The 138648-nt window shown below is 43.7% G+C and overlaps 2 protein-coding genes and 1 pseudogene across 5 annotated transcripts; 1 reads left to right on the forward strand and 2 right to left on the reverse strand.

Annotated features, from left to right (window-relative positions):
• The first annotated feature begins 3348 nt into the window (after positions 1-3348).
• On the forward strand, positions 3349-4768 carry TEX38 (testis expressed 38). Its single transcript, XM_040977830.1, has 2 exons — positions 3349-3492; positions 4062-4768. Exons 1-2 carry the CDS (start codon positions 3402-3404, stop codon positions 4664-4666), a joined length of 696 nt encoding a protein of 231 aa, XP_040833764.1. The 5' UTR covers positions 3349-3401; the 3' UTR covers positions 4667-4768.
• A 1230-nt stretch (positions 4769-5998) lies between these two features.
• EFCAB14 (EF-hand calcium binding domain 14) lies at positions 5999-59290 on the reverse strand. Of its 4 annotated transcripts, none has more exons than XM_040977807.1 (11): positions 58168-59290; positions 56691-56839; positions 45175-45320; positions 30332-30430; positions 26535-26645; positions 21266-21352; positions 20074-20262; positions 18561-18647; positions 15698-15809; positions 13936-14061; positions 5999-9410 (listed from the first exon to the last, which is right to left on the reverse strand). In XM_040977807.1, the coding sequence occupies exons 1-11, from the start codon at positions 58350-58352 to the stop codon at positions 9235-9237; spliced, it is 1467 nt and encodes a 488-aa protein (XP_040833741.1). In that variant the 5' UTR covers positions 58353-59290; the 3' UTR covers positions 5999-9234. The 4 variants fall into 4 exon arrangements, with proteins under 4 accessions (XP_040833741.1, XP_040833740.1, XP_040833742.1 ...); XM_040977806.1 differs by having other exon boundaries at positions 21266-21370; XM_040977808.1 differs by lacking the exon at positions 20074-20262 and having other exon boundaries at positions 21266-21370; positions 58168-59288.
• On the reverse strand, positions 34760-34854 carry LOC121154803 (annotated as a pseudogene).
• Positions 59291-138648: the final 79358 nt, after the last annotated feature.

Raw genomic sequence — 138648 nt, forward strand, 5'->3', positions numbered from 1 at the left:
TGTTTAGCCCAGCGGTTGCAGGGTTCTAGTTGTGGTCACAGAAAGCCCTGTATATGTTATCATATGTATGGCCTGTATATGTTATCATATGTATGGCCTGTGCTGTTGCTTCCCGTGTTGAAGCCCCCTTTCCTCCTCAGTTTTATCTCTGTTAATGCTATAGTTAGTGTCTGTTTTATGGGAATTTAAGAATTGAGAGTGCGTTGCATCCAACAAGTTTTATATAATCTGGAGGCATAGGGGGTGTCTGGGGCATAGTTTAGTAGAATTTTCATAGGGATTGAAGTTTGGGGTGGGGTTTGAGTACCATTTATTTTCTTATCCTTTTTGGAAATGTTAGAAGTATCATACATTAGGTACTTGATGTGAGTAGAAGTGTCAGTCATAGTAATTCAATTATATTTATTTAATTAGCTAAAAGATCCTTGTGAGGACACAGCTGGAAGCCATGCTGGTTATTTCTGACAGCCTAAAAAGTGGTTAACGACTGTGATCTACTTAGGACTCATTCTGGCCGTTGGTAAAATTTAGGTATGTGGGATAAAGATTGAAGGTCTCTTACATTGTTGGGAGACATCTCAGTGGCAGCATGGATGGACTTGTGAAAATTCACAAAACACCCATTGTAAGACTGGAGGGGAGAAGGGTGGGGAGGAAAGGGAACTTGGAGAGGGATAAGGAGACCCCAGAGCCTATTAAATGGTGTCATAAAAAAAAAAAGCTTGAAGGTCTTGGGCCTGGTGCAGTAGCCTGGCCGCTAAAGTCCTTGTCATGCATGTTCCAGGATCCCATATGAGTGCTGGTTCCTGTCCCAACGACCCTGTTTCCTATCCAGCTCCCTTCTTGTGGCCTGGGAAAGCAGTCAAGGATGACCCAAAGCCTTGGGACCCTGCACTCGTGTGGGATAGCCGGAAGAAGTTCTTGGCTTCTGGCTTTGGATTGGCTCAGCTCCAGCCATTGAGGCCACTTGGGGAGTGAATCATCAGAAGATCTTCCTCTCTCTCTCTCTCCTCCTTTCTGTATATCTGACTTTCCAATAATATATATTTTTAAAAAGATTGAAGGTCTTCCAAGAGTGACTAGTTTGTTCTAGGAATTTCTTGGTTTTATCACAGAAAGCCCTATGTATTGAGAACTTCCATATCCCCCACTGCTTGGGAAAGGGGGATGATTGTTCACCCTATGGGAAGGCCAGAAACCCAAATGAAAGATGATGGTTCCTGAACTAAAGTGACAAAGAAAGGGGCCAGTGTCATGACGCAGCAAGTTAAGCTTCAGCTGGCAGTAACAGCTGCGATTTGACACCCTATTTTGGAGTGCCAGTTTGAGGTCAGGCTACTTTGCTTCTGATCCAGCTTCCTGCTAATGCACTGAGTAGGCAACAGAAGATGGTTCTAATGCTTGGATCTCTGCCACTTAAGTGGGAAACCCTGATGGAGTTCCTGGATCCTGGCTTTGGGTCTGAAGAAGCAGAACAGTATTTACAGCGAGGAAGAAGGTAGAAAGTGGAGTGGGTTTTGGAGGATGGATGGTCAGGAGTTTAGTTTTAGACATGATACGGAGACAAGTTTATAGACTGGCAAGGAGGGATGTCAACCCAGCTGTTGGGTATCTGAATCTAAAATGCTGAGATTGTATTCTAGGAGGGAGATACAAAGTTGTGAATTGTTGGTTCATGTATTTAAAGCCATGAGTCTGAATGAGATCATGGGAGAGTGCATGCAGATAGTGTCAAGTAACAACCGAGCCCTAGTGCATGCTAACATTTAGAGGTCAGAGAAAAGAGAAACCAGCAAAGGAGACCAAAATGTAGTAGGGAGTGCCAAAAGGTGACAGACCAGGGAGGAAACTGTGTCAAATAGCTCCCTAAATATGCAGTGGGGGGCTACAAAGAGAGAAGTAATTAACTGGTCCCAAGGAATTGAGCTAGGGCCAATGCTGACCTACTGGGAAGGTCACTTGAGTTTTGGCTGAATTATGTAAGTGCTTTCTAACTGAGTTGCTCTTAAGTAGATCAAGGTGCCTCAGGAGGAAGTGAGCAAGTCCCTGACTTGGGTGAGTCCTGGGTTGTAGGGGGGTAGTGTCAGTTACTGGGTAGGGAAGATTCACTCCCAGGACTCAGCATCTAATGGGAGTAGGACTAGACAAATCTCAAGATCCTTCGAACTGGAGGTGATGTGATTATGAGACAGAGACTGAAGCGTTGTTTGTCATACAGTGGGAGGGCCTTGGAGGATAAGCAGGTCAGGTGTTCAATGGCAGCAAAATGGGGAGTGATGCTTCTGGATGAAGGGGCCATGTGGACAAAACTCTGGAGAGATTGGCAGGCAGTGTTTTAGGGAGACTGACATGGCTGTAAGGGAAAGTAGTATGAGGGATGGGAGGGGTGTGATAGTGAGGAGCACCCCCCCCCCCATCTCTCAGGACATTGGCTAGGGGACGTGTTCCGTTACTGAAGGGAATCAGTGGAACAGAAGCAACGTTATAGCAGGTGTTGACTGGCTGATTCCATGGGGCATGTCTTCTCTTGATAGCTGGTCAGAAATGTCTTTTATTAAAGTCTTATTTTGAAATAGGGAAAGGAAGAGAAAGGGGCGAGGGGGGAGAAAGAGGAAGGGAAGGAGGGAGGGAGGAATGAAGGGAGAATGGAAAGGAGAGAGAGAAAGAAAGGGGGGAGAGAGAGAAGAGACAGGAGAGAGAGGAGAGGGAGGAGAAGGAGGAGAGGGAGGGAGAGAGAGATGGGAGAGGGAGGGAGGGAAAGAGAGAGAGAACATCTTTCGTGTGGTAGTCCATTCTTCATAAGGCCATGGCTGGCCAAAGCCAAGAGCCTGAAACGCCATCCCTGTCTCCCATGTAGATGGTAGGGACCCAAATATTTAATCCATCATTTGTGGTCTCCCAGGGTATGCATTAATAGGAAGCTAGATCAGAAGCAGAGTGAACTTGAACCAGGCACTCTGATGTGGGATGTGGGTATCCCAAGTGCTATCTTAACTGCTGTACCTCAATACTTGCTCTGTCCAGAGATTTCTTGAGAAAAAGGCTCCTTCGTGTTTTGTGAACTTCCTGCCCCAACTCTCCCTCCACTGGGGGCAGATATCCATTAACTATCCCATAAAGACCCACTACACAGACAAGTGCCTGAGAGAGAGAGGGTGTTTCCCGTGAGCTGCTTTGAGGGCTCACTACAAGGAGTGGAGGTGACGATTTACCCAGTGGATCAATATTTGATAGAATTAATAGGCACATTAATGGTGCCTATGATGCATCATTCCCACCAACTGGGGATCACTTCATAAGCATTACCCATGGAATGTCCAGTACTCAGAACCCAGTGACCTCTCCTTTAGGGAACAATGGGGCCTGGCTATTCTGGGGACTCCAATTGGATGGACAGATGAATGAATGAGTTCTCTCTCCTCAGAGCCATCTACAGGGTACTGAGGTTCAACCTTATGGATTTCCAAGAGGATGGCCCGAGCCTCTCTGGTGGTACATACTCTTCCTATCCGTGCCTACCCCTTGGACTTGAGTGACGGGGGTTGCGGGTAGACAGGCAGTGAACAATCTGCTTGGATAGGGATGGTGGCCTGTGTGGAAGTGTGCTCATCACTTAGGAGATAGACCTAAGTCTATCTAGAAAACTAAGGAATTCTTGAAGGCAGAGGTCACAATTCTACTTAACCAGAGGAGCTGCTGTGGATGGGACACTAATATTTCTGGCAGCTGCTGACCTTTTACTGCTTCGATGACCTTGCCCTTAGGGAGGCTGGTGGATTGGATAGGTCTTGGTCTGGAAACCATCAGTATGAATGAGCTGGGTGGGTCATGCCCTCTGTAACCCCTTTTTCTGCAGAAGACTAAAGACAGCCTCTTAAGCTCCCTGGGAATCTACCTTTAGCTAAATGGGAGAATGGTGAGGCAAGTTGGTAAGGAGGAAGGCAGGGAATAGAGCTTAAATAGTTATGTGAATAAAGTGAATGGATTAAAGCAAGGAGAAGAATGAGAAACAACTCATGCCCTAGGTTAAGGCCATCTGCCTTTCTTTTTTCTTGCCTTAGTGTGGATCTCACTGTACTTTGGATTCCTGGGACTGTGTTCTGTGGCAGTCGGCAGCTGCATTCTCTTTCTGCATTGGAAGAAGAATTTGAGGCGGGAAGAGCGTGCCCAGCAGTGGTTGGAGGTGATGCGAGCCGCCACATTCACCTACAGCCCTTTGTTGTACTGGATTAACAAACGCCGACACTATGGCATGAACGCAGCCATCAACACTGGACCTCCTCCTGTTGTTGGCAACACTGAGGCTGGTGTTCAGAATCCAGATCCTCTGTGGGAGGTGAATGTCTCTGAAGGAAGGGGCAATGCTGCCCAAAGCAGTAGCTCCAAGGTGGAGGCACCTGGTCCCCTGCAGCCAACACTAGTGGTTCCACAGCAGTCCATACCTTCACCAGTACCGCGACCCCAGGCAAGCTCATCTGTTCCAATTCCCATCTTTCAGGAGATTCCCTTTGCCTTATCACTCTGCAATCTTCCTCCCATGGTGAACCACTCTGTCTCCTACCCCTTGGCCAGCTGCCCAGAGATAAATGAACGCTTCCATTCCCTCCCCACACTAGCCCATGGAGACCACCGCTTTAATGCCAAGTCTTTTGCTTCAGAATTGTAGCCTCCTCTTATGGAAGGTGGGAGCTGCAGTTATAATAGGCAATGGAGACAATGGATACAAAAGGCCAGGGTTCACCTGTGAAAGACTGAAATAAATGTTCAAGGCTCCCTTATGTCTTTTTGTGATTGAAGAGCAATGTTTTCCCCCCGTTTGATTAGAGCACACTGCAAAACAACTTAGTAAACGAGCTTCATGAGTATGAGTTGAAACTGCAGGTTGCCTGTGAGGAGACACAGAACCAGCACTTATAGGTGTATTCAGTATTGTTCCACACAGTATTTATTGATGACCAAAGCGTGTGACCAGTTCTGGCTTGATGTCCAAAGGCACTGCCACCTTATGGGCTATGGAGGGGACACAAAGTGTGGCAATGCACAATGACTACGTTACAGGTAGACAAGACTCCATGAGACTTATGAGCCACACTGCACTATGGGTTGAGTTGTATTGTTCCATGATGTGTGGAATTCTCACAAGGTTGTCTCTATACATGATTTCTAACCCCAGAAATCCACCAAATGGCTATCACAAGCTTCTTCTTACCAATGAAGAGACAGATTCCAAGAGAGCATAACAAATATCTATTTTATGTTAGTTCTCTTACCCACAGCTGCCTCCCCCAACATCTTGCTAGAATATCCGGGGGAATGCTTTACCATGTTTAGGGCGCTATTCATTGGTCCATGGATTGGAGAAAGGGCGGTCTTTGAACCCTCTATGAATATACACAAAAATAGAATTATCCATTAATTATATGAAGGTGCTGCAAAAATCCATGGAAAAGCATCTTTTGGTATTTATTTTGGGGCAAAAAAATTAAAACCTATGTAGTTTTTTCATATTATGCATTTTCCATGAACTTACTGGAAACCCATTATCCATCTTAAGGAATCTATGCATGGGCCCTCAAAAGTTGACTCACTGCATAGGAATACTAGTTATTTTTGTAAAGTCTTAAGAGAATAAGAAAATACTGGTTATCTGATCCCAGTTTAAGGGAGCGCAGGTATCCCAGGATGTACATTCTTCCCTTTCATGTTGGAAATGGGTAAATCCTCTCACAGTGTTTGAAGATGACCTGAGTTTTAAGCTTCATGTATAGCCCTATTGGGGTGGAGGAGAGAAGGGGAAGATCCTAAGGGGGAAGTAAACAGCCAGCAGCTGGTGCAAGTTCTCTCTGTGGAGCACTACTGTTGTCAGGACTGCAGACTAGTCCTTGCTTTGAAAAGGACAGAATCCATAAAAACAAGACTAAAGTATAGATTTTTTTTTCTTCTTTTTTTAGTAATGGAGGTGGTTTGGGGGAAGTCTTAAGTCAGACACACAGAGAGAAAAAAAGAAATGCTTTATTTAGATAAATTAAAATGGATGAACTACTGGTTCAAAATAAGTAAAGCTCAAATCAAATCATGGAAACCTTGAATTTACTTCCTAAACAACCAAAATTACAGACACATTACCAAAACAGCCCCCATTGAAAACAAAGTAGACTTACATTTCTTAATATGAGAAAATAACAAGGTAGGTTAGGTTCATATAAGAAACAATCCACGCTCTACAAAGTCTCCGGGATACCCAAATGTGTTCTGCCTTGGATATGAAAGAAGAGACCATATCTAGATGATGATGGTAAGCAAGCCAATGAGGTGTGTAGCAAACAAACTGTCACTGAAAACAACAGGCCATTATGTGTAGGAGCCCTCAACTGTGATCAGTGGGTGCAGCATGGTAAGGAGCTAGACGTTCTGTCCAGCAACTGTAAAGGAAGGAACTCAGATGGAAGGGCAAACGGCCAGCAGCAGATGAAGCCAACCTCTTCCACTTGGCTGCATTAAACACATCCCTGCTTGCCTGGCACCTCTGTGCCCTTTGGATGACACCGGAGTCATTTCCAAAGCAGGCTTTTGGTGGTTCTCTCTACGTGACCTTTTTTTGCCTCTGGGATTGATGGGGAGGCTCTTTGCATACACAGTATAGCAAATAGTACAAGGCACAAAGGAAACAGGACCAGCAAGCAGTGATGTGGGTAACTTAGGACAAAAGGAAGGGGATTGACAGTTGGAAGAGGTGGATGGATTAAAAAGCAAAATCAAAACTGAAACCCAACTTGCCATTCCCCAAGCTTCCCATCACAGCTGAACTGTGGCATAGCTGGTTTGTCTATACCTCAAAGTACATCACAGGCCAAGGGAAGACAGCATATGAACAGAACCCCCAAATTAACATGCAATAGGCTTATGGGTTCTCTGGCTCGGGCTGGTGAGCTTCAACTTAGAGTAACAGAGTCAGAACCCAGCCTTCTGCCTGGGAGATGAGGCAGCTCCTTAGGCAGCAGTAGAGCACAGGGGACTGATGAGGTTGAGACAGCAGCACCAGTCCCTTGCTCTGCCAGGCGTGGGACAGGGATGGTCCCACACACTGGCTCAGGGATGAGGCTGGTCACCATGCTGGCAGTGTGAAGGACAGAAGATAAACTAAAAAACAAAATGGACTTCTCCACTTACACTGTGTTGTGATACAAAAGAAATGCACATACAAGAAAGAGTTAAGGGGTCCCGAATGTATCTGCCAGTGAATAAGAATTTGAAACTAAAAAAAGACAAGCTACATTACCCTCAGTATATTTCATATAAATCAGTTCTCAAAAAAAAAAAAAAACCTTTCCAGGTACAGACATACTATTTATGGTACAGTATATACAAATACAGAAGTATAATTTATTGCTAGAATTTTATTTGGTTGTTACAAAATAGGTAAAGGTGTATATATTAAAAATGGGAGGGACTAAGAGAAGGCAGCCAGAAGAATACGAATTATCTTCAAGTTACCTAAAGTGCCAGGATAATTTTATATTATATTTCAACCCTTCTGAGAAAGTGAAATAGCGCAAATAGGCAAGGGAAATGTTAAGGAAAAAAGAAATTGGGAAACAAAGAAAAAGGAGATGTCTATGCCATGAGAAAAGCGAGACATGTCTGCAGGAAAGACTTCACTTTGTTGTAGCTAGATTTGATTTTAACACCTTTAGAAAAAAAAAAATGTATGGTTGGCCAACACCAAGCTGAACACTAAAAAACCAAAACCAAAACCCAGCCCTTAAAGCTCAAGGGGACTAGTTTTGCCTACAAGGCTGATACAGCAACTTGGACAGTGACAGTAGAATCCATCTCTACTGAAAAATTTGGTGCCATGAAAGCTTCCCTATTTTTCTCCATCAGTTGGCTGATAGCAATATGGACAGTTTCAGTTTGTTTTCCCCTTTTTTGTGTTGCCTCTAAATTGCTTTTAGAACCCAAAAAATCCAGATGCAACATGCAGATGACATGGGAGTAGTATTCCTGTGGGTCCAGAGACCTCTGTGCCAGGTCCACAGAAGTATTTAAAGGGCGAAGCATCATGCTTGCTGGGATTAGATTTGAAAAGGACTTGCTACCATCATGTGAAGGTTCCTGCTGTGGGCATCCTCCAGACAGAAAGCCTCTAGCTACTTCTGAGCTGATAATTTTAAGGAAATGGAATATAATTTCACACGTTTCATTTCACAACCGTTTTGGCTTTAGCCATCCTACAGAGAAATACATCAGTTTCTTGCTTAGCTCTCAGTAAAACTCTGGAGGGGTATGTAGTTTCCTTGTCCAAACGAAAGGCATATCTATCTTCTCAAGCTCTGGGTGGCCATTCTCTGTCAGTGGCCAGGGGACTTCAGTGTTGCCATTCCGAATGGAACGGGGAACTCTCAACACACTGCAGTGGGTAGCTGGAGGAATACAATCCAGTTCATCCTGGGGGAATCAGCCAATTCCCACTGAGTAACTTCTTAGGTTTATAAATCTAAGATAGGATTAAACATAAGAACTCTTCTCAGTTCCAAGAGTTTTCTGGTTTCCAAGTTGGGATTAGCTGAGGGAACAAAGAAATCAGAATCCTTCTTTCCTGAGCCTGGAGCCAGCACTGTTCCCACTGTCCACTCCCTGATTCCACTCCCTGGCTGTCAGCTCCATGCAGCACCACGGGGTGCTTTAAGGAGACTTGGATACAGCCTCAGCTGCTACCCAGAGGAGATAAGCAATCTTTAATCACCAAATCATTTGCTCAAAGTCATTCTTTCTACTTTGCACAAAATATGCACAATTCTTCCTTCCGCTTTAAATATTTAACAAACACAAAAGGCCTAACTTTTAAAAGAAAGACCTTTTCTGAGTTCCTATAAAGTGCAGCTAATTTAAGGCAAATTTATGTGAAATATAAAAAAGGTGGCTTACTCTCTCTATATACATTTCCCAGTTTCAAAAAGTAAAGAGAAAAAATTAGGGTTTTATTTCTTTTTTCTGGAAATCTAAAAATGTAAGATCTCACTGGCTTCAGGAAATCATAGAGTTCTTAACATCATTGTATAAGTAAAATGGTCTCTTTTTTAAAAAAATAACTTTTATATAGCTTCTTCAAACAAGTTAAAAGGAGGCAAAGTGTCTGCTACAGTAGTCTGGAGGAGTGATGGATAAGTCAAAGGGTTATTTCTGTTAGGTAAACAGACTTTCGGTAGTCCAGGGTGTATCTCCATTTTGAGGCTAGACATCTACAGCCGCTGTTAGCTCCAGAAATGAGTATCTCCCATCTCCATCAGAGTCCAGCGTTCTCAAGGACTCTGGTTCTGGTGTGGCAGAACCCAGGGCCTGGGCTATTTCCTGGTAGGTCAGCTTCCCATCCTCATCCTGGCCAATCTTGTGGAATAAATCTTGAAGATCTGTCAAAAAGGAATTATAAAAAAATACAGTTAACTTTAGTTAAAAGTAGCCTCCATCAAAAACACTAAAAGAAAAGCTACCTTGCAGACTTTTTCCCCCCAAAAGGTACAGCTGACATTGTTACTAAGTCATGATCTTTTAAGAATGGGAAGATTCTGGGCTGATTTAGGCTAGTGACTAAATCCTTGCCTTGCATGTGCTGGATCCAATATGGGTGCCGGTTTATGTCCTGATCACTCCACTTCCCATCTCTGCTTGTGGGCTGGGAAAGCAGTCAAGGATAGCTCAAAGCCTTGGTACTCCGCACCTGTGTGGGGAACCTGGAAGAAGCCCCTGGCTTCAGATAAGCTCAGCTCTTGCTGTTGTGGCCCCTTGGAGAATGAACCAGCAGATGGAAGATCTCTCTCTCTGTCTCTCCCTCTCTCTGTAAATATGCCTTTCCAATAAGAATAAATAAATCTTAAAAAAAAAAAAAAAAAGAACAAGAGGATTCTATGGGAATGAACTAGCTGGCTCTCTAGTCAGGGACTTCTCTTCAAATTTTCCAGACTTAAGCTGAAAGAGTAAATGGCAATGCAGAGGCCTAAAGATCTACTTGATAAAAGCTAGCTGGGCTGCCTCTGAGACTTCTTGTTGGATGGCTGAGTGGGGATTGGGAGAATGCTTTCAAAGTCTTTAACGAGCAAAAATCCCAGGGCTGGCAGCTATTTAGGTACCTGAATCAGTGGGTGGAAAATTGAACTCTGTCCCTCTCACTTTCTGTAACTCTAACTTTCAAATAACTAAATAAATCTTTTCAAAAAGCAACAATCCCAAATACTCAAAGCTTTCTCAGCTCTGATGGGAAAAACCAAACCTCAGAAAGGCAATTCACTTGTTTAGAGTTATTTAGTGTTAAATGACCACAGCACAAACTATCGCCTAACCTGGTGCTCTTTCTACTACATGACATTGGCTCTCCAGATCCAGAAATTAGCAAACTTGAGAACCAGGGGCTGAAAACCACAATGAGATACCACTTCATAATCAGCAGGATGGCTGGAAAGTGGTAGTGAGAATGTGGGGAAAGTGGACTGAGCCCTCATACACTGCTGATGGGAGAGGAACATTTGTTTGAGTCACTTTGGAAAACAGTTGTGCAGTTCCTCAAAAAGAAGTTATCGAATGAACGAGCATTCTAGGTGTATAGTGAAGAAAATGAAAATGTGTGTACATAAAAACCTGCACACATTCACAGCAGCACTACCCTAACAGCCAAAACCTAGAAACACCCTATAGTTCCATCAAGTGAGAACCAGATAAACAAAATGCAGTGTGTGCACACAATGGAATATTATTTAGCCATAAAAAGGAATGAAGTACTGATAAATGTCATAACAAACAGACCATGAAAACATGCTAAACGGAAGAAGCAAACTGAAAGAAAGAAGAATTAATCAAGGCTACATGCTGGATGATTTCACTAATATGAAATACTCTGAACAAGCAAATCCTTATGGATAGTGGCTAAAGATTAATGGTTGCTAGAGGCTGGAAATGACTGTTTAATGTATACCATGTTTTCTTTTCGGGAGATGAAAATTTTCTAGGATTAGACAGTGGTAATGGTTACTGCCTTGTGAATATAATAAACCAGTGAATTACAGATTTTAAAAGGGTTTATGTTACGGTATGTGAATTATATCTCATTTTAAAAAATACCCAAAGGCCTAGGCATCTCTTTAAAATGCTTTTTCTTTTTTTTCCCCTATGTATATATATATATATATATATATATGTATGTTTATACACATATATATTTATTTTTCTGTAAAGAAGAGAGAGAGAAATATCATGAGTTGACCTGTATCTTTTAAATTTTGAAGGTACTATTACAACCAATAAGACTGGAGAATTTCTACCAAGAGTCCTTCATATTTTCTTTATTCTTTTTTAAAAGATTTATTCATTTTTATGCGAAAGTCAGAGATATACAGAGAGGAGAAGAGACAGAGAGGAAGATCTTCCATCCGATGACTCACTCCCCAAGTGACTGCAAAGGCCAGTGCTGCGCCGATCTGAAGCCAGGAGCCAGGAACTTCCTCCAGGTCTCCCATGTGGGTGCAGGGTCCCAAGGCTTTGCAGGTGCAGGGTCCCAAGGCTTTGGGCCATCTTCGACTGCTTTCCCAGGCCACAAGCAGGGAGCTGGATGGAAAGTGGAGCTGCTGGGATTAGAACCAGCGCCTGTATGGGATCCTGGCGCATTCAAGGCGAGGACTTTAGCCACTAGGCCACTGCACCAGGCCCAGGAGTCTTTTATATTTCTTAAAGGTCCCAAATGAACACTTAGGCAGGCTCATTAACATGTAATATTTTAAAAAGTCCTGTATGTTTTCCCATAATCAACAAAAGATATAAGATTTAATTTCTAATACCAAAGGCAGTCATGAGACTGAAGTCTTTCTAAATATCTTCCTAGATTTCTTTCCTATCTTCAATGTCACACCTGAATTCAACAAGCCTCTTGTTTGGTAGTCAGAAAAAATAAGGATGAAAGAAAAGGAGGAGGGAGACAACAGTTGTGGTACCAAGGCCAGTCGATCGAGTTGTTCTAGTGGACAAGCTTCAAACAGGGTCCACTCTCATCACGATGACAGGCCTAGTGATGCCACTAATAAACCTCAAGAAATCTCTGGAAGCCAGAAAGGCAGGAGGATATTTTTTCTAGGCAACACCAAGTAGGTAGCTGAAAACATTTTATGGGCGGAGACATGAATTTATACAACATGCTATGCAGTTGGCAGTTATATTCAAATAAAAACGACTGTATTTTCAGATCATTTCAAAAGTAGGTACATTCAGAAGTGGCCTAACAGTCTTTCCCCATTCATCCTCATCAATTCTTAATATACTAATGCAGAGGGGGTGGGGCTGGTGCAAATGTTCAATGGCCAATCCTCTGCCTGCCAGCACCAGCATCCCAGAGGTGCCAGTTTCTTTCTAGGATGCTGCACTTGAACCTGTATGGGAGACCTAGAATAAGCTCCTGGCTTAGCAGCAGCTGTTGTGACCATTTGGGGAGTTAATCAACTAATGGAACACCTTTCTTTCTCTGTCTTTCCTTCTCTCTGTAAATCTGCCTGTCTTGTAAAAACAACTAAATCTTAAAAAAAAAAAAAATAATGCAGAGGGGGCAACCTGTGTAGCCATTAAATGCAATCTAACACAGGGAGAGTGGAAAAAAAGTAACTGCATTTATTTTTATTCCTTTTTCCTTTTTGTTTTTTAAAGACTTACCTATTATTATTATTTTACCAGAAAGGCAGATTTACAGAGAAAAGGAGATACAGTGAGAGAGAGAGAGAGATCATCCACCTCTGGTTCTCTCTCCAGGTGGCTGCAACAGCCAGAACTGAGCCGGGAGGCAGGAGCTTCTTCCGGGCTCCCACCCAGGTGCAGGGGGTCAGCACTTTGAGCCATTCTCTACTGCTTTTCCAGACCATAAGCAGGGAGCTGGAAGGGAAGTGGAACAGCCGGACATGAACTGCTCATATGGGATCCCAGCAAATGCAAGATGAGGATTTAGCCACTGAGTTATTGCACCAGGCCTAAAGTAATTGTATTTCAATTGTGATATAAATGTTTAAGTCTCTCTTTTTTTAAAGATTTATTTATTGTTATTGGAAACGTGGATATACAGAGAGGAGGAGAGATAGAGAGGAAGATCTTCTGGTTGATGGTTCACTCCCCAAGTGACTGCAATGGCTGGAACTGAGCCAATCTGAAGCTAGGAGCTCTTCTGGGTCTCTCGTGCAAGTGTAGGGCCCCAAAGCTTTGGGCCATCCTCGACTGCTTTCCCAGGCCACAGGCAGGGAGCTGGATGGGAAGCAGGGCTGCCAGGATTAGAACTGATGCCCATATTGGATCCCGGTTCATTCAAGGTGAGGACTTTAGCCGCTAGGCTATCACGCTGGGCCCAAGTCTTTTAGTCCCTTATGCTTTAAGCAACAATTGCAGCATGCGGAACACTTAATCACATATTTAACAGTCACATATTATCAAGGCACTATGCTATGCATGCAAGAGTTAAATTTTTTATATACGCAGGAAATTAGAAGAAACTGACACGTACTAAACACAGGCAAACACAAAATGTTAAAGAGCACGAGAAGGAACCCAGTGCAGTCCTGGGAGATAAGTAAATGTTTCCTGGTGCAACGGTATTTAAATTAACGTGATCAGCCAAACAGATCAAGGTGGGGGGACAGGAACAAATATTCCAGGAATGCAGCTGAGGACAGCCCAAGGCCTTTGGACCCTGCACCTGCGCGGGAGGCCGAGTAGAGGTTCCTGGCTTCTGGCTTCAGATCGGCACAGTGCTGGCTGTTCCAGTCACTTGGGGGAGTGAATCATCGACGGAAGATATTTCTGTCTCTCCTCCTCTATGCATATATCTGACTTTGCAATAAAAATAAATAAATCTTTTAAAAAAAAGTTATTACTTTAATAATTCTGACATTACATTCTGATAACACAAAAGTTTACCTTCAACGCTAGAAACTCCTGGCAGGAAGACAGATCTTGGTTGGGCAGCTTTCTCAATTCGGTCTCCTGAAGACTGTGAAGATTTTGGCAATGCTGATGACTTTGATGTGGAATTCTGAATTTGCTCTGTAATAAACACATAAGGTTTTAGTATTATCAGATGCCAAATTAAACTAGCTTTAGAGATTATTTTTTAGGGTATTTACCTATATATTTAAAATAAATAGTTGAGAATTAAGTATCACAGTGACTGAATATAAAGGCTTGGGCTCAATTATATTAATGGACAAGTGAAAATTAGGCAGTATTCTATGAAATTAAGATTTGAGTCAACAGTTGAATTAGCAGATACTATAGCACAAATTATATATATTTAAATTCATTAAAATAAGAAATATTTTGATACACAGATAGATACATATACACACACCTTTCATTCACTGGTTCACTCCTAGATGCCAAAACAGGCTGGGCTGAACTCAACCCAGTTATGCCACCCTCCCAGTTATCCCACGAGGGTGGCAGGAACCAAGCTACTTGAATCACTGGTGACCTGCTGCCTAGCAGGGTACACATTTACAGAAAGCTAGAATTAAGGGTGGAGCTAACTCAAACTTAGGAACTCTAACAGAATGCAGGTCTCCCCACCAGTCTTAACCAGTAGGTAGAATGCCTGCCCCCATAATGCATGTTTAGATGTTAGGCTGCCAGGAGACAACAAATAGTTGTTGTATATTAAAGCTTTTCGACATCCTGAAGACCTGCTGTAGGCCTGCTCTAGGGGAACATGCTATTATCCAAGCTGGTGCCACGTGGGCTACTTTAAGATTATATAGGATAACATTGGAACAAGGCCTCTTACCACAGTTCTGTCTCCTACTAAAAAGAAATTTCAAGAAAGTAGGCATTTAGCCTAGAGCTTCAGGTACTTGTGTCCCTATCAGAGTACCTGGCTGTGCTCCTTGGCTCCCGCTTCCTCCTGTAGACCCTGGGAGGTGGTGATAATGGTCCAGGTAATTGGGTTCCCACCACCCAAATAGGACACTTGGGTTTAGTTCCAGGCTCCCAGCTTTGGCTGGCCCAGTACAAGTCATTGCAGATATTTGGAGTGTGAACCAGTAGATAGGAGCACTTGAGTTTATCTCTCTTTGTCTCTCAAATAAATAAAGACAAAACAAAAAAATCAAGGGAAATATCAGTGCTTTTCTGAAATGGAAAACTTGTTGTTGTGGAGGAGTCAAAGCTCACACAGTCCAGGGTTTTGGCTATGTCCTTGTAGAGCTTAAGTCTGTGGAAACTGATGCATGTGTTAATATTGATCAGGTATGCCCCCACCTAAAGCCAAGGGCTCTCCTAACCCAATAATCCCATCAGTATTTGTTAGCGATTTTCAGGAGGACTAAAATTTATTTTTAAGTAAATTTAATGCAATTACAGAAATGAAGGCTCCCATAAACAACATTAAGGTTTAGTGTAATGTATGCTACAGCAGTAACGTTTTGTCTATAATTGGATGCAGGCAGCATGGAGAAGTCTATTTCCAGCTAAATATTACCCATTCTTCCTTTAATAGACTACAGTACAAATCATGTACAAAATGGGCTTTTTCCAAATGAAAGCAAAGTGTGTCAGCTTCATCTGGGTGCACTCAGGCATCTCTCACTCGTTCGATCAACACTGCTGCAACACCTTCTCACTCCCTGTGAGGGAGGCAGGCTGCCCAGGCCTGCGTGAAATATTCAGAAGCTGGCCCTGCTCTTACCTTCCTCAGTGTTCTCTGGAGGCCTGTTGCTCTCAGGTTTGTTTGCGAGGGCACTAATCAGCTGCAGTTTCTCCTTTAGCTTGGATACCTGAGAATTTGAGTTATCTTCTTTCTGCCCAAAACAAAGAGCACAGAAGATTAAGATGGAAATGAGACCTCACTTGAGTCTTCACAGACTACATGCCTATTAGCATCTGGTACTTAACCTCAGTACTTTCCCTATACAGGCAATGGAGGAATCAACAAATACTACATTTAAATCTTTGGTTCTCAGTGTTGATGAGTGTCTAGTTGGATTTGAGGGCAGACCATTAAGGGAACATTAGGCTACTGACGATCTGATTCACTGTGAACATTTGCCTGATGGGGCAAGGCATGCGTATGTCAGCAGTAACGGAAATGTAACCCTGCTCAGGTGCCTATGCGACACCCATTTCCTAAAATGAACAGGATACAGTTTTCTAGGAGCTATTTCACATAAACTAAATCACTTTTCTGACTATCCATATCACCTTGTGATTAGACCACGTTAGGCAGTTTTATGTGCTTTTAACCTCAAAGCAAAATGAAACAAAACAGAAAAACCATATATGCATATACAAGACAGCTGAACAAAAACCAACAACAACTATCCCCACAGTTCTCTCTGGGCTCCATGGTAGTCAGAACTGTTAGGAACATGCAACATGAACTATAGTATTTATAATTTGAAGTCATATCTTTTAAAAAGCTTTTTTTCTCCATATCCTGCTTCATTTTCAAATGGTTAGAACGATACATGAAAATAGATTTAATTACAACAAGAGAGAAATCTGTTTTCTGTGAGACTGGTTTCTCATTGCTTAGGTTAAAGTGGGAAGTTCTGATACTATGCTTATTAGAACAACTCATCATCACAGATCTCTTACTGTTTCTATTTATTTACCTCTCATCTTTTGATTTATTTAGAAAGTTAGTTATTATAGACAGGGAGAGAAGGAGGGAAGTGGAAGGGGCACAGAGAGAGCACAAGACAGAAAGAGTAAGCTCTTGTATTGCTAGTCCCCTTCCCAGACAGTGACATAGGCTAGTGCTGGGCTAGCGTGCAGCCAGCTTTACTCAGGTCTCACACATGGGTAGGCGTGGGCATGTGGGCCATATTTTGCTGCTTTTCCCAGGCGATTAGCAGGGAACTGGATTGGAAGTGGAGCAGCCGGGCCATGAACCAGTGCCCATACAATATACTAGTGTCACAGACAGTGGCTTTACTCACTATGCCACAATGCCACCCCTGCTCATATTTATTTTACCCTAAGAGCTGCTGTACAGTAGGTCAGCCTTGGTTTACTTAGAGAGCTAAGATATAGACATAGGTAACAAAACTAGGTGCTAAACAGTTGTAGAATGAATGGTGAAGAGAAATTGGATGCTTAGATGAGGTAGGACAGAGGGATTGGTATACTGGTATGATAATTAAAATAAAAGCAAAGTCGAGTCAAAACATTCAGGAAAAGTATGCATGGGTATTGTGTTCTGAAATTTACTAGTAAAGTCTGAACTGTTGAGGTCACTGCTTTCTCATAGTAACCGCCAGTTACTTTTTTGCATTTAACACTTATAGCTGGCTCTTGCATTTCTCTTATTATTCTCCAGGTTTAGGTTTAAAAAAAAATATGCAGGAGCAGTTAGAAAACCTAAACAAAAGCCTAGTTTTTGCTACATTAAAATCCTAATATATATGACTTTATTTAGACAACACAAAATTGATAAGGATGACAAAATAAAGATGGAAGTACTAAATCAAACACTGCCTCTACTATGGCTCCAATCTAAGCTTATTTACTCTGACGTTCAGCTCTTCTGAACTTCTCAAATGTCACATCTCAGATATTTTAATTACTCAGCCACAGTCTTCCCAATTTTTCCTTAATCTAAGCCCAGGACTTAAAATATAAAACTCTGTGCTGCTACTAAACTTTCTTTCCTGTAGAATGATAGCATATCAGATTTCTCCTCTTGCTTGATAATATGTTTGAGAAGAAGGAAAAGGCGAAAGACACAAGGTGAAGAGGACCAGCAAAAGCTTAAATAAACTGTAAATGTGTTAAGATTGCAATAAAAATATCAAATAATTTCTAAGCTGGAACCCTTTTTTCCCCACATTATCTGTGCCTCTGTTCTCCATCATTAACATAGGTAAGTTACAGTCTAAGCTTAAAAATTTCCTTACGATGGGCCCGGCGCGGTGGCGCAGTGGTTAAGGTCCTCGCCTTCAACACGCCCGGGATCCCATATGGGCGCCGGTTCTAATCCCGGCAGCCCCGCTTCCCTTCCAGCTCCCTGCCTGTGGCCTGGGAAAGCAGTTGAGGACGGCCCAAAGCTTTGGGACCCTGCACCCGACCGTTGCACTCACTTGGGGAGTGAATCATCGGATGGAAGATCTTCCTTTCTGTCTCTCCTCTCTGTATATCCGCCTTTCCAATGAAAAAAAAAAAAATCTCCTTAGGAAAGCCATCCTAATTGGTTAACAGTCTCATTACGTCCTATACTGTTCCTTTGTAGTATTTATACTTGCTATTAATTATCTGTTTCACTATGCATTAATGATTTTCTTACCAATGGATGTGAGTTCTATCAAAATAAGGGTACCATGTGTGTCCAGTCCACTGTGGTCACCCCAGATGTTATCAAAGTGCTTAGTATAGTATATTGCCTGATAAAGCATTCACTTGTTCAAAAACGTATTAAATGCATTGTCATGAAGCTTCTACATCCAAGGTTGAAGTGCTCCTGAGGTGCTCCAAGTGTTGAAAGCAGCAGCAGATTAAAAGCACAGATACTGATGCTTTTATTTTTATTTCAGGGTAAACCTCTAATTATTTACCTTTTTGTTTTGGGTTTCTAATGGTTCTGTTCTGTTGGTCACTTGATCAAAAGATTCTCTTTTCAGAGTGGCAGCTCTATCATCCATCTTAAAGGACAGAAAGAATACCGAGAAAATTAGAGGCAAACATGAACATTTAGCAACTGTCAAAGTGGTCAAAATATTTAAATGATTTCAGAAAACTTTTAGTAAAAATGGCAGAAAAGTGGGAGAAGTTGAAGGTGAGAGTGAGAGATGGGGGGGAAACTAGTGATTCTAATTGTCTGTCAAACTTTAAAATCTTTTATGGATAAAAAGCAACAGAGCTTTCACCCAGATCCATGACTGGTATGAAGGTGTTGAAAGAATGGTAGCGCAGATGGATACTAATTCCATTTTTTTTCCTGTTGCAGAGAAGTAAAATGGGGAGAGCAGGGACAGTAGTGGAAGTTTGGGGGTAATAACTTCTCACAATAAGCCTTGAAAAACTTCAATGCATGATGTTCATAAAATCAACCAAAATTTCTAGCTCATACTCATCTGAGTTCAAAAGAGCCTTTTAAAAGAAAGCTCCTTTAATCTTCACAGCTTTGTAGTAAATTACACACTCCTGAAAGGCAAGAGGGGGAACAGGTCTTTCTACTCACTGTTCACAGCCAAGCCCAGGCAACCTGTTAAGGCTCTACTATGGCAGAGCCAGTTCAAATGCTGCTTTCCATGTTCCAGTGTTCAATTTTACTTGTGGATTTGCTTTCAGTTTTGGCAATTACTTGAATTTATAGCACAATTTCCTATATTTGGTTTCCACCTTTTTTTTAAAAAAAAAAACATATGCCCATACTTTCTTGCATGAAAATATAAAGGTAGAACCTGTAGTTTTATTAAAACATAAGCCATGTGGGCTCCAGCACAATATAAACATGACAAAAGACCGCATTTCCTTTATGGAAACATGAGAACAAGGGCATGCATGGTCTGCCAGCATCAGTGACTTGGGAGGTCACTGAATTTCCTTACACGAAAGCAGCCTCTTAAGGTGAGGAGCTGATCTGACCTGATCTGGTTTAAGTGGCTTTCCTGACTTTATCTGCAAAAGTTTCCCCCTAATATGCAGAGAAAAGCAGGATAAATGTGAAAGCCAAGTTCAGTTTTAAAGGAGGAACAATTTTTGTTTCAGTCATCACTCCTATCCCAGTAAAAAACTCCTCCTCTGGAAATACACACCAGAGCCTTCGGACCAGATGGATCACTGGTAACCTAACAAGAGGCATATTATATCTTTGCCAAGTACTTCTGGTGAGGCCCTGGTAAATAGCTTGACTTCTCTATATCTCCACTTCCAAACTGGGACTAACACTGCGTGTGCCATTCACATCACAGAGCTAGCATGAGGACTAAGGGAGGAGCCCAACCAGCAAAACACACAAAGGTACAGCTTCTCCAATAAGCGGGGAGACAGTAGTGGAGTGCCATCTGTGTACAGACAAGACACACTGCAACACAGAAACATCACAAGAGATCTGAAAAGGCTTACCGTGCTGAAGGACAGGTTCGTTCTCCTTTCTACCTTGCTCATAGCAACATCGCTTTCTATCAGGTTCACTCTCTGGGTAAGATTACTGACTGTCTCTTTCATCCCTTCGAGTTTAAGATCATTCTGTCTCTGGTACCCCACCAGGACACTGTTTACCTCCTCTAAAGAGTTGTGAAGGTACAGGATATCCTAGAGTGGAAATAAATCAAGTTGTAGAATACAGCTAAAGAGATACATCAGACAAGCAGCCAGCAGCACTGAACAAACAAGCAGTATGTCAAGTTACTGAAGTAAACTTCTTTTCATGGTTTTGATCATCAATCGCCTGTCTCTGCTTTGTCCCTCCCATTGTAAATTGTTCCTAGTTTATTCCCTCTGGAACTGTTAAACAGAGAGGACGTGTATGTGATTCACTCTCTGGTCCCAGCCAGTTGAGAGCTTGAGAATTGATTTCCCAATGTTTACTCCACCTGCTGGCGGGAAAGATTGCTGGGTTATTAACTGAAAGCCCATTAACCTAATTTGTCAGACCAAAACTACCTTAGGAACAATACCAATTACTCAATTGGCTCATGTAACAAAACCAAAACAAGTAGTGCATTATTTAGTACAAGATTCAATTATTTTTATTGACAGCCACTACTACTGATTGCTCTTAAAAAGGAATGATGACTATGGGTTTTAAATGGCATGAAACTCAGGACAGAAATTCTTCAGGAAGATCTCCTTTATTCTCTTAAGGAGATTCTGAACTCAATATCCCTTCCCCAGCTCTTGCTTTTTGTCTTCATACTTAGGGAAATCCAGATTTTCAAGGATATGCCTTCCAACAGTCTTAGAATTTACTGTGGCTCAAAACAGCTATCACTCTTGATTAATCTGCCATCCATCCATCTTTAACTTGCTCTGACTGCTATTTTTCACAGTTTCAGGATAATGTGGTTATTCCTTGTCTCTCAATATGTGAACAGGAATTTACTCCATTGACTGACACATAGGAGAAAAAAGGAGAGTGAAGGAGGCAGGACAGTATTTTGGATCCCCAAGACACAAACATGCAGTGCTTTCTACATAGACCTTAGGCAGGCAAACAGGTAATGGAGACACCTGCTATCACAGCATCACAAAACTGAGTCCAAACTCCTCATGGCCCATTGTGGTTGTAGAGAGTGAAGCCAGAGATAGTAAGTACCTGTTTCAGATTCTCACTCTGGGTCTTATTGTCCAGTTCTGATGTAACTGAAGGTGATGACATAATCTGGTTGCCCCCACTGGTCTCCTTTGAGAAGTGTTGGTTCTGTTAACAATAATGGAAGTAAGTATAGGCAGCAAGTAATTTCCAGAAGTACCTAGCCATCTTGGATTATCCTGGAATAACTGCAGTTGTCCCTACTGCATTCACAGATAACCAAATAGTCCCTAAGAACCTGTAGCATGACCAGTCCTGTGCTAGATCATGAAAGCACCACAGACTTTTCAAAGTGAACAGCCTGAGGCACAAGCTGCACCCAGATCCCTTCAGGGACTGAGGCTTGATCTTGAAATAGAGTAAACTCTCTAAAAACGATTTCTTTTCTCCACCATAACTGAACACTCAGAGAATTATGGAATCAACCAAGTTTCCATGAGCTAACTTAATTTGGAAGTTGGGATAGTGTCATCATTTCCACTTTTGGATATTGTAGGAGCACCTGGTCATGCAACTACTGGCTTCAGGTCTTGAGCACAACCACCAATCATGTACATTATTAGTTCTTCCCTTACAGCACACACCAAGATTTATGTTTGAGGGTTATCCCATTCCACAGCTCAAGGCTCTGTGCAGAAGCTGCAGTATAATATGTTTGTATATATTTTTCCCTTTAGCGGGCAAAATCCTTTGTACCCCACAACTATGACTTAGTATAAAGGATGTCAGTAGAAGGACCATTATTGGCAATAAAGGGCAGGTTTAATTATATGCCTATAAAATTTTCCAAAAAATCTGAAATTCTAGGCATTTCTCAACCCTACATTCACAAGAAATAAAGGGCAGAATTAAAGAAGAAAGGAGGAGAGGGAGGGGAGGACATGACTCTAGAAAGCAGGGAGTTTCCTCTAATGAAAATTTATTTTAGAAAAAGAATTACTTGAGAACATACTCAGACTATTAAAAAATATAAAAGTATTGCTGAAATAGAGGGTTTTTATTATCACAATCACACAGTTTCTCAGTGGCGAGTGCAACTAAAATCCAGGTGGCAGGACATCTAGCAATGCTTTTCCTTCTGGGTTAAGCCTCAAAACAAACAAACAAAAACAATGAGAACTGGTTCTAAGGAAATGAAAAATTCTCCTCTCCAGAGATGTTTCATAAAGCTCAAGTCTCTGACACAAACTTCCTAGTTTAAACTGGGAACTCCGAAGCTTACAGAGTATGTGGGTCAGATGGAGAAATTAGCAGAAAACTTTGTAACTTTTGCATACTCCGAATAGTCCTGACTCCATATACATACCTTTAAGTTAGCTCCTAGGCAAGATAGCAGGGCTGTGTCATCTCTCTTTTTTTTTTCTTTCTTCCTCCTTTCCTTTCTCTCTCTCTCTCTCTCTCTTTCTTTTTTAATTACAAAGGTCGATTAGATTTACAAAGAGAAGGGGATCAGAAAGATCTTTCATCTGCTAGTTCACTCCCTAAATGGTCATAATGTCTGGAACTGAACTGATATGAAACCAGGATTCAGGAGCTTCTTCCAGGTCTCCCACATGCGTGCAGGGTCCCAAGGCTTTGGGTCATCCTCTACTCTTTCCTAGACCACAAGCAGGGACCTGGATGGAAAACAGGGCAGCTGGGACACGAACGGTTGCCCACATGGGATCCTGGAGCTTGCAAGGTGAGGACTTAGCCACTGAGGTATCGCGTTGAGCCCCATCTCTTATTTTCCCTCATTAATCCTTACAGAGCTGTTAACCATTAAGTGAAGAATCAAGGTCTCAAAATGACTGTGGGAAGCTTACACTTGCAGCACCACTGAGATGTGGAGGTATATGAACATAACTCATGGGCACTGCGGGGGTTTACTTCTGTCTTCGCTATCTGTTGCTGCCTAACACATCATCTCTAAACTCTGTCTAAAGCAAAAACTGGCCATTTCTCTTGATGCTGTGGGTTGACTGTGCTCAGCTATGAAGGGAGGGCAGGCTGGGGAGGGAGGAGGTGCTCTTACTACACATGCTCTAGGCACATACACACATGGCTGCATCCAATGGGTAGCCTGGCTGAGCTGCAATATCTGAGAGGGCCTTTCACTCCTTGGAGTGCTTCTTCCCTTGACCTTTCTGCTTTGCCCATCTCCTGATGCACTGTGCAGTGAGATATAATAACTTGCTTTAAGGTACAAATTTTGGAGATGGTTTGTTAAGTAGCAATAAATAGGTGGAATACTTCTCCATCTCTTTTTTTCTTCAATTTTCTCTCCTACTGTTTCATTCTCAGAACCTGCCTCATCCCTCTATCTCTTCCAGTGCCACATTAAAAAATATATATATATGCCCAGCACCATGGCCTAGCAGCTAAAATCCTCGCCTTCAACATGCCAGGATCCCATATAGGTGCCAGTTCTAATGCCGGCAACCCCGCTTCCCATTCAGCTCCCTGCTTGTGGCTTGGGAAAGCAGTTGAGGACGGCCCAAAGCCTTGGGACCCTGTACTCACGTGGGAGGCCTGGAAGAAGTTCCTGGCTTCTGGGTTAGGATCGGCTCAGCACCGTCCATTGCGGTCACTTGGGGAGTGAATCATTGGATGGAAGAAGATCTTCCTCTCCATCTCTCCTCTCTCTATATAATTGGGACCCTGCACCCACATGGAAACTCCTGGCTCAGCTCTGGTCCTTGTGGTTATTTGGGGAGTGAACCAGCAGCTGGAAAATCTTTGAATCTCCTTCTGTCTGTAAATTTGCCTTTCCAATAAAAATAACTCTTTTAAAAAATAAAACTCAATAATAAAATCATTACCCTGAGGTTGAGGCAGTTTTGATATTTTGATATATTTTTTAATACCTTGAAAATTTTATTATATACTACATACCATATACTATATGACCTGCCCAAAGCACTCAGGACCAATGTAGAGGGAGCAGTGCAGGGTGTACAGGCAGTCAAACTATATTAGTACCCAGGGATAGAGGACACTCATTTGATGACCCCTTCGAGGCGCTGATGGGGAAGAATGTTCCGAGGGTGTTACTTGAGTGGTTCTGATAGTGCTGAGATTCCTTCAGCTTCACTGTACCAGAGTTAAGAGGCTAACCAAGTCCACCTCAGTGTGTATCCACAGACTCAGACTGCTGCAAAGCTTAGGCAGCAAAGTTGTCCAATATGTCCTGCTTTCCATCCTCTGACGAGGCACTTGACATCCTGTGCTGGCCTAGATGAGATGGCTGTCATGACCCCTGTGTACATCTGGGCATCATGCTGTCCATTGCACAGGCATCAGCAACTGTGGAGGCCCAGTCTTGATATATACTCTCCAAGGTCACACCACATACACTGTAATTTTCTATGTAGCTGGGACGTGAGTCCAGAGATCTAGTTGGGCAGTCTCCTAAGAAACCTTGCCAGGGATGACCTAACTTGATTCCTGTGAGATCCACCTAATGCAGGGTCAGGTTCAGTCCATTACCTGCACTAGCCAATGCAACTACCTGTAGAAGAAGCTGCCTGGTCAGTTCTGCTGCAGTTCTACCCCTCATGTGAAATAATGAACTGATGGGTGTTACAGCCTAGCCCAGCCTGGCCCACCGCCGGCCTGATCTTCACACCAGCAGGTGTCATGGCCTAGTTGGGGTAACTCCCAACAACCCCTACCAGGCCTACTACCAGCCACAGTTTTTTTGTGTGCCAGCTTCTACTAGCCCAATCCATCCCACATTCCATCTGGCTCTCATGCATACCCATGAGTGCCGCAGCTTAGCTCAGCTCAACAGATCAGTCCACATGTATGCTGATGGGTGTTTCTGCCTTGACCAGCTTGGCCTACCCCCCAAGCCATGGCTCTTACCAGCGGGAGCTGCAGCCCAGTGGGGGAGTGCCCACAGTTCCCCTACTAGGCCTGTTCCCAGCCTTGGATTTTGCACTTGCCTGGAGGTATTGTGGTCCATCTCGATATGACTTGATCCATTTTCAGTAACTGTCAGCTGGTACTGTAGCCTAGTCCAGTTAGCCCACACCCGTTCTGGTTTTCCCTTGTGCCAGCAGGTGTGGAAGCCTAGACTGTCCCCAGACCCAGCCTAAATAGCAGCTGATGGGTGCTGCAAACATGCCCAGACTGGCATACCTTCAGTCCCAGCTTACATGCTCACCAGTGGAAGCAGAGGCCCAGCAAGGGAGTCCCAGAGGTTTTCCCACCAGACCCATTCCCAGCCCGAAGTTTTGTGTGTGCCAGTGGTTCTGCAGCCCAGTGAAATGGCCTGCCCCCAGTCTTGGCATTCACCAGCAGGCATTCAACAGCTTAGCCCAGCATGGCCCATTCTGTCTCAGTCCCAGCCCTCATGTGAACTGGCAGATGTTGCAATCCAACCTGGTCTGGCCTATACTCCATCCTGGCTCTTACTTGTGCCAGTGTTTGCTGTAGACTGCCCCAGCCCAGCCTGCCCCAGACCTGGACCACACATATATCGAAGGGTGCTACAGCCTGGCCTCGCCTGGTTTGCCCTCAGCTCCCTTTTTATGCTTACTAGCAGGAGCTGTAGCCTATCAGAGGAATTCCCCAAACTCCCCTACCAGGCTCACCTCTTCTTGTGAGTGCCAATGGGTATTACTGCCCAGCCTGACATGGCCACACTCCCAGTCCTGGCACTAATGATGGTGTACTTAGGCCTAGCCCGACTGGTCTGCATCCATTCCGGCTCTTGCAAGTGGGTGATACAGCCTAGCTCAACCTGGCACACCCCTAGACCCAGCCCTCATGTTATCTGGCTGATGCCAAAGCTTAGCCCGGCCTGTTCCACACCCACTCTGGCTCTCTTAAGCACCAGTGGATGCTGGCGCCTAGCTGAGTCTGGCCTGGCACCAGACTCAGACTACATGAATGCCCATGGGCACTATAGACTTGCCCAGCCTGGTCCCACAACCCTGGCTCTCACACTTACCAGTGGGAGGTGCTGCCTACCAGGGAAGTCCCCAGTGTTCCCCTACCAGGCTGGTTCCCAGTCCTGGATCTTATGCTCACTGGCAGGTACTCTGATCCAGCCTGCCATGACCTATCCGCAGTCTTAGCAAAAAAGACTCACCTTTTAATTCTATCTTTCTCAACTACTTAATTTACAAATTGTAAAACAATCATGTGTGCTGCTTATTAGGTCTAGTAATAGATAGGTGATCAATAGGGTCTGTTCAGATCAGTGCAAAGCACCGATGAACCTTATACACAAAAAAGGGTGAGTAGCAACGTGCTGCCTTTGTGGAGCTTTGGCAGACTTCCTTACCATGTTATTCTGCAGTAACTCCATGGTTTCCTTTTGCTCATCCACAGTCTTCTGCATTGCTTCCACAGCAAGACGGACGCTATTTAATGTATTGCCAATGGAAGCTACACTCTAAACATTAGAAAGTAGAAAGGTCAGTGTTTCCCCCTGTTTCTGATGCTCTTTAAAGCACAGAACTGATATGTGACAAACTGCATACATTCAAATGTATATCTAAGTATTTTGACAAATACATATCTGTAAAACCATCACTATGACCAACAGTAAACATTAATCACCACCAAAGGTTTCTTCCCAATTCCTCCCTTCAAAATTCCTGTTGCCAGGCAACCAATGATCTATTTTCCCTGACCACCATCTGTTTTAATTTTCTAGAATTTTATGTAAATAGAACTACTGGATTTGCAGGCTTTTTAGAAAGGCTTCTTTCACTCACATAACTGAGACTCATTCACATTGCAGTTATTTTTTGCAGAGTACAGTGTTCCAGTTACAGTTGTGTAATTGTACAGTTTATTCATGCATCGACACACATTTAGATGGTTTTCAGTATTTGGCTACTAAAAGTAAAGTTGCTATAAACATTTATGGTCATGTCTTCACAAGAACTTGTGCTTCATTTCTTTTCATTAAAACGCTTTTGTGTCATCACAAAACCCACGAGGTGAAAGGCTAATCATATGGCAGATTTAATTTAACTTAGAAACAAAATAAAACTGCCAAAAAGGTAGGCATTGTGGCAGTGTGTGAAGTTGCTGTGTGACATGCCCATATTCCACATCAGAGTGCCAGTTTGAGTTCCTGGTCCTTCACTTTTGAACTTCTGATCCAGCTTCCTGCTAATGTATCCTGGGAGGTATCAGGTGCTGGTTTAAATGTGTGGGTCCCTGCAATCCATGTGGGAGACCTGGATGGACTTATGGGTTCCTGGCTTTGGCCTGAGGAAACCCTAGCCACTGCAGGTATTTAGGGAGTGAACCAGTAAGCAGAAGAGCTCTCTCTGCCTTTCAAGTAGATGAAAATAACAAAAACTCAAGCAAACAAACCAACCCTGTGAAACAATGTTCTAAAATGGTTATATAATTTCACACTCTTAGCAGAAGTGGTGTCACTCCCTATCTTCACAACACTGCCAATCTTTACCCTGACCAAATAGATCTGTGCTTTAATTATTTCAAATAATTTTCTAACTATGAATTGCATGTAGCTTATACTGGGACAATTAACAGGAAATATATACATTCTAGTTTTCCATATATCTATAGAAATACATATGAAACACAAGCAATTGTCTTGATTTAAAGGGCTTTTGATAGAGGATAACCAAATATTTCCTAAAGAAAATATAGTATTTATAAATCTGGGACCCAGAGGTAAATTTTTGCCACAAATGGCCTTTGTTGAACCTTTTTGTGGGCAGGCGGATGGCCAGAGGCAACCCCACAAACTGTCACTGTGCCAGGTGCAAATATGGTCCTTTGAGCAAAAAGGGGTGAAACCATTTTTGACTTTGGGAAGCCCAGTATTGAAGAACTGACGGGATGCATTTGGCAGGTTCTTCCTTTACCATAGAATCCTGTCAGCAGCTGGTGAGTAGAACCAGATAGAGGCCACAGCCTCCTTGTTCTCTTTAGGCCTCAGGAGCCTAAGAAGATTGAGGACATTCTCATTTGCCATCTTTTATAAAAGGGAGCATCCCTAATATCAGTCAGAGAGTTTTGACCTTTTATTAAGACGTGTTGATAATTTCATAGTGTCATGTTATTTTTAACTAAGATCAAGGATCTAGGAAGACAAGACTTAAAATTTTCAACAGTAAAAATTACATGGAATACATTGAAGATAGGTTCCTGACATGACCTACCACTTCAAAACTGAGCCAGCTGTTTAACAAAAAAAAAGAAAAACAAACTTAAAACACCAGTGCCTAGTATTTGAAATGCGCAGATCTGTAGTGATAACACACTGGGTAAAAGTCTGTAAGCTGGGATGCTATTTATGTAAGCTCTGTAGTGACAAAAACTACAGGCATTCAAAGACACCTACTGTTTGAGAATCCTCACTGGCTGGGTGTATAAAGCCCATCAGGATGCAAGAAGATAGTAAGCTCTTGTTTTAGGGATTCTTTTTTAGTTTTTCAAGAAAGCAGCTGATAGACATATAAACTTGGGAACAAAACTCTGAAACCAGTATTCCTACCAGCTGCAAAGTGCCTGGTACATCCTGGAGGAAGCTCTGCCAATGGGTATTAAGTGAAAGAATCAAGATAGAATCAATTTCTTCTTCTAATGTAAGACTGCAAGAATGTTTGCACTCAAGGCTGGGGAGGCTTGCCTTTCCTCTACTTGGTCCTGGAGGACAGTGTCCAAGAAATCTGGCTTCATTAAAGTAAAAGCTACATGACCATATTAGACCAGTGGTAAACTATGGAAACTGAGCATACACAGGTGTTGTGGCTATTAAATAGCAAGTTTTGTTTTTGCCGGTGGTTTATGAATATCCCATGTCTTTGTGGAAACATGTATGTTTACAGTCTGGAATATAATCATATAAAATGCATAATACATTAACTTTATTATCATTATTTTAAAATTTATTTTACTTTTATTTATTTAAAAGGCAGAGTGAGAGCAAGAACAAAAGAAATCTCTCCCATCTGCTGGTTCACTCCCCGCATTCCCATAATAGCTGCAACTAGGCCAGGCAGAGCTAGGAGACAGGAATTCCATTCGGGTCTTCCACATGGGTGGCAGGGATCCATATACTTGAGTCATCACCTTTTAGGATACACATCAACAGGAAGTTGGATGGCAAGCAGAGGCAGGACTGGCTTCATGGCACCCAGATCTGAGATGAGAAACTCCCAAGTGACATCTTAACCTGCTGCAACAGAGCATCTGTAACCCAGAGATGAACTTTTAAAAGTCAAAGGACCTAGATTTCATACCCATGGTGTAGGGTTCTCCCATTCCTGAATCCCTTTTCTCATTTCCTGCTGCAACTGATGATGTTCCTTTTGTTCCAGTCCAGTTTCTCCTTCTCTCTTCCTGCCCCATTCACTCTTTCCATTTAGCTTCAAGGGCCTCTGAATCCCCCTCATCTGGCTGTCTTTGGCTCCTGCCTTAGCACTGAATTCTAGCATGAAGGAAACAGAAATGCTGAACTACTCTTTGCCTAGGCCCTGGAGTCTAGGGTAGATTTCAGGGAATGAAGTCATCAGAAGAAGTACATGTTTACTTTTACAAAACACTATCAAATTGCTTTCCAAAGTGACTTTTTATCAATATACTCCCAGCAGGTGTATTTCAAAATTTCTTTTGCTTCACATTCTTATCAACACTGAACTTTAAAAATTTCCATTTCCCAGGCTATTCATTAAAAACAAAACAAAATTTCTCAATCACAGAAAACAAAATTTATAGCAAGTTTCATGTACAACTGGTCTTTCAGAAAGACTGTGAATGATGAATTAAAAAGGCCATCTTTGAAAAGTAGGCTAACCTGAGAGTCCAACATATATGCTAACCTGAGAGTCCAACAGAATGATTTTGGGACATAGAGAATTCAGTAACAAGGTGGGAACTCATATAAACCCTGGGTAAAACAACCTATTGTAAATTATAGGTCCAATTAACCAGGTCCAAATAAGGCTGTTTTGAATTTTTTAGGACACAATGATATACTCTATCACTGATATCTTGGAGCAACTAATTACGAATGACAACCTTTCATACTGTAGATGGTAAGAAGTTTGAATTACAGCAGGTTAGTTCATTAGCAGCATACATAGCACTTACCTTCTGAAGTCCCTCCACAGTGGCAGGCAGGCTAATCAAGTCTGCAGCTGACTTAACATTGGCTTTAAGGTGGTTTACTGCAGAAGTCAACAGAGAAATCTGGAAGGAAGAGAGTAATCAGGAAAACCATTTATAGAATACATACTTCTTTCATAAACTCTAGGGTGATGTCAGGGCACCTTTGGATTTCTCATGGTTTTGTGATCCTGTCTGCTCTTAGGAGTATAGGCACACAGTACCTTGAATAACCTTGAGATCGGGGAGGCAGCAATGATATTCCTCTTCTTGCCCAACTTTAATGTTAGTATCAAAGAAGGAAAGGCAAATATCATTCTTAATGCTAATTCTGACAGCTGTAAGACCCACAGATCTTATATTACCCAAAAGATACAGTGATTATTACACAACCTTTTAACTATTGGACAGGAAAAAAAACCTAATGATCAAAGACCACTTCAAGACTTCATTTTGGTCTTGAAATACAACACCTTATTATTTAACTTTTTTGTTCCTGTCCAAGTGGGAACATACATTATAAAACAAAAGCCTATCATCACAAAATACAATCTATCGGAACTGTATCCCAACAACTTGAACAGCATTTTCAACTACTTGGGGATTTGGTTTTGGTTTAATAATGTGATTAATATTTCAAACTCAATAGTTCAACCAAAGCATCTCTGTATCCTGAACGGGCTCAATAAATACCCACTGACTCACTAACTGATGTAATAAATGTATTAAAATAGGAATTGAATCAAAAATAAGATGTGGCTTTCCTTCTGTTATTTAGGAACAGAATTCGAAATAACTGGAATTTTCTCTTGAATGGGAACTAGGGGAACTTGCATAAAACTCTATTTCAAGCTGCAGAGATTTTATTCTAATAGGCCCTATGATGTGGCTCAGAACACTTCAAAGATTCTAAGTTCCAAACTGCTTTACTATTCCAAATTCCAGGATGAAAACACAGATTTATCCCAAGCAATTATATTCAAAGTGGCTCTACAGAGAAACCACCAAAGTTTCTGGTCACTTCTACAGGACAAACACAGTGGGAGGACCCAGGAGACAGAAGGCAATGTAGGACTTAGTTCCCTGCTGATTCCTTCAACAATGTCTGCCATCTTCTCTGGGTATGCACTGCTGCAGGCACTGAGAAGAGATGGCAGATGAGCCCAAGAGGTTCTGCCCTAAGGGAGCTAACACCCTAGCAGGAGGGAGAGTGGAATAAAGAAGAAATCAGGTAAGTACTATGAAAAGCATTTAAGAGAGCCATAGTTTGTCTAAAAGAGAGGGAGGGTGTCCAGTGAGGAAGTGGGAACTAGGGTTCTCTACTCCTTCTTCCCTCTTTGGAGGGTAAGTTCAGAGGCTTACCATCATTTTTCATTAATGCAACCTATATTTGGAAAGCCCTACTACACACCAGTAGCAAACCTCAGATATCAGGGGTTACAGTGTTTACATTTGAGCACAAGAACACTGTTATCCTTTGAACATGATGTAGCTTCCAAACTCAAGTAGGTCTTTAAACCACAGGGCAATGGGTTGGTGGTGCAGGAAGGAACTGGGAAAGACCTGATCCAATTTCCTTGTTAGAAGGTGTGTGGTCCAGTGGGAGGTCCTAAGGTCACTGGGGAAGGCAGTTCTCATGAGAAAGCTGGTGACATAAGCCTAACCCACATATACCTTGTTGTGTTCTTTCCTGCCTTGTTGTTGGATCCCTCTGCTGTACACATTCTGGTGTTGCCATCCACAGCCCCCTGACTACATGCAGAGTAAACAGGGCTGCTTGACCTTGGAGTGTTGTTATAAACCATGAGCCACAAAACCTTCTTCCATTGTAAGAAGCCTGTTTCAGGTATTTCAGTCATGGTAATACAAGGCTGACTAATATAGTCAATCTTATGTAAGAAAAACTTCTGCTAGCAGGAAGTATTAGAAGAAAATAATAAGGTGACTTGATAAGAGTTATTAGGAAGCTAGTTTAGATTGGATGGTCAGAGAAGGCCTACTTAAGGAGATGGCCTTTAAACTGAGATATAAATAAGAAGGCATGCACCACACAAAGGATGAAACATACTTCAGAGCAGAGGGAACTATTAGGGCAAAGGCCACATTACAGAAAACAGCCTGGCATGTTTAAAGAATAGAAAGGTATGTGGCAGAACTGTGCATGTGTGTTTGTGTAAGAGAACAGAATATGAATTGGTCAGTATTTCTGTTACTACAACAAAATGCCAAGACATTAAATTTATAGAGGTTTTTTTTTTTTTTTAAGATTTTTTTTTCCTTACTTGAAAGGCAGAATTACAAAGAAAGTAGAGACATAAGGAGAGTATCTTGTGTCTTCAGGTTCACTCCTATAATGGTGGCAACAGCCAGAGCTAGGGCAGGCCAAAGCCAGGATCCAGGATCCAGGAGCTTCTCCCAGCTCTCCCACATGGGTGACTTGGGCCATTTTATGCTGCTTTCTCAGGCACATTATCAGGGAGCAGGATTAAAAGTGGAGTATTCAAAATCTGAACCAGTATCCATATAGGATGCCAGCACCACAAGTGGAGGTTTAACTTGCTGCACCACAGTACTGGCTCTGAAAAAAGCTTATTTATTATTTAACTCAATTTGGGAGGTTCAAAGTTCAAATGACAGGCTTTGGTGAAGGTCCCATGTAGATGGTCATAGCAGGCCAGCGAGCAGAGAGAGGTTGGGCCCAAATTCAGGCTTCTCTAACAACCCTCTTAGAAAAACTACCTTCCAGGGGAATTGATCTACTAGGCCCCACTTCTTAGGCACTATAATTGGATTAAGTTTTCATCTTAGTATCATTATCCTATGAGTTTAGGGTTTAAACATCGGCACGAGAGGGACTGGCACTGTGGTTCAGTGAGTAAAGGCACTGCTTGTGACACTAAAATCCCCTACTGAAGTACTGGTTTGAACGCCTCTGTTTTTAATCCAGTTTCCTGCTAATGCTCCTGGGATGATAACTCAAGTGAATTAATCCTGCCACCAATGTGGGAGACTTGAGTGGAGTTTCTGGCTCCTATAAAGGACTGTATAATTTGGGGTCAAATCATTCAGAGTAGAAAAGAGAAAGAAGTAGGAGGTGAGTCCAAAGATGCAGGGAAGCATCACAACAAGTGGAATGTGTAAGCTACAGAAAGGATATGGATTATGCCTGAGGTGTGATGAGAATGGGTGGAAGCAGGCTACTCTCCTGGCTGATGAAACTCAAACAGGAAGACTGCTGTGGCTGTCCCATGAAAAAGGAGAGTTCAGTAAAAAGGCTGTATGGCTTGTCTAGGCAAGATATCAGGGTGGGTGGGCCTGACAGCATGGCCTAGCGGCTTAAGTCCTCGCCTGGAATACTCCAGGATCCCATATGGGCGCCGGTTCTAATCCCAGCAGCTCCACTTCCCATCCAGTTCCCTGCTTGTGGCCTGGGAAAGCAATCAAGGATGGGCCAAAGCTTTGGGACCCTGTACCCATGTGGGATGCCCGGAAGAAGTTCCTGGCTCCTGGCTTCGGATCGGCATAGCATTGGCCGTTGCACTCACTTGGGGAGTGAATCATCGATTGGAAGATCTTCCTCTCTGTCTCTCCTCCTCTCTGTATATCTGACTTTCCAATAAATAAATAAATCTTTAAAAAAAAGAAAAAGATATCAGGGTGGTTTGGACCCGAGAGGTGGCAGAAGCAGTAGCAGAAGTAGAGATGGCATTGCATATGAAAGATGATGAACAGAGAGGAATTATGGGAAAATCTGATTTCTCACCTCAAGGATATTTCAGGATAGTGGAGTAAAAGATGAGGGCACATTAAATATGATTCTGAAAACCGAATACTAGCAGGCTGAAAGGACAGGCTTTACGCTAAAAGGGCTCAGATATAGAAGGCATTCTTTCTAGGTTGAAAAGGTGACGGCGGCTCTGGGGAAATAAGTGGATAATACAACTATGATTAGGTCCAGGGATACATTTTTTTCATAGCACTTCTCAAAATGACAATGATTTATTACTTATCTTAGTCTATGATTAAGATCTCTCTTCTTCACAAGACTGTAGAGGCTATGCTATCAAGGATAATATCTGTTCTACACTCCATAATAGCCGTGCTGGGCTCAAAGAGAGGGAATGAATAAGCATTTACTGAATAAATTAGAAAAACCAAGTCTGGGATGGACACTGGGAAGGCAAACAGAGAGGTCAGAAGAAGGAAACAAGGCTATATAAGCTGTAACCTTATTTTTCTCATCAGTAAGATGGGTGTAACAACAAATGCTTGACAGCTATCTCAAGCAGCATATAGTTTTAAAATATGTCTATGCATTCTTTGACAGAAGAGCTGCAATCTAAATCCTTTCCTCCTGAATTAGATTTGGGCCTGGACTAAAATTTGTTTCTTCTTCCTCTTCTTTTTTTTTTTTAAAATATGGAATGCTTCACAAATTTGCATGTCATCTGTGCGCAGGGGCCATGTTAATCTCTGTAGCATTCCATATGTGCTACCGAAGTAAGCACAAATGATTTGTTTCTAATGAGCAGAAAACTGGCAACTTCAGAAAGAGGCCATAAAAGGCACTTGGATATTTTTTTGCTCTGTCTTGGATAACACACCCTGTGGAAGCTGTTTGCCAGGTGGTGAGAATACTCAAGCAGACTCAGAATGAAGCCCACACTGGGAGACACTGAGATCTACCTACGAATGAGGCCCCTTCAGCTCCAGCCCAGCCTAGGCTGACTGTTACAACCTGGAGATCCCTGTTCGAACCACTCTGCCCAGCTGCTCTCAAATTATTGGTGCACAGCAACTGCAAGATAATAAATGTTTGTAGTTCCTAGCCACTAGAGTTTATGTAACCCAGCAACAGGTAATTGTAATAGGTTATGAAAATAAAATTATAAAAATTAAATTAAAAGTTATAAAAAATTGAAAATTAAAGCTCAAAGTACGAAACATGGCAATAAAATATTGAATCAGCAATAGTTCTTTAGTAGTGAAATTTAGTTAAGACTTAACCAGGTAATTCTCTAAGTGCCCCCCAAATTTCAATCTAATCATCATCATTCTAGTTCTATCCATTTAGTAACAAAATGTGTGACAAATCTCAGTCTACAGGGAGACCCAGCAAAATGTAAACCTGTAAAGCAGGGCTGGAGAATGTGTGGCCCATGGGCCATTGAAGGGCCATACAAAAGCAACCATATGTAGGACTTGAAATCTGTATGAGGCTAATTTTTAAAGGCCTGTGAATGATATTAAAGAAATCCACCTCAGAGGTAATTTGCTCATGTGCACAAAGATGTATGCATAAGGATATGCACTTCTTCCTTATTTGGAATGGCAAAACATCAGAAACAATGTAAACATTACCAAGACTAAGGATGTGGATGCATTCAATGAACAAAGCAAGCTGTAAAACAATACACACCGAATGACCCCATTTATTTATACACACACAGCCAAAAGCTAATTCATATTAAAAACCATTACAGCTTTGTAAATATGAAGAGGACTGGAAGGATGTGGCTCAAATTACTCACAGTGGACATCAAAGACCAGGAGCACTAACCATATGTGTCTGTGATGAGGGAGCAGAATTGAGGACTGAAGGGGAATTTTCATAGGAACTTTGTATGTATTGTCTTATATAAGAATACATTCACAAAATACCAAACCTTAAAAAGATAAAAGCTGGAAAAGAAACAGACACTTAAGGTGCTCACTTTGGCAGCACATATACTAAAATTGGAAGAAACAGACACTTCATTAACTAGAGGGAGTCTATATGGTTTCCTTGGCTTCCCTTTCCCCCAGCCCTGCCCTAGAGCCTGCAATACCATCTTTACATGTTCTACCATAAGGTACCTGGAAGAAGAGTCCCTCCTCCAGGTATGCCTGCTCATTGCCCCAGAGCATGTACACAGTCAACTCAAAACAAGTTTGATGGGCAAGAATGCAGTTATTCCAGATGCTTTATCAATTACATGGTTAACTTTTGCCCATGTGAAGGAATGATCTCCTACTAGTAACTGATACCTGGCCATATTCTAAAAGGACAACAAAATGTGCTCTGTGTGAGGTGATCTGGGTAGAAACTGTTCTGCCAGGCACTGCAACATCCTCCTGTGCTTAAAGCAGAGATCACTGCTAGTAAGTTCCTCAAGAAACTTACTGCTAATAAGTTCTACTATGCTCCAAGAAAGGCTAGCAGCCCTCAAACCAGAGAAGCAACTGTAATTCAGTGCAAGCAGAGCGAGTTGAGCTACTGTTTGGTCTCCTCAGGCTGCAAACACTAGAGGCCTGGGGCAGGGACTGGGAAGTCTAGCCTAGTCTGAGGGCCATTATGTCTGCGGAAACAATGGCATCTGGCTCTGCTGAGGCAACCATAAGCAGTTTATAGCAAGCTAATTTTGAAGTCTGTAATTCTGTATGGCCTGAGAATGATGTTATCAATACCCAAACAGAAAAGGCTCCCCCACCCCACCCTACCCCACCCTAGGGTGTCACAACTGCCTCCCTAGGAGAATATATTCTAGAGAGTAGGCTACTAACTTGGTTATAAAACCACACTTCTTTTTAAATTTTGATGATCTTTACATAGTTGATTAGGGCTCAAACGGCCAAGGGCTATAGGAAAGTGGGCAAGAATATTGTTTCCATATTTTCTTTTCCTTCCTGTATCTTGGGGAAGAGGAAAGGCAGAGAAGCCACACCCACCCTCCCAACCATCCCAGGGTCCCCGCTATGGGGCATGCTCCAAGGGCACTGCTCAAGTGCTTTTGATAGTTCAACTGTTCTGATTTGCTGCCAATTTTGCCATTCCAAGCACCATGAAACCTTTCCAGAATCCACTGGCTGACATAGTCCACCTTAGCATCTCCACTTGTCCAGATTTTCACTGACAACACTTGGCTGGAGTAGTTGATCAATTTGCTCTGTCCTCTGTTGTGGTATCAGGTATCCTATGCAGACTCCAATGTTCTACCATATCCTCCATGTGCACCTGGATATGCTCTCCACTGCTCTGTCTGAGCCTCTGAGAAGGTTCAGCTTCGACACATGCACTCCATGGTCAGACCATGGAACCTGCACTTCTCTTCACAAGTGGGGTACTGAGTCTGGCAGTTCAATTGAGGGGATCCCCAAAGAAACTTCATCTGAAGTGATCCCATACCCGATTCTTGGGTGTGCTTGCCAGTACAAGATCCAGTACAGACTGTCACCCCAATCAGCCTACGCACATGCTCATGGTTGCAATTGCTGGGTCAGTTCTGCTTCCAGCCCTGTCTTCTACACAAACCAATGGGTGTTGAAGCCCATCCTAATCTTGCCCACCACACACTTGGCCCTCACGTAAACCAGTGGGAGCTGAGCTGCAGCATACTTGGGGCAACTCTCAATAACCCTCACCAGGCCTGCCCCCTGCCCTGGTTCCCTTGCCTGCCAGTATGCACAGCAGGCTGGTCCAGTCTGTCCCACATCCCATTCAGCTTTCATACATGTCAATGGGCACTGAAGCCTAGTTCTCCCCTGTGGGGAGCGGGGAGGGGGGCACCTGGCCCAGGGCGAGGAGGCGGAGTTGGTCTTGCCAGCAGGTAAACAGGAAGTCATAGGGATAGGCTAATGCCCTCGCTGCAATTATGTCATTGCTAATGGCCTATCACATAGCGCCAAGTGGACCCACGGGGAGAAATGATTGGTGGAGAACGATATAAAAGTAGCTGGTAAAAGCTAGGATGACTACAACGGACAGACGGATGGACAACGGCGGATGAGGATAGATGACAACCAGAAAGATGGAGAGACGATGATGGAGAAATACCGGAAGGAGAACGAGGGCCGGAATGAGAAGAACAGAGCAGGGGAAGACGACGGGGAAAGGAACAAGGTCTGGAGCAAGAGGAGAGGGATGACGGAGAAAGACGGGATGAGGAGAAGAAGGACGGGCGGGAAGAAGGGCGGCAGAGAGAGGGCTGGAAAAGCCAGACCTAAGTAAGGGGACAAGAACAGAGAAATGCAGAATAAAGTACGGGAAGAAGAACAGGAAGAATGGTGGCGGAGAAAGGGCTGGAGAAGCTGGGAGGAAAGCTAAGGCCAATGGAGAAAGTGGCAGTGGAGAGAAGGTTTTAAACTTGGCTGCTTTTGGCATTGAGGGGTCTGGTTGTGGTTCCAGCTTTTCCCAGACCCTCAAGAGTGTGCCTCATCATTTTAGTGTTGCTGCTGGGCGGTGGCATACCCCAACTAGCCACACTATCCAGGCCACACACGCCGACACTGCTGCTCTGTCTAGCCACTGCTGCCCCAGTCCTGGTTTTCATGCTCACCAGATACAGTGGCAACCAAACAGGGAGGTGCCCACTAAGAATCATACTTCTTACTCAGTAAGATCACACTGATCACCAGCATTCTGTGACTGGACTCCATCTTTTAGCGTTCCTCTCCTTATAGTGCTAACATGTGTATAACTGGAAAAGAGAGCAATCTTTTGAGATGCTCTGCTCTTTCAGAGGTACATTCTAGAAAATAAGATGGGATTCAAGCATTATGCCATTTATCATTAAAACTCACATTTTAGGAAACGGACTTTGTGGTACAGAGGTTAAGCCACTTCATGGAATGACCACATCCCATTTCAGTGTGCTACCATATTGGAGTGCCTGTTTTATGTGCTGTTTATACCTTTCTTCTGTTCCAATTCTCAATAATTTGCCTGGGAGGCACTGGAAGATGGTCCAGGTATCTGGTTTTCTGCTACCCATGTGGCAGATCCAGATGGAGCTGGTTCTTGGCTTCAGCCTGGCCTAATCCTGATTGCTGTGGACATCTGGGGAATGAACCAGCAGATGGGAGCTCTCTCTGCCTTTTAAATAAATAAATACATTTTTAAAAAATCACTTTTGAATTCAAAGAAATCTATGAAGTTGAATTGAAACTATTAAGAAAAAAAAGTTGGCATGGTAGTGAAAAGATGAGTCATTTCTTTTCATTAGCAAAATTAAAAATAACTTGTAGATCATTTGTTTAACAGCTCATCTTACACTATGAGTCTAGAAATGTTGCTTTTTGTTTTTTCCTTTCTGGCTTTGGGGTTGAAAGTCAAGAATTCCTTAAATAGCTAATAAAAGTTATTATAACAAACAATCATCAATGATAAATGATGATCCCTAGTAGTGACCTGATGACATATCTTTCCAATTTGACCTACTGAATTCCATAGAGAATATGTACATTTAGGAGACAGAAAAGTACATAAAAACAGGGTGTAAGGGCTTGAGCATTTTAATGCTAACATTGCTACATAACTTCTTTTAGCATGGGTTTTCTTCTCTATGAAAAGGAGATAACACCTGCTACTTCATAGGTCTACAGAAGCAAAGAAAGGAAATCACAAATGTAGAGTAACAGTGGCCTGTACAAAGGCAGCATTAACGAATGACAGCTTATTCCTTCATCACTATCATCACTGATGCCATCATCATCTTCATCATCATAATTAAGGCTCACAATACATACACAAACAACTGTCACATAAAGTATTTGGATTGCTGCTTACAAAGAGACTTGGAGAGGATTCTAGGAGAAAGGCACTTCTACTGACCTGGGTCTTTATCTTTGTGGCCTTTTCCCAGCGAGCCAGAGATAATATAAATAGCTAAATTTCCCCAAGCACACTGTATTTTCATTCATGTAGGCGTTTGAACATACAGTAAATTCTTGTTACTGGTGGTACTTAAGCTTTAGAAAAGTTGCAGCAAACCATGGGTTAGTGGCTACTGACACACTGCTCCAAGGGGAAATACAAGGTTAGGTTGGTCCAACCCCTGCAGTCACATTTTTGTCAACAACTTAATACAACACATAACCTCACATTTTATGTGTGTTTCTGTCTAGCTGTGTTAATGCATTTTGTTAACTCGCCAACACTGAACTTACAGCCAGCAGCACTGTCACTCATGTCTGAAGGAAACCTAAGACATATATCTTCTCCACAGGGCACAACATGGTTTCCTTGCACATAACAGTAGGTGGCACTTTAGCACTAAGCCTAAGGGGACATTTTAAACAGTGAAACCAACAAAAAACACAAAATGTGGCATTAAGTATGCTGCAAAAAAGATACTTGTTTACAGCTTAAGAGCTGGAACATGACTATAGTATGCTACCTCATCCAGCCTCAGCTATAAAAATGTGTTGTTGGTAGCTGAAACATTTCAACACTGTGCACATGCTGGTGAATGACAACAAAAGCACACATACACACTGGGTTCACAAACACATTTTGGTGAGTAGGCAAGCTGACAATTTATGAAAATCAACGGCAGTGATTTTACCTAGAATGCCTTTCTCTCTCTCTTCAGAATCTACCTGGCTGATTCCTATTTGCCCTTCAGGACTCAGGTTAAGATTTCCAGTAAACCTTATGTGATCTCAGGCTTAGATGTGTATTTAAAAACTCTAACACAAGTCATTTATTTCTTACTGTTATCAAACTTATACTACTGTTTCTGTTTCTTCCATTTGACTCTAAGATCTTTAAGGGAGGGATTCTACATGGTCTGAATGTGTTCTCCCTAATTTGAGAGGCAGGAAGATGGGGGAGACTGAGACAGAAAAACAGAGGACACACACATACACATAGCACTCCCATCCACTGGCTCACTTCCCAAATGTCCACAATAGCCAAGGCTAGGATGGTACCAAAGCTGGGAGCCAGGAACACAATCCAGGTCTCCCAAGCAGGTGATAGGAACTGTCACTTGAGCCATCATTACTCAGGGCTTGCATTAGCAGGAAATCAGAGTTACAAGCTCAGAAGCCGACCAAGAAGGTACTGATATGGGCTATGGGCTTCTTAACTACAAACATACATGCCTGTTCCTCCCTAAATTGGTAATGTTGAAACCTAAGCCCAAGGTAGTGATATTAAAAGGTGGAACCTTTGGGAGGTGATTTAGGAGGGATCCATCTTCATGAATGTGAATGCCCTTATAAAAGAGGCTCAAGAAACAGCTTGTTTGTCCTTTTTTGCAACATGAGCATACAGCAGGACATCATCAGCTATGAAGCAGAGAACCAGCTTGGCCCTTTGATCCTGGACTTCACAGCTCTAGAACTAAGTTGTTTATAAGTTACCCAGTCTAAGGAATTTTGTTCTAGTACCCTGAGTAGAAGACAGAATCCAAAGTCTAGCTACACAGACACAGCTCATACACGTCTGATGAATGAAAGGTCTTTAAAGAAGAGGCAGAGACTTCCTATAATGTCAGGAGGTAGTATAAAATGTTTCACTAATAAAACAAAAAAAGATATTTAAACTACTAAAGATTTGTTTATATATACACACACACACACACAAATATATATTTGTTTATATATTTCACCCTGTACCCACCCTGTGGAAGACCCAGAAGCAGCTCTTGACTCCTGGCTTCAGATCAGCTCAGCTTGGGCTGTTGTAGCCATTTAGGGAGTGAATCACTGGATAGAAGATCTTTCCTCTCTGTATCTCCTTCTCTCTGTAAATCTGACTTTCCAATAAAAAAAACTGCCACTAAAAGTATGTGAACTGGGCCTGGCGTGGTAGCCTAATGGCTAAAGTCCTTGCCTTGAATGCGTTGGGATCCCATGTGGGTGCAGGTGCTAATCCCAGGAGCCCTGTTTCTCATCCAGTCCCCTGCTTGTGGCCTGGGAAAGTAGTTGAGGATAGCCCAAAGCCTTGGGACCTTGCAACCGTGAGGAAGATATGGAAGAGCTCCTGGTTCCTAGCTTTAGATCGTGCAGCTCTGGCCGTTGCGGTCACTTGGGGAATGAATCATTGGATGGAAGATATTCCTCTCTGTCTCTCCTCCACTCTATATAATTGACTTCACAATAAAAACAAAAATAATTCTTTAAAAAAAGCATATCAATTGACAGTTACATTTAGATACAGAAACCCAGCTAAGTACTAATTTTATTATGATATTTTTTTTTGACTTAGGACCAATGTCTATTATATGAACAGACCATCAGAGACATATAACAATTCTAGAAAGTCATTGAGACACAAAGTGTTCTACTTCCTTCTGAAACAATCAGAGGCTCAGCTTCATAGTCACCTGCCCTCACAGATTTACCCTGCAGAGAATTCCTCCACATCCAGTGTCCCTGAAGGTATACTGAAGCTCCTGTTGGAAGGGTGCCAACGTAATTGTCCCCAGTTTCAAATTGAAAGTTCTGTGACAGAAGTAAATTCTTCTATATACCTGCCTTCTTAGGTATTTCTTTTATTAAAAATAATGGTCAGACCAAAACAAAAGGATTTTCTTATGTATAGAACCCTGGTTAAAGAGAATTCAGAGTCCACAATATGTATTAAAGGTTTGAAAATCTGTTTCTTCTTAACTAACCACCAAATTCCTTTTTGACCATTTCCATAATGTCAGTTTACAAGGAGATGGGAAATAGATAGCTGGCACTGCATCTCCATGCTAACAATCTTCTTCTGTCAGGAGAGTAACTCCTACGTTAGCGTTAGCTAATTACAAAGGGCTACAAAGATGCCAAAATTATCTTTTAGCACTTTTACATGGTCCACTTTGACCTAATGTAATCTCTGGTCAATCTGCTCATTTGCTGTGTGAATGTAAGTAAGACTAGCTTATTCTTACAGCAAAAATTGAAAAAATATTTGTTATTCCTTAATTATTGAGAGCTCAAGGATAAATGATAACTAGTGCCTGCTACAATTTTTTAAAGATGTAATTATTTTATTTGAAAGGTAGAGTATCATTAAGTGGAAGAGGGAAACAGGGCAGGGTAAGGCTGAAGCCAGAGTCAGGAATTGCATCCTGGTCTCCCCCATGGGGAGCAGGTACTCGGGAACTTGGACCATTTTCCACTCCCTTCCCAAGCACATTAGTAGGAATCTGGATCAGAACTGGAGCCAGGACTTGAATCGCACTCAGATAGGGGATGCTGGCTTCTCAAACAGCAGCTTAACCAGATGTGCCACAACACTATACCCTATTTCATGAAATAATTTATAAAAGTGAGACAGAATTGACCAGAAAATAAAATACCATGAGTCATCATATATATTAAGGGTAAGATTAATAGATATATTAAGGGTAAGCTTAACAAATAAACTTTTATTTCAGTTACATACAATGCCTTAGTCTGTTTTCCTCATGTTGTTCAACTGAATACTGGAGAATGGAAAATTTATAAAAAGTAGACCTCTTCAGCTCAACGTTTTAGAGGTTGGGAAGTCCAAGAGCATGGTGTTAGCATCTGGTGAGCGCCTCCTTGCCACATCCTATCATGGCAGAGAGTATCACATGATAACACAGAGCTAAGTGCCAGCTCAGGTCTCTCTTTCCTTTCCTATCAAGCCACTGATAGCATCACAAGGCCCTGCTTCCATGACTTCACATCTATCTAATCCCAAGTACCCTCCCATAGGCTCATCTCTAAATAACACTAACATATGAATTTGGGTATTAAATTTCTAATACCTGGTGGCTGGTTAACTGCTCCACTTCAGATCTAATTCCCTGCTTGTGACCTGAGAAAGCAGTAATCGATGGCCCAAATCTTTGGACCCCTGCACCCATGTGGGAGACCCAGAAGAAGCTCTTGGCTCTTCGCTTTGGATTGGCTCAGCTGCAGCCTTTGCACACATTTGGGAAGTGAACCAGCAGCTGAAAGATCTTTTTCTGTCTCTCCTTCTCCCTGGAAATCTGTCTTTCCAATAAAAATAAGTAAATCTTTTTTAAAAAGGTCCAATACATGAGATTTTGGGGAATGCATTAAAATAATAACATATAAGTATGTATATATTTACTGAGTAATGATTTTTTGGTTTTAAATGCTAAACTGCTACACTCCCAAACCACTGCTCAAAGATACAGCTTCAGAAATGCCTTGAGTACTTTCTTCTAGTACAGTGCCACTGCTCCTTCTGAATTCCCCAATTCTACTCAGAAGAGAATACCATCTTACTCCCAACAAGGAAGACTTCCTATTTTGAGGTCATCTTTGCTGTTGCATGTATGTATATTGTTCACTTGGCAACTAAGTTTCCTTTTCAATGCACATTCTTTTCTAACCTAAGTGGAAAAACTGAATTCAGCAGCTGGAGTTACTCAGTGAATACTACAGCACCATTAAATACACAGGATGCTTGGAAAGCACCGTCAGAATAAGCCCTTCTGATCTGGCAGAGTCCCTTTTTTATCAATCAGTGCTAAGTTCTGGCCATGTAGTGACTGGAAATGCTTATGTCCTAGGCTTACTTGCCTGGTCAAGGCATTTAACCTACTCTACCACCTGCTATTAAACCAGAGCAACTATCATTAGTTGTTGATGGATCCTGATTTGTTGTTTTTCAGTGTATGGCACTATACTGTTAACTTCATCTGTAAATTTGTAAACTCTATTAAATAAAGATACATTTCATTATCTAATAAAAAGAGGTTGTCCATTATTCCTGGGCATTAATTAATACTCCTTCCTGCCCCAAAGGAAAAATCCTCAAGAATTTCCAACTTTCTCTAGTCTGCTTGGAATTATGTTTAATTATTCTTTTGTGTGTGTGTGTGTGTGTGTGTGTGTGTGTGTGTGTGTGTGCAGAAAGGGCTAGCATTTTAAGTAATTAGTAATGCACAACCATTTAACATTTTTAACAAATGCTAAACTCTATTTTAACATTCTGGGATCACAGTATGAAAAACTCGAAGTGAAGAAGAAAAACAACCTGAAGTGAATTTCTCACACTGAGAAATTTATATGAAACAAATAACCACCCAAAATAAATAGTGAAAGTTTAGGCAGAAATAAAATCACACTTTTGCTACCTGCTTATTCATTTCCGTGATGTTTATCCAGATTTTGCTTATGCCCAGCTCTCCAGATTCAATCTTTTCAAGTTGCTTTTGCTTGGTGAGTAGGTCTTCATTGAGTTTGGGGATTTCTTGAAATGAGTTTTTCTGATTAGATTCCACTAAAAGTAAAAGCAAGAACACTCATTAATAATTACAAAGTTTTCTTGTGGCTTCAAAAATGAAAAGCTGATCAAATGTAGAAAAAAAGATGGCTTGATAAAAGTTAATTCTGGGAGGACAAAGACCAAATTTGCATCTGCCAACTATACTGTTCTTTTATTAAGTCAGGTTTATTATGACACTGCAGCTCCATTTTAACTGGGGGCTAGTTTGTTACTGGCAAGGCAACCTTTAAGATCAGGTGACGCAGGTACTGAGGGCAGACTCTGCTCGGGATGCCTGCTTCCCAAATCAACATGCCTGGGCTTGAATCCTAACACCCACATGAGAGAGCTGAACTGAAGTACCAGCTGCTAGCTTTGGCTTGGCCCAGCCCTGGCTAGTCAGGTGACTAAAAATTATAACAAAGAACATGAACAAAGCTGGATTAGAATCTCAACTCTCAATGTTTGTAATCTTGAGCAAATTATTTAAATTCTTTGAATTCTACTTCATCATCTGTAATGAAGTGATAAAATAATTTTCCTCAGATTGCTAGACTTAAGTAGAAGAATGACTCCAAAGGCTTTACCAAGCTGGTCAGGCAAACAGTGAGTTATAAATAAATGTTAAGAACTGACTAGCTCAACTAACAATTATGACTTGTCACTGAAGACTTAAAATCTTACTTTATTAATTCTAGAGGTGACATTATAAGGATTGTCTTTTTCATAAATAGCAAGCAATATTTTAAAAAATCTTTTAAAAGAGTTTTTTAAATTACTTATTTGGAAGTCAGACCGACAGCCTCCCTCACAGGTGCAGGTGCCCATACACTTGGGCCATTTTTAATGTTTTTCTTAGTCTATAAGCAGGAAGCTGGATTGTAAGTGAGGCAACCAGGACTCTAGAACTCGAACTGGCACCCATATGGGATGCTGGCATTGCAGGTGGCTTACTGGCTATGCAATAATGCTAGCTTCTCTTAAATTTTAAATCACCCAAAAGTTCAAGATGAAACAGAAGATAAAGTAATATGCCAGGGTAGGCACAGCATGATATCTGGATTTTTTTTGGGAAACAATATCTTAAGAGACTTGGCAGCCTGAATACAGAGGCCTGGAAGAATGTTTTCTGTTACAGAGAAACACAGCATTGATAGGGGTCAGAAATACAGTATCGATAAGGGTTAGTCCTCCAGAATAAAAATGCCTCTATTTTTTTTTCAAGCTACAGACTGACTGATTAGCTATGCTTTCTTTAAAACTAAATACTAAATATGAAACAATTCATCAAAATGTAAGCTCCCAGACCTTGCTTTATTTATTGTATATGATAAGCACTTAACACACACCTGGTACATTTTAGGCATTCAGTACAACTGCATTATCAGAATAAATCTGTTTTTTGCCTGCCTCCCAGCCATATGTATTGCTTTATTTACCTCTGCAATCTAGTAAAGAATATTTAATAAATAAAAAACACAAGCTAACAAATACACTGAACAGGCCCCTCATAAAATTGGAGGTGGTAATGGTAGTTATTTCAAGCAAACCCACTACTGGAAAATTCAGAATTGAGCAAAGAAGTTATATATTTCTATTCATTTTTCAAAAATACATGCCACAGAATTTCAGTTTAAGCAAGTGACTTCCCAAAGTGCTTCTAATGCAGTATTTGATTTACATACAGCTTACCAGAATATGTCCATTTCACATGGTAAGAATATATATATATTTTTAAAAGATTTATTTATTTATTGGAAAGTCAGATATACAGAGAGGAGAAGAGACAGAGAGGAAGATCTTTCGTCCAATGATTCACTCCCCAATTGAGTGCAACGGTCGATGCTATGTCCATCTGAAGCCAGGATCCAGGAACTTCTTCCGGGCATCCCACATGGGTGCAGGGTCCCAAAGCTTTGGGCCATCCTCGATTGCTTTCCCAGGCCACAAGCAGGGAGCTGGATGGGAAGTGGAGCTGCTGGGATTAAAATTATGGCACCCATATGGGATCCCGGGCTGTTCAAGGCTTTGGGCGAGGACTTTAGCCACTAGGCCATGCCGCCAGGCCCGGTAAGAATATTTTAATATTCAGTCTACACTAATGGAGATCCTAGTATTTCACTGAATTGCATTTTCATCCAACTTATACAGAAAAATCCATTCCATGAATGTTTTCTATACTTAGATGGTCTGACAGCCCACTAGGGGGACACTCTCTTCCTCTCTTTCTGCAGCCAAATGCATCAAGTAGAAGACAGAGGTGGGGGAAGAAATAAGACAAATAACATGCATAATAATTAACTAATATATAAAGTTGGCAAGTTCTGCCAATACTTTGGGTTCTGAGGACTATATGAGCCAGTGGGGATCAGGGTCATGATCTGATTTCAGGCTTTTAAAAGAGAAAAGCCAACTAGGCACTTCTGTATATAAAAGGGAGGAAATGTAGTGAACAATTTATGATTATTAATTCATGTTCTTTCAACATGGAAAGTGACTCATTTAAAATTTAATATGTTAAGACTCAAAAGAATCTACCTAGTTCTTTTGACTTCCTAATTGTGCATATCAGAAAAATGGAGATTTCTACATATACGCTTTCCAACAGAACATACTCAGTGCCAATGGCAATATTTTATATTTATATTGTATTTTTATAGTTTGCAATAAACTGAGGCTTTCAGTCCACTGGGTGGTGAGGAGTGGCTGTAGAATTACTACACAATGTGGCAGATGTCTTTAACACAGAAATGCCAAAGTACTTTGGTAGTACAAATACATCTTTATGTTTTATGGATGGAAAAATGAAGGCTCAAAAAGAGTAAGTGGCTTGTGCAAATTTAACAGCTAGTAATGAGAAGCCAGGATTCAAACAGTGAAATCCTCTGTGTTTAGGACCAGCATTCTTTCCATTTTCTCTGGACGCCACAGACATTCACATCTCAATGTTCTCATCAGCACAAAACCATTTTTAAGTTTTATTTATTTTTATTAGAAAGGCAGATTCACAGAGAGGAGAGACAGAGAAAAAGATCTTTCATTTGCTTGTTCACTCCCTAAGTGGCAGCAAAGACCAGAACTGGGCCAAATTGAACCAGGAGCCAGGAGCCCCATCCAATTCTCCCATGTAGGTGCAGGGTCCCAAGGAGTTGGGCCATTCTCTGCTGCTTTCTCAGGCCACGAACAGGGAGCTGGATGGGAAGTGGAGCAGCCAGAACATGAACTAGTGCCCATATGGGGTTCTGGTGCTTGCAGGCTAATTGAGCTATCATGCTGACCTCTAAGTTCTGTACTAAAAAACCAAACCATAACCTTAAGTATATGAAATGCTCAATTTATTAACATTTTCGTCTCTTCCAAATTTGGTGTTTTTGTTTGTTTGTTTTTTGCTTTAACATTTCTTAGTTTAATGACATTAGAGGACTGAATGGGAATAGAATTTTTCTCAGAATAATTGTGGAGGTCTTCTGAGGTACCTGGTTCTGGCAAAAGAATGCTGAGCCAAAAGTTTTAAGGCTGAAGGATCAGATTACCTATTGACCATAAATTAAAATGTCAAACCCATCTGTTTTATTTCTATTTCAGGTGTTTTAGCAATCCCTCTTTCTTTCTTCCTAAGTGTCTAGAAAAACTTATTACAATAAAAAACAAGGGACTGTGAGTTTCTCAAAAAAGTATTAGAGCCAGACAAGCAGGTGGTCTTAAATGTGAATTCTACTGCTACTTTGAAAGAAACAAGAAAAAAAATTCACTGAAATGTATTTAAAGTAGAAGCATATTTCAAATAAAGATTATTTAAATTTACCAAGACTTCATATAGACAAAAAATACTGGGTAAGGAGTCCACATGGTTCAGCCTAGGCCAGACTGCTGTAAGCTCCACCCCTTGCTCTCAGTAAATAGTGTTTTCAGACATTCCAGGGGTTGGCATTTGTATTGTAGCAAATCAAAGCCAACAAAAAACTGGCCTGACAATTCCATATCTGTCTCACTCAGCTGGCTGACAAAAGTAGTCAAGGTCCAGGAGAATGTTGCTTAGTAGTAAAAAGCATGTCCACGGCCCAATATTTGATATGTCCTGAATATAGTATGATCAGTACCTGGTGTTAGCAAAAGTTCAACAAGTATTTGTTGACTGATTGCCAGGGCCATTATATGTACATTTTAAACATGCACTGTAGGAGGACATTGTGAGCCTGGAAGGTCAGCGAGCACAGGTTTGCAGTTCATTGGACAGTATTTGCATGACAACAACCAAATGGCAGACTCCATAGAAAAACAAGTTAGAGGAGAAGGCACTAGGAAATTGTTATTAAAGCAACAGGCTTTTGAGAATGCAAACGAGGATTGCCAGGCTGTTATTCGTCCCATAAAAGAGAAGGAAGATCTTTTGGGTTACCTCAAAGCCTGTCGCAACATAGGCACATTTAAGCACCGTGCCCGCCTAGCAGCACTTGAAACTTTTGCCATTCAAAAGCAAATTAATGCTAAATGTTTTAACTGTGGCAAGCCAGGACACCTGAGAAAAAATTGCAGGATGCTTCCTACAACTCAAAGATACTACGCTGATACTTCTAACAGTCACTCCCCAGGAATATGTCCTAAGTGCCAAAGAGGCTGGCACTGCAAAAAGGAATGTAAATCTAAAGTTGATCATGGTGGCAGACGCCTGTGGCCAGAAGACTCCTGGAGAAGCCATTCCCAGGTCCTAAACATTCAGGAGTTTACAAAACAGGAACATCCTATTCAATTTGTGCCTGCAGAGAAGCTTCAAACTTAAAATAGCCAGCAAGTAAATCCTGGAGGCTGAAATTCCAATCAATTGTGGTGAATGCATGTTATTCATATAGCTCTTTTTCTATACAGCATTGCTTAATCATGTATGCCAATTTTTAAGTACAAGTTTTTACATTAAGTTATGTTCTCTGTCTCATTAAGTTCTTATTGTTTAAAATTAACAAAGTGATGTTCTTGCTTTAAGGAGTATTTGGGCGACGGCATCATATCGTTACAAGGTGAAAGTTTGCTGTTTCTGTGTTAATGTACCCAAGTTGTAACTGAATGTCTTTTGCAATATTTTATTATACTGAGGACACTGGAATACAAGAAAACTGGGATACAGGCCTTCAGTTTAACCGCTAGATTTCACAATAATGAGCAATTTCAAGGTCTTTTGTTGTGATAAATGTTTAGCTAACTGATTTCATCTGCATATCCATTGCAACTTTTGGGAACTTGGAATTCAAAGAAAAGACTGGGCTTTTGTAAATCTTGAAGGTTTTTTGGGGAGACATTTTAAAAAAAGGAGTGAAATTTTATCGTAATTTTGGTATAGAATTGAACTGTAACACACTGTTAGATTATTTCAAGCTATAAGTTAAATTAATGTGATATCGTCTACAAAGTGTTTGCATGTATTAATGTAATTCTCGTATTTTTGGCTAGTAATAAAATCTCTCACTGCCTTTAATGTGTCAAGGTTTTGTATTTGTTTTAAAGATATTTGAGTGATGTTCTCACATCAATAACCAATTGTAATGTATAATGTGTCATGCTAACTTCAACAACAAATCTTTCAGATATTTTCAGCTACCTTTAAAAAAGCATTTAAGTATTCAAAGGTTTCAAATCCTAGGGCTTCCCTTGGTATTCTTCCGAGGCCTCAAGAATGCCAACGGATCTACCTCCCATTTTGTGGAGACAGTTGACCAGGCTATTGGATTATATTAAGATTATTGCCAAATGCAAAATGGAGTAAAATTTTATTTTGTCAAAATGTTGTATGCTTCCATGGAATTGTGAAGGTTTAAATTTTAGTTTGCATGCTTTTAATGATTTAGCTCTAAAGTTGTATCTGGTTGTTAACTATGCATTCTTAGGATGCCTATATTACTGGGAAGACTGAAATTTGCATTTTTAGATTGACGGAGGGATTTCATAGCGGCGATCAATGCTTTTCACTGAGTTTCTTGGATCAAGACTATTGATTTAATATCATTTCACTTACAGGTTTCTGGTGAGCACTACTACTAAGCTTGGTTGAGAATAATATTTTAAGTCTCCAAAAGTGTGTGTGTGTCTGTGTGTGTGCGCGCATACATGTGTGTCTTAACATTTTGTCTTTTGTAAAAGTTGTTCAAAATTGTTATCATGTGTTGCTGTTTGTTTAGCAACAAGAGCAGGTGGCCTTGGGATTATGGCAACCTACAACCACTCCCCAGAGCTTTCTGATAGAATTGTAAAAGTATCTACATGATTTTAAACTGTTACTAAATCTAATTTACTTTGTCCAACAATATATGTTTTAAAAACAGAGGGGGGAATATGCTACTCCTGTGCGTGCATTAATTTGGTCTTATTCACCTTAAATTTTCTTCACATTTTGCCTTCTAATGAGCAGCTGCTCTGCGTTACTGGAGGCAGTTTGCAGGCCCAACGCAGATGTCTTTGGTTCAATGGAGGGACCTAGCCACTCACAAGTGTAGAGGTCCTGACTCCTTGCTAACTGTGGGAAGAGGATATGCTTATTTTCCCAGGAACTGAGCTGCAGCCTGTGTGGATACCTACTCGTAAAGTCCTGGACTCCATTCACTGGAGGAAGTGCCTGCAGTAAGACAGCTTCATGACCTCTTTCTGAAAGATCCATCACCATCAAGGAAATATTGGAGGAGAAGGACAGACCCCTCCCAATACCAGGTGATATGGGAGATTCTAAGAGATTGGTGCATCAAGCACAACTGTCCCTGACATGATGTACTTGATAATACAACTGAATGATTGATACTGTGGAACACTAATAATCTATGGGAAAGGTTATGCTCTTGTCCCTAGAATTTCCTGATAGATCTTCAAAACTGTGATAGATCTTCAAATCTTCCCTATGGCTCATCTGACCTTGGAAGTGCAGCAACTCCCTTCAACGCAACGCTGCCCCTGGAGAAAATGGAACCCCCAGTGGAACTGCCTCTAAGAACTGAAAACTAAATTGGTTTAATATTCCTCTTGTTCCACTACAGGTCAGGAGTGCAGAGAAATTCTCCACCTTCTTAGGATGTTTGAGGAAGACTTAAAGTGTAACTTATTATTCATAGATAACAAATTCTTGACTGCCTTAGACATTAGAAAAGCCACATTAATTTGCAGCGGGATCCAAGGACGACTCTGACACCCTCTTATAGGAGGTTGTGTGCACAGAGCAGGAAGGGATCTCAAGGCGGAGAAGGAGGATAAGAGGAGTTCTCTATCCTAGTCCCAGAGACCCCCGGAGGTCTCCCATGTGCTTTCACTACAGAAGCAGTGGATGCCTGCCTCATCAAGGAGGACCTTATCCCGACTGCCAAGGGGATTACAAGGAAGGTGAGTGCTCTTGGAGGCCGAGAACTCTGAGGTCAGTCCTTTCCTAGTGAATTTCCCACACGGGATTGAAGCAGCCCAGTTCCCTTGTGATAGGGTCTGGTGACATCGGAACTTCAGCCAGGAGCCCCGGGTGGCACTCAGAGACGACTGGACTCAGGAGGAGCTTGCTCTAGTTCTTACCTAGCTCCAGCCGTGGTTCCCAGCCCTCTCTTACACCAACCATCAGGGTTGCTTGTGAGCCCCAAAATTATTTTAGATACTAGAGACTAATAAAGGTCAGCTAACTGGTAATCACCCAACTTGTACCTAACTGATAAGGCTACAGAGAGACATGGATAGAACATTTGGAACAGTCAGAAAAAAGGCCATTAACTTATAATCGCTCAGCCTGTACTTACTGGTCAGGCTCCCTATTTGCTTTTCATGGACTTTACTAGGTTAGGATATAGAGTTAAATTCTTCCTCATTCACTAGGTTGTTGGAGATTTCCCTGCTCACCTGCCTAACGCTTTTGTATGATTTGGTAGAATTATAAGACTGTTTTGATTATCCTAAATGCATAGAAATCTGTAAAATCACACTTCAATTATATAAATGGCAAGGCTTAAATTGTTAAGTTGAGATTCTCCCCAAAACTTTCATCAACTGTTAATACTAACTGTATAGAAACTATGATGTTAAGTTTATACTCAGCTGTTACATATGATGGATGTTAACTGTTCACTGTCCCTGTGCAACTCTGATTTAGGTTAGCTCGGGAGAAATTATAGCTGTTAATATATATAACATTGTTTCTCCCCATTCTTCTGCTCTTCCAAGAGCATGTTCCCCCAGCTACAAGTTTCAGGCTTAATTTTATAAAACACAGAAGGGGGATTTGTAGGAGGACATTGTGAGCCTGGAAGGTCAGCGAGCACAGGTTTGCAGTTCATTGGACAGTATTTGCATGTCAACAACCAAATGGCTACCTTTGGTATAAACAGCATGTAAATGAGAACACCTGGTGGGATATACAAAAAAAAAGGAATTCCAATCAAGAGAGGGAGACAGTATGGACTCTCAGTGTATAAAGTCTGATGTCCCTAATAAACTTCGGCTTTGACCATCAGTCAGGGTCCACGCGTGTTATTATCGGCTCCGTGCACCAAGTCCGTCGCTGCGGGACAGCGACAATGCACTTTCAAAGAAATGCCCTGAAAAGCTCAGCTAAGTATTAAATAGGGATTCTATAATCACAGGTACATTGACACAGGAATCCCTGCAGGGCAGAACCAGCAATCTTCTGAAGTGTGTAAACATGCAATTGTTACATCTGATCCAGACAACCCATGGTCCAAGCCTAGGAAGCACAAGTACGGAGAGATATGTGTTCAGTGGTTTTTTATGGCTAATTGGTCTTGAGACCCTCATTTCTAAGTTATGATTACTACTTACAAAGAAAACTGGTTTTAAAATACCTCACTAACTACAAAGACAACCATTAAGTAGAAGCACTAACCATGGAGCACTCACTTCAGTACTTCATATGCTGTACTCTATTAAAAACAAATTGGCAAACCATATAAGCTAGAATGAGTCTGGTAGAGTTAACTTAGTGTTAACTATTTCCATTCCCTGAACCAGAAACTCATAAGAACACCAAAATGTGTATTTCAACATTCGTTCCAAGCAACATCAGCAGATATGTCATTTACTCAAGATTAGCTGTCCTTAAGTCAGGTTCAGAACTTGAGTAACTTCAGGAAACAAAGGGGTAAAGGAGAGCTAGGATACTATTATCTCTGGGGCTTAAAAACAGGAAGAGCTCCTAGTCCCACATGTAAAGCCAGATTTCTTCATGACCTTGAGAAAAACCTCGTGGTCAATTTCCTGCTGTGTTAATGCTATTAAGATTAGAGTATTGGGCCTGCCACTATAGCGTAGCAGCTAAAGTCTTTGCCTTGAACATGTTGGGATCCCATATGGACGCTGGGGTGGCCCACTTCCCATCCAGCTCCCTGCTTGTTGCCTGGGAAGGCAGTCGAGGACGGACCAGGCCTTGGAACCCTGCACCAACGTGGGAGACCTGGAAGGGGCTCCTGGTTCCTGGCTTCAGATTGGCTCAGCTCTGGCTATTCCAGCAGCTTGGGGAGTGAAACATCGGATGGAAGATCTTCCTCTCTGTCTCTCCTCCTCTGTGTTCCTGCCTTTCCAATAAGAATAAATAAATAAATCTTTTTTTTTTTTATTTTAAGATTTATTTTTATTATTATTTTTTATTGGAAAGGCAGATATACAGAGAGGAGAGACAGAGAGGAAGATCTTCCGTCCGATGATTCACTCCCCAAGTGAGCCGCAACGGACCGATACTATGCCGATCCGAAGCCAGGAGCCTCTTCTGGGTCTCCCACACGGGTGCAGGTTCCCAAAGCTTTGGGCCGTCCTCAACTGCTTTCCCAGGCCACAGGCAGGGAGCTGGAAGGGAAGCGGGGCTGCCGGGATTAGAACCGGCGCCCATATGGGATCCCGGGCGTGCAAGGCGAGGACTTAACCACTTGCGCCACCGCGCCGGGCCCAATAAATAAATCTTTAAAAAAAAAAGATTAGAGTATTTGTGATTTAGTGCTACTGGCTCCTTAGCATGGAAAATAACCCTTGAGGGGTATACAGCAGGTTAAGCAGTGTAATTCCCAGCTGTTCTACTTCAAATTTAGCCTGCTAATGCACCTGGGAGGCAGTAGAAGTCCTGGACACTTAGACCCCTACCACCATTTGTGGCTTCAAATTGGCTGACAAGCCCATATTGGGATTGAACAAGAGGATAGAAGAGCTCTCTTTCCCTGTTGCTCTTTCAGATGAAAGGCAAGAATCCCTGAAATGTACAACCAAAAATTTCAGTTTTGATACCAAAAACAAAAAAACTACAGAATTTCAGTTTTCTAAAAAAAAAAAAAAGGTAATACAGAAACAATGCAAGTTTCTTATAGAAACTTTCAGAAAAATAGCTGTTGGACTTGCAAAACATAACTTTATATAAAGCTTTGTTAACCTGAAAAATTCTTTGAACTCTAAAACTTTCATGAGACAAACGTTGTTGTCAGTTAGTTGTGCAGTGTTCAGGGCAGGTATTATTATGACCATTATTCGCCCAACATGAATATGCCATTGAGTGCAAAGAATCACAAAAGTTTCTTAAAATTTTAAAATAACACTCATTAATGATATTCAAAGGGTCCTAATACCTTGGAACAGATAGTATCATATTTAAAAGCATATCTAAGGACAAAAGAGAAATCTTAGTTTCTTGCTGGAACCTTGAAAATGGATAAATGTGTAGAAAATCAGTTCCTACAGTATTTCTACTAACTTCTTTCAGAGGAATGACCAAAGTTGATTTTAACGACATCTGCGGGCACTTGGAGACATGTGTATTGGCTGACACAGCTCTTGGAAATAAGTGATGTAATACAACAGTGGTTATAAACACGTACTTGCAGCAAGTGTACAAGAGAACCAGGTACAAATTTTAATTCCATATCACTTAATTATTGAATAAGTTACTTAATCCATCTACACTTGTTTTTTTGGGGGGAGTACAAAATTGATAAAAGTAATACCCATCTTCCCGGACTGTTTGGGGAATAAATGGGCTGTGTGTCAGCATACTATAGGCATTCCATAAATAATACATTATCCACTCCTCAGTTCCTACCTGGTTTTCCTTTTGGGTGCCTCTGTGAGGTGGAAGGAAATAGCCAATGTTGCCACTGCAACTTTACACTGGGGGAAGTCCCAGCCCCTTCCTTCTGCGGTCTGAGCACTGAGTGCAAAGCCACTGTTTCAGGTGCTGTTTGGCCTGATGGCTCATGAGCACTGGAGAGAGGACTATTAAGTGTTTCAGCACACGAACTGACAGCCAAGAAAGGAGCATAAACATGCTGAAAGTGAAGGTACAATCGCTTCAGAGTGGGCAAAATTCTTAATTTAGCCTGGTCTGCTTTATCCTAGAATTTGGAAAAGATCATGCTCTGAGAAAGGGGAACCACTTACTTGTCCTGAATTTTTCCTTGAGGGCATCCAGGTCCTCCTTGAGAGCAACCTGCATCCACACCAAGCCAACGCAGGCCATGACACAGGCAGCGAGGATGACAAAAGCACAGAGTGGGTAACAGATCTTGCAGCATCGTAAATAGTCTCCCCTGATGTAAGAACAAATCCAACCATGAGTACGAATGTGGTCATGAGTGCTGGAGAGCTCTATTGGAAACAGCATACCCGAGTTGCCATGCAATTATCTTCTCTAATGAATAACTAGTGGATTTTCCAGGGGAGATAGGATAATGCACTTCAATCTGAACAGCAGATTGAAAATGATTAAATAATATAGCCTAAGCAGAGTCTCTCTACTGACTATGAAGGTTTCAGACTTCACTTGAACCTGAGGGAGGGCTGTGGGTCACGGGCACACCTGCAGGCACTACTGTTGCTATCAACTCAGGGACAAAGTCTCTGAAGACAAGCTCAGGTTAGAGAAGTCTTTATAAAGACCGGAGCTTCTCTGCAATTTCATCACTGCACTATAATTTGCCTACCCATTTCTCTGTTTCAAACACACACCCACTCACCCAAGGCACCTGTTTTAGTCTACTGAAACTTCATAAACTTTTGAGCAAGTTTTAGCGCAAGCAGAATGGAAGAAATAAGATCTGTAGGGTTAAGTGGACACCTGGTATATACTCTAGCTTATCAGCTGGGAAGGAAACAGAAAGCAGCTAGATTTCACACTGTACCTCAACCAGCTCTCAGAATGTAAACTAACCTGTTGGGCTAAGTATTCTAGGATGGACACATCCTAGCAGTCACACCTCCACATGTGGAAGGCCCTTAGCCACCTAAGCTAAGTTCTTAGGGCCCAAACTCTAACAACATAAAATCGCAGACATTGCACTCCACCTTCCCACATCCTCAGCAGAATCCCCTTTCTTTGGGTGCTCCTCCTGAGAGGGCCCAAGGGCAGGCTCCCTTAGACCTTTCCTACCATGGTCCCAAACACCCAGCACTCATGAAGCTATCTGATTTCTCAAAACGGCTTTGGGGAAAAAGGTCTCTCCAACCGGGCTCATACATTCTATATCACCTTGCTCATCAATTCCTCCTCGAGACTTAGATCCATCAAGGTGCAAAAAAATCATTTGCAGTCTTAATGTCCCCCCCCCCTTTTTTTTTTTTTTTTCTTCCAAATCTGAGTCTGAAAGCTCTCTGCCTGTCTCTACAGTCCCCTGGGCTCTTGGCATATTCCCCAAGTTGCATTTCACCCCATGTTAGCAGCCCTTCTTTCCACACCTAAGGGCAGAACTCCAGTTCTAAAAGATCCGAACTTCTCCCTAGCACCTTTTGTTCCTCTTGGCCTTCCAAAGTTTACACTCCCTTCTTCCCATGGACTTACTTCTCTTCCCATCCACGTGCCCTCCTGAAGGCCAAGGGGGTGCCTGTTCCCCATCCCATCCTTTCCCATCACCTCACTCACTTGACAAAGCGCGAGCGATTTCCAGCCACACCAAACTCCTCTTCCTCCTCGGAGCTGGACTCTGTGTCCGAGTCAGGGGGCTCCGTGCGAAGCAGTCGGTGGCTGCTCGAGCCTTTCTTGGATTTCTTTCGGCGGCTGTCCCCAGCCAAGCCGATCAAGGCATTGAGCTCTCTGCGTTTCTTCATTTTCTTGTGCGGGGTGAGTGGGGCCGCCACTCCTGAGCCGCCAGGTTCGTACCCGACGCCCAATTCCCTGGCTGTCTTGCAGTTGCCTTCCAGGGTGGGGAATCCCGGGCCAGAGCCCCCTGGTCACTCCCACCCTGGGGGTGGGACTGACTAGAACCGCTGGGGGCTGGAGACTGGAGCCCAGAGCAAACTGGGAGCTCGGATTTGAGGGTCGGAGTGGGGGGCTGCGACGGGTGGGATCACATACAAGCAACCCTGGAGCTTGTGACTCAAGTGGATAAGGTCCTAGGCATGCGGTGTCAGCTACGCGCAAAGGGGGCGTCGGGAGGCAATCTTTATCTCCCAAAGGGGATAAAAAGCCAAGTCAAGAACGTGAGATTCTCGGCCCCGACACGGGGTCTAAGTGTCCCCACGGAGCTAACGAGGAACACAAGGGCTGATGACTTCTGGAGACGCGGGACAAGCTTTCCAACGGAGAGGGGAAAGAAACTTGTTCTTGAAGCGGAGCAGCGCAAGACGCTGGGAACTCGATAGTTCCTTCCCGATCTGACAGGTGGATGCAGCAAGGGCTCCCGGCAGCCACGACCCCTGACTCCTGCCTGGGATGCCGGCTTGGGGTGTGCGGGGACCGCCGCGCTCTCTGAGTGTGAGCGCCAGGCTAGGAGGGCCCAGCCCCGAAGGGAGTCAGTTCTGTGATGGCGGGGACCCCAGCCCTGAGGGTCGTGGGGCGCGGTGCTGAGGGCCACTCCTGCCGCAAGGACTCTCAGGTGTTCCGCCACCGGCGACTCGTGGCAACTCACACGCACCGCCCCCACGTCAGCCGCGACTCCGGTTCCCGCTCCGGTTCCGGCCGCGCCAGCTCCCGACAAGCAGGTGGCGGCGGCGGCGGAGGCCGCGGGGTCCAGACCGGGGCCATCGCTCCAGCCCCGGCTCACTTCCCCCTTGGCAGCGGCCGCCGGCACCGCCTGCCAGTAAGCCGTGTTCCCATTGGCGGTCCTCCGGGTGACGTCACCCCAGGGGACGAGTGGGGTGGTGGGAGGCGGGGCCTTAAAGGGGCACAGCCTAGCCAGTTGGGGAGGCCCCGCCCCTCGGGGCGCCGCCTGGGGCAGAGGCTCAGCCGAGCCGCGCCCGATTTCTGGTTCCGGAGGCGCAGGGGTGCGGTGGACAAGAATCAGGTGGTAGTGCACCTGCGTGGAGACTTCCTCTGCCTCCCTCATCCCCAGTTGTGTACTGAATTAACCAAGCCTAGAGGCGCCGCCCCCTGACTCGCAGGTTGTTTACTAAAAGTTTATGCGTCCTTCAGATTAATGACCCAATTGAATGTACGCAGTCATCCAGCAAATATGTATTGAGAAATACGTGTCGGAAGCTGTTGTAGAGCTGTGTATGCACCGATGAACACCATACGCACTCTCTTTTGGCCTTCCTGTGTGGGGTTACCAGCCCTAGCAAGCAGAAACACGACAATCCAACACAGTTTGGATTTCAGATAAGCAACAAATCATTTTTTAGTGTAAGTGGATCCCCTGGGATATCTTCGTCCTGAAAGATGCTCCGTGTTTTCTCTGAAATTCATGCGTAGTTGAGCATCATGTATTTTACCTGCCTTTCTGTTCCTGCAACTTAACAGTAAATATTGTGAAGGCACGGGGTGAGGGAAGAATGGACCCAAGACAAATTGAAGGGCAGGGCTGGTGGTCAGACACTCAGCAAACGAGGAGTAGGCTGGGCGATGGCTGCAGGAAGAAGTGACCAGGATGGGGATGTGGTAGGACATGAAACTGCCAGGTCAAGATCTTGCAGGGTGATGCTTCTGTGTTGGGCCTCTGGGAAACAACAGAAGGCTTTAGGCTGAGAGGAGGCATGCTACGGATTTCTAAAAATCACTGTAGCTATCCTGTGGAAATAAAAATCAAGGAGAGTGAGGGACACAGAAGGCCAGGTGCTCGGGTCCAGCTAGAGATGACCACAGATGGGGTGGCAATGGGGAACATTCTGGGTGTTTCCTGAGGATCGAGTGACAGTATTTGCTGACGCTTCGGATGAAAGGTATTAAAACAAATGGCAGGGATGACTCCAGGGTTTGAGGTGGGACAACAGGACAACAGGAAGAAGTCAGAACTGAGCCCCGGGGGCTGGGGGGGGGGGTTTTGTCCAGCAGGTTTGGAGTGAGCTTAGATGTCAGGTAGGTTGTATATCCCCAGGGAGTTCTGGGCAGAAATTGAGACCTGCAATATAAATTGAAGAGTCATCAGACACGATGTTTAAAACAAAGTGCTTTGAACTATATAGAAGAAAAGTCACTTCAAGTAATTTTTAAAGAAAATTTTATATTTTTAAATATTGTTTACATAGTTGGGAAGAATGCACGCCCATGTGAGCCTCTGATTGGGGGGCAGGGTTACGTTTGGAGGAAGGTGGGTGGGACACATTTCAGGATTTTTTTCTCCTGTGTCTGTAAGGGAGGAGGGGGAAGGGTTGCTCTTTGTTGTCAAACTATTTTAGTCCTCAGGGACGTGGGGAAGAGTGTTCCAAGGGTGTTACCTGAGTGGCTTTGATAGTTCTGAAAAGTTGTTAGTTTCTCCAGAGAAATATCTTTCCAAGGTCTACTGGTTGACAGAGTCTACCTTAGTGTATCTACAGACCCAGGATATGCTGCAAAGCTTGGCCAGGAGAATTGTCCAACTTGCTCTGCTCAAATCCTCTGATAAGGCAGTTGGCATCCCCTGCTGGCCTAGATGAACTGGTTAATATGTCCCCTGTGTGCATTTCGGCATGGTGTCCACTGCACAGGCATCAGCAACTAAGGAGGCTCAATCCAGATATATGGACTGCAAGTTCAGACCACACATCCTATTATTTTCTGGGATGGCTGGGGTCTAAGTCCAGTGGTCTAGTTAGGGACTCCTCTGAGAAAACTTGTCTTGAGGTGTCCTCAGACTTGACTCTTGTGTGTGCCAGCCAGTGAAGGGACAGGTGTGGTCTGTTACCTGCACCAGTCAGTGCACAAACTGGGGGATGCATCTGCTCGGTCAGTTGTACCCCAGCTCCATATCTCACATAAACCGGTTGATGAGTGCTGCAGCCCAGCCCAGCCCATCACATAGCTGGTCCTCATCTAAACCTGTGAGTGCCTAGTTGAGATGACCCCCAACAACTCCACCAAGCCCACCCCAAGTCCTGGTTTTTGTACATGTCAGCTGCTGCAACTTAGTCTGGCACAGGCTGCATCCCATCTGGCCCTCATGCACACCCATGGGTGCTGTGACCTTGCTTAGCCTGATCTGCCCCCAGACCTGGCCCTATGCATGCTGATAGGTGCTGCTGCCTTGTTCAGCCTAGCCTACCCCCAGCCCTGGTTCCTGTGCTGACCAGCAATAGGTACAGTTTAGCAGAGGAATGCTCACAGTTCCCTGGATAGGCATGTTCCAGCCCTGGAACTTGTGCCTACCAGGGGATACTACGGTCTAGCCTGACATGACTCACAATCAGTCCTATCATTTGTCAGCCAATGATGTGGCCTAGCCCAGTTGGCTCATACCCATTCTGTCTCTCTGGATCCCAGTAGGTGCAGCAGCCTAGCATAGCCTGGTCTACCCCTAGACCCAGCCCAAATGTTGGCTAATGAATGTTGCAGCCCTTTAAGAACTGGCCTGCACCCAGTCCCATCTCTTGCTTACATGTGGAAGCAGAGGTCTAGCAGCAGAGTCCCAGAGATTTCCCTACCGGGACTGCTTTCAGCCCTGGGTCTCGTGCATGTAGTGGAGGCTGTGGCCCAGTCTGAGATGGCCCTTTCCCAATCTCAGCAGTTGACAGCAGGTGCTTCAGCATAGACAGTCCAGTCTGCCCCCAGTGCAGTTCTCACAGCAGATGCAGCAACCTAGCCCAACCTGGCCCACTCCTACTGGGGGGTGTTGCAACCTAGCCCAACTGAGCATTGTTACATGGTGCAAGCAAGATCACACCAGACATGTCTAAAGTTTTACTAAGGAGTCTTTATTAACCAAGCTTGGTGATAACAGAGTATAGTAAAATAGCAGATCACAAGTTCAATCAAAGCAGTATACAGGGACCATGATAATGGAACATACTAAAATAACAGATCACAAGTCCAATCAAAGCGGTATACAAGGACCATGCTCAGGGGATTACCTGTGCTGGATCAGCCAAGAGTCAAGGTGCCAGAGTAACGGAAACACCTGACCAGAAAGAGATAGTGAGCCCCCACTTCACCGGCCTTTTAAAGGGGCTTGTGAGGGGTGTGGTTACACAACAGTGCAATACCATCTCCTCTCAGTTGATAGGTGTCACAGGTGGGCAGGAGTGAATACCTGAGTGTTGTGAGTTAAGGAGTTAATTGGCACTCATTGGGATGGGCAGGAACAGGAACTGGACTTGTAGCTGAAAAGACTAATCAGACTCATCTGCATCCAACATCCGAATTAGGACGTGGGGGAAAGAGTATACAAGGAGAGGTGAAGGAGCAATCATTGGCTGCACTCCATAACAAGCATGGCAGGCCCCCAGCTTGTCTCCTGTGCTCCCCAGCAGAAGCTGAGGCCTGATAGGGAAGTTTCCCAAGATCCCCTACCATGCCTTTTCCCAACCCAGTATCTCAGGTGTGCCTGTGGGGTGTAGTGACCCTGCTTGGCAGTTCTGCCCTCAGTCCCAGCCTTTGCATGTGCTGGCAGGTGCTGCAGCCTGGTCTCCCCACTCTCCTGTCTCCTCCCGGCCCCTGTGAATGTCAGGTGGGGTTCCTGTCAGGTGATATCTGTGCATTCCAACATGGCTTGGCCAGTTATCACCCCCAGCTCTTCATGCAAACTGGTGGGTGCTACAGTCTCACTGTGGCGAGCCCACAATTCCCCTACAGAATTTGCCCCTAGATCTGTTTCTCTAGCATTCTGGTGGGTGCTGTGGCCCACCCCCTGCTCCAACTTTCATGAACTGGTACTGTGGCCCAGTTAGGCATACCCTCCAACCCCAACTTTTGCGAGTGCCAGTGGGTGGCAGGTGATGCTATTTAACCCAACCCAAATCTCCCATGAGGGTGGGTGCCTTGGTCTGACCCCTCCTCTTCTAAACCAATTGTCTCCGTTCCCTCACCCACCTGTGAGTGCAGTGGTCTATAGGAAACCCCCAAAAGTCATGCCTCCCCTGTCAAGCATACCCTCAGCTGCTCCCACTCTAACAGGTCCCCAGCTCCCCTTCCCTGGGGAATCTGCAGCGACTCCTGTTCTCCTACCCGGAGACTGGGCTGGCATGTCCTGGTCTAACATTCCCTCTTTCCCCACTTACCTTAAAAAAAGTGATTATGGTAGCGTACAGGTATAGTTAACACAAATTTGGCATTAACCAGGCCCAGAATGTCTGCTGGCTATTGCTTGTTTTTCTCCCAGAAGTATAATGCTTGGCAACCTTGGCAGTTGCTTACAGTTGGGGTTAAAGTACTTTTTTGTGATGCTTAAACACTGCTTTTGTCTGGGAATTCCCCATCAGAAAGGGGACTTGTGTTTGCCTTGACTTTTCAATGTTTAGCTCAGAGATATGGGGCTAATGACAGACCTAATACTGATGTGCTGACTGGATAAGTGGGCAGTGCAATATAGAGCTATGTATGAAATGTTGGAATTCAGAGACCTGGGATTGAACGATGAATCTAAATATTTTCTAGCTCTGGCAGCATGAACACATTTAACCCCTCTGAACTACAGTTCTGCTGTAAAATCCATTTATTTCACAGAATGGACAGTGAGAATATAACTGTGACAGTGCTTTGGAAGCCTCCAGATCATGTTGCAGTTCCATCTTTATGGTCCCTTTTTGCTCCTAGAGTTGCATTGTCCAGTGTAGTGATCACCACTCATACATGGCCACTTAACCTAATTAACTTCCTTAAAATGATGTTGAAAGTTTGCAGAAGTTTCTCAATTTCAACTGACCATATGTAGCTAGTGGCTATTGGGCAACACAAAAATAATGTAATTCCAACATCTCAGAATATGTGACTGGACAGTTGTGCACTAACCCTTCCCCAGGACTAGGGATGGATAGGGAAGGGTCTCAGCCTCAGGAACCATTTCACAAATACATCCTATTTTCACCAGAAACTCCAGGCAAGAGAGGTACGTGGCCTGGGATGAGTGGAGAAGCACAACCGTACCAAGAGAACCAGGGACTAAGGAGTCCAGGGGGAGTGAGGCAGGGCCAAGGATGCAACACTCTGGTGGCAGGACTTCCGGTCAGCCCATCCTGTCCTCTCTGCAGGGGACCGCGAGGCTCCCCCAGGACGGCATGGCGGTTGCTGGCAGGTGGGGAGACTGGTGCTGGTGCTGCCTCTGTGCCTCAGCCCTTTGCTTGTTTACCTACCATCTGTGGACAACACCCCTCCTGCAGTGTGTAAACATCCCACAGGATGCTGAGTCACCCTTTAAAAGCTGCTGGCCAGGTGTTTCTTGTCTTGCAGCAGTTTTTGGGTACCTCTCTGGCCTCCTCCCTCAGATTTGGGACTCTCAAGGTCAGGGGGTTGAACATACCTTCTCTGACCTGGGCTCCTATTCTGAGGCGCCCTCCCACATCAGGACTCCTCAAACTTGGGACCTTCCTTCTTGTGGACATTACAGTTGAACTTTCTTCTTGTTGGGCCCTATTAGCCTATTGAAAAGCTCCCTGAAAAGCACTGAGAGCTTGAGGGAGTCACTTGGCAGGTCAGTGTTTCTGCATTCTTACCTGCATAATGGGCATCACAGTGCTCTGTGCCCAGCCTTCTCCTTGGAGTCCCTTGGGGTAGGGAGTCCCATGAAAGCACCTGACCTGATGTGAATTGTTACACAAGGGGTGTGGTTGTCATCTGCAGAATGCTCCTGACAGCTATGCACGGGCACATGCGTGTGCACACATGATGTCACTTGTCCAAAACCTCAGCCTGTGGAAGTGGCAAAGCCAAATCGTCAGGGCCTGTGTTGGGTTGTGAGATTCCCCACTTTCACTTGAGGGAACTTAGGCACAGGGTTAGGGGCAAACTCCCCTAGGGACACCCAGGCCTCCTGCATCTTTTAAGGGCTCATACTCTTAAAGACCTTGGAGTCCTCTTTCACTTGGGGTCTGGGCTGTGTCTCAGTGCTGGCAGCTGTGTCATTAGGCAAATTCTGGAACCCCCAACCTTTTGTGAAATTGTGTTGATAATGGTACTTAGCACTGGATACATAGTTTGTGGATATCAGTGCAAATGAAAGTGCAATGCGTGGCTCTTTGTTAACAAGCAGGAAGAATCCCTCTCCTCTTTCTCTCAGCCGTCTTGTTGTTTGCTATTCACATATACGTTTAATGTTGTGCTTCTTTGGGCCTGGCAATACAAGCCAAGTGCAGACCATGACAGGGGCTTGGCATCCTCCCCATAATCATCTCCTCTTTCTCTCCTGGTGCTTGCATCTAGGCTGCCACCTGACACTGAGTTGTGGCAGGTGTGGATAGTTGGAAGGGACCTGAGGAACAGGTAACTGAGAACCCAGCTCAGAGAGAGGCAGGAGCACATGTGGGCCAAGGCTCCAAACACCTTGTGTGTGCTCCACTGACCTTTTCTTAGAAAGAAAAAATTACTAAGAATTTCAAGGTGGTGGCCATAGAACATTAAACCCCAAGTATAGAGCACACTTCTGAGAGTGTGTGAGGGGTTGTGTAGCCACACAAATCAGCAACCAATGCATCTGGTCCTGATGGCACCCCAAGTGCCTGCACAGAAGTCATGGGCTTGATACCCAGGAGTAGCTCAACAAACATCAGCTGTTCCATTATGGGATTATCAATTATTAACAGTGATCTGTCATCGATTTATTAAATGTGATATCGATGATGACTCAGTGTGGGAATGTATCTTCATTTTCTAGCCTACCTGAACCTTCTTAAATGTGATCTCTTGATACTTCACTATGGTTCGAGTTAGGGTGGAGGGAAAGAACAGGAATGAGCCCCTAACCACTTAGGTGTCAGGCATTCTTGAGTGAGTTCTCCCTGCAACAGTTAATTCTCATTAGGCTGACATCTACTGCTGCTGTAACGTAGAAGGAAATTGACGCTCAGGGGTTGCCAGAGGCTCATGCAGGCATGCAGTGGATCGGTGGCAGATGCTGGGACTTGAATCTCCAGCTACCCATCCCAGAAGTCTGAGATCTGCAGCTGGTGCCCAGCACCGGGCTAGGGGAGCACACTCCCTGGGGTCGCTGTCTGCCAGCTGAAGCCTCCAGCTCTCCAGCGAGGGCCTTCTGGACTTCCCCCAGCCACCCTCCCATTCTTTCTGCAGCAGCTGCATCCTCTGCCCTGATGAAGGGCCTCAGGACAATGGGAAGGGTGGTAGGAATGAGGCCAAACACCAAGCTAAACAATGGCTTCTTCCCCCGGTGGGTTCTGAGCAGGCGGAAGCAGCAAGTGGTTCCCAGCATTATTGTGGGCAGCAGTCTGGCCTGCTGGACTTCTTCTGCTCCATGCTTAGCCTTTTTAAATTGCTGCAAGCTGTTCTGCCTCTGCTAACCAGTGACCTCAATTTCCCTGTCTATAAATTGTGCCTTTAGCATCAGAACAGGGCTTGGTCCTGGGGAGACAGGGGGAGGGAACCTCAGGGGTTCTTTGGAGGGCTTAACTTATTGGGATAGATGAGATTCTAAAGTTTCCAGCCTTGTCCGTCATCTTGGTAGTCCAATCACCCATCTGTCCCTCTCTCCATCATCCATTCATCCTCTATTCATCCAACAAATCTGCTTTGAATGAGCCCCCTGTTGTGGAGGGCTTAAATGAGGCTCCAGAATACACCAATAACCCTCACAGTTTGCTTTACAAAACACCTCAGGGAGCTGATAACATGTACTATATCCTCCTCCACCCCCATGCTTCAGAAAAGTTTGAAAAGCAAACCCGATTGTCTACAGATGTCCAACAGTTTCATTGGGAATCCATCTTTCATCTGGAAGCAGGGATGCATGTTGCATTATATGCCCACATCTGGGTATGATAGACCCCAGTACTCTATCATTGTATATTTCCATAATTGGGCTGCTCCACTTTCAATCAAGCCCCTAACTGTTGTGCCTGGGAAAGCTGTGGGAGATGGCCTAGGTTCTAGAGCCCATGTATTCATGCGGGAGACCCAGATGAAGCTCCTGGCTTTTGGCTTCAGCCTGACCCAGTCCCAGCTATTGCAGTCATTTGTGAGCATAAGCCAGCAGATGGAAGATTCTCTCTCTAATTCTACATTTTGGATAAGTGAATATTTAAAAAGAAGATGAATTAATTGATTAATTAGATCGTAAAGAGAGGGCTTTTCTGACAAAGGGCATGGTGTGTGTGTGTGTGTGTGTGTGTGTGTGTGTGTGTGTGTGTTAGAAGGCATTTATAGATGAAGGAGTGAAAGGTGGGCAATGCACAGTTAGCAAGGCCTTGTGCGGGATCCCTAGAGAAGGCCTCCAGGGCCCTCCAGAGTTTTTTCCTGAGGGCACAGTGGCAGCTCTGTGTGTCTAAGTCACTGCTCCTGGGTGGTGCTAGCTCTGCCGGACTGGTACCAGATCCTCCCAAGCTGAAATCAGCTCTAGAGCCACAGGAAAACAGAGGTACGGCCTTGTGCTGCCCCCTGCTGGTGTCCTGGACACCCATACTTCTTGGGGATAATGTCTATTCTCACCAAATGATGACTCTTATCGTTGTTTTTCAAGGTGCTGCTTTTTACTTCCATGAGGATTTTTTCTTTGTTGTCACATCCGCGAGGCTGATAGTTAAATGCAAGTCATCCATGGTGTAGAAAAAGACAGCATTCCTCATCATTGATGCTTCTTAATATTCACATTTGATCCGTGGCTCAATGTAGTGAAAGCAGTAATAAACAATGACATTTATTTGTTTTTTTCAAGATATCAATTATCATTTAATTTGACATAAGTGACTTGGACAATTGCCTCCACATTATAAAAGAAATATTTTTATAAATGCTTCATATGATTTTATTAATATAAAGATACTTCATGTATTTTATAGATGCAATTCACTTCCTCCTTTCCTCAACCTCCCTTTCTCCTTCCTTTATTTTATTATTATTATTATTATCATTTTATGATACAGTTCCATAGGCTCCTGGTAGATCCCTTATCCCCTTTCCAATTCCCTCCCCCACCACCTAGTTCCTCTATATCATTACTAAAGTATAGTTCTTCATACACAGTCATATGTCCATCATTGTGGGCATGGACAATGGCAAAGTGTCCAGCATCCTATTGTCAAGATATAGTAAACAGTTTCATTGTAACTCCATCTTTGGAAGTAGAAATTCATACTACATTGTATCCTCACATCTGGATATGTTAGTCTCCATTTCATGTTATTTAACTTCATGGCATTGTAAATTTGTATTTTTCTTTCTATTGTTGATTTTGTATTATGACTTTTCATTTGAGGGAATGTACAGTAACAATGACATTTAAAGTGTAAAAAAGCTTCAGTAACTTCTCCATGTTTAGCCCCATGTTGGCTATGCCAAAGACAAGATCATATTGCAGCTGTTAAAGAGTTCCTGGTGTGTGTGTGAGAGAGAGAGAGAGAGAGAGGGAGAGAGAAGGAAAGAGAGAGAGAGAGAGAGAGAGAGAAGAGATGAGGGGCAGGGTTTGGCACAGTAGTTAGGATGCCGCTTGGGATGCTAGCATCTCATGGTGGAGTACCTGGGTTAGAGCATCAGCTCCCCTACTTCTGATCCCAATTCCAGCCAATGCACACCCTGGAGGCAGCAGATACTGTCTCCAATATTTGAGCTCCTATCACCAATATGGGAGACTCAGGTGGAGTTCTTGGCCCCTCAAACAAATAAACAAATAAAAACTAAATAGAATGTTAGAGTATAATCAACACCATGATATAAAATGGAGAAAATCTGGGGATGATGTTAGGAAAAGGTTTCAGAAGGTGGTGACCATTCATTCATTTACCTATCATGTTTATTCAGCTGTTCATGTATGACAAGCTATTTCTTGGTGCTGATGCTGCAACAGAGAAAAGATACTTAACAACCCTTCCCTACACGCAGGTCACATCCTAACGCAGTGAAATAGTGTGTAACTGAAAAGGTAAAAACACACAGCACTGATGAGTACTACAGAGAAAAAAGTAGCAGAAAGAGAGGACAGAGAGTTTTTTTTTTTTTTTTTTTTTTTTTTTAAATTCTTGTATTTTGGTCATCCCAGCTATATCTTGGCAGTGAAATATGGGGCAAACAGAGACTCTATGATGGACTATGTCAATCAGTGGAATCCTCAAGGACCTCATAGTGCTTGGAGCGGCAACATTGGCAGCGATTCATAACTGTTGAAATATCAAAACCACTTGAGCAAGAACCTCGGAGCACACCCTACATCCGGGACCTGGGGAGGGTGGGAAATTGGGTGAGCCTTTAACACCCCCCTTTAAACATGAAGGAAACAATTTGGGAAAAATAATAGTTTTACCCACTTTCCTTTAGCCCTTGACCCTTTTTACCCTAATTAACTATGTAAAGATTGTCAAAATATATTTTAAAAAATAAATAAATAAAAAATCTAAAAAAATAAAAAATATCAACAACAACAACAACAAAGGAGTAAAAGGATAGTTCCTCAATGTGATTAGGGCATTTATGAAAAGCCTACAGCTAAAAATTATAGATAATGCTAAGGGCAGAAATTAAAAAAAAAAAGATTTATTTATTTTTTATTGGAAAGGCAGATATACAGAGAGGAGGAGAGATGGAGAGGAAGATCATCCGTCCGATGGTTCACTTGGGGAAGTGAGCGCATTGGCTGGAGCTGAGCCAGGAGCCAGGAGCTCTTCTGGGTCTCCCAAGAGGGTACAGGGTCCCAAGGATTTGGGCCGTCCTCAACTGCTTTCCCAGGCCACAAGCAGGGAGCTGGATGGGAAGCAGGGCTGCTGGGATTAGAACAGGTGACCATATGGGATCACGGCGTATGCAAGGCAAGGACTTTAACCACCATGTTATCACACCATGCCCGCAGAATTTTTTTAAAAACTTAGATATAAGGCAAATATTTCTTCTTTCACAAGTCTGTTCAACATTGTACCAAACAAAACAAAACAAAAATGCAAAACCAAGAGCTATGTAGCTAGACACAAAGAAGAAAAACTGTCTTTACAGAGATATGACTATATAAATGAAAAGTCTAAGCATCAACAAAAAAGTTATCAAACTAGTATATTAATTTAACAAAGTCATGGGATAAAAGGTCAATATAAAATTTGTCTCATATATTATGAATAAACAATTGGAAAAAAATTTAAAAAACAATGCCACTTATAATAACTAAACATGAAATATTTATAGATAAGTTTCACAAATTACGTGTAAAATCTGTGCAGTGAAGCTACAAAATATTGCTGAGACCAAAATAAGACCTAAATAGATGAAAACATTTATCATATTCATAGATTGAAAGACAAGGTTGTTAAGACAACCATTATTCATGTTTAAAAGGGCCTTTTTCTTTTCTTTGGTAGCAATCAACAAGCCAAGCCTGAAATATATATGGAATGTAAGGAATTTAAAGTAGTCAAAAATGTTTTGAAAAAGAAGAATGAAGTAAGAAATTTGACACTATTTGAGCCCAAGATTTAATACAATATGACAGTAACCAACATGTGAATAAAGTATGCAACCAGACCATGCAGAAATCTGGTGGGAAACTGTTTTAGGCAGGGAAAACGAAAAGTGAAAACAATCCAAGGTTAGGAGAAGGCTGACTTATCAGTAAGATGCCGGTATGGGTGTGTGAGGATGCAGAGAGCAGCAGGAGTTGATGTTGACAAATCCCAGATGGCCAGATAACTGCTATGGAGGCCATCTTACTCTAAATAAGCTACGTCAGAGATACTATGTACTTATGTAAGTATTTGAGGGTGAGATAGAAATATAGACATAGAGACGAGAGAGCTCTACTTCCCAAATGTCTACAACAGCTCGAACTGGGCCAGGGTCACACTCTGGAACTGGGAACCGATCCAGTCCTCCCAAATGTGAGGTAGGGCGGGGACCCAATTACTTGAGCATCTTCTGCTATCTCCTGCGATATGAACTCTGAGGATCTCCAATTTCCAGCTTGTTTGGGGGATAGGAGAAATGATCAGACAAGCAGAAAGGAAAGCATTGTCTTTATAAGTATATAAGACTAGAGGTTATTGATAATGATAAAAATAAGAGCATGGGGAGCCACAGAGGGTAGTGAATGTCATCCTAATAGCATCATTAAGACTTTTTAGCAATACAATGTCATGATCAGATAGGCAACTTAGAAAGATTGGTTTGACTTTGTTGATGGGATGAAATTAATGGGGTGAACCTATTGGTGGGAAGACCAGCGAAGAGGCCAGAGCAAGAATGAGTCTCTATCAGGTTAGAAAAAGACCAATGATCCAACCTGGAATTTGCTTGTTCCTGGGCTTCTCCAGCATGCAGTGTTAAAGTTTATGGGGATTTGTCTGTCAATTTCACCCACCCCTCTACAGGTCTTTCCTGTGTGGCCTGAACCCTATGAAACCAAGACTGACTTGGGTTTCTGTTCATGGTGCTGACACATGAGTCCCTGTGTCTCCTACAATCCCGTTTCAGATCCTCAGGCTTGCATAAAATGAACAATGCCAGCATCAACTACCTTATTAAGATGTTACTTCCTTCTTTATTGTCTCCAGATGCCCTTGTTTTGGGAGTGGGTGGGGAAGAAAATAATGTGCTTTACCTTCCCAGGGTTAGGTGGTCGTCATGCACCTGCTAGTGCTTCAAGTTAGAATCAGTGGAGACCATGAGATTCTCCGTTAGTGACACAGGTTGCTGTAGGCTCCTCTCTTTTGGTTCCAAAAAGATGGCATCTCCTCCAGCCACTGGCTGTTGGAGTTGCTGACCGTGTCTCCCTTGCTTGCTGTAATTGTATCATCTCCACTGTTCCATAGCAACTTTCCTTTCTGTAGATTTTCACTGGAAATTTTTCTCCAACTGTTTCCTGGGAATTCAGTTCCTCCTGTTTTATTCTGTTATTTTTCTGTGATGAAATTCAGTGCATGTTTTTCCTATTCAGCCATCTTGGAGCTCAAGAGCTTTCTCTCAATATTCACTTGTTTTTCATTTTAATCCTTAATCCATTTTGAGTCAGTTTTTTTGTATGTGTAAGAAATATAGAGATCCAGTTTTACTGTTTGCCCTTTGTGTTATATTCTGTGATAGATCTATTATAATCCATATTGGCCAGTTTGTACCATTATTCTGCCTTAATTATCACAAGTTCATAAGCCCTGGTAGCTAGGAGACAATCTTTCCTCTCTATATTTCTCATTCAGAAACATCTAGAATATTCTTGGATTTTTCCTCTTCCACACTAATTTCCAAGCTGTTTGTCATGTTCCATTTTCAAAGTCCTATGAGGATTTTCGTTGAGGTAGTATTTAATCTAAAGTTTATCTAAAACTATATTAAATATGTCTACCTATGAATATGAGGTAAGCGTTGTCTCAATTTATCTAAATCTTCTTAAACGTCTAAAAGATGTTTATTCAGGAAAATATTGGGATTTGAAATATCTATAAAATCAGTAGATTAACACTCCCCACCTATGTTTGCAACATTTGCTTTAATTTTTTTATATTGATATAGGTATTATTATGCTATCTTTTCAATGAATCATTGAAACCAACTTAGCCTCAAATTATGGAATTTTATATTCAAATATTTCTCCACACAACTCTTGAATAGGGAGTTCCTTTTCCAAATGAGCATGCTGTAGTTATTATGTCGGGAAAATGTAACCCTGATACATTATTATTCTGTAATATACAAGGGTGCTTCATGGAAAAGTGGAATTAAAAGTTTATTTTCACTGGAGAGTGTGAGCTGGGATGGGGGCAGACCAGACTAGGCAGGGCTATAATACCTGTGTGCCTAGGGTGGACTAGATCAGGGAAAAGCCAGGCTGGGCTGATTATTTCTACTGGTGCAAACAAAATTAGAGTGGGTGAGGGTTGTTTGGGCTTAGCCACAGCATCAGCTGGCAGAAGTTGGCACTGGGGCCTAGTTCTGTCAAGTCAAACCTCAGAACTACCTGGAGAGTGCATAATCCAGGAGTGGGAGAGGCCTGGGAGGGAAATAGTGGGCTCCTCCATCTTGGGTTACCACTTCCAAGGGAGGGCACGAAAACCAGGACAGGGGCTGGGGTGGAATGGGGTGTGGGACAGACTGGACTACTGCTACACATACTGGCAAACCAGGGTAGGGGGAGGGCCTGGTGAGGGTTATTGTGGATTGCTCCAACTAGGCTGTAGTTCCCACTGGTTTTGTGTGAGGGCCAAGTATGTGCTGGGCAGAACCAGGCTGGACTGCAACACCCATTGGTTCCAGTGGAAGTTGGGGCTGAAAACAGAACCAACCCAAATGCTGGACTCAAAACCCTAACCAAGAAAAAAGAGAGAAGATAGAACAGGTTAATCAACCATCTCAGGTATATGTTGGCAGCGAAATACTGGACAAACAGAGACTCTGATGGACTATGTCAATCAGTGGATTCTTCAAAGACCTCATAGTGCTTAGAGTGGCAAGATTGGCAACAATTCATAACTGGTGAACTATCAAAACCACTTGAGCAAGAACCTCGGAACATACCCTACATCCGGGACCTGGGGAGGGTAGGAAATTGGGTGAGCCTTCTCCCTTAATACCCCGCCTTTGAACATGAAGGAAACAATATGGAAATAATAGTCTTACCCACTTTCCTATAGCTCTTGAACCTTTTTACCCTAATTAACTATGTAAAGATTGTAAAAACTAAATAAAAAATAAAAGTTAAAAAATTTTATTTTCACACAAAAGTTAACATTCATGGACTATTTTTCATATTGTACATTTCCATGAACTTTTTGAAAGCCTCTCATTCACTTGAGAGGCAGAGAGACAAAGGGAAGAAAAGAGAGACAGCTACAGAGGAAGAGGGTGTCTGCCTCGGCTGGTGCACTCTTCAACAACTGCAAAGTCAGGATTGGGCCAGACCAAAGCTGAGAGCTGGGAACTCACTTCAGGTCTCCCAGGTGAGTGGCAGGAGCCCAATGACTTGAGTCATTCCTGCTGCTTCTCAGGGTCTGCATTATCAGGAAGCTGGAACCAGGAGTCAGAGCTGGGTATTGTGCCCAAGCACTCTGACACGAGTTATAAATATCTTCAGCTACTTAGCTGGATGCTTGCCTCTAATCTTGTCTCTAAATTTTATGTTCTGTAACTTTTTTTGAGATAGTTTATGCAATCCATCTTAAAAATTCTTCACGTGTCGTTTTAATGTCCCTTACAGGTGATTAAAAATCAGGATTGAAAGAATTCACATTGTGTTTAATCACCTTACTTCTTTTTCTTCTTAGTGTAGACAAATTCTTTAGCTTGTCATTGACCTATGTGGATTTTCTCTTTCATCATTCTTGTGAAAAGATAAAACTATTATTTGCAAAAGCACCCTTCAAAGGATTAAAATTCATTAGACCGATCCACAATCCTGTCAGCAATTATGGTACAAAGTGATTGCCTTCTCGTGATAGATTCAGGTTAAACAGTGTTGGCAGGAGTACCACATCAGTGACAGGTGTGTTAATTCTCAGGGCACAAATGTCACTTGGGTAATTATTGATATTAAACTGATGACTCGACTGAGGATGTGTCTCTGAGTAAGTTGCTAAAATTGTGTAAGAGCTTTTTCATTTTATACAAACATTTTAATTTTAGTTACTTATTTTTACTTTTATTATTTATATAGCTGAGAGGGATACATACCCATGTGGGCATCTGTTAAGGGTGAGGAGGTTCAGGCATGGAGGAAGGTGGGTTGTTGGGAGCTTTGGCTGCCCAGCCCTAAAGATGGCGCCTTGGCTGTGTCCCAGGATCACCAGGAGAAGCCTAGCAGAACCAGGAACTTCATCCTGATTGGTCCCTAGCACATGCTCACCGTGTGCGTGGCGCGTGATCTGTATTATGATTGGTGCGCTCTGCGCGTGCTGGATTGACCTTTATGCTGATTGGGTCGTGAAGTGTATATATATTGTGAAGCTTGTGCGGATTAGAAGGAGAATAAAAGACCACGGAAAAGGACACGTAGTACGGTGTGAGAGTCTTTCTCTGCCTGTCAGGGAGCTCTCCACATTGGGTGGGACACATGTTTCAGTGTTTTTTTTCTCCTGTGTCCACAGGAGAGGTAGGGTAGAGGGTTGTTCTTTATTGTCAGACTACATCAGCACCTGAGGATGGGAGGATGATAATTTGATCCCAACTTGGAACAGAGTGTTCCGAGGGTGTTACCTGAGTAGTTGTCAAGTTCATTGTTACAGGGTTGAGAAAATCTTGCCAAGGTCTATTGACAGACTAAGTCCACCTTAGTGCATCCACAGACCCAGGAACATGATGCAAAGCTTGGCCAGTAGAGTTGTACAACTTCCTCTGCTTTCCATCCTCTGACTAGGCAGTTGATGTCCCCTGCTGGTCTAAATGAACTGGCTCTCATGTTCCCTGTGTGCATCTGGGCATGCAGCAATTGAAGAGACCCAATCCTGATACATGTACTCCAAGGTTGGACCACACATCCTGTGATTTTCCCTGTGCCAGGGTTTGAGTCCAGTGATCTAGCTGGGGACTCCCTCAGGAAACCTGTCCTGGGGTGACCTCAGACTTGACTCTTGTGTGCACCAATAATTCATTATCAGGTGTGGTCTGCCACCTGCACCAGCCAATGCTCATACCTGTAGATGCAGCTTGGTCAGTTCTGCCTGGACCCCATATCTCACGTGAACCTACAAATACTATGGCCCAGTCCAACCAGCCTGCCACAGACTGGGTCCTCACACATACCAGTAAGAGTGCCCCCTGCCCTGGTTTTGTGCATGGCATCCTCTACTGCAGCCGGCTTTTGTGTACACCTGTGGGTTCTGTGGCTTAGCTCAGCCTTAGTTCACATGTGTCCCACTTACCCTCTCACCCTCATCCATACCTAACCCTCCCCACCTGTCCCTTTAGACTGCCTCTAGACTGACCCTTACACATGCTAACAGATGCTGCCACTTCAGCCATCCTGGCCCCCAGCCCTGGTTCTTGTGCTCACTAGTGATAGGTACAACCTAGCAGGGAGTGCCCACAGTTTCCTTGCCAGGCATGTTCCAGCCCTGGATCTTGCGCCTAGAGGGGGGTACCATGGTTAATCCTGACATGATTCACATCCAATCCTAGCATTTGCCAGCTGGTGTTGCAAGCTAGGCTGGCTGACCAATACCCATTCTGGCTTTCACAAGCACTAGTGGATGCTGGAGTCAAGCCTAGTTTGGTTCTCCACCAGATCCAGCCCACACACGTGACATTGAGTGCTATAGCCTTGCCTGTCCTGGCCCATCCCCAGGCCAGCTCCCATGCTCCCCAGAGGAAATTGTGAACAACTTCCCTTACTAGGCGTGCTCTCTGCCCTGAATCTCACACTTATCATCAGGGAGAGCTACCCTGTGTGGCATGGTGTGCCCTCAGTCCTGGCCTTTGCATGAACTAGAGGGTGCTGCAGCCTGGCCCCACCTTGCCTTTCCTTCTTTCAGCCCAGCCTTTGTGTGTGTTGGGTGGGTTCCTGTCAGGTGGGCTCCATGGTCCAGCCTGGCTCAGCCTGTTACTACCCCCTGATCTCTGTATATACTGGCAGGTGCAGCAGTCCCACAGAGGGAAGTCCACAATTACCCTACAGAATCTGCCCCAGATTCATTCTGCTGGGTGCTGTGGCTCACCCTCTGCTCTGACATTTGCAGGTGGTTACTATAGCCTAGCTCTCAGTCCCAGCGGGGCCGCAGGTGATGCTGTTTAACCCATTCCTAGGTCTCCCACATGGGCTGGTGCCTTGGCCTGATCCAGATATACTCTCCAGTTTCCAGATTCTAAACCACTTGTCTCAGCTCACTTGCCTACCTGCGAGTGCAGTGACCCAGTCTATGAAAGATCCCAGAAATCATTCCTTCCCTGTCAAATATGCTGTCAACTGCTCCTGCCTCAAAGCATCTCCAGACTCTTTTCCCCAGGCAATCTGCAACCTCCCTGGTCCCCTGGTAGGATACCAAGGTGGCATGTCTTGGCCTGGAGTTCCCCAACTTCTTCACTTACCTTTGAAAAAAAAAAAGCAAAAATGAAACCATAAAAAGCCCAACTCTGCTGGCATACTGCCATAGTTGACACAAATTTGGCATTAACTAGGTCCAGAATGCCCCCACCAGGTATTGGCTGTTTCTTTCCTTGCAGTGTAATACTTCTCTAGGTACAAGGCAACCTAGGTAGTTTCCTACAGCTGGAGAATTACACAGGCTCGTACACAATGCTGCATTACTTTGATGTCTGAATATGTAGACGATTCTCAACATCAGCTTAGGACTTCAGACTTCACCTTTGGCAAAAGTAACATAAATTCGGTAGAAACTGTTCTTTAAATTTTAAAATTAAATCTTTTCTTGGATTAATGTCTGCTCTATGATCTCTAACGGTATTGGACAGGGGCAGTGAGCCCTGTACCCCGTCACCCACACCATCAGGTGTGCAAACAACTGAGACTCTGTAGTGTGCTGTGTTGCTAAGCCGTAGCCTCTGATAGTTCAATGTGTTAAACATGTTTTCACTTACAGTGACTTTCTCCAGACACAGATTAAGGAGCACTTTTGATTTTGTTGTTAGTTTATAGATGACATATTTGAAAACATCTATTTGTGGGAGAGAGAGAGAATCCACAGGTTCAAGCCCCATGTATCTGCAACAGCTAGGATTGAGTCAGGTCAAAACTGGAAACCAGAAAATGAATGCAGGTCTCTTCCGTGGATGGCAGGGACACAGCTACGTGAGCTATCTCTGCTATTTCCAGGGTACACATTAGCAGGAAACTGGAATGGGGAGTGGAACTGGAACTCAAATCCAGACACTCTCAAGGAATGAGGGTGTCCCAGGAAATATTTTAACTGCTATGCCAAACATCCACCTCTAGGTGGCATCTTTTAAATATTGCTGTCCGTGGATGTTTCTCATCATGGTATATAGGAAAGCAATAATTTTTGGATTGTAATCTTCCATACAATGGCCTTGCCACATTCTCCCAATTCTAATAATTTGTCTATAGATTTTTTGTTTCATTTTATGCAGACAATAATATTATGTGCACAAAATTATAGGTTTATGTCTCCCAGAAAGTGTTTTTCACTTGCTTTTTTGCTAAGACATGATCCTCAATCAGAGCTCTGATGGTGTTGTATTATTACTCCTGATCATTTCTCTCTCTACTCGAGAATTGTTTGATGACATGAGCTGATTGGTCTCCAAATCCAAGATGCTCAACAAGTCTTAGACCCAGAGTGAGTGCTTAGGAATAATGATGAGCATTTATTGAGTACTGTGTTGTGCCTTTTATGAAAAGGACTTTGCTCTTACCAATGACACATGGTGGTATGATTACTATCTCCTTTTGAAAATAAGCAAACTGAAGACCCAGCGTGATTGCTCAGTGGCTAAATTCTCTCCTTGCAAGCACTGGGATCCCATATGGGTACTGGTTCCTGCCCTGGCTACTCCACTTCCCTTCCAGCTCCTTGCTTGTAGTCTGGGTAAGCAGTAGAGGATAGCCCAAAGCCTTGGGACCCTGCATCTGCATAGGAGGTCCGGAAGAGGCTCCTGGCTTCAAATTGGCTCATGTCCAGCCATTGTGGTCACGTGGGCAGTAAACAGACAGAAGATTCTTCTCTCTGTGTTTCCTTCTCTGTAAATCTGTCTTTTCAAGAAAAATAAATAAATCTTTTAAAAAAAATAAGTAAACTGAGACTCATACAGGTTGAAGGACTTGACACAGGCCACATGCTTACAGGAGGCTGATCTTAGATTTGAACTTGGATTTAACTCCTAATATTTTTCTCTTAAACACTATTTTTATTGGCTTTCTTAAGGAATTGATGAATGAATTGGTAAGAGAAAGGACAGGGTACCTCATTCAGTCTCTAAGGAGGTTAGGAAATCCCTTGGGGTCTCCCCTTCCTTAAAGAGGTTTGAGCACAAGACTACTGGTTCTGGTTATCTCAGGAAATCCTGTGGTGTTCCCTTCAACATGGTGAGACCTATTATATATTCTGGGACTCCTCCAGATGTTTTGGGTTGCAGGACTATGTTAGGGTTCTGTAGTCTAGTAGGGCCATCGAAGGCGCTGCTTTCCTGGGAGAGCTCTTTCCAATTCAGGGAACTGGAAAGGTGGGCTAAGATTTTCTCTGGGTCCAAGGCATGACCTGGAAGCTCTAATTCCTTAGGGATCACGTGATTACCAGCTAATCCACTTACAGATTTGGCAACATAATAGACACGAACCCTCAGCCTGGGAATTTATGTGGGGCAGTCCCCAAGGCACCTGGACTTCATTTCAGACTAGGCTAGGACTAGCCAGATCCAAGATTCAGGACTCATATTAATGAGCCTGGGCTGCAGCCAAAGGTAATCAGGAGTGGAAGGAAATGGGCCCTTATTTATAGTAACATCTGTCCTATACTGTTTTGGGATGATGGCTGTATCATTCTTTCTCAGATCTAAACTGCATGCTTCCTGCCATTGCAAATGGACCTTATGGCCAGTATTGAGCTTCCTGGAAGCCACAGCACAAAGGAACCACAATAGATATCAGAATTTGATTTCATGAAAGCCACAGAGTACTATAAGAATGCAAGTAAGAACGCCTTGAAAAAACAATTGCTTAGTCGAGTAAATGTGACAAACACTGTCTATTCTGCCCCCGCCCCTGCCCCACATCCTGTTTGAAGATTCCTAATGGCATTGTATCATGAAGGCTGACAGATGCACTGGAGCAAAACAAAATAAATTTTTTAATTCTTAATTTTATTTTTGATATTATTTACATAGTTAAGAGGGATGCCCACCCATATGAGCCTCCAAATAGGGAGGGGAGGATCTAAGTATGGAGGAAGGTAGGTGGGACACATGTTTGTTTTATAAACTCCTGTGTCCACAGGTGAAAGAGTAGAGAGACAACTGCTTGTTGTCAAACTACATCAGCACCTGAGACTGGTGATGTAGTTTTGCTCATTCCAGGTCTCCCATGTGGGCTGGTGCCTTGGCCTTATCCAGACATGCCCTCTGGCTTCCCTCCAACCGCCTCTAAACCACTCTGTCTCAGCTCCCTCACTTTCCTGTAAGTGCAGTAGCCTAGTCTGTTGAATATCCTAGAAGCCATTCCTTCCCTGTTAAGCATACCTTTAACTACCCCCACTGTAACATATCCCCAGATCCTTTCCCTGGGCAATCTGCTGTCTTCCACCTGGGAGATGGAGTGATGTATCCTGCAGGCATTCCCCACCTTCTCCACATATCCAAAAAAAAAAAAAATTAGGCAACTATGCCAGCACATTGGTATAACTAACACAAATTAGCATTAACTAGGCTTAGAATGTCCACTAGGTATTGACTGTTTTCTCCTTGCAGTGTAACACTTGCCTCGGTAAAAGGCAACATAGGCTATTGTGTACAGTTGGGAACCAATTTTGTTTTTACCCAGAATTTCTCCAATATAACTGATTGTGGAGACCTATTTTTCACAGAAAATTTATCAAAAAAATTTCAAGAAACCAGAATTCTCTTATTTATATGTTTTCACTTGTCAGACATAATTTTTTTTTTCAGTCCTAAATTTTAAAGAAGAGTCAAGAGTATTTCTGTTTTGCCAGTTTGTCTGTGTGTCTGAATGCTTCTTATCCCTGTGATTTGTTGCCAAACATCAGTGTCCTCAAACATTTTTACATACTTTTGGGGTTCAGGATAACCCTTTGTGGTGGAAACTTTCCTTGCGTAAGCTAACAAGTTTAGCTACGTGAAGTCAAAGCAAAGCTTTGGAAGTGAGTGTGAAGCCCATTGGGAGCTGAAGCATGCAACCCTGTGAGAAGACATCATGGCATAGCACGTTGAGGCATTGCTTGGATGCCAGCATCCAATATTGGAGTGCTGGTTTGAGTCCTGGCACCTCTGCTTCTGATGCTAATGCATGCTTGGAGACAACAGGCAATAACACAATTGCTTGGATCTCTGCCACTCACATGGGAGACTGGATGAAGTTCCTGGCTTCCCACTTGTGCCTGGTCCAGGCTCAGCTATTTTGTAGGTATTTGTGGTGTGAATTAGTGGATGGAAGATCTGTTTCTCTCTGACTCCCTCCTATCTTCTTTTTCGAGTAGATGAAGATGAGCATTTTAAAAAAGAGAGGGGATTATAGAGTATAACACATCTTCAGAGCCTTGCTCCAAGTGGTTCACATTTGGGGAGCTGTGGATTTAGCCAGTTGGTTCTAGCAAACTGCTTTCACAGTTCCCTGATCACTGCTTCATGAGAGATGGCCTTCAGGAGCAGGAAAGATTTTGCCAAGAGCAGCAACGATTGGAGACCTGCAAATCATCCTGGATGTGGCTTTACTCTTGACTCTTTTAGGATACAAAGCTGGAGGCTATTAGGATAGCACCTAAGTTCTTATCTGACTCCTTCAATACTGGTCTGAAGTGTGATGGTCTTTGCACCAGCTTGGAGCTGTGCAAGGGCAAGGCCAGCTTCTTGGATCTTGCTGATGTTGCTCCAGTTTTCTGTAAGTTCCCAAAAATGTAATTTCACTTGTAGTTTCACAGCACCTCTGTGAGCCATGAACACCCCACTTAAAAGTTTATTTTGGTTTGAAAGGCAGAATTACACAGAGAGGGAGAGACAGAGGGACAGAGATCGATATATCTCCCATCCATTGGTTAGCTCTTAAAATGCTTCAATGGCCAAAGCTGCATTGGTCTGAAGCCAGGATCCAGGAACTTCTTCCTAGTTTATCATGTGGTGGCAGGGACCCAAGAACAGGGAACTGTATTGGAAGTGGAACATCTTGGGCTGGAACTAGTACCCATATGGGATGCTAGTGCTGCATGTGGAGCCTTAACCTACTATGTCACAGCACTGGCCCTGATCCCTTTTTGTTTTGTTTAAATCAAAGAGGCTCAGAGAGGTGATGTGTTGCCTCCAGGGCCACACCAGTTGCTCTGATCTCAGGTGATGAGGTTAAGTAACTGGTGACCTATATGCTGCACTTATTTGCAGTCCTGGAAGAGTCCCCACCAAGGCTGGTGTCCTCCTGCTGAATGATGTGCAACGTGGCAATTCCTAGTCTGGGTGGGAGAGAGGGAGCTGGACCAGGTCTTGGCATCCTGCGATTCTCTCCCCAGCAGAGTCTGCCTCTGCTGGCCAGCAGAGGGAAGCACTAAATCACAGAATCTTCTTATGTTGGCTCTTTTCTGCTGTGATCAGAGCCTCAGCAGTCCTGGGCAAACAAGGATGACTGCCGTTTCCTGAAAGTCCACTATGCACTCGAGTTACTGTTACAGGCATTATTTCTAGGCCTTTCCACAACTCTGGTCGGCGGGGATGGCTGTTTCTATTTTCCAGATAGGGAAACTGGTTCAGAGATTAAGTCACTTGCCTGCGGCTGTGGAGGGCACATGGTTTGCTTGGAATTTGAACCAGACCTGTGGATTCCATAGTTTTGGTGCTTCTTCATATTCACATTGCCTAGGGCAGAGTGCTGATCCCCAACTTGAGAATGAAATTGTTCTGCTACATGTTACCTGCCTTGGAATGACGATCTGTGACCCTAGACTGGTCTGGGCATTGACCTGTAGCCTCTGCCCCGTGGGTCATCCTAATCTTGCTGCTGCTCACCCTGCCTCCAGGAGCTCCTTATTGTCCATTGCCCTGAAAGATGCCTCTATCGTCTTTTGACAGCCCTCCCCACTGACTTCCCACCCTACCATTCTTTCTGTTGCCCTTGTTTCTCCCCATGTAACAGCCAGGTTGAATCTCGCTGGCAATGACCCAGTTCTTTGGAAACTTTCCGGCTCCCCGTAGCTTCCAAGCAAGAATCCAAGTCCTCAGCTTGACCTTGAAAGCAGCCATGACCTGGCAAGCGTGGTTTGCTATCTAGTGCCTTCCCCCACTCCATCCCACATTCAGGGCCCCAGCTCTATCCAACAATTGGCTTGCTGTCCCTGTCTTGTGACTTGCCCATTCACACAACATCCACTGCTAGGGAACTCTCTAGATATAGTTGTAGTGGCGCCGCTTTTGTGACCTCCCTTTCCAACCCAGCAGGGAAAAGCCCCCCCGACTCTCCTTCCTGTGGTATCAATTCTGGAAGAGTCTTGTCTGTCCTGATCAATAATTAGGACACAGATTCTCCCACCTCCATTATGGTCCAAGAGAGATTTTGTCTTTGAGTTCTGTCTCTTGGCCTAAGCTTGGAGGCCCTCTCTCCCCTCTTTTCTTTCCTAATCCATTCCCTTCTTTACTAATTTCTTTCCTTTGCCAAATCTGCCTACAAGCCTTTGTAACATCTCAGCAGCTCCTGGCTTTTTGCTGTAAGTTTACTTCTGTTATTGTCAGTTATCAAGAAAGAGGGAGAGTCCCAGCTGTAGGCTATAGCCTAGGTTATATTGCACCTAGGTAAACGTTACACTGCTGGGAGAAAAACAGCTAATAGACAGGGTCTAGGGGCCTGTGTATGAGTGTGCGTGGGTAGGCTGCCATGGCACACCACCACAGGATTGGGCATGGGGGGTTGTGGATTGCTCAGGTGAGTGGGTCTGGAGATGTGTGGCAGGGAGGACTGCTGAGGGAGAATGTGACAGGTGAGGAGTGACTTCTGGAGGACTTCTACCAACCTGGATACTGCACTTGCAGGTAAATGAGGGGTCTGAGGAGGACGAGGGAAATGAGAGGAACTCTTGGGGCCAGATCAACACATGTGGGAGACCTGAGCTGGGATTGTTGGTGTCAACTACCACCTACTGGTACGTGCAAAATCCATGACTGGGGTGCCTGTCTGGCAGGACTCAATAACAACATCCACCAGTAAGTGTTGAGGGATGGGGTGGACCATGTTAGGCTAGGCCATGATGCTAACCAACTCAGAAAGAGCACTGGGTCTCGGAACAGATTATGTGGGGGATCATGGGCTCACTGCTATGGGACTGCCATACCAGCTGATTTGCTCGATGGCTGGGGTGGTGATGGGGGTGAGCTAGGCATGACAATGGAACTCAACAACACTCATGGGTATTGGAGTTAGAAACAGGCTGGATTGGTCCAGAGTGTAGCACCTGCAGGAACGTCCAATAATTGGGTGTGGGGTGGGCCGAGCCACAACATCCACTAGTACACACAAAGGCAGGGCAGACTGCCAGGTAAGGATCTAGCACCTGCTAGCACATGTGAGATCTGGGTCTGGGAGTGGGCCTGGTGGAGGAACATGGGAAAATTCCCCGTTGGGCCGTAGTTCCTGTTCATGAGCACGTTTAAGTCAGGGCTGGGTTTGGTCAGGCTGGTCAGGGCTGCTTCACTTGTTGGCAGATGTGTGGGTTGGCTCTGTAGAGGGCAGACTGGGCAGAACCAGACCAACCAACCATAGCACACTGGCATGTGCAGGAGCCAGGAAAGAGAATGGGCAATGCTGAGCTATGCTAGGCTATCACACCTACCAGTTTGGATGAAAGCCAGGGATGAGGGCAGGCAGGACAGGGCTAGGCTGCAGCACCCACCAGCAAGATTTGGGACTTTGGGTGGACCAGGCCAGGCCAAGCTGCAGCATTTGATGGCTAAGGACAAGTTGGGTGATGGGCTATGCCAGGCTGGGTTGGAGTAACCACTGGCATGTGCAAGAACTGTGGCTGGGAACAGGCTTGGTCAGGGAGCTAAGGGGACACCCCTGTGAGGCCGCAGTTCCCACTAGTGAGCAGAAGAGCTGAAACTGGGTTGGATATGGCTGCAGCATCCCTTGGCATGGGTGCAGACCATGTCGGGGGTGTGGCAGGCTGCAGCAGGCAGGGCTAGGTCTCCGTACCCACTGAACCACGTGAGAGCTGGGTCTGTGGGTAGGCCAGGCATGGCTGGGCTGTAGCACCCAACACTAAGAGCAGGAATGGCTGTGGGCTGGTTGGGCAAGGTCACTGTTTCTGGCAGGACAGGAGGTGCGCCAAGTCAGGCTGGGCCAAAGATGCACCGGTGTACATGAGATCTGCGACTGGGAGGTGACCTGATAGAGGAATTTGAGGAACTCATCTGTTAGGACACAGTTCCTGCAGGTGGGTGCATGAACCAAGGCTTGGAGAAACCCAGATCAAGCCAGGTTATAGTACTAACTATACTTGTGGGTCAGGTCTAGGGGTGTGTCAGCCTGGGCCAGTTCATAGCACCAACTGACAGATGTGAGAACCAGGTCTATTAGGGAAACTGTGGACACCTCTCTGATGGGCTGCCATGCTCACCAGTGTGTAGGAGAACCAGATCTGGGGGGCTTGTTTGGCTAGAAAGGTTGTAGCGCCCACTGGTATGAGTGTGGACTGGATAGTGGGGTCAGTTGAGTTGAGCTAAGTTCTAGCACCCACTGATGTATATGGGATCTGAATAGGATATGGGGCAGACTGGGTCAGTCTGTTGTACATAATGGCATACACAGGAACCAGGACTGGGGGCAGACCTAGTGGAGGTTATTTGGGATCTCTCTGAGTAGGCTGCAGTTCCTACTTGTCTATGTGAGAGAAGATGTGTGGTTGGCAGGGTTAGGCTGGGCTGCAGTACCTATTGGTTTGTGTGTAAAATGGGGCTGGGGACAGAACTGGCCAGGTGACTGCAACCACCAGTGTGCATTTAGGCTGATGTGGGTGATGAACTGAGCCAGATCCTGTACTGGCTGGCACACACAGGAGTTAGGTCTGGGGTCATCTCTGGTGAGGTTTCTTTGGGGATCCTCCCCAAATGGATCATTGGACTCAGAACTCCAACTATGGTGAAAATCACAGGATTTTCTGACTGTGGAGAACATGTGTCAGGACTGGGTCTGCATGGTTGCTGAGGCCTACTTGGTGGATGGAATGCCCATGGGGATGTGCTCCCGGGGATGTGGTAACTAGTTCATTGAGGCCTGCAGAAGAGTCTAGTACCATGGAGGGAAAAGCAAATTGGACAGCTGGGTGAATCGATACTCTAATTGGGCTACATCAGCCAATGGACCTTGGAAGGATTTCTTTAACCTTGGAGCAACAAAATCAATAGCACCTCAGGACTATCAAAACCACTTCGGCAGTACCCTCAGAACTTGCTCCGTATTGGGGGTCCTGGGATGACACTGGGTGGCTTTCTCCCATTCCTGGGAACTGATGCAGTTGGGTTGCTGGGAGTGGCCCTTTCCCCTTCTCTTTCCACTTTCTTCAGAACCAGAAGGAAAAAAGAATAAAGAAGATTAGAGGAAGTTATTTTATCCATTTCCTCCATTCCTCAACTCTCCTCAACCTAATTGGTGGTACACATTGGCATGCGTTCCTCTTAACTGTGTAAACATCATCAAATTTTAAATGAATTTATTATTAAAAAAGAAAAATAATAAAAATAATTTATTATTAAAAAGAAATAAAGAGGGAGAAGCTGGAGACAGATGAGTAATGTGTTCTGTTGCGAGGCTCCCGTTCTCTCCCTGGTCAGTACAGATTAAGCAAAGGTAATTACTCCTCTTTAGCACTTGCCGCTGGAAAGAGGACAGATGATTCTTGCTGGGAACTGGGTGCTTCCCAGAGAGTCCTTATCAGAGCCACCACACCCTAGGCCTTTTGCCACATCTTTGCCAAAACCTGATTCACATTTTCTGTCCTTGTTTTGCACGCTCCAACTCATTCTTATTGATGATCTGTGTGGGCTGCTTGTTTTAGTTTTAGACAATAGCTGAGTTGTGGAAGAATTCACTTTCAATCTGTCTCTGCTGATTTTGACTGTGAGTTTTAATTTTTTTGTCACCCCTGGCTGTGTCTGTCAGAACTCCGGTTAGTCCCAAGTCAATGTCACACGCTTGTTCCTAAGTCTGCAAATCACTGTGCCTTGTGCATTTGTTGGATGCAAAACAATCACGTGCTCCCTGTGGAAAGTGAAACTCTGAGGAGTTCTGGTTGCTCTGATGAGCTCCCTGTCAGGGTAAAGTGACGGGCAGGCCACTGTCAACCCTGCCTGGGGTTCTCCAAAATCCCCCAGCTTCTGCAGTCACTGCGCATTGTTACTCTCATCTGGGCTCTCTTGCTATGCGTGATAGAAAAAGCAGTATCATCCTCACAATCAGCATCTTTAGGGGGACCTGTTTCTCCTTGTAGCCTCTCTGCCTTAGTGACAGTTTTAGACATGTCTGTAAGTTCCTACAGAAGGGTGGAGTCTGACTCCAGCTGCTTGCTTTTATGCTGGCCTTGGTGATTTGCTTCTCACAGACAGAAAGAGATCGAAGTGATGCTGCTTGACTGCTGAGAATGAGAGCTCCTGCTGGTTCTCTGCACATTTTTTCGAAAAAGATTTATTTTTATTATTTTTTGATTGGAAAGGTGGATATACAGAGAGGAGAGACAGAGAGGAAGATCTTCCGTCCGATGATTCACTCCCCAAGTGAGCGCAACGGCCGATGCTATGCTATGCCGATCCGAAGCCAGGAGCCTCTTGCGGGTCTCCCACGCGGGTGCAGGGTCCCAAAGCTTTGGGCCGTCCTCGACTGCTTTCCCGGGCCACAGGCAGGGAGCTGGAAGGGAAGCGGGGCTGCCGGGATAGAACCAGCGCCCACATGGGATCCCGGGCGTGCAAGGCGAGGACCTTAACCACTTGTGCCACCGCACCGGGCCCTCTGCACATTTTGCTTTTGAAACTCAGTTACCATGCTATGAGGAAGCCTAGCCCACATGGAGAAGCTGTGTATAAGTGTTTTTGTCAGCTACAGATGGCAGCTGAGGTTTCAGGGGACAGGTGGGTGGCCTGTGGGTGAGTGACCATTTGAGAAGACTCCAACCTCTGCTCCTACCCACCTGCAATCTTTCTTTGTCCTGGAGGTGTTGTCCTATTTCTTTGCTGCTTGGTTCCACATATATGCCTCCTCTTTCATTCTTGCAAATCATCATTCATGCAACAGGAATGTGCAGTGATGATAATGGGGACCACAAGGTGGATTTGCAGCGAAGAGCAGAGCAAACGAAGATGCAGAGTTGAGCCTGAGATGCTCAGGTGATGTAGATGCTCCTGCCCCTGTATACCTCAGTAACTGCCTTGCAGGTTCCATTCACCTTTTGGCCACAGCTGCCTGTCACCTGGGCCTCCTTTCTCTGTCCCCTGCCTCTGTTCTCAGTTTTACTGATTCTTATTTCCATTTACAGTGCCATGCAATGATCAGATTCCCAGTCCATAAATGAGCCACAAGAAATAAAATTTTTAAAATATTTATTTTATTTATTTTATTAATTAAAAAAATTTACTTATTTTTATCATTACCATTTTGTGATATAGTTCCATAGGCCCTGGGATTTCCTTTATCCTCTCCCCAATTCCCGTTCCCCTTACTGAGTTCCTCTCTATCTTTACTATAGTATAGTTCTTTATATACAGTCATATGTCCATCATTGCGGGCATGGACAATGGCAAAGAGTTCAGCATCCTATTGTCAAGATATAGTAAACAGTTTCATTGGGAGTCCATCTTTGTCTGGAAGTAGTGTTGCATAGTGCATTGTATCCTCACTTCTGGATATGTTAGTCTCCATTACACAGTTGCTGTACATCCCCTTAAATGAAAAGCCATAAGACAAAATCAACAGGAAGAAAAATAGAAATTTACAATGCCATGAAGTTAAATGACATGGCTGCTATGTATGATAGTCTCCATTACACAGTTACTAAACAGCCCCTTAAATGAAAAGCCTCAAACAAAATCAACATCAGGAAGAAAAAAGAAATTAACAACACCATGAAGTTAAATAATATGCTACTGAATGACTAATGTGTTGCTGCAGAAATGAAAATCAAGAACCTTTTTGAAGAAAATGATGTTACTCTATGATCTATGAGTCATTGAATGATCTAATCAGAAGAAAGTGCTTTGAAGAGATGAAACAAAAAAATTAAAATCCACGAGCTAAAGTTATGCTGGTCTTTGTTGGTGAAATGTCTTTAATAGGCAACAAATAGATGAGTTTTGTTTTTTAATCCAGTCTACTAATTTATGATGTTTGATTGAGGAGTTTAAGCTATTTACATTCAGGTTTAATATGAATGGGTGGTAATTTGGTCCTGTTATTTTAGCAATGGGTTGTTCATTGATTTAGTCTTCTGTTGTTATTTTACTGGGATGTTCTTTGCATTTGCTTTGGTTTTGCTGGGTGCTATTCCTTTTCTCTGACAAGAACATCTTGAAGTATCATTTGTAGGGCAGGTTTGGAAGAGGCATATTGTTTGAACTTTTCTTTGCCTTGGAAGAATTTTATTTCATTTTCAAGACAAGGGAAAGCTTTGCTGGATATGTTATCCTAAGCCGACAATTTTTTTCTTTTTACAATCTGGAATATGTCACTCCATTCTCTTCTGTCCTGTAGAGTTTCCTGTGAGAGGTCTCCTGTGAGTTTAATTGGCATTCCTTTATATGTCAGTTGATTTTGTTTTCACATGCACATTTAAGGATCTTTTCCTTACGTTCAATTGAAGAGAGCTTGATGATCATGTGTCTTGGTGAAGATCGCTTTTGATCAAGCTTGTTAGGAGTTCTGTGCCCCTCCTGGATGTTGTTTCCTAATTCCTTCTCCAGATTAGGGAAATTTTCCCTTATTATTTCATTAAATGCATTTTTAAACCCAGCTTCTCTTTTTGTACCTTCTGGGACCCCCATAACTCTTGTATTTGGCCTTTTAATAGTATTTTTTCAATTCTTGAATACTTTTTTTGGCCTGATCCAGCTCTGCTTCCAGTTTTTTGTTTGTTTCCCCCTGATGACAGGAAATATCTTCTAATTTTGAGATTCTTTCTTCTGCTTGCTTCATCCTATTTTGGAGACTCTCCACTATACTTTTAATTTGCTCCACTGTATGCTTCATTTCTGATATTTCAGCTTTCATTTGATTCATTTCCAGTGTGACATGTTCCTTGAATTCCTTGAATGCCTGCTTTTTGTTGGTAAGAAGTTGTATAACAAATGTTTTGAATTCTGTATCCCCCATTTTCTCTATGTCTTCCTCAGTTAACTCTGAGGTTGGCATAGGGTTTTTGCTCCTTTGCAGGGGAGTCTTCAGTAATATTCATTGTGCCTTTATCTCTTCTTTTGCTCTTGGTCATTGTACTTCTGGTTAGCAGAGTCTTCTCCTTGGGGCAGGTTTCTAAGCTGTGTCACCCACAGGTCTACATTGCGATTTTACTTATTGCAGTTGTTCCACGGCTCTTTGTTTGCAGTCAATTGTGTTACAACCTCTAGCAAGTTCTAGGTCTGGGCTCTTATGTTAGATTTCCATATGGTCTCTGTCATCCCAGCTCCTGGCTCACCACCCTCCACCTCCTGTGACACCATGCTGAGGCTGCACCATTGTCTGTACAATCTTTCTCCACTTCCGGTTGGAGCAGGTCCCAGGATTAGAGACACCACGTGTCCTATATAGCTAGGTTGTTGTTGGTGTTGTTCTTGCCGGAACCTCTTGGCTGCTAGATCTGAGGGCCACACAGACCTGCCTTGACTCGTATGATTCCATAGTCGGTATTATTTTCCTGCAGTACCAGTGCAACGCTCTGAGCTCAGTGAGTTCTCCCCAAGCTCAGCGCATGCGCAGTTCTCTGTTGTCCCCTGCAATCTTAAATTCTTTGCCACAGTGTACAAAATGGTACCTGATGTGCCTTTACTATAAGAGTTATTGATCTGCTGACCATCAGGTCTGAGGATTATCTGGTCCTATCTTAGGTGGAACCTGTAGGATGCCATGTTGTTGCAGTTTGTTGAGCCAGAAATGAGTTAACTCCCATCTCACTCATTTCCCTTGCCTTTTCCTCCTTAAGCAATATGCTGATACCTCTCTGGGGGTAGACTGAGTTATGAAATCCACCCTGTTCCTGCACTGCCTATCTGGGATCTGCCTCTCTGTCTCTGCTACTGGTCAAAGCAAATGGACCAGCAGGACGGACAGTTCTATGTCTTGTTTCACTTCCTGACCTCCTAGTGAAAGTCCCTTCTCACCTGGTTGCTGGTAGAGTTCTGTCTGCAGGTGTGATTTGGATTGCCACTCGCTGAATGCTGTTGTGTCTGCTGTTTTCCTGTGTCTGCCAGTCTCTGGGTACCCCTCTGCTGTGTTTATGTCCTCTCCTGTTTCTTGGAATGTGCCCGCTCTGCTTCACATTGACTAATATTTCTCCATTTGTTTAAACTTGTCCTTATCCTATTCTTTCATCTTGATTCTCCAAAATATTTATTTTATTTTCATTGGAAAGTCAGATATACAGAGAGAAGGAGAGACAGAGAAGAAGATCTGCCATCTGTTGATTCACTCCCCAAATGGCTGTAATGGCCGGAGCCAAGTCCAAGATCAAGAGTCAGCTTGGGCAACAGTTCAAGGCCGCATTTTTGAGACATAGTACTTGAGATAGTCACATACTGATTTCATTACTTGGGTAATTACTGTTGCTTCTTGATCATCCAGCTTTGGCTGGTGAACATCAGTATGGGGGGCATGGCTATCAAAATTTGTGCCATATTCAACTCCTGTAATTTGACTTCTCACAGTTCAATAAAAGATGGAGGCAGTGAGCTATCTCAGTTGACCCTCCTTCCGTAGAGAAGGGGGCTTCCTTCTGGCCACTTGTTTTATAATCTTTATCTTTTTTTTAAGATTTATTTTATTTTTATTGGAAAGGCAGAAATACAGAGAGGAGAGTCAGAGAGAAAGATCTTCCGTCCGACGATTCACTCCCCAAGCGGCTGCAACGGCTGGAGCTGAGCCAATCTGAAACCATGGGTCTCTTCTGGGTCTCCCACATGGGTGCAGGGTTCCAAAGCTTTGGGCTGTCCTCAACAACTTTCCTAGGCCATAAGCAGGGAGCTGGATGGGAAGCAGGGCTGCAGGGATTAGAACCGGCGCCCATATGGGATCCTGGGCTCGTGCAAGGCGAGGACCTTAACCTCTACACCATTGTGCCAGGCCCTAATCTTTATCTTGTGTCTCATTTTTCATTCTCTCCATTGCATGTCGCTTCCCTCTCCAACCCTACTCATGCCAGCAGATTGCAGTTAATGGTGTTGAAGGGGTGAACAACTATGGGATCTCTTTTACAAGGACACTCTCTGTCATGGGTAGCCTGTCCCTCATTCAATCCCCTCCTCAAAAGCCCCACTTCCCAACAAAATTACTCTGATGATTAGCTTTCACCACACGAATCTGAAGGAACTTGTACCTTCAAGCACTCAGGTTTGTGTCAAGTTCTTGGAGTTGCCAAAACCTTAGTGAGCTGGGAGTTGAGGATGTTTGTTTTGGGGGCCAGTCCTGAGCTGTATGACATCTTGTGCTGTCAGGTCACAGGGGGACTGCCATGTCATCCCTTCTGTCCAGTGCAACTCCTCTCCAGGACTCACTGTCTCCTGGCCATCCCTAAATGCTGCCAAGAGCATACAGAGCACTCCTTTGCTCTCCAGTCCTCCACTCTCCCATAGCTGCAATGTGCTTTGCTGTTTTCTTACACTTGACCAGGGAGGTGAGTGTTCTTTTTACCCGTTGAAATTTCCTGCAGAGTTAGCCCCAGCATCTTTCTTACGAACTCATCTGTCTTCATCTCCTTTTCAGTTCCGTCTCTTTCTCTCTTTGCTCTGCTGGCCCCACCTACTTAAGCTCTTAGCTGTCGGATGGTGGCTCTCATTGGTCATACATTTCCTCCATCCACTGCTGGCATTACAGTTACACGCCCAGTTCTGCTCAGCTTGGACTTTGGAGTTCGAAAGCCTGTTATTTGTTTGTTTGCAATTTAATCCTGGCTGTTTGAACTCTCAGATCTCTAATTTAACTTGAGTGGGAAAAAAAAAAAAACAAAAAAAAAACAACTCCAACCAACCAACCAAACAAAAGAAAACCACAGAAAATGAAAAAAACCCACCAGCCTAACTTCTGGTGTGGAAATTGGAAAGGAAGGGTGGGACAAATGCACAGAGATAGTGGGAGTCCTGGGAAGTAAACAATGACTAAAGGTCTTTTAGCTGGGTTCTCATTCCCTCTAACCTACAACCAGCATAATTTCTTTTCTTTTTTTTATAGGTAAATATTGCTTTATTTTAACGGATTAGGAAACTACCTCTAATTGATACATATATACCATTTGTAACAATATTAATATCCAAAAGTACAATCCAAAATTTCATAACAATTACTGAAAAATAAATGTTCACATGGTCAAAGATTCATAGCAAATCATACCAGAAGTAAAAATAATGATTATAAAATGAAGGATTACAGGTTTGTTATTTTTAATTACTTTTGGGAACACAAAATACAACCTGAGGCTGGAAAAAATTTATATAAGAATTACCGAGTCCTAAATGTTTCATTCATTTCCATGTACTTTTGCTAAATTTTAAAAAACTCTTCATTTTTCATTATAGGGTTGATTAGGCTAAAATGGATTTCCCCTTCAACTCTCCCGCAGTGCTTCCCCTGATATTATAACTATAGTCCTTCAACACATGTCCATCATTCTTCTATCTAAGTGTATCCTAACATTGTGAGTATACTGAATGGTATAAAATCCAGCATTCTATTGACAGTTTAGTGGGAAGGGTGGGGGGAATCCCAGTGCCTATAAAACTGTATCACATAATACAATGTTAACAATAATTTAAAAAAAGTAATAAAAAATAGAGAAAAAAAATTAAATTTCTCATAAAAGCAAAAAAATTTTTTTCTTTTTTCATTTTTTTATTATATTTTTTACAATCTTTACATAGTTAATAAGGGTAAAATGATTCAAGGGCTACAGGAAAGTGGGTAAGACTATTATTTCCACATTGTTTCCTTCATGTATCTGAGGTAAAGGGGGCGATAAAGGGAGAAGCCCCACCCAGTCTCCCACCCACTCCAGGTCCCTGATGTCAGGCATGCTCTGAGGGTCTTGCTCAAGTGGTTTTGATAGTTCAACAGTTACGAATTGCAGCCAATCTCGCCATTCTAAGCACAATGAGGTCGTTGAATCTACTGATTGACATAGTTCATCTTAGAGTCTCCATTTGCCCAGTATTTCGCTGCCAACATATGGCTGAGGCGATTGACTTGTTCTGTCCTCTGTCTTTTCATGGTTAGGGTTCTGAGTCTGGCAGTTGGATTGGGGAGATCCCCGAAGAGATTTTATCTGAGGTGTTCCCAGATCAGATTCTTGTATGTACTAGTAAGTACAGGGCCTGGAACAGTCCATCACCCTAATCAGCTGGTGGTTGCAATTGCTGGGTTGGTTCTGTTTTCAGCCCCAACTTCCACTGGAACCAATGGGTGTTGCAGTCCATCCTGGTTCTGCCCAGTACACTTGGCCTCACATAAACCAGTGGGAGCTGCAGCCTAGTTGGAGCAACCCACAATAACCCCTACCAGGCCCGCCCCCTACCCTAGTTCCCGTGCTTGCCAATATGTGCAGCAGACTAGTCCAGTCTGTCACACATCCCATTAGGCTCTCTTTTTTTTTTTTTTTTTTTTTTTATTGTTGCTTACATTATATTATGTAGTACAGTTTTATAGGCGCTGGGGATCCCCCCCACCCCTCCCATACCCCTCCCCCCATGGTGGATTCCTCCACCTTGTTGCATAACCATAGTTCAAGTTCAGTTGAGATTCATTCCTTGCAAACACATGCCTAGCATAAAGTTCAGCGTCTTATTGTCCAGATAAGTTCAGTGGCCTCTTGGGGAGACCTTCTATGGTCTGAAGATAGGTCTAACAGAGTAAAGATCCAGTCAATTAAAAGCCCCAACAAGGCCTCAGTATCATTATACAACATTATGGAATTAATTGACATTGTATTGGGTAAACAATATGTTAAAAATAATGCAAGTTCCATTCTTCGAAACATCTGGGTTGAGACAGCATCAATGACACGTTCAAAAAATAACAAACCACCAAACAATAAATTACAGGTTAAATCAAGGCAAACATGTGGTATCTAATCTTTTGGGATTCGCTCATTTCCCTTAGCATTATAGTTTCCAGTTGTGCCCATTTAGCCACAAAGAACTGCATTTTGTTTTTTTTAATAGCTGAGTAGTATTCCATGGAGTAGATGAACCAAAGCTTTCTTATCCAATCTTCTGCTGATGGGCATTTCGGTTGCTTCCATGTTTTTGCAATTACTGATTGTGCTGCAATGAACATAGGGATGCATGTTGGTTTGTCGTAAAACAGGTGTTTTGGATATATTCCTAGGAGTGCTATTGCTGGGTCATATGGTATGCTGATTTTGAGTTGTTTGAGTGTTCTCCAGACTGATTTCCATAAAGGCTGTACCAATTTGCAGCTCCACCAGCAGTGGAGTAGGGTTCCCTTTTCCCCGCATCCTCGCCAGCAAGCGTCGTTGGTGTTCTTGTTTATGTGGGCCAATCTTACTGGTGTTAGGTGGTACCTCATCGATGTTTTAATTTGGATTTCCCTTATTGCTAGGGAGCTGGAACATTTTTTCATATGTTTGTTTGCCATTTGGACTTGTTCCTTTGTGAAATGTTTGCCCATTTCCCTTGCCCATTTCTTGAGTGGCTTGTTTGTTTTGGTTTTTTGGTTGTTTTGAAGTTCTTTGTATATCCTGGAAATTAGCCCCCTATCGCCTATATCGTGTGCAAAGATCTTCTCCCACTCTGTGGGTTGCTTTTTTACTTTGTTGATTGTTTCCCTTGCTGTACAGAAGCTTCTTAGTTTGATGAGGTCCCATTTGTTTATTCTGTTCTCAACTGCTATTGCTTTTGGTGTCCTTCTTAGAAAGTCGGTACCTACTCCTAGGTCTTGCAGGGTATTTCCTACATTTTCTTGCAAGAGTTTGAAGGTTTCTGGATGTAGGTTTAGGTCTTTTATCCATGTAGATTGGATCTTAGTGTATGGTGATAGATGTGGGTCTATCTTTTTGTTTCTACAGGCTATCAGCCAGTTGTCCCAACAACATTTACTAAAGAGTCCTTCCCACTTGCTTAAGCTGTCATTAGTCTTTTTGTCAAAGATTAATTGGCTGTATCTGTGTGGATTCCCTTTTGGTGCTTCTATTCTATTCCATTGATCTTCCTTTCTGTCTTTGTGCCAGTACCAGGCTGTTTTGATAACCACTGCTCTATAGTATGTCCAGAGGTCCGGGATTGTGATTCCCCCTGCTAATTTCTTATTTTTCAGGATGGTTCTAGCTATTCGTGGTTTTTTGTGTTTCCAGGTGAACTGTTGAATCATTGTATCCAGTTCCGTGAAGAATGTTTTGGGCAATTTGATTGGAATTGCGTTGAAAATGTATATTGCTTGTGGTAGTATAGACATTTTAATGATATTGATTTTGCCTATCCAGGAGCACGGGATGTTATTCCATCTTTTGAGGTTTTGTTCAATTTCCTTTTTAAATAGTTTGTAGTTTTCTTCGAATAGGTCTCCTACACTTTTGGTTAGATTGATTCCCAAATACTTCATACTTCTCTCTGCTATTTTGAATGGTATCCTGTTGGTTAGATCTTCTTCCATCTTGGTGTTATTTGCGTACACTATGGCTGTTGATTTTCGTTCGTTAATTTTGTACCCCGCCACTCTGCCAAACTCTCGTATAAGTTCTAGCAGTTTCTGTATTGAGTCTCCTGGTTTTTCTATGTATAGGATTATGTCATCTGCATATAGTGAAAGCTTGACTTCTTCGTTTCCTATACGTATGCCTTTGATTTCTTTTTCTTGTCTTATGGCCTCTGCAAGTACCTCTAGGACTATGTTGAATAGCAGCGGTGATAGCGGGCACCCTTGTCTTGTTCCAGATCTCAGTGGGAAGGGTTCTAGCTTTTCTCCATTCAGTATGATACTGGCGTTGGGTTTTTCATAAATTGCTTTAATTATGTTGTGGATTTTCCCATCTATGCCTACTTTGGCTAGAGTTTTTAGCATGAAGAGGTGTTGGATTTTGTCGAAAGCTTTTTCTGCATCTATTGAAACTATTATGTGGTTCTTGTTTTGCAGTTTTTGGATATGGTTTATAACATTTATGGATTTCCGAATGTTGAACCATCCCTGCATTCCAGGGATGAATCCTACTTGATCCGGATGAATGATCTGTCTGATGATTTTTTGAATTCTATTGGCTAGGATTTTGTTGAGAATTTTAGCATCAATGTTCATCAGAGAGATAGGTCTGTAGTTTTCCTTCTCTGATGGTTCTCTGTCCGGTTTTGGGATTAAGGTGATGTTGGCTTCATAGAATGAGTTTGGGAGGGTTGCTTCCTCCTCTATTGTTTTGAAGAGCTTGTAGAGGATTGGGGTTAGTTCTGTTCGGAATGTTTTGTAGAATTCTGTAGTGAAGCCGTCTGGGCCTGGGCTTTTTTTCGTTGGGAGATCCTTGATGACTGTTTCAATCTCTACCTCGGTTATGGGTTTATTTAATTCTGCAGTTGCCTCCGGACTGAGTTTTGGTAAGTGGTGGGAGTCCAAGAACTTTTCTATTTCTTGGTGGTCCTCAAATTTGTGGGAGTACAGTTCTTTGTAGTAATTTCTAATTATTTTCTTAATGATTGCAGTGTCTGTTGTTATGTTGCCTTTTTCATCTTTAATGCTATTGATTCTCACTTTCTCTTGTTTTTTTTTTGGTCAATCGGGCCAGTGGAGTGTCTATTTTGTTTATTTTCTCAAAAAACCAACTTTTTGATTTGTTGATTTTATGTATAGTTTTTTTGATTTCTATTTGGTTTATCTCCTCCCTTGTTTTGATGATTTCTTGTTTCCTATTGTGCGTGGGACTCTTCTGCTGCTGTTTTTCCAGATCCTGGAGGTGTGAGGTTAGTTCCTGTATTTGGCGTCTTTCTTGGGCCTTGACATGCGCTCCGATTGCGATGAATCTACCTCGTAGCACTGCTTTGGCGGTGTCCCACAAGTTTTGGAATGTTGTATCAGAGTTTTCATTGGTTTCCATGAATTTTTTGATCTCATCTTTAATTTCTTCTCTGACCCATTGTTCGTTTAATAGCATATTGTTCAATTTCCAAGAGTGCCTATACTTCCTGGGGAGTTTTGAGTTGTTGATTTCCAGTTTCATCCCATGGTGGTCTGAGAGGGTACATGGTATGATACTAATGTTTTGGAAGTTGTTTAGATTCGCTTTATGTCCTATCATGTGATCGATTCTGGAGAAGGTGCCATGCACCACTGAGAAGAATGTATAGTCTGTGGCCTTAGGATAAAAAGTTCTATATATGTCTACTAAGTCTAGTTGTTCTATTGTTTGTGTGAGCTCTGTTGTTTCTTTGTTGAGTTTTTGTTTCGTAGACCGGTCCATTGTTGTTAGAGGTGTGTTGAGATCGCCTACAAGAATTGTGCGGGTGTCTATGTCTTCCTTTAAGTCTGTAAGTAATTGCTTTACGTAACTAGGTGCATTAAGATTCGGTGCATAAACATTAATGATGGTGATTGCTTCTTGATGGATCATTCCTTTCACCAGTATAAAATGGCCTTCCCTGTCTCTTTTGATGTTAGTTAGAATGAAATCTATTTCGTCTGAAATTAGGATAGCTACCCCAGCTTTTTTTTCTCGTCTATTGGCGTGAAATATCTTTTTCCATCCCTTCACTTTCAGTTTCTTTGCATCCTTTCTGGTTAGATGCGTTTCTTGTAGGCAACAGATGGTTGGGTCTTGTTTGATGATCCATTCTATTAATCTCTGTCTTTTGATTGGTGAATTTAGACCATTTGTGTTGAGAGTTAAAATTGAGAGTTTGCAATTTTGCCCTGCCATGTGATTGTGTTGTGTGTGTGTTGTTGCCTATGTAGTTGTCTTGTTTGTGCAACTTTTAGTTTGGAGACCTTCTTATTTGCCAGCTTTGTTTGTGATTTGCCTCCTTTTTGTCCGGGACTAGTGCATTTCTAAGGAGACTTTGCAGAGCTGGTTTTGTGTAGACATATTCTTCTAGTTTTTCTTTGCTATTGAAGTATCTGATTTCATTCTCATATACAAATGAGATCTTTGCTGGGTAGATTATTTTTGGTTGACAGTTGTTTTGTTTCAGGACTTGGAAGATCTTTGTCCATTCTCTCCTTGCTTGTAGGGTCTCTTCGGAGAAGTCAGCAGTGATTCTGATGGGTTTTCCCCTGTATGTGATCTTTTCTCTACTTCGTACTTGTCTCAGGATTCCTTCTTTGTCTTCATTGGAGTAGAACCTGAGCACCGTGTGTCTGGGTGAAGATCTCTTTGGATCATGTCTGTTGGGAGTTCTCTGTCCATCCTGTATGCGGGGTGGATTCGTGTTCCAAGTGTTTTGGAAGTTTTCCTGTATAATTTCATCAAGCACTGCTTGCATCCCAGATTCTCTTTCTACTCCCTCAGGGAGGCCGATGATCCGAATATTCAGTTTTCTAAGGTAATCCTTCATCTCTTGCATCATTTTATTAGTTTTGCTGAGGTTTGTCTCCAGCTGTTTAATTCGCTGGGCACTTTCATTTTGTGTGTCTTCTGTTTCAGAGATCCTTTCCTCTGCCGCATTTATTCTGTTGATGAGGCTTTCAATTTTATTCTCTTGGGCATCCAGTTTGGTTTTGATTTGTTGTATTTCGGTGATTATGCGGTTCTGGTAGTCTTCCAGCTTTGTGTCCACGTCTCTGAGAAATTTTAGCATTATTTTCATCAATTCCTTTGCTGGTAACACTTCCATGTCTTCATCTCGCATCGCCGATATTGATAATGGCTTTTGGCCCATGTTTGGTGGGGTGCTGGCTCTTTCATCTGGAGCACAGCTCTTTCTGGTGGTTTTTCCCATTGCGTTGGTGTATTCTGGTGAGGCAAATGGACCCGTGTGTTGAGGGGCTGTCAGGTGCTTTCCTGTAGAGATTGGAGCCTGCAGGCGTGGTGTTGCCGGGCGTGGTAATTTTCAAGGCACCGTTGGTGCGTTCTCAGGGCCCGGGGCTGTAGAGCACCACCTTGGGGGCCCAGTGGATTCCAGGCACACTCTGGGCACCTCTTCTACAGGTGTGACACCCCAGGGCGTGGAGGGATGGAGGCGCTCTCTGGGTGTGCCCCCTGCACGGGAATCCACAGGACTTAGAAGGTTTTATGTGCTTTCTCCCTGCGTTCTCCGTGTCAGGGACTGCAGGGTTTTTCAGAGCCCACCTGGTGCGTCTCCCACACACGGGACTGTGGGTGAGGCACTTTCCAGGCGTGGCTCTTGTGCAGTGAATCCACCACTCGTGGTGTGTGGGTGTTCAGAGCCCCCGCCCTCGTGTGGCTCCCCCACACAGGCCCTTAGCGGAGGAGTGGCCCAGGCGCCCTGTTATAATTTCACGGCAGGTTCGCACCTTGTCAGTGTGGTGCAGGAGTTTTCAGGGCTCTCCTGGTGGGTCGCCCACGCTCAGAACTGCGGGGTGGGAGGCGAGGGGTGAGCAGTTCACCCTATGGGAGTGGTACCTGCGTGTCGGGGACACACAGCGCTACACTTCCCAAAACTGGGAGCTCTCCTGACACCTGACACCTGCGCTGTGGAGGCGGCTGCTGCAGGCGGGGCCGCCTAGTCCGCTTGGCGCAGCGACCAGGGTCTACCTGATGTTATCGCGCTTCCACCAGGCAGGATGTGGAGGACTCCAGATCCTCGCAAGCAGCCTCTGTGCACTGAGACGCACTGGCCCCCTCAGTGTAGGAACATCCGAGGCGCCTTCCTGGGGCCCCCTCAGCCACCAACACCACTGTGCGTAGTTCCCTAGGCACAAACCCAACAGTTTCAGTCTGTCTGCCCCGCGTTCTCAGAGGCTGGAGCCTCAGTAGGGGTCTAGGAATGCGGAGGCTGCCACGTCAACCCCCCCGGCTCACCAAACGTCCGGCCGCTGCAGTCTGCCTCTGCCTCCCGCCGGCGACGATCCGCCCGATCTTCCCGCCTCCGGGCTGTCCGCGTCTCCCGTCAGGCTGTTTTCAAAAGTGACTCAGCAGGTCTGGAGTGGGATGTCGGTTTCTCTACCTTTGCCCTGCTCCGTTCTCGCTGTTCTTCCGAGTTGTGTGGATCTTTTTGGCTCCACACTGTCCCAGGGAGCCTCACGGACCTCTCCCTGCGATTCCCTGCTGTTCCTCTTTGCTGCTTCTGTAACTTTCTATCCCTCTTTCACTGGACGCTCCCTCACAGCCTTCCTCCTACGTCGTCCATCTTCTTTTCTCCCCAGCAGGACTTTTAATTCCACAGGGTTAGACCCATATATCCCCCACAGAATCTACCCTGGGACCTGGTTCTCTTGCATACTGGTTAGTGTCATTGCCCAACCTTGTGTGACCCATCCACTGTTCTGACAGTGTCAGGTACTAGGATCTAACCCTGCCAGACAGGCCTCCAGCCCTAGCTTTCTTGTGGGCTGGCATTGGCGGTCAGCAATATTCCATGCTAACAAGCCCAGCTCAGAACTCCTATGTGAGCTTGTCTTCTGGTCTCTCCCCTCCAAACCACCATATCTCAATTCTCTCACTTACCTGCAAATACAGTGGACTTGTCACTGGGAATCCTTCTGGAGTCATTCCTCCCCTACATGTATAGTGGCCTTACCCAAGGATGTCCCTCAGCAGTAATTCCTCACCAGGACATGAATCTACAGGTTATTGCTCACCATAATCTGTGTGATCCCTACAAATCCACCACGCCAATCCCTCAGAGTAGGTCCCTGGACCAAGGAGAAGGAGGATGCCTCCTGTCCCTACCCACTTTCTACTCTTGAACCCTGTCTCTCACTGTAGCTTCATTAGACCCCCTGGACTTCTAGGTTCCTCTCTTCTACCTCCAGGCTTTACTGTTGCTATTCCTTCACCAGAAATACCCTTCTTATGCCCCTCTCAATCTGACTGCCTTTTCTTCACCCTCACACGTCAGCCCTAAAGCTGTCCCTCTCAAATCATATCAGGGCTTCTAGGCTGTCTCTGAGCTCCCACAAATGTTTCTGCTCGGAGTTTCACTAATGTCTCAAAAGTGACTCCAGCCTGACCTTCAGACTGTAGGCTCAGATCCTAGTCCAGGCCTGCCTGGCTGGTTGGCTGAGTTCTTCCCTGGAGTGGCTTTCTTTGGCCAAGGAAGCAAGAAAGTAGGGTTGGCAAGTTCTTCTGGGCCCTGGAGTTGGTTTTCACCCAAGACTCAGGGCATACACAAGGTAATAGGATTAGAGGTAATTAGGCAGTTACAAGTGAGGGTGTGGACCCAGGGAGGGGACTCAAACCTCATTCTGGGTTTTGTGGGTTACGTTCTTGTCTCAATCTGTGTGCTAAGCCAGATTCAGTAATACTTTTTTGTGTGACCTTGGCAAGTCCCTACTCTCCTTTTAAACCTCAGCTTCCTCATTTGTGATACACACTGAGAATCAACAGCCCCTAAAAAGCCTGAAAAGCTTTCAAGGAGAAATCTATACGAAAATTTGAGGAGCAGTTAGAGTTATTGATCTTTTTAAGGTCAAGTTGACTTAGATGATGTTCTAATAGGGTTTGTTTTGTCTTAGGCATCAGAAGTGTCCTTGAGTAATCTTTTAGCACTTTTGAACATGTGATATTTCACTTCTTTTATTTAGCATAGTGGCCTCTACCTCCATCCATGTTGTTGCAAATGTCAAGATTTCTTTCTTTTTTATGGCTGTACATTACTCTACTCATGAATATGTGTGTGTGTGTACGTATGTATACACACACGCACACACACACACATATATGGATTTATTTATTTGAAAAGCAGAGTTATAGAGAGAGGAGAAGAGTTAGAGATGGAGAGAGATATTCATTCACTGGTCACTTTGTCTGGACAGGCCCAAACCAGGAGCCTGATACACCATCTGGATTTTTCATGTGGGTGGCAGGGGCCCAGGTACTTGGACCATCTTCCACTGCGTTCACAGGCTCATTGCTGTGAAAGGGAATGGGTTTGAAGTGGAGCAACTGGGACTTGAATAGACACTTGTATGGGATGTGAGTATAACAGGTGGCAGGTTAACCCACCCCACCAAAATGTTGGTATATTTATTAATTCATAAGTGAATGGTTATTTCTGTTTTTTTTTAAAGCTATTGTGAATAGTTCTACAATAAACATGGGAGTGAGGATGTCTCTTTTATAGACAAATATCATTCCCCTGGATATAGAAGCAGGTGTGGGATTGCTGGATCATATGGTAACTCTGTTTTTAGTTGTTTTGAAGAACATAACTGTCTTGCACACTAATTTGTAGTTCCACCAACAGTGTGCAAGAGTTTCATTTTCTCTATCTCCTTGCAAGAACTTGTTATCGTTAGTATTTTTGATAACAGCTAGTTTAACTGGGTGCAGTGAGTTGGCCTGGGCAGGCTGTGATCATTGTCTGTTTAGGCCTCCCTGCTTAGCCTGCTCCCAACTCCAGTGATATTCCTGCCATTTCAGTAGTACATGACACTTCATGTTGCAGTTTTTCCAATGTTGGCTATTGGCATATTTTTATTGATTCAATCTTACATTGCTCTCCAAATTTAATTTTTTTCTAAATATGCAGTTGATGTGTTCTTCAGCATGAACAGGAGACATGTAAAAAGGAGTGGTCTGTTCCTAAAAGCACCTTCCTGGGACCATGGTAGGTCAGACTCCTTGTCCTATGTCCACAAATGCCACAACACCATATCATATCATATCATATCATATCATATCATATCATATCATATCCTGAGACCTCTGCCTATTAAGATCAATGTAGCCTAGCGGGAAGGCTAAAGTTCATCCTCCTTGTCCTGTCTGCTGCTGAGGTGGGCCACTGTCTCAAGCTGTGTCTATCAGCTGCCTGCACTTACCAGCCAGTGACACTGGTTAAGACTGCTTGACCAGGGCCACAGCACTCTACTAGGCACTAGAAACATGTCCAGAGGTCTGTTGGTAGGCACTGACCTGGGAACAGGGATCATTAGACTATGCTCAATGCTGAGTTTCATCATTTACTGCATTGACAAAAACTGTTTTGTGATTTCTTGCTGGTGTTGGAGGGCTAATAGAAGTAGTCCCTTGGCTACTCAGGCAGATCCTATGTTTATGACACCTGAGTTTCACAGTCACTAAGTCCTGTATTGTCTTCAAGGTGTGCTCCAGTCCTGTAAGAGGCTGGTGGCAATAACATGCTAGATGATGAAGTCTCACTAGGATGCAGAGTCTCTGTCAACAGACACTTGCCTCAAGATGGAAACTGTTAGGGCCTTACTAACCCTGCAGTGAGTCTCAAGACACAGTCCTATGTTCCCTTGATGTCTACCCAAGATTGGAAGATGGTGAAAAAGGCTGCACTCTGACTGTCCAGATTGGCCCCAGGTTGATCACACTTGGGTTCAAAGGATCAAGTCCTTACAAAGTTCTAGGGTCCATAAAGCCCATTAGAGGCTGGCATTGACACATGCTTAAATGAACCTGGTCCCTTGGAGTGATCCTTGTCTATTCCTAGCTGGAGATTGGGCCATAATTTACAGATGTGGGCAAGGTAAAGCAACTTAGCTTTCCTGCTCCTCATCTGTACTCAGATCCCAGTTAGCCCTCCAGAGCAGAGTAAAAGTCAGTGGGTGACTGTGGAATTCCCTCTCAGCTAAAACTGTGAGCCATAGGATGCCCAGTAATTTCTTTCCACCTTGAGGTGGGAAGACAGCAGCTCACAGCTGGCAGCCGGCTGCACCACACTGCATGGTTGGCTGCAGCGGTGTGTCTGCACCGCTTAGTAATAGGGCCTCATTAACCTCAGAGGCACCTGCAGGTTGGTTGTGTAATGAGCCTTTTATGGCAAGAGTTCATCCTGTTCCCTGGTTCTTTTTGTGTTTCCAGGCAGTGCTACATGTTAAAGAATTGTTGCCTCTTTGCCTCTGATACCAAACCGATTATATTTTGAGGAGTCCAACAGTTGGCTCTGCTCAGGAGAGCTTAAAGAAAGCTCTATTCTCTCTACACATTTTCTTTTAAAAATTGTTTTATATTATTTTTAAAAATTATTTTTTAAATAATCTTACTTAATTGATTAGGGTACAAAGGGTCAAGGGCTACAGGGGGAAAGTGGGTAATACCATTGTTTCCACACTAATATTATCATTTTTCCCTGTATCTGGGGTCAGTACACATTTTCAAAGTAGATCATGGCATCCAGTTTTCACTAGAGCTCTAATTAGTATGTGTGGCATGTTTTGGGGGTGGAGTGGGGAGTACCTAGAGCACTTGTTTCTGAATTTGTGTAACAAGTGCTCTGTTTTTATTTACACTGTATTTTTTGAGGGCTGCATCTTTGGGAGGCTGTGGGGCATTACAGTGGCCAGAGATAAGCTAACAAGGAGTGTGTGAGTCTTGGGCAATGTCCCTGAATGTGTCCCCAGCCTGCATCTGTAGCCTTTCTCCACTTTCTCCCTCCTCAACTGGGTCCAACCTTCCTCTCTCACCATTCACTCCTGTCATCAGACCTCAAATATTTCTTCCACTTTATTGTGTTCTTTGTATTTGCACTACATTAAAAAACTTTGTTTTTCTTTTCATTGTTTTCTTTTGGAGCTATTGACTATTTCCTCATTCCAATTACGCCCTACAGGTTTGAAAGTTGTTCTGTTCTGTTTTTAAGTGGCTACCTGAAAATTTTACCATACATTTTTCTAAAGCTAAGGAAGTTAACACTTCATCCCATTCTGCATAATTTAAGAAGCTTTAAACATTTCAGCTGTCACCTTCTCATAGTTACTTTGTTGTTTTAGTACTGTTTTGTTTTTATACCACAGACATTATCATTGTTATTTTCTTCAGTCAGTGTTTATAAACTTTTACCCTCCCACTGGTCACTTTGTCTACTCATTGTTGCTATCCACACCCTCTTTCTGGGAGATGCTTTTCTTGTAGAGTGTATTTCTTCAGTTGAGATCTTTCAGTGAAAAAAATATAAGTTTTTGTTTTTCTGAAATTATCTTTGATTTCTCCTTGATCATTTGGTTGCAAACTAGAGACCACTATGCTCAATGAAAATAGAGACCACTGTGCTCAATGAAATAAGTCAATCCCCAAAGGACAAATATCTTACATTCTCTCTGATGTAAGGCAAGCTTCATGCAAAGTACAAGATCAATAGTTGTATAGGTAAACATGCATGTACATATAGTCAGGTAGAGAAACTGTACAATAGAGACTATCATATTGTTGCAGGAATTTTGACTCCGAGTATGGCAGCAACCTCAAATTCTTGTCTCGCAGGAAAGAAGAATTTTCATGCGGACACAGTTTAGTTTTAACGCAAGATTTATTAGGAAAGTTGAGAAGAGAAGACTCCCGTCCTAGTGACGGGAGGGGGCTTTGAGATAGAAAGGACCCTTACCTCCTGCCATAGTGGCAGGAGGACAAGAAGCAAAACCCTAGTCCTCTGCCATAGTGGCAGGAGAAGAATAAGCAAAACCCGAATGAATGGTGGGGAATGCACCTTTTAAAGGTTTCCCTCAAAGATGTTTCTCCATAAACAAAGAAAATTCCTGATTTCCATGGTACCTGGCCTTGGGACAAAAGGTCACAGAGATACCAGACATAGGACATTCCAGGCCTTAGGCAGATGTGTATTACTCCTTTCAATGATAAAGAGATCAGCCTGAGGCCCTCCCACAATAGCCGAGGTAATGGCCGATACTTCAGGTGGGGAATTGATATGCTAATAGCACCACTGTCCCTTGGAAGAGATGTGCCCTGGTGACTCCAAGACATGGTGGGGAAATTCTCTTTTACTCAGGGACCCAGAATACCCTAACTGCCTACTACCCACTAACTCCTCTCTCATTCCGCCCCCCAGAAGAAGTGACCCTAACTGCTGTTAGGGGGAAATGGGACGGTGACCGCTCTGACTGCTTCCTGCTGACATGGGACGAAGTTCAAAGGCAGCAGTTGGGCATTCCTCTGGGGGTCGGTCTAAGGGTCCCCAGTGGAACATAGAAGTCATCAAAGACGCCTGGCAGAAGTCATCAGAGGTGCCTGGCAAGTTGTTTGAACTCAAGGTGTTCCTTCTTGTTGAAGTCTAGATGACAAAACAAAGACAATTATTATATCTCCCAACCTAGTATGTAATGGGATAGGTGGAAACATCAGTTTAAATACTTGAGTTTTAGAACTTAGATATGAGAAACATTTTGTTGAACATTGGACTTGAGCAGTGTTTAAGGCTATGAACTAGATTTATCAGTTTGAAATAGTTCTTTTTAAGCTCAAGTTTTGAGACAATTAGACTCAATGAACATAATACACACATGAAGCTTTCTGAGCTATGTGAGATTATTATCTAGGTCCATTCGAAGGCACAGAACCAATGAAAGTTAACATATGGCTTTAGGACTTGAACCCGTATAGGGCATGTAAACATTAAGTTTCCATGGAGTTACAATTTCGTCTAGCATTGATGATTCTGAATTAAGATTCAAAATTACTTGACTTTTGAAAATATTACAGTTGCTTTGTATACAAATGGTGGATTTTTAAAATAACAATTGTACTTTACCAGTTGCTGGAAACCCTAAGAGTGTCAGAAGACATTGAGCCTAGAACATAAAGCACAGCGCTGAAAACATTTCATTGCAAGACTTATCTGGATCATAGCATAGATGGCAAAAGACTAAACTAGTTGTGAGTTACAATAGCCCAGCAGCTTATGGCATTCTAGTAAGAATTCACAAAACTCCACACATTAGGGCAAAGGCAATGAACTAGTCCTGTAGTTGTAACAAGCCATACATTGACAGTTGGAGAACAGAAGAGTCTTAAATATATGAACAGAGAGATCCAATAATTTAGTCAATGAGGAAGGCATGAACCCTGCTTCAGAATGGTGAGGGTGTTCTACCTAGTGATGTCTAGTACAAACTGAAGAGTGATGGCAAACATGCCCTGTCAGGAGCCTGGTCAGCGATACAGGCTGAGCAGTTACAGGCTAACTAACTTTTCCCTAGAAAAACTTCTTTTCTGAGCTTCTAGATTAATCTGTCTGTCACCTAAGCTAATTTGGGACTCCTGAGAGACCCTGATGGTCACCCCGAGAGAGGGAAGAAGCCCAAGCTAGCTAGGACAGAGAAGGCAGTGTCCAGATGGAAACTTAAAATTTTCCTTTCCACTGTGAAAACCACCCGGGGCTCCTCGATGCTGTTACGAGGTGTCACCAAAGTCCATGGATGGCCTTGAGCCTGTGCAGGTTCCCAGGCTGCTTCCGTCCCATGTGGGAGATCCAATGGGAGATGACTGACCTGAAGTACTTGGCCTTCAAGGACAGTCAGATCTCCAATGACCTCCTTGGCAGTTGGGACATGGCCCTGGGTGGCCTTTCTGATGAAGTGTCCATTGCTTCTGCAATGAAGAGCACTTCGGAGGCCTCCGGGGGTCTCACTGGAACCAGGAGCACACACCTCTCTCATCCTGCTTTGCCATGGGATCCCCTCCTGGTCTCTGAGGTAAAAGACCATGGTGACCCCTTTAAGAGGATATCAGGGCACATTCAGGTCCCATTTGTCTAAAGTCCTATCCTAATGTCCAGGGCAGTTAAGAATCTGTTATCTATATATCACCTATTCTTCTCTACATAGAATCTAGTGGAATATACTCAAAGTCATTCCTCAAGCATTTTAAGAAGCTGGGGGATTTCTCTGTGGCTCTTAATCTCAGATTTGTTTAAATCAAAATAAGATTCAGCTTAGCAATTCTCATTTATGAACATTTGCCCAGTCAATTGAAATAGACTACATAGCTTGCCACATGAACATGTATATGCATACCAGATGACATACATTATAAAGCAAAACTTTTGTAACAGCTTTTGAAAAATCTCTTTAAGTGTTTTAAAGTTACCACATCTTGCTCTTAGTAACACTGAGAGAGGAGTTAGAGTGGGTAGTAGGCAGTTAGGGTATTCTGGGTCCCTGAGTAAAAGAGAATTTCTCCACCATGTCTTGAACTCACCAGGGCACGTCTCTTCCAAGGGACAGTGGTGCTATTAGCATATCAATTCCCCACCTGAAGTATCGGCCATTACCTTGGCTATTGTGGAAGGGCCTCAGGCTGATCTCTTTATCACTGAAAGGAGTAATACACCTCTGCCTAAGGCCTGGAATGTCCTATGTCTGGTATCTCTGTGACCTTTTGTTCCAAGGCCAGGTACCTTGGAAACCAGGAATTTTCTTTGTTTATGGAGAAACATCTTTGAGGGAAACCTTTAAAAGGTGCATTCCCCACCATTAATACGGGTTTTTACTTCTTTGCCCCCTGCCACTATGGCAGAGCACTAGGGTTCTTTTTACTTTTCCTCCTGCCACTATGGCAGGAGGTAAGGGTTCTTTCTATCTCAAAGCCCCCTCCCGTCACTAGGACGGGAGTCTTCTCTTCTCAACTTTCCTAATAAATCTTGCGTTAAAACTAAACTGTGTCCGCATGAAAATTCTTCTTTCCTGCGAGACAAGAATTTGAGGTTGCTGCCATACTCGGAGTCAAAATTCCTGCAACAGTTTTGGTGCCGTGTGACTCGGATTCTACCAGCGAGACTTGAGTTCATCTCCAGCCAGCCTCCAGACATCCATCTCGTCGGACGGTGAGCAAAGCGGACTCTATCCTGTTTTTCGGAGACACTAGCTCTCCACAATTAGTAACTCTCGGAAAAAGAAACACCGGGTCCCTGTCAGCCAGTTAAATGCGGTTAGCGCGGCTGCCGGTCTTAAGACTCAGGGGCGAGGCTTGCTGAGTTTGGCTAAATTGATCCCCTGGAGCTGGGGTCCTTGGCTCCAGGAATGTCGGTTTTGTCCAGACTCAGTTTCCTTTCGCGGACTAAGCCCGTCGCGTGAGACTGGGAGAAGTCTTAGGGCGCCTCAGAAATTCTGGTCAGGGCCACTCCCTGATGCTTTTCGAAAGGCCTCTGGACTGTACCCCAGACTCCGACAGCCCGTCAGGGTGTCGGGCTGAAATCTGCACTCTTTCCTTCCTTCTGCGGGGACTCAGTCGTCACCACTGCGAGGCCACGAGCCCTGGGCTGCGTGCCTCAATTCCCAAATGGCCTCAGGCACAGACGAGTCCTCCGTTACCTTTTCTGATATCTTCTCCAAAGGCTTTTTCTCACTAAGTCTCCTCATTCTCTATGGATTCAGTTTTTGGGTCAGTATGTGCTAAATACCAGCTGGTTTGTGATGGGGAAAATGAAAAGTCAGGCAGAGTTTCTTTCTAGGCCCCTCTAAAGATGAGATCTAAGATAAACTTAACTGGAGAGTGCTTTAATTCCTTCACAAGGCAGTCAGCAGAGACAGTTCCTCCAGGTTAGCTCTTAAGCGAGTGTAGTCGCTAATGTGAGCAGAAAACCAGAGTCAACACAGGTATTCCTCCAGCTCTAGTTAAGGACATTGTTACACAGGCTTATAGAATCAGGCCGAAGTTTGAGGTCAGGCTTGTCAACTCGAGGTTAGAACAAATTTCAAAGGAGAGCATATTTTGTCCGGCAGAAGTCCCAGATGCAGCAGGGTGCAGGGGATATTTTTTGGCACATGCTGCTTCTGACTTGTATGTTCTTCAGGACATCAGAGTATTGCACCAGGCAGAGGCCTAGGTCTAGCATGGCGCAGGAAACAGGAGCGGATTTTTCACTCCTGGCACATGCTGTTCTAACTGAGACATCCCACAAGGCGTGGAAGGTCGAGCGACGTGAGTCAAGTGTGCTGACTTCACTCCCACCTTCCTCCCTTCTTCTGTGGTCTTCAGCAGCGCACACCTGGACACCACGGGCGAGCTATAGGAGTCCTAAGAGACGTCTTAGACTCAGGAGAGATAGAAACTGAGGGACGCTTCTAGTTTCTATCCTCATTTCAGTGCTCCCAGCACATGCTATTCTGACAAGTATGTCCAGGTGCAAAACCAGGATTTACTTGTACTGGCAGGAGTCCCAGAGCTAGCATGTCACAGGAATGGGGGGCTGAACGGAGATACCCCTTGGGGTGCCTCCGCAATTACAGGGATGCCACAGCCTGGCTGCCAGCTTTGAGCTTTAGAGTGGAGAGAGTTAGTCTGGATGGGTCTCTTTGCATAACTATGCTGTGCTGTGCTGGCTCCACCGCCACGTGGAGCACACAACTGGCTTTTACCTTGGACCTTCCCTGTTCTGTTTTTTAGCTTTAATTGTTTCATTTTAGGCTTAATTGTTAGAGATATCTAACAGGAGGTAGAAGTTCATTTTGTCTCTCCTTGGTCACTGATCTCGGGAACCAACGGGAATATTGCTAGTTAACAATGGGCCAGACCCCAGACTCCTGCACCCCCGGGAGAACTTAAAATTCATTAACTCTTTGTAGCCTGAGAGATTCCTTCCCTTTGCAGTTTCCTCTGACCCTGACTACTAGTATTTCATTCTATGTGCCTTTTGCTTCATAGTGTATCTCACTGTTAATGCTGTGTTCATGTGCTAAATCAAAGTTTTTCTGTGTCATTGCAACTGGCTTCAGCGATGAGTTCTCAGTGTTTTTGCAATGTTTTCTGCTGCTTTTGCTGCTGTTTGGTCTTGAAGTTTAACCATCTACTGATTTATAGTGCCATCCTAGCTCTGATCAGATCCGGCCTACAGTGTTTACACCTAGAGTGGTGCTTGCTATAAGGAGGAGCAGATTCTGTGTGTGAGCTTGTATGTTCTATTAAAGTGAATGAATACTTGCAGCATAATTACAAAGATTCTTAGTAAAGTTTCAAAAGCTGCTAATGCATATACTGGTGGTTATGTTTATTGGTCAAGTTGTCTTTTAATCTGTGAAGCTGTATCAAGTTGTGGAATTATTTGTATTCTTGCATTGTCAATTATTTATGTTCTAACTTGCAAAAAGCATCGTTTGTGAGATTTTGTCTTACAGGAAGACAGCAAGTGCTTAAAGGATGTATGGTATGATTGAATATTGTGTACAACATCTTAATGTTCATCTTTGGGACAGTGGAATTGAAATCTGATTATTTGTCAAAGCAACTTTTTTAAGTTCTCTTCAAGTTATTTTCATCTTATTGGTGACTAAATCTGCTAGCTAGTTCCAGTATAATGAACTATTAACCTAACAGACTGCTATTGGTACAAATGTGAAAACATCACTAAAGTCTAATAATCTTATTGCTTTAGTGTTTATAGCTGTTATCCTAATGAACAAGGCCTAAACAGTACAAATGTGTGTATAAGTCCTACAGGTGGTCCCACAGTGTGCTGTGTAAATAGATGTTTATATTTGTTATTATAATTCTGACAATGAATGCTTCATCTTCTAGTTCCAACAGATACTATTGCATCCATTGCAGATAGAACTAAAGCTAAGCAGTAAGCTACAGGTTCCAACTAAAAGCACCTTCAACTAGTGTTACTAAGAGCAAGATGTGGTAACTTTAAAACACTTAAAGAGATTTTTCAAAAGCTGTTACAAAAGTTTTGCTTTATAATGTATGTTATCTGGATATACGTGGCAAGCTATGTAGTCTATTTCAATTGACTATGGACAAATGTTCATAAATGAGAATTGCTAAGCTGAATCTTATTTTGATTTAAACAAATCTGAGATTAAGAGCCACAGAGAAATCCCCCAGCTTCTTAAACTGCTTGAGGAATGACTTTAAGTATATTCCACTAGATTCTATGTAGAGAAGAATAGGTGATATAGATAACAGATTCTTAACTGCCCAGGACATTAGGATAGAACTTTAGACAAATGGGACCTGAATGTGCCCTGATATCCTCTTAAAGGGGTCACCATGGTCTTTTACCTCAGACCAGGAGGGGATCCCATGGCAAAGCAGGATGAGAGAGGTATGTGCTTCTGGTTCCAGTGAGACCCCCGGAGGCCTCCCAAGTGCTCTTCATTGCAGAAGCAATGGACACTTCGTCAGAAAGGACGCCCAGGGCCATGTCCCAACTGCCAAGGAGGTCATTGGAGATCTGACTGTCCTTGAAGGCCAAGTACTTCAGGTCAGTCATCTCCCATTGGATCTCCCACATGGGACGGAAGCAGCCTGGAACCTGCACAGGCTCAAGGCCATCCACGGACTTTGGTGACACCTCGGAACAGCACCCAGGAGCCCCGGGTGGTTCTCACAGTGAAAGGGAAAATTTTAAGTTTCCATCTGGACACTGCCTTCTCTGTCCTAGCTAGTTTTGGCTTCTTCCCTCTCTTAGGGTGACCATCAGGGTCTCTCAGGAGTCCCAAATTAGCTTAGGTGACAGACAGATTAATCTAGAAGCTCAAAAAAGAAGCTTTCCTAGGGAAAAGTTAGCTTGTAACTGTCAGCCTGTATCGCTGACCAGGCTCCTGACAGGGCATGTTTGCCATCACTCTTCAGTTTGTACTAGACATCACTAGGTAGAACACCCTCACCATTCTGAAGCAGGGTTCATGTCTTCCTCATCTACTAAATTATTGGGGATCTCTCTGTTCATATATTTAAGACTCTTCTGTTCTCCAACTGTCAATGTATGGCTTGTTACAACTACAGGACTAGTTCATTGCCTTTGCCCTAATGTGTGGAGTTTTGTGAATTCTTACTAGAATGCCATAAGCTGCTGGGTTATTGTAATTCACAACTAGTTTAGTCTTTTGCCATCTATGCTATGATCCAGATAAGTCTTGCAATGAAATGTTTTCAGCGCTGTGCTTTATGTTCTAGGCTCAATGTCTTCTGACACTCTTAGGGTTTCCAGCAACTGGTAAAGTACAATTGTTATTTTAAAAATCCACCATTTGTATACAAAGCAACTGTAGTATTTTCAAAAGTCAAGTAAGTTTAAATCTTAATTCAGAATCATCAATGCTAGACGAAATTATAACTCCATGGAAACTTAATGTTTACATGCCCTATATGGGTTCAAGTCCTAAAGCTACATGTTAACTTTCATTAGTTCTGTGCCTTCTAATGGACCTAGATAGCAATTTCATGTAGCTCAGAAAGTTTCATGTGTTCTATAATGTTCATTGAGTTTAATTGTTTCAAAACTTGAGCTTAAAAAGAATTATTTCAAACTGATAAATCTAGTTCATAGCCTTAAACACTGCTCAAGTCCAATGTTCGACAAAATGTTTCTCATATCTAAGTTCTAAATCTCAAGTATTCAAACTGATGTTTCCACCTATCCCATTACATACTAGGTTGGGAGAGATAATAATTGTCTTTGTTTTGTCATCTAGACTTCAACAAGAAGGAACACCCAGAGTTCAAACAACCTGCCAGGCACCTCTGATGACTTCTGCCAGGCGTCTTTGATGACTTCTACGTTCCACTGGGGACCCTTAGACCGACCCCCAGAGGAATGCCCAACTGCTGCCTTTGAACTTCGTCCCATGTCAGCAGGAAGCAGTCAGAGCGGTCACCGTCCCATTTCCCCCTAACAGCAGTTAGGGTCACTTCTTCTGGGGGGCGGAATGAGAGAGGAGTTAGAGTGGGTAGTAGGCAGTTAGGGTATTCTGGGTCCCTGAGTAAAAGAGAATTTCTCCACCATGTCTTGAACTCACCAGGGCACGTCTCTTCCAAGGGACAGTGGTGCTATTAGCATATCAATTCCCCACCTGAAGTATCGGCCATTACCTTGGCTATTGTGGAAGGGCCTCAGGCTGATCTCTTTATCATTGAAAGGAGTAATACACCTCTGCCTAAGGCCTGGAATGTCCTATGTCTGGTATCTCTGTGACCTTTTGTTCCAAGGCCAGGTACCTTGGAAACCAGGAATTTTCTTTGTTTATGGAGAGACATCTTTGAGGGAATCCTTTAAAAGGTGCATTCCCCACCATTGATACGGGTTTTGCTTCTTTGCCTCCTGCCACTATGGCAGAGCACTAGGGTTCTTTTTACTTTTCCTCCTGCCACTATGGCAGGAGGTAAGGGTTCTTTCTATCTCAAAGCCCCCTCCCGTCACTAGGACGGGAGTCTTCTCTTCTCAACTTTCCTAATAAATCTTGCGTTAAAACTAAACTGTGTCCGCATGAAAATTCTTCTTTCCTGCGAGACAAGAATTTGAGGTTGCTGCCATACTCGGAGTCAAAATTCCTGCAACAACACTAGTTGAAGGTGCTTTTAGTTGGAACCTGTAGCTTACTGCTTAGCTTTAGTTCTATCTGCAATGGATGCAATAGTATCTGTTGGAACTAGAAGATGAAGCATTCATTGTCAGAATTATAATAACAAATTTACACAGCACACTGTGGAACCACCTGTAGGACTTTACTGTTTAGGCCTTGTTCATTAGGATAACAGCTATAAACAATAAAGCAATAAGATTATTAGACTTTAGTGATGTTTTCACATTTGTACCGATAGCAGTCTGTTATGTTAATATTTCATTATTGTACTAGAGCTAGCTAGCAGATTTAGTCACTAATAAGTAAGACAAGATTAACTTAAGAGACGTCAAAAAAACCTGTTGCTTTGACAAAGAATCAGATTTCAATTCTGTTGTACCAAAGATGAACATTAAGATGTTGTACACAATATTCAATCATACCATACATCCTTTAAGCACTTGCTGTCTGTCTTTCTGTAAGACAAAATCTCAAACGATGCTTTTTGCAAATTAGAACATAAATAATTGACAGTGCAAGAATACAAATAATTCCACAACATGATACAGCTGCACAATTAAGACAACTTGACCAATAAACATAACCACCAGTATATGCATTAGCAGTTTTTGAACCTTTATCAAGAATCTTTGTAATTTATGCACGTATTCATTCACTTTAATAGAACATACAAGCTCACACGCAGAATCTGCTCCTCCTTATAGCAAGCACTACTCTGGGTGTAAACACTGTAGGCCAGATCTGATCAGAGCTAGGATGGCACTATAAATCAGTAGATGGTTAAACTTCAAGACCAAATAGCAACAAAAGCAGCAGAAAATATTGCAAAAACATTAAGAACTCATCGCTGAAGCCAGTTGCAATGACACAGAAAAACTTTGATTTAGCACATGAACAGAATGAAATACTAGTAGTTGGGGTCAGAGGGAACTGCAAAGGGAAGGAATCTCTCAGGCTACAAAGAGTTAATGAATTTTAAGTTCTCCCTGGGGGTGCAGGAGTCTGGGGTCTGGCCCATTGTTAACTAGCAATATTCCCGTTGGTTCCTGAGATCAGTGACCAAGGAGAGACAAAATGAACTTCTACCTCCTGTTAGATCTCTAACAATTAAGCCTAAAATGAAACAATTAAAGCTAAAAGAAAGAACAGGGAAGGGCCAAGGTAAAAGCCAGTTGTGTGCTCCACGTGGCGGTGGAGCCAGCACAGCACAGCAGCATAGTTATGCAAAGAGACCCATCCAGACTAACTCTCCACTCTAAAGCTCAAAGCTGGCAGCCAGGCTGTGGCATCCCTGTAATTGCGGAGGCACCCCAAGGGGTATCTCCGTTCAGCCCCCCATTCCTGTGACATGCTAGCTCTGGGACTCCTGCCAGAACAAGTAAATCCTGGTTTTGCACCTGGACATACTCGTCAGAATAGCATGTGCTGGGAGCACTGAAATGAGGATAGAAACTAGAAGCGTCCCTCAGTTTCTATCTCTCCCGAGTCTAAGACGTCTCTTAGGACTCCTATAGCTCGCCCGTGGTGTCCAGGTGTGCGCTGCTGAAGACCACAGAAGAAGGGAGGAAGGTGGGAGTGAAGTCAGCACACTTGACTCACGTCGCTCGACCTTCCACGCCTTGTGGGATGTCTCAGTTAGAACAGCATGTGCCAGGAGTGAAAAATCCGCTCCCGTTTCCTGCGCCATGCTAGACCTAGGCCTCTGCCTGGTGCAATACTCTGATGTCCTGAAGAACATACAAGTCAGAAGCAGCATGTGCCAAAAAATATCCCCTGCACCCTGCTGCATCTGGGACTTCTGCCGGACAAAATATGCTCTCCTTTGAAATTTGTTCTAACCTCGAGTTGACAAGCCTGACCTCAAACTTCGGCCTGATTCTATAAGCCTGTGTAACAATGTCCTTAACTAGAGCTGGAGGAATACCTGTGTTGACTCTGGTTTTCTGCTCACATTAGCGACTACACTGCTTAAGAGCTAACCTGGAGGAACTGTCTCTGCTGACTGCCTTGTGAAGCAGTTAAGCACTCTCCAGTTAAGTTTATCTTAGATCTCATCTTTAGAGGGGCCTAGAAAGAAACTCTGCCTGACTTTTCCTTTTCCCCATCACAGACCAGCTGGTATTTAGCACATACTGACCAGTAAAAGAAAACCCAAAAACTGAATCCATAGAGAATGAGGAGACTTAGTGAGAAAAAGCCTTTGGAGAAGATATCAGAAAAGGTAACGGAGGATTCGTCTGTGCCTGAGGCCATTTGGGAATTGAGGCACGCAGCCCAGGGCTCGTGGCCTCGCCGTGGTGACAACTGAGTCCCCGCAGAAGGAAGGAAAGAGTGCAGATTTCAGCCCGACACCCTGACGGGCTGTCAGAGTCTGGGGTACAGTCCAGAGGCCTTTCGAAAAGCATCAGGGAGTGGCCCTGACCAGAATTTCTGAGGCGCCCTAAGACTTCTCCCAGTCTCACGCGACGGGCTTAGTCCGCGAAAGGAAACCGAGTCTGGACAAAACCGACATTCCTGGAGCCAAGGACCCCAGCTCCAGGGGATCAATTTAGCCAAACTCAGCAAGCCTCGCCCCTGAGTCTTAAGACCGGCAGCCGCGCTAACCGCATTTAACTGGCTGACAGGGACCCGGTGTTTCTTTTTTCGAGAGTTACTAATTGTGGAGAGCTAGTGTCTCCGAAAAACAGGATAGAGTCCGCTTTGCTCACCGTCCGACGAGATGGATGTCTGGAGGCTGGCTGGAGATGAACTCAAGTCTCTCTGGTAGAATCCGAGTCACACGGCACCAAAACTGTTGCAGGAATTTTGACTCCGAGTATGGCAGCAACCTCAAATTCTTGTCTCGCAGGAAAGAAGAATTTTCATGCGGACACAGTTTAGTTTTAACGCAAGATTTATTAGGAAAGTTGAGAAGAGAAGACTCCCGTCCTAGTGACGGGAGGGGGCTTTGAGATAGAAAGAACCCTTACCTCCTGCCATAGTGGCAGGAGGACAAGAAGCAAAACCCTAGTCCTCTGCCATAGTGGCAGGAGAAGAATAAGCAAAACCCGAATGAATGGTGGGGAATGCACCTTTTAAAGGTTTCCCTCAAAGATGTTTCTCCATAAACAAAGAAAATTCCTGATTTCCATGGTACCTGGCCTTGGGACAAAAGGTCACAGAGATACCAGACATAGGACATTCCAGGCCTTAGGCAGATGTGTATTACTCCTTTCAATGATAAAGAGATCAGCCTGAGGCCCTCCCACAATAGCCGAGGTAATGGCCGATACTTCAGGTGGGGAATTGATATGCTAATAGCACCACTGTCCCTTGGAAGAGATGTGCCCTGGTGACTCCAAGACATGGTGGGGAAATTCTCTTTTACTCAGGGACCCAGAATACCCTAACTGCCTACTACCCACTAACTCCTCTCTCAATATCAAGATGTGAATACAATGTAGTATACATCTCTATTTCCAAATCAAAGATAGTCACCCAATAAAAACTGTTGAATACACCTTGACAATAGGATGCTGCACTCTTGCCATTCTCCATAACTACAATGTCAGGATATACTTAAATAACAGAACAAGGGACTGATGACTGTTTTTTTTTTCGTTCTTGTTTTAAAACATTTATTTTATTAATTTTTTTTTTTTACTGGAAAGGCAGATTTACAGAAAGGATAAGATACATAGAGAAAGATCCCCCATCCACTAATTTACTTCTCAAGTGACTGCAATGGCTAGATCTGAGCTGATCCAAAGCCAGGAGCCTCTTCTGTGTCTCCCACATGGGTGCAGGGACCCAAGGCTTTGGGCCGTTCTCCACTGCTGCCCCAGGCCACAAGCAGAGAGCTGGATGGGAAGAGGAACATCTGGGATATGAACTAGTGCCAATCTGGGATCCTGGTGGTTGCAAGGTGAGGAATTTAGGCACTAGGCCACTGCAACAGGTCCAAAGACTGTTTTCTGAAGGACTATATTATTATAACAAAATAGGGGAAATTTGTAAGGGGAGGGGAAGGGGAAATCCCAGAGCCGTTAGAACTGTATCATAGAATAAACAAACTAATTTTAACTAAAAAATAAAAAATAAGGTAAAGAAGAAAGATAATTTCTTCAGGTATACAAATCATGATTGATGATTAAAAATGTTCCTGAACTTTACTGTTGCTGTCAGTAAAATGGCATTGCCACATTGTTCTTTCTTCCTCTGTGCTCACCTTTTGTCTTTACTATTAGGAAGAGTCACTATGGTGTTTTGAGATGCAGATTTCTTTTTAACTTAACTCACTTAAAATGTATGAAAAATTCACTCTGAACATTGTGGTTTTCCATCACATCTGAAAATGCTCACTTGTTAGGAGTCAGCCCTCTGTATTCTCTCTTTTGTTCTAGAGCTCAGCTACATCATAGGCTAGATTTTTTTCATTTTATTCTTTATGTCTACTAACCAACATTGTCACCCCACCAGAGTAGTTTGCTTCTTGGTGAGCAGGAATCAACACATTCACTAGAAGTAGCTATCACACAAAGTGGCTTATTTGTGGTCAATGGGGGAACCACAGTGAATAATTTCCAAAGCCAAGACTCTTGAGTGAAGGGAAATGGGTATCTTTTATTCTAGGGAGAAATGAGTATGCTGCAAAAGTTCTTATCATATGAAGATGTTGTAGTCTAGGTTAGGGCTAATGATTCTTTTTTAGATTCTTTAAGCGCAGGTACCAGAACGGCTTATCAGGATCGTCAAAAAGGCGTGGAATAGATACACATGGACCATGTTTAGGGAGAGTAGGCCAGGAAGGGAAAGGGTGAAGGACAGAGAGGTTTCTCCTTCTGTCATATGTGTTTATTGGAAGAGAACAGAGAGCTAACTCCTCTTCAACATGGCTTTTAAGGGACTTGAAAGGGGAGTGACTGTGTGACACTGCCCCCTCAGGGGGCAGGGCCCAGGTAAGGGGAGGTATCCCCTGGAAAGGAATCAGTTGACTGATAGGGGACAGTCGGGTCACATATGCTGGGGAACTGTCGCTTCCAAACTTGTCACCTTGTGTTAGGCTGCCTCCTAAATCCATATCAAAGGCGTAGGCACACACTTATGCAGGCACAATTTAAAAACACATCAACATCCATTGGATGCTATGGTGATAAGGTTTAGTTGCCTTCTTAGACTTAGCATTGAAATAAAGCAAAGGGCAACATTTGAACACTTCCTGATAGACCTGAATGATAATTGCCTCTGCAATAGGGTGTAGGCCATTGCATGTTGGCTAGTGCTCACATTGCTCCCTGGAACATAACTGAAGATGTGAAAAACAACTCTGGAAAACATTAGGTGCTTCGGAAAGTTTGAAGTTTTGGAGTATAAATGAATCACAATAAGGACTTCTGAGCTGCTTGAGGTATAAGCTGGTGGCAGCTTTATGCATTTTTTAAAAGTTTTTTTTTTTTAAATTACAAAGTCAGATATACCGAGAGGAGGAGAGATAGGGAGGAAGATCTTCCGTCCAATGATTCACTCCCCAAGTGCAACGGCCGGAGCTGTGCCGATCTGAAGCCAGGGGCCAGGAGCCTCTTCGGGGTCTCCCACACGGGTGCAGGATCCCAAAGCATTGGGCCATCCTTGACTGCTTTCCCAGGCCACAAGCAGGGAGCTGGATGGGAAGTGGAGCTGCCGGGATTAGAACTGGCACCCATATGGGATCTCGGGCGCGTTCAAGGTGAGGAGTTTAGCCACCAGGCCACGCCACCGGGCCCAGACACCCTTATTTCTAAATAGGAAGAACATAAAAGGCTGGTGTCAGAAGCTGTTTTGACTTCTACCCCTTTCCTCACTTGCTTGAGACCTAGAGGAATGGTTTGCTATCTTGTGTGGGGTATGGCTATAAGGGCTGTGCCTTCCTCCAGTAGGTGTGTCCCCAGTTAGTGTGATGTGGAGCAGAGCACTGCAGCTATAAACGTTTTGCAGATGGGATGGACATGTGTGTGTATGTGTGAGACCGTAGAAGACTGCAGGTGACTAAAGGGGACCCTTGCTTCTTCTGGGGCTCTTAACCAGTTGACTGAAAGGGAAGGACACCTGGCCCAGAGAGATATGAGGCAAGATATGGTCCCCAGGATAAGGGACACCTTCATAGAAGAATAACACATGGTGCAAAGTGATTTTGGGTTTTTTATTGTTTGGCTTTTATGACTATAAGCAGTGCAGTTCTTACGTATTTCACAGATACAATTTTTTAACATCCATGATTTTAATGTGCATTTCTCTGAATATTAAAGATGTCTTTTTTTTTCACTTATCTTTTGAACATTTATATGTCTTCTTCTTAATTTCATTTTATGACATTGTTTGATAGGTTCTGGAATTCCCCCAAGCCCTCCTCTGCCCTCCCCCATGTTGGATTCCTCCACCTTGTTGCAGTATTACAGTTCATATCCAGTCATGATTCCTTCATTGCAAGCATGTACCATACATAGAGTCCAGCCTCTTATTGTCCGGATAAATTCAACAGTTTCCTTGGGAGACCATCCCTGGTCTGAAAGTAGAGCACAATATCATCCCCTCCAATGAAAACACAGATACAATTTTAAGAAGATGATCATACTGCCCTCCCCTTAATCCCTACCCCCCCTTTTTTTTATTGTTGCTTACATTGTATTATGTGATACAGTTTTATAGGCGCTGGGGATTCCCCCCACCCCTCCCATACCCCTCCCCCCATGGTGGATTCCTCCACCTTGTTGCATAACCATAGTTCAAGTTCAGTTGAGATTCATTCCTTGCAAACACATGCCTAGCATAAAGTTCAGCGTCTTATTGTTCAGATAAGTTCAGTGGCCTCTTGGGGAGACCTTCTCTGGTCTGAAGGTAGGGCTAACAGAGTAAAGATCCAGTCAGTTAAAAGCCCCAACAAAACCTCAGTATCAATATACAACATTATGGAATTAATTGACATAGTATTGGGTAAACAATATGTTAAAAATAATGCAAGTTCCATTCTTCGAAACATCTGGGTTGAGACAGTATCAATGACAGGTTCAAAAAATAACCAACAACCAAACAAAAATTACAAGTTAAATCAAGGCAAACATGTGGTATCTAACCTTTTGGGATTCGCTCATTTCCCTTAGCATTATAGTTTCCAGTTGGGCCCATTTAGCCACAAAGAACTGCATTTTGTTTTTTTTTTAATAGCTGAGTAGTATTCCATGGAGTAGATGAACCAAAGCTTTCTTATCCAATCTTCTGCTGATGGGCATTTCGGTTGCTTCCATGTTTTTGCAATTACTGATTGTGCTGCAATGAACATAGGGATGCATGTTGGTTTGTCGTAAAACAGGTGTTTTGGATATATTCCTAGGAGTGCTATTGCTGGGTCATATGGTATGCAGATTTTGAGTTGTTTGAGTGTTCTCCAGACTGATTTCCATAAAGGCTGTACCAATTTGCAGCTCCACCAGCAGTGGAGTAGGGTTCCCTTTTCCCCGCATCCTCGCCAGCAAGCGTCGTTGGTGTTCTTGTTTATGTGGGCCAATCTTACTGGTGTTAGGTGGTACCTCATTGATGTTTTAATTTGGATTTCCCTTATTGCCAGGGAGCTGGAACATTTTTTCATATGTTTGTTTGCCATTTGGACTTGTTCCTTTGTGAAATGTTTGCCCATTTCCCGTGCCCATTTCTTGAGTGGCTTGTTTGTTTTGGTTTTTTGGTTGTTTTAAATGCATTTTTTTAAAAACACAAAAGTATGCAGAGTATGAAGCAACAGAATGATATATCGAAAAAACTGAAAGAAGGGAACCAGCATAAGGACAAAGCTGGCTAAGTCACTGCTTGTGATGTTAGCAAACACTGGTTCAAGCCCCAGTTGCTCCTCTTCTTTTTTTAAAATTAAAAAAAAAATTTTTTAAAAGTTATTATTATCATTCTGTGATACAGTTCCATAGGCCCTGGGATTTCCTCTGCCCCTTCCTAAGTCCCCTCTCCTCCACCAAATTCCCCTGTATTATTACTATAGCATAGTTCTTCATAAACAATCACATGTTCATCACTGTGGACATGGACAATGGCAGAGTCCAGCATCCTATTGTCAAGATACAGCTAATAGTTTCATTAGTAGTCCATCTTTGATCTGGAAGTAGAGATGCACACTGCTCGGCATTCTCATATGTGGACATGATAGTCTCCATTACTCAGTCACCACACATTCCCTTAAATGAAAAACCACAATACAAAAGCAACAACAGAAAGTGAAATAGAAATTTATAGGTCCTCAGTTTCTCCTGGCCCAGGAGCAACAAACCCCTAATGGGTGAGTAGCCATGATGGATACCTGGGAGCTGGGTTAAAATCCTAGCTCCACCCTGCCACCAAAAGCCAGTGGCAGGACAAGTTGGATGGGTTCCAGTCTTGGGGCAAGGGGCGGGCTTAACCCCTCCTCAAGGTGGCACTTGTGGGGGGAGCCCCTGCAGGATGGACCCCACTGGGGACTCGGGCCAAAGCCCATGCCACAAGGTGGGGGCAGAGTCTTCAGCTTTGCGTGGCCAGTGCACCAAATGGTGCTAGGCTTTGCCTGCTGGCTGCCCAGTGGCGAGCTCTGGGGTTTTTATGATATGAAATAGCTGCTTAGGGACACCCACAAATAAGCCAGCTTTAGAGTAGGTGAGACACGAATTACTGGTGATTCCCAGGAACAGGGACATGAAACTGTAGGGCAAGCGTGGAACAGAGACCTGAAGGTTTGGAATGAGCAAACCTTAGCCCACAAGCATGATTGGAAAACAGGGAGGAGCTCAGGACATGCCCAGCTAGGGTTTTGCACCAACTGGTCTGCATGAGCCACAGATCTGAGTCATAGTGTCTAAGGCAGGGGTCGTGACAGGTGAATGGGGCTGTGTTCAGGTCAGGATACAGTTATTGTCTCCCTTGGCACAAGTGTGGACTGGAATAAGACGCACTGGGCAGGGCCAGACTGCAACACCTTCTGGTGCTCTGGAGGACCAGGGTAGATGTGGGGTAGAGTAGGCTAGGTCTCAGCCCCTACTGAGCCATACATGAGCTATATGGGGGTGTGGATGAGCCGTGGCTGGGCTGAAACATCCTACAGCAAGAATCAGAATGGGTTGAAGGCCAGTTAGGAAAGGCCACTGTTCCTGCTAGGACAGGAGGCAAACTGCCACATGGACCCACTGGTATGCCCGAAAACTGGCGCTTGGAGGGGTTCTGATGGAGGAGCCTGGGCAACTCCTCTGGCAGGACACAGACCCAGCAGGTAAGCACAAGAAGCATGGAAGGAAACAGCCAAGAGGTCATGGAAAGTGTCCCATTGGCATGCATTTGGCATGGGTCGGGGGCAGACCAGGCTGAATCTGTTCATGTCATCCACTGGCAAATCTTAGCACCAGAACAGAGTGTGGGTTGAACCAGCTTCGGTCGCGACAAAAGCAGTACACAACACGGAATGCCAAGGTGGGGTTACCTGAGCCGGATGTGATTGCAGCACCCAACCAGCACACGTGAGAATCAGGAAGGGAGGGGGCAGAGCTGGCAGGGGAATAAGGGGTGGTTCCCTAGCTGAATAGCTACTCCCACTGGGGAGTGTGAGCTGGGTAGGGGGTAGACCAGACCAGGTAGGACCACTGCACCTGTGCACCTCATGTGGACCAGATCGGGGGAAAATTAGGCTGGGCTGATTATTCCTACTGGTGCAATCTACAATTAGAGTGGGTGAGGGTTGTTGGGGCTTGGCCGCAGCATTGGCTGGTGGAGGCTGGCACAGGGGGCTAGTCATGTTGAGTTGAACCACAGGGCCACCTGGAGAGGGCATAATCGGGGAGTGGGAATGACCTGGGAGGGAAATAGTGGGCTCCTCCCTCTTGGGTTGCCACCCCCAACGGGAGGGCACGGGAACTAGGACAGGGGCTGGGGTGGCTAGACAGACACCCAACAACATCTGTGAAGGCTGGATGGATGAGATGGTTGGATGGAATTATGTCACAATACCCGTTGACATGTATGTGAGCAGAAGAGAATGTGGGACAGACTGGACTAGTCTGCCATACATACTGGCAAGCCAGGGTACGGGGTGGGCCTGGTTGGGGTTACTGTGGATTGCTCCGACTGGGCTGCAGCTCCCACTGGTTTGTGTGAGGGCCGAGTGTATGCTGGGCAGAACCAGGCTGGACTGCAACACCCATTGGTTCCAGGGGAAGACGGGGATGGAGACAGAACCGACCCAGCAACTGCAACCACCAGATGATTGGGGCAATGGAATGTGCCGGGACCTGTGCTTGCTAGAACACGCAGGACTCTGGACTGGGAATACCTCAAAATTTCTTTGGGGATCTCCCCAGTCGAGATGCTGGAATCAGAGCCCTAACCAAGAAAAGACAGAACAAGTCAACCAACCATCTCAGCTATTTGTCGGCAGCGAAACACTGGGCAAATGGAGACTCTATGAGGGTCTGTGTCATTCAGTGGATTCTTCGATGCATTGTGCTCGGAGTGGCAAGACTGATAGCGATCCACGAATGGTGAACTATGAAAACCACTTGAGCGAGTATCTCAGAGCATGCCCCACATCTGGGACTTGGGGTGGGTGGGAAACTGGGTGGGGCTTCTCCCTCATTATCCCCCTTTACCTCAGATACATGAAGGAAGTGGTATGGAAATGGTGGTCTTACCCACTTCCCTGTAGCCCTTGAACCTTTTTTTTTACCCTAATTAACTATGTAAAGATTGTCAAAATATAATAAAAACATATATATATATATATATACATAAAGAAATTTATAACACCATGAAGTTCTCAAGAGGTTTTGATAGTTCAACAGTCTTGAATTGCTACTGATCTCACCACTCCCATCATGATGAAATCTCCAGAATCCACTGGCTACTATAGACCACCTTAGAGTCTCCATCTGCCTGGATCTTCAGTGTCAATGATTGGCTCAGGTAGTTGATCGATTTGTTCTGTTCTCCATCCTCTGTAATGGTAATAAGTGTCCTCTGGAGGTTCCAATGTACTGCCATATCCTCTGTCTACATTTGGATTTGCTGTCCACTGTTCCATCTGAACCACTAAGGAGAACTAGTTTTGACAGATACACTCCATGATCAGACCATGGAACCTGTAATTCTCTCCATGGTTGGGGTTCTGAGTCCAGAGGTTCAGTTGGTAGGGAAGCACCAAAGAAACCTCATCTGAGGCCATCCCAGACCTGATTCTTGTGAGCGTTTGCCAATACAGGATCTGGCACGGCCCATCACCCAAATTAGCCTACGCACACACTGGTAGTTGCAATTGCTGTGTCAATTGTCTCCAGCCTTGTGTTTTATGCAACTCAATGGATGTTGGTGTCCAGCCTGATCCTGCCCACCACATACTCAGCCTTCAAGTAAACCAGTGAGAGCTGTAGGCTAGTCAGAGCAACCCCCAATTACCCTCCACCCTTGGTCTGCCCCCTACCCTGGTTCTTGTGCTTACCAATATGTATAGCAGACTGGTCCCGTCTGTCCCACAACCGATTCAGCTCTCATACATATTAATGGGCATTGAAGCCCAGTTCGTTGCAACCAGCCCCACTATCCAGTTCACTCTGGTGCCAGCATGTGTCTAAACCATGCCTATGTCTGATAGAATTTGGCCTCTGTGCCAGCATTTGCCAGCTAATGCTGTGGCAAAGCCCAACCCTCTACACTGGCTTACACATGTACTAGAAGGTATAGTCATCCCAGCTTGGCTTTTCCCTGATTCAGCTCACATGTAGGCTATCAGATGTTGTGGCCCTGTCTGGCCTGGTCTGCCCCATCCCAGCTCTCAAGATCACCAGTGGGAATAGTAGCCCAGTAGGGGGCCCTGCAGTACCCCCACTGAGTCTGTCTCCACCAATCCCTGGGTTTCACATGTGCTGGTTGGGTGCTGTGGCCCAGTCTGACACAGCCCACCTCACTTTGGCATTTGCCAGTGGATGCTGTAGGCTACAGCCTAGCTCAGCCTTGCCAGCCCCCAGTCCCAGCCCTCATGTAGACTGGCTTGTATTGCATCCTGACCTGGCCCGACCCACACTCCATTCTGGCACTTGGATTTGCCAGCAGGTTATATGGACTGATCCAGCATGACCCGCCCCAAACCTGTACCAAATGTATGCTGGTAGGTACCATATTTTGATCTGGTCTGGACTGTTCTCTGTCTTGTTTCTTGCAGTCACCTGCAGGGAATGTGTCCTGATGAAGGATTTCCACAAGCTCCTCCGTTAGGATCTCTCCCAATGCCAAATCTCATGCACATGGGCCAGCCCTACTTAGCCCACCTTCTATCCTAGTAGGAACAGGGGCCTTCACCCATTCTGGTTCTTGCTGTTGGGTACTACAACCCAGCCAAGCCTGGTCTGTACTCAGACACACCTCATGCATGGCTCAGCAGGGGCAGAGATCTAGCCTAGCCCGTTCTAAACCTACCCTGGTTCTCATGAACACCAGTGGGTGCTGGAGTCTAGCCCAGTCTGGCACATCCCTGACCCAGCCCACACTTGTTGAGGGATCCTGCCACAATGCCCAGACAGACCACAGCCCCCACCCGGGTCTTGCGCTCACCAATGGGAAGTACAATCCAGCCAGGGTGATCCCTTAACTCCCAAACTAGCCTGTTCCCAGTCACAGATCTCTCACATGCCAGTGGTTGCTCTGAACTGGCCTGGCATAGCCCTTCATCTGTCTTAGCCTTTGCCTTTGGATGTTGTAAGCTGGCCTGACCTAGTCAGCCCCCAGTCCCAATTCTCAGTGGCAGGTACTGCAACCTGGTCCTGCTCAGTCTACTCCCATTCCTGGTTCATGTAAACCAGTAAATGTGATAGTCTAACCTGACATGACCTGCACTCCAGCCTGGTTTTTGTACTTGCCAGGGGGCTAAGGTTTGCTTGGCCCTGCCTGATCCACCCCTTTCCAAAATCAACCCACACACTTGCCAATGGATGGGGCTACCTTGCTCAGCTTGACTCACCCCTAGGTGTGAAACATGCGCTTGCCAGCAGGAGCTAAGGCCCATTAGGGGAGTCTCCCAGTTTTTCCACTCAGTCCACTCCAAGACCCAGATCTCACATGCTCCAGCAGTTTCTAAGCCCTTACCTAGCATAGCCTGCCCCTCCATCTTGGCCTTTGTATGAGCTGGTGGATGATGTGGGCCAGGCCACCCCACACCCTGTTTTAGGATGCACATGCAGGTGCTGCAGCTTAGATCTGCCCAGCCTGTTCTCAGCCCCAGTACCTGTGAGTGTTGGCGGATTCCATATTCACACCTAGTTCAGCCCATAACCACCCCGACGCTTGAGCTAAGCAGCAGGACTTGCATTTCCACAGGATTGGGTCCACTTATCCCTCACAGAAACTACCCCTGGACCTTGTTCTCTCATGTGCTGGTTAGTGTCATGGCCCTGCCTAATGTGACCTGGTCCCTGTTCCGACTCTCAATCAGGTCTGCTAGACAGGCCCTCAGACATAGCTTTTGTGTGGTCTGGCATGTGACAGTCAGCGATGCTCTGCATTAACAAGCCATCTCAGAACTGCCATGTGGGCTGGTGAATCAGTCTGACCCATACAGATCTTCCAATCTCTCTCCTCCAAACCACCTTGTCTTAGTCCTCTCACTGGCAAGTCTTGTCAGTTGTCCCTCAGGATTTATTCCTCAGTTACACATATGGTGTCCTTATCCATGGATGTCCCTAGGCAGTAATTCGTCACCCTCCAAAGTCCTCAGAGCTCATTGGCAGGTAGCCAGTGGGCAAAGTCTGGTGTCTGAATGGGGCTCTGGCTGTCTGAATGAAGATGGTGCCAGCTGCTTTTTAAGCAGTCTGGGATGGGCCGCACCCTTGGCTCATCAGACAAAAGTGGCTGATGAAGTGGAGGTTCCACTCCACATGCCTGGCCTGCCTGGGGAAGAATTTCACCTGCTTCACAGCCAGCAAGCCTTTTGGGAGAGAAGAGTAGGAGAAAGACCTGGACCCCATACTCTTACAAACCAGTCTAAATGCACGTTGCACTCTCAATTCTCAGTTCTCTGCTGAAATGCTTGCCTGGCCACTCAGGTGTATTTTCTTCACTGAACTTTTTCCCCCTTCTTACCTATCAGTATTCCAGTTCTGTCTGGAGAAGCACTTGCCCATTCTGGTCAATGCCCTATTTCATTAAACCTACCAACCTTGCTTAGCACTGCCCTGTCTCATGTATGAAGTTCTTCTTTTACAGAAAGACAAGAACCTCTATTCCAGCCATCTCTGCTAACATACCCACTTCCCTGCTCAGAGCAAGTTGTATTTCAAGCACAGCTACAAGGAGCAGCTTGCCTTGCTCCTAGTCCAGGTATGAGCATGGGAGGGGGTGTGTAGATGGAAGAGAAATTGCAGCTACTATGAGCCTCTATGGTTTGACCAAGCATGTCCATGTTACCCTTGAGCTTACACTCCTGTTGGGAGCAAATGAGGGTTTTTATTTATCCACATCCTTACCAAGTACCGTCAGACTTGAAGTCTCTGCTAAATTGTTGGATGTGAATGGTCTTGCATTGTAGATGGAATTTCACTTTTTTCCTTGTTTTCTTTCTCATGTATTTGGCAATCAATGTTTCTGCCATGAATAACCTTTTCATATCGTTTGCTAATTTTTCTGTCAGGATGTTTGTCTTTCGCTCATTGTGAATACACACAATATGCATATGTGTATATTTGGATATTGACTTCTTTTCAATGATGTTTTGGAAATATCTGATTTAGTTTAAATAGTCTTTCACTTTGTTCTTACATATGTATATTTATTTATAAATTCAAACTGTAATGAGATCAAATATACTAATTTTCCCTTCTCATGTGATATTTTCCTCAAAGTTCTGAAGCTTTAAAAATTGTTAGGTCTTTAATCTTTTTAGACTGTTTGGGTGTGATAAGAGGTAAGAGTCTAAATTCCCTGTTTCCATGTGGACAGTCAACAATCACAGTGCCATTTTTGAAGATCTCATTTATCTCCACAGCTTTGTAAAGCTACTTTTGTCTACATGAAGTTTTCCTTTCATTACTGATCCTTCTGTTTCATTGTGTCATTACCACACTTTTCAATACTGTTACAGCTTTGAAGTAAGACCCCACATCCCTGTTAGGGTCAGTTTACTTTTATTCTTTTTCACATACTTAGCCTCTTATTCTTTCTCAATTAAGGCTCATGAAAATTCCTGCTTTGTTTGCTACTTCTGGAAGAAGAGCCAGCTTGGTGATAGAGTCTTTTTTTTTTTTTAATGGATTTGGCACATTCCTCTATGTATTAACCTCTCTGTACCTCAGTGGCTGGTGAGGTCAGGATTAGGTTTCTTTCTTTAATGAGCTCACAGGGTTTCATGAGAATGCATGGAGATTATGCTTGAGAAAGAGCTTTCCAAAGTCGACAGTTCTGTTCATGTGTGCTCAGCCTTGTCATGTTGTTAAGGCTGCTGATTTATCTATCTCATTTGAAATGGGTTCCAAGTTTCTTGTGATCATTTTTCCCCTTAATTTAATCCAGTAAGCAATTATCGACCTGGCTGTTGATCTACAGATGACTGGTTGTCCCAGGGTGCCCAAGACTGTCCTGGTTTTTAGGGTTGGGAATTCGGCTGCCTGAAAAATTAGGATGGTTGGCCAACGGCTCTCTGTGGAGCCACAGGCCACCAAGCAATCAACCTTTTTTTGGTGGGGGGAGGGGGTTGTTTTTAGGATTTATGTATTTATTTAAAAAGCAGGGTCACATAGAGCCAGAGAAAGAGAAAGACAGATTCCCATCTACTGATTCAAATGGCTGTAATGGCTGGGTTTGGGTCAGGGTGAAACCAGAAGCCAGGAGTTTTTTTCCAGGCCTCCCATGGGGGTGCAGCAGCCCAAGAACTTGGCTATCCTCTGCTGCTTTCTCTGGCCATTAGCAGGAAGCTGGGTTGAAAGTACAATAGCCATGACTTGAAGTGGTACCCATGTGGGATACAGGAACTGCAGTAGTGGCTTAACCTGCAATGCCACAGCACAGGCCCCAAGTAGTGGAATTTGATTAAAGCTTGCCTTTGAGAAGGGGAAGGGATCTTAGCAGGCCTGGGGATAGGGTAGGAGGATGAAAAGAGGGAGATTTGTCAGTAAATGAACTTTGATGTAGGCTATCAGCAGGAAAGGAATTACAAAAATGTAAGTGTGGGGATGGTAACAGATCCTTTCAAATACAGAATGTAAGAGCAAGATGGTATCTTTTCCAATTTTCAGATTGAACAGACAAGCCAACTGGGGGCATGAAAAGAAACCTGCTTGGCCAGCATCTCACAGTGAATCCATGGCAGAGATAGGCTATGCCTAGAATTTAGCTCTCCAGTCTAATATGTGACTTAACACTCCCCAAACTAGATTTCTCTGTGGACACAACCCTGGCTTGCCTTGAGGAAATGTTACATGGATGGAACATACTGGCTTCCAGACCTCCCATTGCTATGCCCACATTCCACAGTCCTCTTCTCCCATTTTGTACATATACCTACCTATGCTCAAACACCGGAAAGTTATGGCTGGAATTGTGCTTAAGTGAGTTCTATTCAGTGAGGTAGCCAGATCAGAAGACAGAAGAGAAGTTAGGTTAGATGTTGTCTCAATTCTTTCTTTTATGCATCACATTCCATGTGAACACTATATGAATATTATGCTTAAACGTACAGGGCATCCCATGTGGCTATTACTTTACACACACAAGCATTTAATCCTTCAAATGTGCTTAGGAAGCAGGTACTACTGTATACCTTACTCCATATGTGAATCAACTGAGATTCAAAGAAGTCAGCAAACTCACCCAGGGCTGCATTTACATCTCAAACTGGTGGGAAATTGAAGATGACGTTTTAAAGTGAAACTCCAGCTGTCTAGGTGAGGTGGGGAGACACCTGATGAGGTGGTGGGGCTGGACAGGACTTAGGTGGGTATGGGTGTGCAGGGTTTGGCTTTTTCCATGCTGCTTCAGACAGGTCCTGGAGAACAGAAACTATCAGAACTTCATATTTGAAAGATGCCAATGTGGGTAGGGATTGTCTAGCCAATGAAGAAGGCTAGAGGGATGGGCCATTAGTGTTCATAATCCAGGGCCCATTATCTCGGGGACACCTGTTCTGTTACCTGATTATTCCAGAGTGGAACAGAAGTGCTATCTACCAGAGTCCAAACTGCCAGCTTCTGTACTTGCCCTTGAGGGGAGCCAATCAGAAATAGCAGAATTAGTTCCCAGGGAGGGCAAAGGTGGGAAGAGAGAAGAGGAAGAAGAGAAGAGGGTGGAGAGAGACAAGAAAAAGGTCCTTTGCATTGCCAGATGGAGGTTTCTCTGATGTTTCCCACACATCCATCTCCTGATTCTGAAAAAAACTGAGAAATATCCATATCTTTTTCTTGCCAAATAAGAAACTGCTCACATAGGGTGCTCAAGTTTCATGGTTTCCCAGGACCAAGCTGTGAGAGCAGTCCATTGACTCAGGTGCTATACTGCCAATGCACTAATGTGGAATTAGTACAGAAATTCAACATTGGTACAGAAGTCCCATCCCCTGGCTTTTGGCCCCTGTCTCCTGACTCCTCTAACTACAGCTCCCCTCATTCACACATAGTCAAGCAAGTTTCCCCCTAATTCCCAAGTTTGAGGGAAGGCTTGCTAACAGGTAGTCATGCCAAGTCATTGGGATGAGGGCCCTAGGTGGTGCTGACATAGAAGGAAGCAAAGCTGTGATCTACTGGGGTCCCTTGGGCTCAAAGAAGCTGGGTAGGGGGAGTCTTGACATTACCTGCCTGAGCCACAGGGGAGGAGTATTTATTTTTTAGGTCCTGTTACCCTGATTGAGAGTTGCCTCATTGGTGTTAAGGGTCTGACTCTGCCAGATATGAGAATACTTGTGCTGGAATGGCTGGGCAGGCCCTCACAGGTGTCCTGCCTCACTGCAGTAGGGGAATCCTAGGGCAGAAATCCTAGGGCAGAAAGCCAGAGATATGAAGTGAGGGAAGCAGATGCCTGGAGTACACACCCATGAGCACCTGGCTGTTGCAATAATCAGAGCGGGAGGCAGGCTGAGGGCGTGTGAGATGGTGGCTGGACTAAATGCATCTTCTGTTCCTCTTTACATTCTGTTCACAAGAATCTCAGACTAGTTAGGGCATCCAACTCAACAGATAAATAATGCCAGCTAGAATATCCTAGAATCTGGCCTTGAGAAAGCTAGCTGAAATTTGAAAATAATGTGGTCCACTCTGGTCATTATGGCCAGAGGATTGGGTTTATGATGGTCAGGAAATGACTCAAACAGCAGATCTCAGATAAGCAAGGACACTACATTCACTGCGCCCAACAGCCAAGCTCCATATCAAAGAAGCTCCACCCAGAGGCTCAGGGTTGACTATTAGCACCCAACCCTGGAAACCTGTATGACAACCTTACCCATATCCCTTTCTCTTTTATTTTGCTATTTTATCCTATTTTTGAAAGGATTCATTTATTTTACTTGGAAGTCAGAATTACAGAGAGAGAGAGAGAGAGAGAGATATCTTCCATTTGCTGGTTCACTCCCCAAATGGTTGCAATGGTTGGAGCTGGGCTGATCTGAAGCTGACAGGCAGGAGCTCCCTCTGGATCTCCCACATGAGAGATACCAGAGCATAACAAGGACTTGGGCCATCCTCTGCTGCCCTCCCAAGCCACCAGCAGGGAGCTGGATTGGAAGTGGATAAGCCAAGACATGAGCTGTTGCCCATATGATATGCTGGTGCCACAGGTGGAAAATTAGCCTGTTATCCCACCAACCAGCACTTCCCCTGTTCCTTTAAAAATTCTACTCATTTTTAAATTGTGGTGAAAGTACTTTTGAGGTTGAAGGTGTATGCTAGCATCTTGAACAACCTGTTCCCTTGTTACCAACTCTCATCTCGGGTGAATTGGCAGCCTAGGTCCGATTTTCACTGGTATCAAATCAGAGCCAGTCAGGATTGGGAGTGCGGTCTCCCCAGGGGATAGCCTTCTCTCTCTAGTGGGGAAGGAAACAACCACTTGGGTGCACCTGCTGCTCAGGGCAGGCTGACGCTGTGGCTTGGATCTCAAGGATATCTCTGCAGCTGCTGAGAATGTCTTTACTTGGAGACTGCCTTTCTCTCTGCTGCAGCCTTGGTAGTGAGCTGCTGGAGACCTCTGGGCCCAGTCCTGCTGGGAACCCTCTGAGGAGCTGGGTAGGGTGAGTCTTGGAATCATCTGACTGAGGCGCAGAGGAGAGGAGTGTTTGCCCTCTGGCTCCTTTCTCCATCAATTGAAAGTAGCTTCCCCAAATGCTTTGTTAGGGCAAGGAAATCCCACTTTAGGATATGGATTGGCTCCAAATGCAGGTAAGGAGTTGACAGGCTACACGACTGGTTAGTGGAGCTAGAAGCACAGAGAGAATTCTCTCTCTGCCATTTGGTCTTCATGATATTTCCACTAGAAATAGCAAATTTTTTTTGTGAGTGTATGTGTGTGTGTCTATTGGGATAATCATTTGATTTTTGAATAAAAAATTATTTATTTGAAGGGCAGAGTGACAGACACTGAAAAAGGAAGAGATAAACAGAGATCGTCCATCTACTGGTTCATTCCCAAATGGCCACAACAGTCAGGTCAGGAGCTAGGAGTTCCAATCTGGCCTCTCCCATTGGTGTTAGGAGAGCTAGTGTTTGTGTCATTGTCTGCTGCCTTCCCAGAAGAATCAGGAGGAAACTCGACCAGATGTAGGGTGACCAGGACTAGAACTGAACTGCCATATGGTGTGTTGGCATCACAAACAGCAGCTTAATTTGCTGCATCTCAACACCAACTCTTTCCCTCTCCCTTTTTAAAAAATCTTTTTGGAACTGGCCATTCTCACTTGAATTAATGTGGTTCTTAACAGGTAGGGAGCCTGAGCATTTTATATATGTCTATTAGCCATTTAAATTTGTTCTTTTAAAAAATGTTCATTCATTTCTTCACCCATTTGTTTTGCTGTTGAATTTCTGAAGTTCTTGGTAAATTCTGAGTGTTAGTCCTCTCTCTGTTGTGTAGGGGGCACATCATTTCCTCTGCTGTATAGAACATTTTTAATTTGATGTAGTCCCATTTGTTTATTTTGGCATTAACTGCCTGTGCTTTTGGTGACTTTTCTTGCTTCCTGTGTTTTTTGTAATAGTTTGGTAGTGTCTGGGGGTAAATCATGTCCTTGATCCATTTAGAGCTGATTTTTGTATGAGGTGACAGGTGAGGATTTTTTTTACTTCTGAAGGCTAATATCCAATTGTCCCAACAGCATTTGTTGAAAAGACTAGCATTTTTTCTTGATTCTTTTCAGTTCTCTTGTTGAAGATTAGTTGGCTGTACATGTGTGATCTTACTCTGGGGTTTCTATTTTGTTGCATTGATTTTTTAAAACTTTTTCCATTTTTTATTATATTTTTGACAATCTTTATATAGTTAATAGTATATAGGGTAAAAAAGTTCAAGGTACAGGAAAATGGGTAAGACTATTATTTCCATATTGTTTCCTTCATGTATCTGAGGTAAAGGGGGATTTTAAAGGAGAAGCTCCACTCAGTCTCCCACCCACTCCAGGTTCTTGATGTGTGGCATGCTTTGAGGGTCTTGCTCAAGTGGTTTTGATAGTTTAACAGTTCGGAATTTGTTGCATTGATTTTTTGTGTCTGTACTGGTACTGGACTGTTTTTATTTTTTGATGACCACTGAACTGTAGTATGTCTTGAAGTCTGGAATTGTGATTCTTCCAGCTTTATTTTATTCTTCAGAATAGCTTTGGCTACTCATGGTCGTTTGTGTTTCCAGATGAACTTTTGTATCATCTTTTCTATTTTTGCAAAGAATGTTGTTGCAATTTTGATTGGGATCACATTAAATTGGCAATACAGACATTTTGATCATGTTGATTTTACTCATCCAGGAACATGGTAAATTTTCCCATATCTTTAGTTAGGTTTATTTCAAGGTTCTTTATTATTTTAAAAAGGATTATTTTGCAAGTTCTTTATTATGCTAGGGAATTGTTTATATATACTAGGGCCATTGATTTATGTTAATTGATTTTTTCCTGTTTCCTTGCCAAACTTAATTATAAATAACAGTTCCAATAGTCTATTGAATCTTTTGGTTCTCCTACATATAGAATAAGGTCATCTGTGAACAGGGACAATTTACCTTTTCATCTCCAATTTAAATTCTTTTAGTTTCTTTTTCTTGCCTAATAGTGCTAGTGAGGACTTCCAATACTACGTGGATGGCAGAGGTGAAAGTGGACATCCTTGTCTTGTTCCAGATCTTGGTGGAAATGCTGTTAGGTTTTCCTCATTTGGTGTGATGCTCATGCTGGACTTTTTGTATATTATTTTGATTTTGTTATGGAATGCTCCTTCTATGCCTATCTTGCTTAGGGTTTTTAGCATGAAGTGGTGTTGATTTTATTAAATGCCTTCTCTGCATTTATTGAGATGATCATATGGTTTTTGTTCTGCAATTTATTGATGTGGTGTATCGCAATTATTGATTTGCGAATGTTAAAGCATCGCTTCCTGCCAGGGTTAAATCTCACTTGGTCTGGATGAATGATCTGCCTGATGTACTGTTGGATCCTGTTGGATAGTATTTTGTTGAGGATTTTTGCATCTATGTTCATCAGGGATATTGGTTTGTATTCTTTTTTTCTGTTGTGTCTCTATCTGGCTTTGGTATTAAGCTGATGCTGGCTTTGTAGGAAGGGTTGGAAGGATTGCTTCCTTTTCTATTGCCTTGAATAGTGGAGGATTGGGGTAAGTTTTTGAAATATTTAGTGGAATGAACATGAAGCTATCTGGTCCAGGGCTTTTCTTTGTTGGGAAGGATTTAATTACTGATTCAACCAGGTTATAGGTCTATTGAGATTTTTAATTACATCATGATTCAGTTTTCCTACATTGTATATGTCTGGAAACCTCTCCATTTCTTCTAGGTCTTTTGATTTTTTTTTTTAAAAATTAATTAGTTTGTTATTTTTTAAAAAATAATGTTTTCATGGTTGATCAGGGTGGGAAGGATCAAGGTTTAGGGAAAATTGGGTGAATTCATTGCTTCCAAATTTGATATTTCTTCTTGCTGCTCCTGGGGTAAGGGGAGAAACAAAGGGGACAACCACCCATGACTTTCCACTGACTCCCACGTGGGTGCAGGGTCCCAAGGGCTTGGACTGTGCTTGACTGCTTTCCCAGGCCACAAGCAAGGAGCTGGATGGGAAATGGGGCTGTCAGAATTAGAACCAGTGCCCATATAGGATCTTGGTACACACAAGGTGAGGATTTTAACTGCTTGGCTGCTGTGCCAGACTCTCTCTTGCTTGTTTTTAAGATACAAACTTGACTTGTCATTTGCCATGTTCTTGTTAGTATGTTTTATATTTTCCTGTTTGAGGTCTAGGTCTATATTGCCTGTCAAAATTCTACAGAGGTACAATTCCTAGCAAGATAATGCTGATCTGGCACTTTGAGATGATATCCTTATTTGAATCATCTTCTGCTGTTTTCTCAGGTGCTTTAGTAGGAATCTGGATTGAAATTGGAGCATCTGGAAAATGAACTGGTACCCATATGGGATGAGGACATTGAAGAGGGCAGCTTTACTTGCTGTACTGCAATGCCAACCTCAGGAATCTTTTTTGTGTTTTGTTTTTGTCTTTGATGGAATTATGTCAGATTGTGAGTTCCTTATTGGTTTTATTTATTTTTAAAGAATATTTACGTATTTTTATTTGAAAGGTAGAGAGAGAAGGAAAGAGACAGAACAAGGTCTTCCATCTACTAGTTCACTTCTCAAATGGCTGTAATGCCCAGAGCTGAGTTGATTTGAAGCCAGGAGCCAGAAGCCTCTTCGGGGTCTCCCATATGGGTGCAGGGGCCCAAGGTTTTAGGTCATCCTCTACTGCTTTCCAGGTCATAACCAGGGAGCTGGACCAGAAGTAGAACTGGGACATGCACTGGTGCCCACATGGGAGGCCTGTGCTTCAGGTTGAGGATTAGCCTGCCACTTCACCAACTCCTTTGTTGATAATTTTTTCCAGCATCCAGTAGGTCTTGCCTGCAGACAGAGGAAACATTTTTGAAGTTTATCATCCCAAGTTCTGACTTGTCTTGCTCATG

Source organism: Ochotona curzoniae, unplaced genomic scaffold (assembly GCF_017591425.1).
Source record: "Ochotona curzoniae isolate NIBS_2020 unplaced genomic scaffold, NIBS_Ocur_1.0 contig_2855, whole genome shotgun sequence".
NCBI lineage: Eukaryota > Metazoa > Chordata > Mammalia > Lagomorpha > Ochotonidae > Ochotona > Ochotona curzoniae.

Bases quoted from the DNA above. Each gene is read 5' to 3' on its own strand.
- EFCAB14 (XM_040977806.1), bottom strand. From the start codon at position 58,352: ATGAAGAAACGCAGAGAGCTCAATGCCTTGATCGGCTTGGCTGGGGAC. The intron at 56,840-58,167 runs GTGAGTGAGGTG...TTCTTACATCAG, and splicing joins AATCGCTCGCGCTTTGTCAA to GGGAGACTATTTACGATGCT. The intron at 18,648-20,073 runs GTAAGCCTTTTC...CTGTCCTTTAAG, and splicing joins CGAACCTGTCCTTCAGCACG to ATGGATGATAGAGCTGCCAC.
- TEX38 (XM_040977830.1), top strand. From the start codon at position 3,402: ATGAATGAGTTCTCTCTCCTCAGAGCCATCTACAGGGTACTGAGGTTC. The intron at 3,493-4,061 runs GTACATACTCTT...TTCTTGCCTTAG, and splicing joins TGGCCCGAGCCTCTCTGGTG to TGTGGATCTCACTGTACTTT.